The sequence below is a fragment of the Haliotis rufescens genome, unplaced genomic scaffold, assembly GCF_023055435.1.
Source record: "Haliotis rufescens isolate VD_foot unplaced genomic scaffold, xgHalRufe1.0.p SCAF_8, whole genome shotgun sequence".
Taxonomy (NCBI): domain Eukaryota; kingdom Metazoa; phylum Mollusca; class Gastropoda; order Lepetellida; family Haliotidae; genus Haliotis; species Haliotis rufescens.
This window is the reverse complement of record NW_025964372.1, coordinates 35,335,460-35,479,638: the sequence shown is the minus strand read 5'-3', so window position 1 is coordinate 35,479,638 and position 144,179 is coordinate 35,335,460. Positions and strand designations below refer to the sequence as shown.

The 144,179-nt window shown below is 40.4% G+C and overlaps 1 protein-coding gene across 1 annotated transcript; it reads left to right on the top strand.

Moving 5' to 3' along the window:
- Positions 1-16,831: 16,831 nt before the first annotated feature.
- LOC124141825 (flocculation protein FLO11-like) lies at positions 16,832-17,806 on the top strand. The gene is made up of 2 exons (XM_046509978.2): positions 16,832-16,938; positions 16,972-17,806. Exons 1-2 carry the CDS (start codon positions 16,832-16,834, stop codon positions 17,804-17,806), a joined length of 942 nt encoding a protein of 313 aa, XP_046365934.2.
- The last annotated feature ends 126,373 nt before the right edge of the window (positions 17,807-144,179 follow it).

Here is a 144,179-nt window from a genome sequence, read left to right as displayed (position 1 = left end):
TTCTTATGACCAGCATAGGTAGCTAGGGACCATTTCAAACCCAGGATCCGAAAGGGGTCACTTCTTATGACCAGCATAGGTAGCTAGGGACCATTTCAAACCAAGAATTCCAAAGGGGTCACTTCTTATGACCAGCATCGATTGCTAGGGACCATTTCATAATTCTGGTTTAAGTGGGCTAGCACTATAAAACTGGCATAAATCTTGACTAGTACAAGCATCCACAGATACAGACACACAGACACATGCACATCACTAAATATATATATATATATATATATATATATGCAATAACATAGAGGGTAGGTTGGTATTACAGAAACCAGGTGAGAAGTCTCCTCTGTAGGTATTACAATACCCAGGTCATCAGACCCCCATGTAGGTATTACAATACCCAGGTCATCAGGCCCCCATAAAGACTACATTACACTATAACAACACATGCGTCTTCCCATCAATGCCACACAGAGGGCACACTGAAATCCAATCACTTCAATAAAAAATAAGTCAAATCCGACTGGAACAATAAAAGCTTTTATCTACCTATAGTCTACACTCAGTCAATACGCACGTATCACCCGACAATGAACGCTGATGAACAAAGACGGAGAGTATGTCAGTACGGTGGCTTGTCACTCTGATGCATTAAGTAATGAATGTGGATGCAGCGCCACCTGTCTAATGGCTAACACTTTGTATGCTTATTACATAACTGTGACATGGAACCTTCGCCGCCGCCAGACAGATGGCACACAGGTAAACACGAACACTTTCATGATCACATTAGCTTCACGCTGGCAATCCACATGCAATGATCACAACAAACAACTAGGGAATAACCAATTTTTTTTCCTTTTCTGAATGAATTCTATAATCTTGCAGTGATTTGATGTTTGGATAATGAAAATGCTGAATCAGCGTTTTTGGGAAGAGGAATCTGGTCGTGATCATTTTGTTAATGGAAAACACTTTTTTCAGCGAAAATAGTGAAACGAGAATGAGAATAATAAGTCATATTATTTGTTATTTCAAGCCCAGTCATCAAAATATTGATATGTGGAGACTGCAAGGTGCTGTATATAATCACTGTCTTGTCAAATACAGTGATCATCTTAACATGTCTTATTCACAAGATAAACAGTATGTTGCAATAGTGTGAATATTTCATGTTATACATACGTGGCAATATTCTACAGCAGCCGTTGATTTCAGTGCATTGTGTGGAGCTTTTCTTGAAACAAATGCTTGTTGTCAAGGCAGTGGTATCAACTGTTTAATGCTTACTATCAGAGTGAGTGAGTGAGTGAGTGAGTGAGTGAGTGAGTGAGTGAGTGAGTGACTGAGTGAGTGAGTGAGTGAGTGAGTTTGGTTTAATGCTGTTTAGAACAGTATTCCAGTCATATCATGGCATGTCAGCTTAATGTGGGAGGAAAACCTGCAGGTAATGCAGGTCTCAGACATTTACCACTTTGATAAGACTCAGGAGCATGGGTATGGTGCAGACAAACCTTGAAACATAATCAGGGCAAGTTGGGATTCAAACTCAAATCAAAGGTTTCTGGCTTGCCCAAGGGATGAGTGAGTGAGTGAGTATATCACTACGACAGTCTGTACTAAAAAACAGTTAATCCACTCGTCAGACACTTTTACTGCCAATTAAAAAAATAGCTTTTAAATTGTCACATCCTGTGAAGCACACTGTGTGATCCATACTTGACAACTCATATATACTCTACATCAATAGAAATGCAACCCATAGAAAAATATAGAGAAGTATGTTCGTTAAGAAGAAATGTTTCCAATGAGATCCATTTAATGACGAAACTAACAACCAGTCAAACGTTACCACAGTGTGTTTATTTTCATCACGATATGCTGCATGTGATTTCCAAACCTAACACGCTAATCCTGCACGAGACAAATGGTGCATCTCGAATCATGGATCTATGACATCACGTGATGTGTTCATGAGTGCTGGTTCACACAGCATACCAGTATGTTCGTTTGTGCATCGAACCAATCTAATATCTCTTGAAAATGAGTAATTCTTCAAATATTAACCAACTTGTATGGTATTTGCGTTTCTTTTTGTCAGTGAGTATAGTACTGAAGATATGTGATGTGTTGTGCTGCCGGTATTCTTGGCGGGGACCAAATAAATATTGTTCCTTCTTCAGTCATGACATGTTTTCAATAAAAATTACAAAATAGTTTTACCTCCCAATTTTAACACAGCCTAAATGTCCATACATCTTCCTGAGGCACGGGAGTTAAATGACTGTAAAAAGTCCAGTTTCAATCCTTGCCAAACAAGGCTGGAATTATTGAGTTATATTTGGGCTGGAATAACGAGTCTATGCATAGTACAATCATGTTATGAAATCAACATCGGATTCGTAAACAACATGGACTTCAACTTGCAGATTTCAGTTGACTGCTGGTTTTGCAGAGCATGTGTACCGTCAACTGGGAGTCGACTGATATTTTCCCAATATTTCCATGTTTTTAATCAAGGTAATCACGTAATTTGATGCACTTCATGAGGTGGCGCTACGATTGAGCCCAGAATTTCCCGCTTAGAGCGGCAAGGGTGGAACTGGACTGTTTTAGAGTCAGTTAACTCCCTTGCCTCAGTTAGATGATGTCAATACTACAAGAGCCGACCGTGTAAATACCGTCAAACCTCCAAAAAAGGTAAGTCGTGCTGTTTAATCACTGACTTGGCCTCTTTATGAGGCGCCATTGTTATTTTCAGTTGCATAAATTATCTTGCATACATGATCAACATATAACAAGATCATTGTTTGCTATCTAAATACAAATGTCAACACCAGAAAACAATTACTCTCGAAACAGATTCCATTGGTCGTACAGACAAAATAGCAGGGAAAATTATATGAATTGGTCAGTGAAATCAGTGAAGACACCAGGTGTTCGAGAAAAGGGTAAGCTTGCCCTGCGCAACTGGTAGCACACACCACTCACACAGTTGGCATAATAAAGTACCGTATTCGACGTAATAAGCGCCCGGGCTGCTCTCAAAATTAGAAATAGGGGGCTCTTATTAGAAAATAATTTTGGTGAGGAAAAAAATACAGAGTTGAAAGATTGTAAATTTCGTAGTTTATGCTGACAGCCTGAAATGATACAAACAAAAGTATCATACACGACAGATATATTTTCCAGAAATTAATTGCTCATAATTAAGGGGTCATATAACACACGAGTGCGTATTATACACGAATAAATAAGTCTTGTGAACATTGATCAATCGGAAGGGGTGCTAACTTGGAGTGTTCACTAGCCAATATATATTAGCAAACATCGCCGTGGGCGCTTATCGGAGCAGGGCGCTTATTACGTCGAATACGGTAAGTGTTTGCTTGTTGCCTGATCACACTGTAATAATCTGAACCCTGTAGTTTCACAGCAAGCCCTTTATGAGGATGTATTGTACAGTGAGTTTTAATATACATATAAGATAGGCTTATATCACAGCATCAGTTCTGCAGTCTACGTCAGTTCAAATCAAATTGTCTTCAATACAAACTGGTCAAATTACATGTAATATCCCTTGTGAAATCAGACTTAAAGAGTAATATTGCCCCGGGCAGCCATGTGGTGAGAGTATGGAAGAGTCACAATAGTTGATTTCAACCAGTGTCCCAATGTGTTATGTGAGTATTTGATCTACTTTAACCATAGATAACAGTTGATTTCAACCAGTCTCCCAATGTGTTATGTGAGTGATTGATCTAGTTTAACCATAGACAACAGATGTAACTTCAAACAATATATATTTTATATGATAAGGCAAGACTGATTTTGTTCTTTTGTTTCATGCAAAATCCTTTTGTAAAAATTTGCAAAAGTACAAAATAGATCAAGATAAAATGGTGAATTTGATGGAAAATAGTATTTTGTATTTTTGTCAAAACATTTGATTCAAAAATTGTGTTCAGGTATTAATCTTTATTAATTAATCAAAGTTATTATTTTACTTTTATATTTTGCATTTCGTCTCTAAGCATATTGACCAATAAAACAAGGACTAATTGACCTGGCCTCCTCAGTAAGAGAAGCGAAGCACATTGGAGACAAGAGTTCCTGACTGAATATTAGAAAAATATTGCCTGAAAGCACACAAATACCTCTTTACAGAATAATGATTGAATAACTAGGTTTTAAATTTGTTATTTGTATATATATCAATAGGTAATAGAAAGAAAAGCTGTACAATAATTGAAATTTGACCAGAAACTGTTCAAGTACATAAAGTACAATAGCTCTCTGGTCTGCACTGTAGTTTCAATCTCCCCCTGACTCGGAAGCTATTTTCCTTAGCAATTCCATCACGTCTGCTGACATTGTGTGGCTGTTAATAATACTCCACAAGATTCCGTCATTATAAAAATAATTCATCACTGATAAATGACAAAGTCTATAAAGTTACCATCTTGTCATGTGAGCGGTAATCAAAAGCCGCCATCAACGATGCATCGACTAACACTTGATGGCATCGTTATGATAGCAGGGACATATACACCCATGTATGGTGATGCTTTCCTGACCACATATCATACTGGTGGAATCATGAAAGCTTTTAACTGTTCTTCAAAAACTATCAAGCACCAGTTGAGGATAAAAAATTAAACACCTTGAAATGACCTTCAGTAAACTTCTGCTGTTACAAAGAATCCTGGGAGACGTGTCGTACATATTTCATTGTAAACACCTACCATCTATATTTCCCGGTAATCTGATTAGACAGTGTGCAAGCTGTTGTATATTGATAGTGTTATGCCAAATAGTACAACATTGTCTCCAGAGGTTTTCGATGCACTGATCAGCATCAATATTAATGTATTCCGAGACAGATTTAGACGGATGGTGTAAGAATCTCACGTCTCAAAGGTCAACAGATTTGCTATGGCTATATATTGAGAATCCAGAAATCAATAACAAAACCTAAAATTTGGTACGAGTGAGTGCGTCAGTGAGTAGCGGTTTTATGTCACTTTCAGCAATTTCCATCTGTTTCAAGGAGAGGACACCACAAATTGGGTTTCACACATGCGTTCCACTTGAGAATCAAATTGGGGCCTAATAAGCGAAGACACAATCCTGAAGACTATGTCACTGTTCTGTAAAAGGATTAAATGTAATTAAGAAATAATTTGCATATACTTCATATTTTTATTTGCAATCCCTTGTGTTTCTAGTGGCTATGACATGACCCAGTCGTATGGAGTTTTATTTTTAAAATGTGGGTCAGATCCCTGTTCCTCAGTTTTTACCTGCAAAAAGTACCAAATTTATGGGTTTTTTTAAAGAGAACAAATATAAGTGATGATGAAGTAAGGTGTTCCGAACCTGCCTCGGAATCGCCATGGTGATGAAGTTGAGAAATGAATCTCGGAATCCCCATGAGGATGTAGTTGAGAATTGGAATCTCGGAATCCCCATGGTACGTGATGAAGTTGAGTATTGGAATCTTGGAATCCCTATGATGATGTAGTTGAGAATTGGAATCTCGGAATCCCCATGATGGTGATGAAGTTGAGAATTGGAATCTCGCAATCTCCATGGTGATGAAGTAGAGAATTGGAATCTCAGAATCCCCATGGTGATGATGTTGAGTATTAGAATCTCGGAATCCCTATGGTGATGATATAGTTGAGTATTGGAATCTCGCAATCTCCATGGTGATGATGTTGAGTATTCGAACTCGCAATCCCCATGGTGATGAAGTTGAGAACTGGAATCTTGGAATCTCCATGGTGATGATGAAGTTAAGGTTTGGAAGATGGAATCTCCATGGGGATAAAGTTAAGTATTGGAACTCGGTATCCCCATAGTGATGAAGTTGAGTATTGGCACCTTGTAATCTACACAGTAACATGCAGTTGACTATTTGGAACCCAGCTGAACGGAATCAACACTGTTGATATTTTGTTGATGAAGATAACACTTCGGGATGAAGATTTCTGTCTTAATTCTTCACATATGGCTATCTGAGGATCTTGTGTATAAAGAAATTAATAACAGCTTTTTGACACAGAGAAGATGTCAGATATGTTGACATCACTGAAATATAGCAGCAGGGGCCACTGTAGGACCTTCAGTTTCACACCACAGACAATGAACATTCCTCCGAATTAGAAAACAGCATTACCATGGAAAGATTGAACAAGATTTGCCTTCTGGAACTGTTGCTAGTGCATGTCATAGATTGTTCTGCCATTTGTCTCCAGCAAACTGAATCACAGGCGTATATTGCACTGATATAATACACAGGAGGAGGAAAATCGATGCAATCAAAAGTTATAAATGAGTTTTAGTCAAATTTGAGATATGTAAAACGATAAGACAGGCCTGTGTCAGCCTCAGATAATGCCTGGTTGACGTTTACTGCCTTGCCATTAATGTGGAAGATGAACAAGTCAGAAGCACTTTAAGACCGAGTCAGCATATTTGTAATATGATCTATTGCATTACAGAACACACTCGGTGTCAGTACGGATGCACAACCCTTCATTTGCAACATCGCCGCCACAGCATATGCAGCCACAGCATGGGATGTCACGGAGCACATGGCCGTGTCGCCACACGACAAGCAGCTCGCAACACTTTCCTCCTGTCTAAGTGGCTAGCAGTGCTACCTGGGTAATGCACGGAAATGGGGTCTAAGAGAGGAAAATATGGGATCAAACGGTTAAAAGCGGTGGAATGTAAACGATGGCGCTCAATTACAAGGCGTTATGTCATTCCCGATGGCCTGACCTAATCAGGTGAAACAAGTCATGAGGAAGAATCTGTTTGTATAGCCAAAGGGGGAGGTTTTATAGCAATGTTGCCTCAACCAGAAGAATGGTGCTCCTAACATGCTGGTTGTGGGCAACAAGTCCGGATCTGGCAGGATATTGCTGGTAATGGTGATGGTTGCTTCAGGAATGATGGCGCGGGGAAACCACAAAACTGGAATGGTTCTTAAAGTTTGACGTTCATCTTCTTGGTCACATGACAGCTGAATTATTTCATCCGATTTGTTGCTTCTGTTCGGTGGTCGCTATATGACTGTGGTTGCCCCTCCATGTCCGACCCTGTGGAGGGGTTGATGCCAGATGGTCAGAGTTTCAACCAACCATGTCGCTGGGTTCTGTCAGCTGGTCAGAGTTTCAACCAATCACGTGGCTGGGTTGATGTCAGCTGGTCATTTCGATGGGTCAGCAGGGTATTGGTATATTTATTGTTCAGCAGATCATGTGATAAAAGCCAGAGTGGGGGAGGTACTTTCAGTTTAAGGAAATACCAAGGATGGCATATTTTTATCACTAAGGCATGCCCAAATCACATTTAGTATTTAATTTTAAACAACTGTACAATAACTGAGTTATATACTACCGATAGATAATAATGGAACTAATTATTTGAACGTAGCTATCATTGAGGTGTACATTTACGTCTGAACGCCTCTAATCACAATGAAATTTCACATCATGCATGAACAGCATGTGCACATAGTAGCCAAAGTGCGAAAAGATTTTCATAAAGGTCTCGCCTTTAGTTTGACTTGCCTATATTCGTATTTGCAGATACACTTGACTCACTTGGTCAGCTTAGCTATACACATATTAGCCTCACAGGAACAATGTACATAAATACAGGTCAGGTTAGCTATACACATATTAGCCTCACAGGAACAATGTACATAAATACAGGTCAGGTTAGCTATACATGTATTAGCCTCACAGGAACAATGTACATACATACAGGTCAGGTTAGCTATACATGTATTAGCCTCACAGGAACAATGTACATAAATACAGGTCAGGTTAGCTATACACATATTAGCCTCACAGGAACAATGTACATACATACAGGTCAGGTTAGCTATACACATATTAGCCTCACAGGAACAATGTACATACATACAGGTCAGGTTAGCTATACATGTATTAACCTCACAGGAACAATGTACATACATACAGGTCAGGTTAGCTATACACATATTAGCCTCACAGGAACAATGTACATACATACAGGTCAGGTTAGCTATACATGTATTAACCTCACAGGAACAATGTACATAAATACAGGTCAGGTTAGCTATACACATATTAGCCTCACAGGAACAATGTACATACATACAGGTCAGGTTAGCTATACATGTATTAGCCTCACAGGAACAATGTACATACATACAGGTCAGGTTAGCTATACACATATTAGCCTTACAGGAACAATGTATACATACAGGTCAGGTTAGCTATACACATATTAGCCTCACAGGAACAATGTATACATACAGGTCAGGTTAGCTATACACATATTAGCCTTACAGGAACAATGTATACATACAGGTCAGGTTAGCTATACACATATTAGCCTTACAGGAACAATGTATACTTACAGGTCAGGTTAGCTATACACATATTAGCCTCACAGGAACAATGTATACATACAGGTCAGGTTAGCTATACACATATTAGCCTTACAGGAACAATGTATACATACAGGTCAGGTTAGCTATACACATATTAGCCTTACAGGAACAATGTATACTTACAGGTCAGGTTAGCTATACACGTATTAGCATCACAGAAGCAATGTATACATACAGGTCAGGTTAGCTATACACATATTAGCCTCACAGGAACAATGTACATACATACAGGTCAGGTTAGCTATACACATCTTAGCCTCACAGGGACAATGTACATACATACAGGTCAGGTTAGCTATACACATATTAGCCTCACAGGAGCTTTAACTGCTGCATTGATATTCCATTTTTTAAAGACACACAATGAGAGTCATTACACAAAGAAACTTGCATGCAGAGCCACAAAGTTTTGGAATTAGAATTCTTTGTAATATTCATGACCTATCAGAAAGCAATTGGAAGACTGAAAGAAGATTTCCTGATATTTTGGAGGTAACACTGATATATTGTCATGATTAGGATATTAAAGATGCAGATTGTAGCAATGACCTTGATGATGCTAATATATTAATTGCCCTCAATGTTACCAAGGGATGCAAAACCAGCTAGAATCTGTCAATTCAGTTAACAAAATCTCTACCATGGATGACATATTGGATGCAACAATTTTTTTAATTTCCATTATTGATAAAAGATGGTGTGTCTATTGTTTAAAGTGATGGCTTGTCACACAGAACTTCAGAGTTTGATTCAGCACAATATGTGAACCACTTAATTGTGAGTTATGGCTGGGATATTGCCAATGTAGCAGGGCGTGGAGTCATCCCACAGATGACATCTTTACCTTGTCAGTGTAGCAGGGTGTGGAGTCATACCACAGATGACATCCTAACCTTGTCAGTGTAGCAGGGTGTGGAGTCATCCCACAGAGGACATCCTAACCTTGTCAGTGTAGCAGGGCATGGAGTCATCCCACAGATGACATCTTTACCTTGTCAGTGTAGCTGGGTGTGGAGTCAACCCACAGATGACATCCTTACCTTGTCAGTGTAGCAGGGCGTGGAGTCAACCCACAGATGACATCTTTACCTTGTCAGTGTAGCAGGGCGTGGAGTCATCCCACAGATGACATCTTTACCTTGTCAGTGTAGCTGGGTGTGGAGTCATCCCTAAGATGACATCCTTACCTTGTCAGTGTAGCAGGGCGTGGAGTCAACCCACAGATGACATCTTTAGCTTGTCAGTGTAGCAGGGTGTTGAGTCATCCCACAGATGACATCCTTACCTTGTCAGTGTAGCAGGGCGTGGAGTCATCCCACAGATGACATCCTTACCTTGTCAGTGTAGCAGGGCGTGGAGTCATCCCACAGATGACATCTTTACCTTGTCAGTGTAGCAGGGCGTGGAGTCATCCCACAGATGACATCCTTACCATGTCGGTGTAGCAGGGTGTTGAGTCATCCCACAGATCACATCCTTACTTTGTCAGCTTGCTGATGAGGTTAACCTCTTTGGTCATGTGGACAAGGTGTCTGACCATAGATCAGGTCTATGGTTTGAATCCCATTATGGGACTCAGAAATTTTATTCCCACAACACTAGACTGGCACGAAACCATGCAAATTCATAATGGAAACTCAATCAGGAAGTATGAAGGACAAACCACTAAGTATAGAGCCTCATCATTCGAAGGCTTTAACAACTTTTGCTCACAAATTTCATCGGCTTATTCATAATCCACAGATGTCAAATTTCTCAAAATATTAATTTCTTTCAGTGTTGCTTTAATTCTTGTGATAAATTCATAAATGCATAGAAACGTAACTCTGCCTTGATGGCAGTTGTCAGTAATGCAGCTTAGAATCTGTGAATAATACGAAGATGCAAATGAAGAAAAGAAGACTCTCCAATTGTCACCAATCAGTGTTAACACAACAGACAAGAGGATGTCAATGAAGAAATGTCAAATGTTTGAGTTAGGTCCAAGTCGTGCATGTTTGCGCACAGGAATTTCCCCGGCAACAATAACATTGTCATTATACTGCAGCTGCATTGAACATCAACTGTTTTCTTCTACGATAAAATACACAAGTAGTGATGCGAACTGACACTTTAATCAGTCCGAGCAGGCTTCTTGCATCTGTGCCTGCTCAGGAGAAGGCAGAGTAAAATAGGATGTGTGCATGTCAACCTGTAACATGTCACTACATTTTCAGTTACTCTCACAAAGTTTGAAATATTTCCATGAAAGGTGAACAAAATAATGATTATTACATGTCAGAGCGTGTTAAGTCCTCTTATGCAAATTGTGAAATATTTCTGTGATAGGTGAGACCAAATACGAAATATGTCAAAATCATTTAGCTTTGCCACTGAATTTGTTTTTTTTTAATGCGAATAATATAAAAATGTATCAATGCATTAGGAAAACATGCAGTTTGAACAGACAAACACACTTCTCTGTCAAATATTGCCATGAATTATTGACATTACAGAAAGGTCAAGTGAGGTCAGTGAAAAGGAGAAAATATAATTTGACATAAATTTTCGGATAAAAAGAAGCTAATTATTATTGATGATATTATCTCAGCTGCGGAGCATGTGGTTGCTGGTGCAGAGGATAAGCAAGCTGACTCCTAAACCTTGCCGTGTTTTCAGGAAGGACAGACATGTTGTGTCAGCTTATGAAGATGTATGTGAGTAAGGAGTGTGCTGGTCTTCACCATCAATACACAACAGGCTTTCAGGGAAGGCAGACTGAGCCAGCACTGCATGGCATACCTATGAGGTAATCAAAGGGTCGTACATCCTAGCTGTGTTCTCTTTGTGTGTAACTGCTGGAGGTGGGAGGGGGCCTCATGCTGACACGGTGTCTTGAGTTGTAAGAGTGAGTGAGTGAGTGAGTTGTGTTTAACGCCGCTTTTAACAGTATTCCTGTTATATCACGGCGTGTCAGCTTAATGTGGGAGGAAAGCCCAAAGTGATGCAGGTCTCAGACGTTTACCACTTCGGCGAAACCCACGAGCACGGGTATGGTGCTGACAAACCTAGAAACATAATTGGGGCGAACAGGGATTCGAACCCAAAATCATAGGTTTCTGGCGTGTTCAAGGGACGCAACTCTGCACAGCGAATCACGGCGCCTTAGACGACTGGGCCACCCGTGCCCCCCTTGAGTTGTAGGAAGTAGCCAGGATCAGTTGATCAAGAAAACATGCCTTCCTCCTCCCTGATTTGTCCCCATCTTCTTCCTCCCCACAACACTCCTCATCCAGACAAGACCACAGCCATGTTAATGTAACCTCCAGCCTATTCAACTGCACAAGGATAAAGTCCTGCAAATCTTGCTGATTTAAAAAACAAATATGAATTTCTCTTCTAACTTATCTATGATTGATTACGCAGAATGATTCATGCCTGTCATTTCAGACACAAGTCTACTACAGCCAATTAACAACATGATAAAAGTGGTATTGTTTACAAAAATTATCAAGTAGACAAATTTCCACCCCCACACCTTCCCCAACATGTAATGAAGAGCTACTCAACAAGTCCTTGAAATAGTGCCCCTCAAATCACCAGGTATCCCCAAATAACTGACGTTTATAAACAGTGAACCAGCACAAATGTATCATAGCCACTGTTAAGATAAAACTTAAACAACCAAAACATAAATAAACTAGCATAAGCATAAAGCAGTCTCTTGGCACATAGAAAAGTGAAATACATGCTCAAAGAAACGGATACAAAAGCACAAAGCAAAAATAGATACGCCTACTTATCAGACAATACAGAAATAACCAAATAATCTTTACATAATTGACCGATACGCAGATCTTTACAGCCCACATGACATGACCTAACACAAGTCTTAGACTTCAAAAAGAGTCTGAAAAAGTATTTACTGACTAAAGTTCTTTGAGACAAGTTAATCAAGAGATCTCTATCTGCTTAGTGTTGTGAGGTGTTCTGCCATCAGGGAAAGCTTGTCGTTGTCTAGACAACAGGTGTCTTGGAAAGTGTTGACCTGCAGGCATATTTACAACTGACAACTCTCCATACTGCTACATCTACTCTATATATCCAGCCATCACCGCTAGATTAACTGTTAGCAAGAGGTCATTTGGTTTGATGTACCATTGGGTTCATGCCCTGTTAGCATGAGGTCATTGGTTTGATGTACCATTGGGTTCATGCCTTGTTAGCAAGAGGTCATTTGGTTTGATGTACCATTGGGTTCATGCCCTGTTAGCAAGAGGTCATTTGGTTGATGTACCAGTCACTTCATGTTTCGTTAGCAAGAGGTCATTTGGTTGATGTACCATTGGGTTCATGCCCTGTTAGCAAGAGGTCATTTGGTTGATGTACCAGTCACTTCATGTTTCGTTAGCAAGAGGTCATTTGGTTTGATGTACCAGTCACTTCATGTTTCGTTAGCAAGAGGTCATTTGGTTTGTTGTACCAGTCACTTCATGTTTCGTTAGCAAGAGGTCATTTGGTTTGATGTACCATTGGGTTCATGCCCTGTTAGCAAGAGGTCATTTGGTTGATGTACCAGTCACTTCATGTTTCGTTAGCAAGAGGTCATTTGGTTTGATGTACCAGTCACTTCATGTTTCGTTAGCAAGAGGTCATTTGGTTTGTTGTACCAGTCACTTCATGTTTCGTTAGCAAGAGGTCATTTGGTTGATGTACCATGGGTTCATGCCCTGTTAGCAAGAGGTCATTTGGTTTGATGTACCAGTCACTTCATGTTTCGTTAGCAAGAGGTCATTTGGTTTGTTGTACCAGTCACTTCATGTTTCGTTAGCAAGAGGTCATTTGGTTGATGTACCATGGGTTCATGCCTTGTTAGCATGAGGTCATTTGGTTTGATGTACCATTCACTTCATGTCTTGTTAGCATGAGGTCATTTGGTTTGACTGACTGTTGGGTTTTGGCCTTGTTAGCATGAGGTCATTGGTTTGACTTACCACTGGGTTCATGTCTTGTTAGCAAGAGGTCATTTGGTTTGATGTACCATTCACTTCATGTCTTGTTAGCATGAGGTCATTTGGTTTGACTTACCACTGGGTTCATGCCTTGTTAGCAAGAGGTCATTTGGTTTGATGTACCATTCACTTCATGTCTTGTTAGCATGAGGTCATTTGGTTTGACTGACTGTTGGGTTTTGGCCTTGTTAGCATGAGGTCATTGGTTTGACTTACCACTGGGTTCATGTCTTGTTAGCAAGAGGTCATTTGGTTTGATGTACCATTCACTTCATGTCTTGTTAGCATGAGGTCATTTGGTTTGACTGACCATTGGGTTTTGGCCTTGTTAGCATGAGGTCATTGGTTTGACTTACCAATTAGGTTCGTGCCTTGTTGGTTATCGGTTCAATTCAGTTAGCAAGAGGTCATATGGTATTCTGTTCAATTTGGTTCAAGCATAGGTAGCAAGTAGTCATATGGTTTCTGTACAATGCGGTTTATGGACTGTCAGCAACATGACATTGTACATCTGGATCATGCTTTGTGAGCAGGATGACATTAAGATTTGACATACAATTCGGTCCATGTACAATTTGGTTCAAGCAGTGTTAACAAGTTAACATTTGATTTGCTCTGCCAATTGGTTTACTAATTATCTGCATGAGGTCATTTAATGTGAGTTACCAATTGGTTCACTCATTGTTACCAAGATGGTCAGAATTAATGTGATGTATAACTGGGTTCACACATTTCTGTCAGCAAGATGATACCCCATGATCCACTGCATCACCTGGCTTCATATGTTCAATTAGCTTATCAAGCCAACTAATTGCCACTGCAGGGGGTCTGAATTAAGCTTGTGTTGGGCTGTACCCAGTTTGCTGTGGATAGCAGGCTCCTCTGCCCACAGCATTTCCTCATCTAGTTTCATGAACAATATGTGCAGTTGCTGAGTCTGTCAAGTCGATCTGTAGACTCAGTGAAATAGTCTCCAGTTCTGTCGCTAATTCTGTCAAGTCAATCTGTAGATTCAGTGAAATAGTCTCCAGTTCTGTTGCTAATTTTGTCAAGTTGATCTACAGATTCAGTGAAATAGTCTCCAGTTCTGTAGCTAATTTTGTCAAGTCAATCTATAGATTCATTGAAATAGTCCCCAGTTCTGTCTCTAATTCTGTCAAGTCAATCTATAGATTCAGTGAAATAGTCTCCAGTTCTGTCACTAATTCTGTCAAGTCGATCCATAGATTCAGTGGAATAGTCTCCAGTTCTGTCACTAATTCTGTCAAGCCAATCTATAGATTCAGTGGAATAGTCTCCAGTTCTGTCACTAATTCTGTCAAGCCAATCTATAGATTCAGTGGAATAGTCTCCAGTTCGGTCACTAATTCTGTCAAGCCAATCTATAGATTCAGAGGAATAGTCTTAAGTTCTGTCTCTAATTCTGTCAAGTCAATCTATAGATTTAGTGAAATAGTCTCCAGTTCTGTCTCTAATTCTGTCAAGTCAATCTATAGATTCAGTAAAATAGTCTCCAGTTCTGTCTCTTATTCTGTCAAGTCAATCTATAGATTTAGTGAAATAGTCTCCAGTTCTGTCACTAATTCTGTCAATCCAATCTATAGATTTAGTGAAATAGTCTCCAGTTCTGTCTCTAATTCTGTCAAGTCAATCTATAGATTTAGTGAAATAGTCTCCAGTTCTGTCTCTAATTTTGTCAAGTCAATCTATAGATTCAGTAAAATAGTCTCCAGTTCTGTCTCTTATTCTGTCAAGTCAATCTATAGATTTAGTGAAATAGTCTCCAGTTCTGTCACTAATTCTGTCAATCCAATCTATAGATTTAGTGAAATAGTCTCCAGTTCTGTCTCTAATTCTGTCAAGTCAGTCCACAGATTCATTGAAATAGTCTCCAGTTCTGTCACTAATTCTGTCAAGTCGATCTATAGATTCAGTGAAATAGTCTCCAGTTCTGTCACTAATTCTGTCAAGTCAATCTATAGATTTAGTGAAATAGTCTCCAGTTCTGTCTCTAATTCTGTCAAGTCAATCTATAGATTTAGTGAAATAGTCTCCAGTTCTGTCACTAATTCTGTCAAGTCTGTAGAGAGAAAGTCTCCAATTTCCCAGACTCTACTACAGAGTCATCAGGAACACTGTACAACTTTAACACCTGGGTGATACCAGGAACTTGGTGGCTGCATGATGAAGGCTACCTGAGACACCTCCAGCACAGCAGTCCCATGTATCCTGTCAGTAGTACAAACAAACTAACAGACACATCTTATGATTTATTGCAGTCATTGTTGCCATTTTCTTCATTTGTGTGTGTGTTTATTTTACATTATTACTGGCTGGATATTGACTTAACACAAGGGCAGACAACTCCAGGACTCTAAACACGAATGCTATGGAGTAACCTTTTCAACAGCTAATAAAACTTGTCTTAATGTTTGTTGAAAGTTACCTGGTACCACAGAGTGCAAAATGTCAGGGAAAAATAAACACGAGATAATTATTGACAAGACAAGCATGGAACAGGTCCATCATTGTCAGCCATTCTGTATACTGTACAGAATAATTGAAACACAACTGTTGAGTGAGTGAGAGATTTTAACCTGGTTTCACAGCGACTGGTTTCACTGGGCTAGCCCATTTCCGCTGACACAGAAGTCTTTAAACAAATACTGATTATCGGAAGGTTTTATCATTATCTCATGTCTAATTCACAAAAGCAAAATGTACTTAACAAATGTCAACCAAACAGGTGTCAGCTGGTAAGACATTCAACAGAATACATGGACAAAGATTGTATATGCCATCTAGCCAGGAAACAACCAGGAACAGTCAGGAACCAGCAATGACCCAACCAGAAAACAACCATGAATAACAAGGAGACAGCCACGATCCAATCAGAAACAGCAATAATAACAAACCAATATCCATCCAGGAACAGTCAGGAACAAGCCACAATCCAACCAGGAACAGCCAAGAACAAGCCATGACCCAACCAGGAACAGCCAGGAACCAGCCACGACCCAACCAGGAACAGTCAGGAACCAGCTACGACCCAACCAGGAACAGTCAGGATCCAGCCACGACCCAACCTGGAACAGTCAGGAACCAGCCACGACCCAACCAGGAACAGTCAGGAACCAGCCACGATTCAACCAGGAACAGTCAAGAAAAGCCATGACCCACCAAGGAACTGCCAGGAACCAGCCACGACCCAACCAGGAACAGTCAGGAACAAGCCAGGAGCCAACCTGGAACAGTCAAGAACAAGCCATGACCCAACCAGGAAATGTCAGGAACCAGCCACCACAAAACCAGGAACAGACAGGAACCAGCCACCACAAAACCAGGAACAGTCAAGAAAAGCCATGACCCAACCAGGAAATGTCAGGAACCAGCCATGACCCAACCAGAAACAGTCAGGAACCAGCCACCACCCAACCAGGAACAGTCAAGAAAAGCCATGACCCAACCAGGAACAGTCTGGAACCAGCCACGACCCAACCAGTAACAGTCAGGAACCAGCCACGACCCAACCAGGAAATGCCAGGAACAAGCCACGACCCAAACAGGAACAGTCAGGAACCAGCCAGAATCCAACCAGGAAAAGTCAGGAACAAGCCACGACCCAACCAGGAACAGTCAGGAACCAGCCATGATCCAACCAGGAACCAGCCACAAACCAGCCAAGAGCCAATCAGGAACAGTCAGGAACAAGCCACGAGCCAACCAGGAACAGTCAGGAACAAGCCAGGAGCCAACCAGGAACCAGCCAAGAGCCAGCCAGGAACAGTCAGGAACCAGCCAAGAGCCAGCCAGGAAATGCCAGGAACAAGCCAAGAGCCAGCCAGGAAATGCCAGGAACAAGCCAGGAGCCAACCAGGAACCAGCCAGGAACCAACCAAGAGCCAGCCAGGAACCAGCCAAGAGCCAGCCAGGAACCAGCCAAGAGCCAGCCAGGAAATGCCAGGAACAAGCCAAGAGCCAGCCAGGAAATGCCAGGAACAAGCCAGGGGCCAACCAGGAACCAGCCAGGAACCAGCCAAGAGCCAGCCAGAAATGCCAGGAACAAGCCAGCCAGGAAATGCCAGGAACAAGCCAGGAGCCAACCAAGAGCCAGCCAGGAACCAGCCAGGAACCAGCCAAGAGCCAGCCAGGAACCAGCCAAGAGCCAGCCAGGAAATGCCAGGAACAAGCCAAGAGCCAGCCAGGAAATGCCAGGAACAAGCCAGGAGCCAACCAGGAACCAGCCAGGAACCAGCCAAGAGCCAGCCAGGAAATGCCAGGAACAAGCCAGGAGCCAACCAAGAGCCAGCCAGGAAACAGCCAGGAACCAGCCAAGAGCCAGCCAGGAAACAGCCAGCATGTCACGTAGTTCTTCACAATCAATATGCACATAAATGTGATGTAACTTATGTATGCCATACATGGATACAGCAAGTAGTAGCAACTTTAACTTACTCTCAAGTCACTATATCTTTGTGTAGACAAGAAAATATTTTTTGAACTTGCAAACATGAAACAGACCATAAATAAAATATCCCTTCCAGTGCAAATTTTTGCAGATATGAACCTATCATATGTGTTCATCTGGCATAACTTGGATCTACTTTCTTCACATTCATTGCAAATCTTTTATTTTTCAGTTTCATACACTTGAGATAGCTGATCTAATAGTTAGAGAGAGTGGGTAAGTGAGTTCGGCTAAACGCCACTTTGAACAATATTCCAGTTATATCATGGCATGTCAGCTTAATGTGGGATGAAAGCCTGAATTAATGCAGTTCTTAGACGTTTACCACTTCGGTGACACCCACGAGCACAGGGTATGGTGCTGACAAACCTAGAAACATAAGAGGGGCTAACCCGGATTCGAACCAATGATTACAGGTTTCTGGTATGCCCAAGGGACACAACTCTCATGCAGAATTCCAGTGCCTTAGACGACTGGGCCACCTGTGCCCCTCTAATGGTTACAGACCCATTTAACTCCAAGAAGTAATGTCAAAAACCCATTATGTTTTGCAATAAAATAGGTTTAAGTCCATATTTCTGTATTAGGCTAAATTAAAAATTGTAGCGGAATCTGTTTTGACAAGACTGGCAGTTGTCGTCAATGCAGGCTGCCAGACTGAGAGTAGCGCTGGGCTGGCAAAATGCACACATACATGCGACGTCTTGGAGTTGATGGTACCGATATTAGTGCCATATGGCAACAAACGGTAACACATGGAAAAAACAACTAAATTGAAATGTGATGCTAATTTTGAATTAATATATAAATCATATTTGAGTTCTCCATGCTGATTTGGCTGACAAAGTGTTAAGGAAATTACATTTCCTCATCATTTATACAGGAAATGTTTCATGAAGATTTTTTTTCTTTCATGTACAGATAAACTAGCATTCGAGCGTGTCATGTTTGATATTCTTCTGAATCTCTTTGCGTTCTAAATATGAAAGATGATTTTCTTTTATATCAAACAGGTTTTTTTCAAGATTGTTAAAAAAGGATTTATTTACTTCAAGTTCACATGACACTGTGACCTTTTAGGCATTAAATGTTGTTCACAAAAGGGCTACATTATTGTCAAAACAAAACAATAATTGGTCAATCCTAATTTGTCATAATAAGAAGTTGACGATTTCCATGTTGCATATTTCATTAATTTGTGCAATTTAATTCTGACATTGTATGCTCCTCATTGTAAAAAAATCTAAAAACTGGGAATGCTTGCATGTGTGGCATGCTCTTAAACTGAAGTCTCCAATTAAAACATCCAAAAAGTGATTAAAGTTTTTTTTATATTTTCTGTTAAAAGTTTCCACATTTTACGGACTTGCCTGGTAATAACGCTTGGACAGGAAATGTACTCTCAATGCTGGATTAGCGACACGAGGGATCCGCTACAGTTCCGGAAACTTGACAACATGGGGGAAGGACATCCTGAAATTAAAACATAATTATTAACAAGTTATTTCCACGGGGTATCTTCATTTTAGCTCCATAAATATCAGCCGTTTTTGTCTATGATGAATTAAATGGTATAATTCCACCGCTATGCGCTAACAACATCTGCTGATTCTACACATCAGACGTGTTTTTCATTAAATCAGAACAGCTTTTTTCAGTGGTGAAATAAGATTGGAATATGTTGAATTGCAGAAAAAGAGCAGGATCAATTTCAGTGATGCTTACGACGAGGTCCACACATCAACTATTAACATATAGTACATTACACTTTGCAGTTAATATAATTACTTTGCTAATTTGAAGCAGTTAGATATCTAAACAACAAATGTTATCTCCCTTTTTCTACCAAATATGTGAACACACCCAATTTTGATGAGATTTAACTTTAATATCTTTTCTTTTAAGAGAAAAGGCTTCATACTACTCAAAAAAAGTTAAGAAGTGAAGTAACAGATTAACAATAGTAACATGAAAGAATCGGGTGTTCTTTAACTTCTTTTGAGAAGTATAGTTAGTACAGAATGTATGGGAATAAAGCACTTATACTCCACTCCAGGATCGCCAATTACAATCCACCTTGATGCAAATACGGAATACCTTAAACAATGAACATGCTCGAACTCCTTACTGCACAGCAACTCTGTCATATACAGTGTATGTCTGTGACTACAGGCAAACCATGCTTGCCGTCAAAGGCAACTATGCATGTCCTAAGAAGGTGAATAATGGGATCAGGTGGTCAGACTCACTGACTTGGTTGATGCATGTCATTGATCCCAATTGCGTGGATCGATGCTCATGACATTAATCACTGGATTGTCTGGTCCAGACTCGATTATGTACAGACCGCCGTCATATAGCTGGAATATTGCTGAGTGCGGCGTTCAACAACAAACCAACCAACCAACAGGCAAACTTTCTAAGAATAGAAGCCACAAGAAAAAATGGATAAGTAGATAATTTTGTTTGGTACCAAGTCTTTCTGTATTTATCATCATCTGAAACAAGAATATCTTGAATCTTGTGATGAAGAACATTTCCTTGCTGCAGAGTAATTTTATATAGGCAAATTAACAGTTTAACTTGGAAGGAATTATAATGCAGACATTCCATTTGTGGACGTCAGCGCATAGCAACTGAAGAGCTTATCTAACCATTCGGGAGACAATACATGTACCACAGTGACACTGATTGGTAACGGACATCAGCCCTCATCATTACCTACAGTGCAAACTACTCATTAATAGGATTATCTCTTTAGTAAATGGTGTTTGAATATATGTCAGTGATAAAAAAAGTTGGAAACACCCTTATCGGAGAAGTGGAACCAGACAAGTACCTACGTTTGGCTCAGTCCCATAGCTGTCATTCAATTCAATCTAAATCTCTCTTATACTGTGTATTCCTGCACCGATTTAAATCCCAGCCCACCTGTACAGTATCTGTCATGTACCATGTATGCCTGCACCTATTTAAATCCCAGTCCATCTGTACAGTAACTGTCATATACCATGTATGCCTGCACCTATTTATATCCCAGCCCACCTGTACAGTAACTGTCATATACCATGTTGCCTGCACCTATTTATATCCCAGCCCACCTGTACAGTAACTGTCATATACCATGTATGCCTGCACCTATTTATACCCCAGCCCACCTGTACAGTAACTGCCATATACCATGTATGCCTGCACCTATTTATATCCCAGCCCACCTGTACAGTAACTGTCATATACCATGTATGCCTGCACCTATTTATATCCCAGCCCACCTGTACAGTAACTGTCATATACCATGTATGCCTGCACCTATTTATACCCCAGCCCACCTGTACAGTAACTGTCATATACCATGTATGCCTGCACCTATTTATATCCCAGTCCATCTGTACAGTAACTGTCATATACCATGTATGCCTGCACCTATTTATACTCCAGCCCACCTGTACAGTAACTATCATATACCATGTATTCCTGCACCGATTTATACCCCAGCCCACCTGTACAGTAACTGCCATATACCATGTATGCCTGCACCTATTTATATCCCAGCCCACCTGTACAGTATCTGTCATGTACCAAGTATGCCTGCACCTATTTAAATCCCATTCCATCTGTACAGTAACTGTCATATACCATGTATGCCTGCACCTATTTAAATCCCAGTCCACCTGTACAGTAACTGTCATATACCATGTATGCCTGCACCTATTTAAATCCCAGCACACCTGTATAATAACTGTCATATACCATGTATGCCTGCACCTATTTAAATCCAAGCACACCTGTATAATAACTGTCATATACCATGTATGCCTGCACCTATTTAAATCCCAGTCCATCTGTACAGTAACTGTCATATACCATGTATGCCTGCACCTATTTATATCCCAGGCCACCTGTACAGTAACTGTCATATACCATGTATTCCTGCACCTATTTATATCCCAGCCCACCTGTACAGTAACTTTCATATACCATGTATGCCTGCACCTATTTAAATCCAAACCCACCTGTACAGTAACTGTCATATACCATGTATGCCTGCACCTATTTAAATCCCAGCACACCTGTACAGTAACTGTCATATACCACGTATGCCTGCACCTATTTATATCCCAGGCCACCTGTACAGTAACTGTCATATACCATGATAAGAATCAAACACCACTCAAGAACCAGTGACATAAGTTCTACATTCTTGCCATGTTCTAACAATGTTACATTATTACATATTACTTGTGACAGTGAGATGACATGAATACAGTTGTGATTGGAGAAACTAGTTGAGTTTTTCCATAAACAGTCATATTTGAAGGTGACTTCAAAGAGCCATAAATTTATTTAATATAATAAGATTTTGAAAATCACAACGGTAAATAATACTTGGGGCCACATACAGCCAACAGAAACTTTACCTCTAAACATCAAACAAAATAATTATTCAGTATACATCACATTATTTTGTAAAACCTCCTTAAAAGACACTTTAAAAATGGAAATGTCTAGGAAAAGTGTCTAAAAAACCTGTTAACCATTTCAACTGATTATTTTTTATTGTCTTTAAAGTGTTGACCTAATCACGTTTTCATCAAGTGGTAAAATTTGAGAAAAAGAACACAAATTAACATCTGAGAAATATTTTCTCACATTTTTTGTGGAAAAGCATAATCTGAGTCATCTCTCTTGAGACACCAATATGGCCTATTTCCTGAGAGTCTCCAAACCTAGTTTGATAGCCCACAATGTCGCAAACCGGACATACTTACTGAATATATACAGTAAAAACAGCCATTTAGCAACTAGTTTCAGAAAAAAATATTTAATTACAATATTTTTTGGCATACACTCAATCTCTTTAATCTTTAATGACAAGATGACAGACTCTGGGGTTTTATTAGCAAGAGCTGATCTCGCAAGCGGAGACTATCGTCCAAATTGTGACATCCTCCGCCTCATTTTGATTGTCATTGTAATCCTCGGATGGTTTAACCATCGGAGCACGTAAAGAGAAATTAAACTTTCTCGACTGAATATCAACCCTGTAAAACCCGCAACCCTTCTTCAAAGTTACAGCTAGTTTCCATAATTCAGCTTTGTGTTCCCCACTCCAGGCTGAACCTAGCATTGCACTTCTGAAAATTAGTTTACAAAGTGATGGTATTAAAATTTCATGAGTTCTCCATGGAATAGGGATTTCTGCTCTCAGAATTCCAATAAAAAGTGGCCCTCCACTGAAAACTGCATGATGAAACTCACAATTATTCATGAGACTTTGGCTTCGACTCGATGCAATAACAGCAGCAAGGGAGTGTAAGGGGAGACAACTACGTGCACAAACTGAAGGTGACGAGGCGTCGGATGGATGGTGCTTTTTTGTTGCTTGGGCACTTGTGAAACTTTGTGAATAATATATGATCGCCATGTACGCACACATCGAAAATAACAGTATCCTAATAATAGACTGCATTAATAACGTATGTGGTGTCTTTTCGTTTCAACCTCAATACTGCCATATTAGTACTGACGTCAAACGCTAACCTGGCACATCATTTGCTTAATCAATTTACAAATTAGATTATCCGTTATGTTCTTTTAGGTTACACATTCCTAAGAAGACGCAATTACAGTAATCTAATGAAAATAATCAACATCATCACATCTAGATTTTTGAAAAAATATGGATTCAAAATTAAAATTTGTAGATGGTTCATGACCACATAAAGTAGGGAATTCTAGTCGTGATGGTAACGATGCGAAAAATGTCAGAGTAAACATGCCTGGAATACAATTTATTTGAAAGTACCGAAGAGATAGGTTTCAATATGCATTGCGGAGGAAAAGATACAAGTATACACTGAAATAACCACAATAAAGAATACCTGATAAAATCTAACAGACAATGGTATAAGTTCAGCAATCATTCCCATAACGGGTAAAGCTTTTCTCAATGTCACATATATTATTTCGACATTATTCTTCATTTAGTTTGGTTCTGAAAATGCACGACTACGTGAAATCTGTTTATTCATGCAGATACACAAATGCCATCATGGCTGAAAGGACTTTGAAATTAATTGAATGGTACAAGATAGAGTTGCATCCCCTTGTCGTCCTGGTGCACTTATGGGATGTGCTGCCATCTAGTGAGCCGTACATGAAACATGTGGTGTCTGTGAGTTCACACAACAGGATTATTTTCCAAAATTAATGGGGTTTTTAAGCAATGAACAAAAATATGTGTCTCTTTATGATGCTACTCATCTTCTTAAAGCTTCAGGGGCGGTTGGGTAGCCTGATGGTTAAAGCATTCGCTCGTCACCCCGAAGACCCGGTTTCGATTTCCGACATGGGTACAATTTGTGTGAAGCCTATTTGTGGTGTCCCCCGCTGTGATATTGCTGGAATATTGCTAAAAGCGGCGTAAAACCTCACTAACTCACTCACTCACTCTTAAAGCTTCAGGCTCAACTCATTGTCATGTTACAGTTAAAGTCTAAAGAATGAGAAACAACAGACAACTTGCCATGCCTTTGCATGTGTTTGAGATGGATGATATTGGTGGACAGGATACGCTCACCTTTTCACAAAAAAACCCCCAGTATCATCCCTATTTCATAGCGATTCATGGACACATGCTAATGAAATAATCAAAATTGTGCAATGGTCTGTGCTTATAGCAGAGATTTCTTATGATAATGTAAATGTCTTATGTCGCTTATATTTCACTCTTTAACCCCACTTAAGTCCACACCATAAGAATGGTGTAAGGCAACAGTCTCCAAGAGCATCCATCCCTTGACATAAGAAGCAGCAGCAGCAGCAGCAACAGCAACAGCAACAGCAACAGCAGCAGCAGCAGCAGTACATCCGCCATGCTACAGGTTCATGCTGGTGTTACATCTTTATAATGTGGGTACTACACATCTTTGATGGGAGTTTTACAAGTTGGAGTAGGTAATCACTGGCAATGCATGAATGGTTCGCAACTTTCTTTACTGTTTTTTGAGATCTTTTAGTGGTAATACTGAATACTATTCTCACAGCCTATCCACACATACCATCCTGCTGGTATTGATATACAGAGAGATACAGCCTTGTTACCTAGACATGAAGAGTGCTGTGCTAGTTGTGGTTCCAATAGACACATAATGGTCCTAGCCTTTAGTCAACTGTTTGATTGGCATTCCAGATGTTGGTGAGTCTTCAAGAAACCATACAACTTCATAAATAACATCTTGCAATAAACCAGAGATTGTTGTCCATAATCTTGTAAGTGTTCTCAATTATAAGCAAACACCAAATATGAACGAAGTCATCTAAGTGCTACTGATGTAAATCCTGAACTTAATATAGTTTTTAAAATGGAATGGTGGATTTATTACATACTATACGGTTTCTGGAGTTGAGAAAAGTGATATTTTCATGGCAGTGAACATAACACTTGATATTCACTGCTATGAACATAACACTTGAAGGTGCTTTCTCTCATTCTCACAAAATTTATTGTGAGATTCCAAGTGGATGGCACATTCTCACACTAACTTTCTCTCATTCTCACACTAACTTTTTCTCATTCTCACACTTTCTCATTCACTTTCTCTCATTCTCACATTAAATTTATATCATTCTCACATAAAATTTCTCACATTCTCACACTTTCTCTTATTTTCCCACTTGCTGTTTCATGTTCTCTCATTCTCACACTTTCTCTGATTCCCACACAAACTTTCTCTCATTTTCCTACTTGCTACTTTATGCTCTCTCATTCTCACACTAACTTTCACTCACTGTCTCCATCTCTCTCACTCTGTCACCTCGAATACATCACAATGTTAAAACCTAAAGGGATCAAATTATGACACAATCTGAGAGTGAAACGCGATGACATCATGCCTTCAACAAGCTCTCTGCCTGCACAGTTATCACCAGTTGTCGGTGCCAGTCTCTACCCTGATGCGTCCTCTGTGACAATATCACAGAAAATACAAAAAAAACCTTGTATCATGAATCCGCCTTTGTCAAGATGCAGTGCACTCCTGCAAGCCGTGTCTGTGCTGGCTGCATTCCAAGAATTGCTGATGAATAACACACATTATCTACTGGATGGGTGACAATTAAGGCCATTGGAGTGGTGTCAGAGAGCTAGCGGAGGGTATAACACTCTCATTCCTGCCCCTCACAGCCATTGTTCTCACTCTCTGGAATACATATCACACATTCAGGTCACATCAAGAACTATCTCACCCCTGTATCGCATGGTACGATGTCAATAAGGGTATCTTCTCCTACATTGTTTTATCTTCTCCTACATTGTTTTATCTTCTCCTACATTGTTTTATCTTCTCCTACATTGTGGTATCTTCTCCTACATTGTGGTATCGTCTCCTACATTGTGGTATCTTTTCATACATTGTTTATCTTCTCATACATCGTGGTACCTTCTCATACATTGTGGTATCTTCTCCTACATTGTGGTATCTTCTCCTACATTGTGGTATCTTTTCATACATTGTTTATCTTCTCCCCAAATTGTGGTATCTTCTCCTACATTGCCGTATCTTCTCCTACATTGTGGTATCTTTTCATACATTGTTTATCTTCTCATACATTGTGGTACCTTCTCATACATTGTTTTATCTTCTCATACATTGTATTTTCTCATACATTGTATCTTCTCCTACATTGTTTTATCTTCTCCTACATTGTATTTTCTCATACATTGTACCTTCTCATACATTGTTTTATCTTCTCATACATTGTATCTTCTCATACATTGTTTTTCTTCTCATACATCGTGGTCTCTTCTCCTACATTGTGGTACCTTCTCATACAGTGTTTTTCTTTTCATACATTGTGGTACCTTCTCATACAGTGTTTTTCTTTTCATACATTGTGGTACCTTCTCATACATTGTGGTACATTCTCATACATTATTTTTCTTTTCATACATTGTGGTACCTTCTCATACATTGTGGTACCTTCTCAAACATTGTTTTTCTTTTCATACATCGTGGTACCTTCTCATACATTGTGGTACCTTCTCATACATTGTTTTTCTTTTCATACATTGTTTATCTTCTCCCCAAATTGTGGTATCTTCTCATACATTGTGGTATCTTCTCCTACATTGTGGTATCTTCTCCTACATTGTGGTATCTTTTCATACATTGTTTATCTTCTCATACATCGTGGTACCTTCTCATACATTGTTTTATCTTCTCATACATTGTATTTTCTCATACATTGTATCTTCTCCTACATTGTTTTATCTTCTCTTACATTGTATTTTCTCATAAATTGTACCTTCTCATACATTGTTTTTCTTCTCATACATCGTGGTCTCTTCTCCTACATTGTGGTACCTTCTCATACAGTGTTTTTCTTTTCATACATTGTGGTACCTTCTCATACATTGTTTTTCTTTTCATACATCGTGGTACCTTCTCATACATTATGGTACCTTCTCATACATTATTTTTCTTTTCATACATTGTGGTACCTTCTCATACATTGTGGTACCTTCTCATACATTGTTTTTCTTTTCATACATTGTGGTACCTTCTCATACATTGTGGTACCTTCTCAAACATTGTTTTTCTTTTCATACATCGTGGTACCTTCTCATACATTGTGGTACCTTCTCATACATTGTGGTACCTTCTCATACATTGTTTTTCTTCTCACACATTGTTTGTTTTGTTTATTGTTTAATGCCACACTCAGCAATTTTCAAGCTGTATGATAGCAGCCTGTAAAAAATTGAGTCTGGACCAGATAATCCAGTGATTGGTTGCTTCTCATGACCAGCATAGGTTGCTAGGGACTAATTCTAATCTTACTCCCTTACACTTAATGCAGTTGATACAGTTGATGCTATGACTACATGTGTGTGTGTGTGTGTGTGTGTGTGTGTGTGTGTGTGTGTGTGTGTGTGTGTCTGCTTGTACTAGTCCGGACTGATGCCAATTTATAGTGTTAGCCCACTGAGATACCATGCCGCAGTTTAACATGAATACCCCACTCAGACACAGTATAGAGACTCTGAGCCAACTAGCCCTTGTTTTAGCCCCTTAATGCTGGGCGCCAGACAGGGTAACAACAAGTACCACCTCTTCGGGCAGACACTCTACCATTAAACCATGGAGGCGGTCCTTTCATTACTAAGAAGAGCAACAAGTCTGTATTCTATTCACAAAGGCAGATCCACTATTTTTAAAAAGGTGCTCACTACTCTGGTCACTATTATAAGTGAACACACAGATAATAGTGAGTGAGTGAGTGAGTGAGTATGGTTTTATGCTGCTTTTAGCAATACTCCAGCAATATCATGGCGGGGGACACCAGAAATGGGCTTCACCCATTGTACCCATGTCGGGAATCGAACCCGAGTCTTCGGCGTGACGAGCGACCACTTTAACCCCTTGGCTACCCGACCACACCACTCACATAATGAAGAGACAGACACAAAAATTACACATCAGGTGTCTGAAAAACCCGATGTCAACGCTGGTCAGTTCCACGTGGAATTAGTGCCAACCGGAACAACTACTGCCAGTGTAAATGTATTGTGGAAAACATTTCCTTGCAAAAACTGTTCCATGAGAATAATTCCCCAAGAGAAATAAAGAACAAAGGAACAATTTCACTACAGGAACAGATACTCTTTTGACACATGGACCCTGAATCCTTCCTTTGACATCCAACACCCTCAACCCATCTCCCTCCCTGTCCACAAGTGATTCATTAAATTGTATCCGAGCAGTGAATATTTTTATTTATTTTTAGGTATGTGCTGAAAAGACAGGAAGCGGTATTGTCTTCCTGTTGTTTTGTTGTCAAGAGAACCATCACAAAACAGCAATGTGGGAAGTGTGAAGGTCGGTGTTACAGACAGGTACGTGATGCAGATTACTGTAACAAGCTGGCTTCCTGTACCCTTCTGATGGTGGAACTAAAGTACGCCGGAAACAAACTGCTGTCTGTGAGTGAAAGAGTGCATGGACGTTGTGTTACACCACAGTCAGCAATATTCTAGCACTGTGGCCTGTACACAACAGTCAGCAATATTCCAGTAATGTGGCCTGTACACAACAGTCAGCAAGATTCTAGCACTGTGGCCCAGAACTGTGGCTTGTACACCACAGTCAGCAATATTCTAGCACTGTGGCCTGTACACAACAGTCAGCAATATTCTAGCACTGTGGCCCAGCACTGTGGTTTGTACACCACAGTCAGCAATATTCTAGCACTGTGGCCTGTACACAACAGTCAGCAATATTCTAGCACTGTGGCCTGTACACAACAGTCAGCAATATTCCAGCACTGTGGCCTGTACACAACAGTCAGCAATATTCTAGCACTGTGGCCTGTACACAACAGTCAGCAATATTCTAGCACTGTGGCCTGTATACAACAGTCAGCAATATTCTAGCACTGTGGCCTGTACACAACAGTCAGCAATATTCTAGCACTGTGGCCTGTACACAACAGTCAGCAATATTCCAGCACTGTGGCCTGTACACAACAGTCAGCAATATTCCAGCACTGTGGCCTGTACACAACAGTCAGCAATATTCCAGCACTGTGGCCTGTACACAACAGTCAGCAATATTCCAGCACTGTGGCCTGTATACAACAGTCAGCAATATTCCAGCACTGTGGCCTGTACACAACAGTCAGCAATATTCCAGCACTGTGGCCTGTACACAACAGTCAGCAATATTCAAGCACTGTGGCCTGTAAACAACAGTCAGCAATATTCCAGCACTGTGGCCTGTAAACAACAGTCAGCAATATTCCAGCACTGTGGCCTGTACACAACAGTCAGCAATATTCAAGCACTGTGGCCTGTAAACAACAGTCAGCAATATTCCAGCACTGTGGCCTGTACACAACAGTCTGGACCAGACAAACCAAGACTAACAGCATGATCAGCAGTCCACACAATTGGGCAAATGACAGAGTTTGACCATACATTTCCTTGTCAGTCAGTTCTTACAGCAAGCATGGCACCATACTCTACTAGGGCTGGGACGGGTAACTCAGGTACTGGGGTTGGGTGGGTCCTGAGTAGGACCTGGGTACCTGAAGTACTACCCAGACCCATGGTTAGTCACGTGATGTATTGTTTAATGACAAAAACTCACTAAGTCACTAATGTTCAAATTTCTTTCTGAAGATGCGCACATTCCTTTTGACTTGAATATGTTTGAGTAAATATAAAGCTTTAGCCAATTTCAGTGTTCACATGATCTGATCATTTGATACATGTACATGTGTCTGAAATTTTTTTTGCCAGGGCTGTGGTAAAACAATTCCAAGTAAGACATCTTGTCCCCAACTCTTGAGGCCTACAGTGGGTACCCGGGTACATCAACCCTCGACCCCAATATCAGCCCGAGGGCCGAAGTCTAAATAAACACATGCTCAAGATATAGTCCCAATCGTACAATTTACATCACTGGAGCCATACTGGACCCAACAAATACTATAAGCTGAATCTTGTCATCAAAGCATGATGTCCTGCACATGGCTGGTCCATCCACTCGCTGCAGGCTGGTCCACCTGACCTGGGGCGGTCGGGTAGCCTGGTGGTTAAAGCGTTCGCTCGTCATGCCGAGGACCCGGGTTCGATTCCCGACATGTACAATGTGTGAAGCCCATTTCTGGTGTCCCCCACCGTGATATTGCTGGAATATTGCTAAAAGCGGCGTAAAATCATATTCACTCACTCCACTTGACCTGCTTCTATCATTAGTTAGCTTGCACAAATGTCCCGAAATAAAAGACGATTGCTGTGCTAGATTTGAGCATAATCCTCCTTGTTGTTTGCAGTTTTGTTCTCAGGACCTTTATAAGGAAAATAAAAACAAGACGTTCATGAACATGCTGATTCAACACCTGAATTCATATTTCCTGGTTTCACAAAACTGTCATAGAGGAAATAAAATCAGTCTGGCTTTAAAATAAAATACTCGCCAAAAAGATTATTTTTCTGCTGTAAGACAGTGCTTGGACATTCTACTACCTGGAGATCACCTCTTGACAACACAAGACTGCCCTCCCTAATCACTTTTCAAAACAAATCAGGGAATTGTACACAGGTGTCTTGGGTCTTTGGAAAAACGTTCCCGTTCCACAAAGTGATCTTAGCGCTACGACTATCCTAAACCTTTATTAAAGTATGGGAGTTACGATCACCTTAGCGGTACCTATGGTAAAGTATGGGAGTTACAATCACCTTAGCCGTACCTATGGTAAAGTATGGGAGTTACAATCATGACACCTTAGCGCTAAGATCGCTTATTTGAACGGGGCCCTGGAAAATAAACAAATTAAACTATTTTAAAATTTCTTGGGTATGTTTAATCAGTCCCATGAAAAAACAAGGAAACTATGCAACTTGGAGTTGGTGTATTATGATGAAGGCAGCTCCAGAAAGGTGATATGTCTCATCCTGCAACACCAACAGTCTGGGTGGGCTGTGTCTCGGGGGGGCAACACACTATAATATTATCAATATGCAGTTTGGTTGGCATATGTCGAATAGTTGTGCATTGTGGCATACTCATCTCAATGCACCGAAACTTGAAACACAAAGAAAATGCAACATCCATGTTGGTGGCGGCTGTGAAAAACTCATGCAGACTTTGATAAGGTGATCAACGTACAATAAATCCCCCTTTCTGCAAGAACACTGCACATACCAGTCATTTACTACTTCAAAATGTGGCCTGAGATTGTGTCACCCCGTACAAGTCCAACACTATCTGGTGCAGTGGAAGCAAGGCAGGACCACCATAGACATGCAGGCGATGTGGTATGCAGCAAAGAGGAATAACTCCGCCGTGCACTTGATGAGACATTCCTCATACAATTAATCTTGTATCATTTGGTGTCAGATTTATGTCCTTTTCCTTGATACTTTCATGGAATGCCACCTTAACAGCATTTTTTCCTTGCAAAATCATAATACCTAGTAATTTTTCATCATGTTCTGTTTTTAACTGTTTTTTATTTGTCTTTCGACATCCTGTACATTGAGATTATATAGTCATTACACTTAACAGTCACATTCTGATCAGTGTTGTTTTTTTAACTTGTAGGATAAAATCAACAACTGTGTGGTGAGCAAGATCCTGCTTATCATTAATGGCGTGATGAGTACTCTTGTCTTGTTTTAGTGTTCAGTATATACACCAGTCATGTGTTACGGACATGTCAAACATCACCATTGGTGCTTACCAAACTTTCAGGCACATAAACAGTTCCTTTGCATTTTCAGCCATTTGTTCTCATTATCTGTTGATCCTAGACTCTGTATGACAGAGCATGAAGGAGTCATATTGCTCATAGAAGTAATTTTTTGTGTAACAACCAACCAAAATAAACCAGAAGTACATGGGTATATGGTACTTTGCTTCATGAAACACAACCTAATCAGCCTGACCTTACGCCTAAATCCACATGAATGTTGTTTTGCTTTGGTAAGGATGATATCAGGTACTCAGAACTTTCTAATGTCCCATTGGGTATAACTTTAACATAGCCTTATGTGTGCCCCAAGCCTATGTGCTATTTATTCTCGGACTCAACTCTGTCTCCAGGATGTGGGTCTTAGTTTTTTGTAATTTCCGGCAAATTTTCTTTTTAGCATAACTATAGTTCATGAAAAGTATTGCTACCCACAGGACCATGTAACTAATAATAATAACAAACAAACTCGCAGACGAGGCCAAGTTTTTTGCAAGTTTGTTTATTATTACTTTTTATGAGTTACATGGTCCTGTGGGCTACCACATGAAATGTCAGAAGATGCTGCTGTGAAGGAGTGAGTGAGTTGGGTTTAAGGCCACTTTTAAGAGTATTCCAGGTGCATTACAGCATGCAGCTTGATGCGGATGGTGGTCACAAGGACCTGCGTAGGTGGTGGTGTTGGTGTGTGAAGGAGTTGAGTGAGTTGGGTTTAACACCGCTTTTAAGAGTATTCCAGGTATATCACAGCCTGCAGCTTGATGCGAATGGTGGTCACAAGGACCTGTGTAGGTGGTGGTGTTGGTGTGTGAAGGAGTGAGTGAGTTTGGTTTAACACCGCTTTTAAGAGTATTCCAGGTACATCACAGCCTGCAGCTTGATGTGGATGGTGGTCACAAGGACCTGTGTAGGTCAGTAGACTGATGGTGGAGGTGGCCCTGGTTACATCAACCTTATCCTTGTCTTCATCCAACTCAAACAATGACCCTGACAGTGACAGGGCTCTGAAACCTATATGCAAGACAACAGTTCTTCTAGAACTGGGCTGTTCCTGTGGGAACCCAAAGGATTTGAGACAAGTCTGGGGCTCTAAGGTCATGAGAAATCAGTATGAAATTATTTCATTTAATGTTTCAAGACATTATGACAAAGCATATAACCCTTCAGGCCTACCAGACAGTAAACATTGGAAGGAGCTGGAGGTAACAGTGGACATGTACAAATCCCTGCATGACATGTTGTTGAGACATACAATCAAGTTGGAGGAACAAAATGTTGACGATCAGAGAAGGCTCTACTTACTCCTAACAATCCTGTCAGCATGTCAACACAATGTGGAGATGATTGATGACACACTTGATTAGGTTCAAAAGCTGATTAACAAGGCACACACAACATACCAACTTGCTACATAGCCTGGTGCTGATAACACACATGACTGGTAGAAATGTGGCTATATTTATCATTTCATGTTGTGGATTGCTCTCCTATACTACTCAAATCAAGTTAAAGAACCCCCATTTCTTTCATATAACTATAGTTAATTGGTCATGAGTAGTATATATTATGAATTACATCTAGAATCAAGATTTTTTATCATGCAGAACACCCTCGTACAAACTATCTACATATGGGAATAAATATACTTATAGACATGTGAGTGAGTGAGTGAGTGAGTGAGTATAGTTGCACGCCACTTTTAGCAATATTGCAGCAATATCACAGCGGGGGACACCAGAAATGGGCTTCACACATTGTACCCATGTCGGGAATCGAACCCGGGCTTTCGGCGTGATGAGCTAACGCTTTAACCACTAGGCTACCTGACATGGGAGGTAGATATACATAATGTTCATTATATATAGAGATATTATTATTAGTTTCATTCATGGTATATAAACATTTATGTATATCATGAGGTGGCTGGCAGCGTACACTTAGTGTAGATACTGTACCGATAGGTCACAATAGTTGTAGTAAAGATTTAACGTCATATATGGTCTATATGATACATGGTACATCTGTAGGACTCAGATCGAAGTGTGTTTTTCCATCTATTGGATAGTTTTTTGCTAAGGTAGATGGCACAGCCACAATATCATAATGAATAAGTGAAATATGAGATCATTTTTTTCTATCCCCACCTTTACCCTTTGACTGAACTGATCTGAAGCTTAAGAAGTGTGAGTGAGTGAGTGAGTGAGTGAGTGAGTGAGTGAGTGAGTGGTACTCCAGTTATATCACAGCATCTCAGGTTAATATCCAACTAAAGGATAGTGAAGGGGGCTAAATTAAGGGTTATCAAAGAGACAAACAAGAACATTACACACACATATATATAAACATTTAATAATAATAATAATAATAATAATAATAATAATAATAATAATAATAATAATTCTGTCCCTTTTGACAGTAATGTGATTAAAAAGGTTCAGGAAAAACATAGCAAATATGCGGACCTCGCTCTCGAAATGTCACGATTGCATCCCAAGTACCAAGTTGTCGGACTCCCCATTGTTCTCGGAACCTTAGGTTCTCTTAAATCTGTTGACTGACATTGGGAGAGTAGCTGGGTTTGCTACCAGGAACACAGCCCTTTTGACAATCTAAGTAAAGCCCATTCCCCCCGAAAAGTTCTGGGTGAGTTCGACTAGGCAGCGCTTTCTGGGAGAAGTCCCATTCGCTGTCTGGGCTGCGTGAAGAGGGGGCAAGGGCCCTGAGCTGATGATGAGCCTAACCAGCCTGACTGTGCCAGGATCACCCAAACCCTCTTTGCTGCATTTATTTATTTTAATCTGTAAATATTAATAAAAATAATAACATCTTATGTCTGCAATTAATTTACACACAAATGTAGCTAGTTTGTACCCTGTCCTACGAGGGTGTTCTTTACACTTAAATTCTTGATTCATTGTTGATGTGATGGCTGGATTGACAATATCTAGGAAATTATCTCAGCCACGGCATGAACTGAGATTGTAACATTGACTGGGCATCAGGGACTTACCACAGTCTATCTATTTTCCAGTTGTGGGGACTCAGTTATCATTTTGACAGGTCCAGATGGGTACAATGTGTACCATTTTCTGTTGTCCCTTGCTGTCACATTCCTGGCACATTATCTAAATCAGCCTAAAAACCTCTCACTCACTCACTCACTCACTCACTCACTCACTCACTCACTTACTCACTCACTCCAAGAAGTTTACTGATATGGTTGCAGAAGCCTTTGGCTATTCTAGCTAGGATTTCAATGTTAGATTGAAAAAACCCAACCCTGACATTCTGAACTTTGGATTTCTTACCAGGATATAATACCATTTATATCTTACAAGTGCAATCAACAATTTTGATTAATTGTATTTGACTAAACTAGCCAAACCTTCTTGCATTCCCCATGTTCTTGCCTTGTAAAATATTTGTATCCATTCTATGATTTGTATGCGCATAGGATGCCACATTTTGTATCAGTAGAACCCTGAGACGTCTGCCACAGGTAAGCCAGTGTCCTACTGGTGCACTGATCCTGCTTAGACACAAGACACAGCACATGACGCATTCTACTTCAGAAAGAATGTCCAAAAACGGTATTTGTTGGGAGACAATATGACAAAGAGAGCCTGAAGTGAAACTGAGAAATCCTGACTGTTTGCTCCGGCGAATGTGTCAACACTCAAGCCCCAGTAATACAGATTCACTCGCAATCGGTGATTCATCATAGAGAAACAGACAGTTTTTGAGGACATTATGTAATTCATATTGCAGGAGTAATTTTGATTCAAGAAATATTTTGGAACGCATTTGCAATGCAAATCTTTAATGGCAATTTTAATTTTTTGAAATGTCATTTACAATTAACTGTTAAAGACAAAAGAGTAAACATGATTGTCTAAACTCTGAATGGGTTATTTTGAAAGAGGGATCAGAGTAATGCTGTTTATTTCTGCATGGGGACTAGAATAGGCAAGAATATAAACTTGATTTGCAAGACAACGGCAAAGTGCCACTTTCAAGTTTTCCCAATTCCTACATACAAATTAATGATGCTGGAATGATGTTCTGTGAACAACATCTTAATTTCAGGTTCTAGTGGTAGGCATTAAGATTCTGAAAGAAGGTACTTTATTACATTTGAGAATCCAGGCTTCGCACACACAAAAAAGCACTTTAAAATGGGAGGTTCAAGTTGACGAGCAAATTGCGCACACATTTATTGATTAAGTATCAGAAGCACTGTCCATCACCTGCATTGGGCGCTGCTTGACATTTTTCATGCAGGTCAGGGGAAAAATTTGACCTTCACCTTCAAGAAGATACCAGGATCAGAAGTAGGAAAGGTTCATCATAATCATCATCATCATCATCATCATCATCATGACTTGAAATTTATTATGAATCAAATTGTTTTGAACATTTGTGAATATTTGTATGATATAATTACAAACTGTGAGAGCTCCCAAAATGTCTGTCACACTAGATACATGAAGATCATCATCAGCTGCAGCATCCACAGCAGCATTATTTTATAAGTTCTGTAGCAGCAGCAACAGCAGCAACATTTTAATTGTCTGTATCAGCAGCACCAGCACTATTTTTTGTGAGCATCAGCATCAGCATTGTTTTAATTTTGTCTGTATCATCAACAGTAGCATTATTTTAATTGTGTCTGTATCATCAACAGTAGCATTATTTCAATTGTGTCTGTATCATCAACAGTAGCATTATTCCATTTGTGTCTGTATCATCAACAGTAGCGTCATTTTAATTTTGTCTGTATCATCAACAGTAGCATTATTTTAATTGTGTCTGTATCATCAACAGTAGCATTATTTTAATTGTGTCTGTATCATCGACAGTAGCATTATTTTAATTGTGTCTGTATCATCAACAGCAGCATTATTTTAATTGTGTCTGTATCATCAACAGCAGCATTATTTTAATTGTGTCTGTACAATCAACAGTAGCATTATTTTAATTGTGTCTGTATCATCAACATCAGCATTATTTTAATTGTGTCTGCATCATCAACATCAGCATTATTTTAATTGTGTCTGTATCATCAACATCAGCATTATTTTAATTGTGTCTTCATCATCAACAGCAGCATTATTTTAATTGTGTCTGCATCCTCAACTGCAGCAACATTATCTAATTGTGTTGTGTTGGTCATTTCTATCACCAAATTTTAATTGTGTCTGCATCATCAACACCAATAGCTTTAGTTTATTTGTCTGTATCAACAGTCAGCAACAGCAATATTTTAATTGTCTGTATCAACAGCAGCAGCAAAAATGTTCTAATTTCTTGTATCCTCAGCCGCAGCCACAGCAGTATTATTTTAATGGTCTGCATCTTCATCACCAACAGCATTATTTTATTTGTCTGTATCTACCCCAGCAACAGCATTATTTTGATTGTCTGTATCAACAGCAACAGAATTTTTTTAATTGTTTGTATCAACACCAGCAACAGCATTATTTTAATTGTCTGTATCAACAGCAATAGAATTTTTTTAATTGTGTCTATCAACAGCAGCAGCCACAGCAGCATTTTTTTAATTGTCTGCATCTTCATCACCAACAGCATTATTTTAATTGTGTCTATCAACAACAGCAGCAGCAGCCACAGCAGCATTATTTTAATTGTCTGCATCTTCATCACCAACAGCATTATTTTAATTGTGTCTATCAACAGCAGCAGCAGCCACAGCAGCATTATTTTTATTGTCTGCATCTTCATCACAACAGCATTATTCGATTGTGTCTATCAACAGCAGCAGCAGCCACAGCAGCATTATTTTAATTGTCTGTATCTTCATCACAACAGCATTATTCAATTGTGTCTATCAACAGCATCAGCCACAGCAGCATTATTTTAATTGTCTGCATCTTCATCACCAACAGCATTATTCAATTGTGTCTATCAACAGCATCAGCCACAGCAGCATTATTTTAATTGTCTGCATCTTCATCACCAACAGCATTATTTTAATTGCCTGTATCAAGAGCAACAGAATTATTTTAATTGTCTGTAGCAACAGCATTATTCAATTGTGTCAATCAACAGCAGCAGCCACAGCAGTATTATTTTAATTGTCTGCATCTTCATCACAACAGCATTATTCAATTGTGTTCATCAACAGCAGCAGCCACAGCAGTATTATTTTAATTGTCTGCATCTTCATCACAACAGCATCATTCAATTGTGTCCATCAACAGCAGCAGCCACAGCAGTATTATTTTAATTGTCTGCATCTTCATCACCAACAGCATTTATTATATTGTCCATATCAACAGCAGCAACAGCATTATTTTAATTGTCTGTATCAACAGCAGCACCATTATTTTAATTGTGTCTTCATCATCAACGGCACCATTATTTTAATTGTGTCTGCATCATCACCAAAAGCATTATTTTAATTGTCTGTATCAACAGCAACAGCATTATGTGATTGTGTCTGTTATGGTTATAAAACTTGAAATAAAGCTTAAATACCTTTAACAATACAAATACATGAGTACATGTGACCAACATTCAGTGCACATTGATCAACTATTCTAGATAAGATTCAAATTCCTGTCATAATTTATGACAAGTTGAGGAGAGTTTTATGGCCCTGTTACCGAAGCATGAAGCTGACACTAGAAGCACACTATGTCTGGCTCCTGAACAGCAGGAGATATTGTATTACCTAGACACAGATCCTGAGTAATGTCACACCACTGCGCACAGATTAGATCAAATGGATTATTTCTGTGTTTCATATGATGCTGCACACCACTGATTATCTCAGAATTATACACAGAATTCAACGAGTAGAAAACATCCAAATGTCACATCAATATTGCGTTAGAATTTCAGTCTCTACATTAACATGTCTATGTTCACCAATCTTGATATAGACTGCACAAATGGCAGGGGTCTGTATATCACGATCTTCGAAGTAATTACAACATTGTCATCAATATGTCAGCTGCAAAGAAATCAGGTACATGTTCATGACTTCTAAAATCCCTTCTTCCTTTTTAAATCAGCCACTGAAATAACCTTGACCTTTAAAAGACAATCAATCGTAGATAACAGAATTATTGTTGTTTTCTGAAAAAATGTTTCAGTTGGAAATGTTTCTTTTAGTTTCGTAACATCTAAAATTCCGTCCTTCTTTTTAAATCAGCCACTGAAATGACCTTGACCTTTAAAAGACAACCAGGCAGGAGTTTCCCTGAAGGATTGTCTTGAATCTACAAGAATTCATCGGCTAAATTCAATTAGTGGTCACTGCGGGCAGCTCTGGTGGCCAAGAGGGCCAAAACTCCCAACGAAAAATATCACACTTCCCCAGTGGCGATCTCCTGATGACAGATTTTTCCGTTTCTGTGCCATCTTAGTTTCATTCCCCACAATGAGTATTGATCGAACCCCATTGGCTGATTTTCCTCATTTTTTTTGCCCAGCATTACAGTGAAGTACGTGCTGAGGCTGGCCCTAATCTGGTGTTATTAGGCTCCTCACGACGCGGAAGTAACAGCCCGTCCACCGTTGCCACTCGGCCTCGCGTTCACGTCACACCGCTATTTCACGCTAATTGTTTTTCCAATGTGTTAGCAAGAAAAATCTAATCAATTTCACCTGATTTGAAAGTATATTCTATTATAAGGCTTTGATACATGTTTTCAGTGTCAAGAAAGTTTTGGGTAACATATGCCCATTTTTCAATGCAATTTGCTCAAGAAAATGTCTATGCCGCCTCACGCTTGATTAAATAATCATGCAAATGAATGCAAAATGCACATCCTGTTGTTTTTTTCCTGAAACTCAACCAAAGCAGAATATCGTTTGTTGTTTAGTGCCGCACTCAGCAATAAACCAGCATTATGATAAATAGCCAAGTCTGGACCAGACAATCCAGAGACTGACATCATGAACATCGATCCACACAACTGAGATATGATGGCATGCAGTCAACCAAACCAGACCACCTGATCCATTTAGTCACCTATATTCTTACCCAGCATCACCACAGGTTCTAAGGGGGCGGTCGGGTAGCCTAGTGGTTAAAGCGTTCGCTCGTCACGCCGAAGACCCGGGTTCGATTCCCGACATGGGTACAATGTGTGAAGCCCATTTCTGGTGTCCCCCGCCGTGATATTGCTGGAATATTGCTAAAAGCGGCGTAAAACCATACTCACTCACTCACTCACACGTTCTAAGCAGAACTTACTGGAAACAATCAGCACCAGAGAATAATCAGTCTTGATAATCTGCTGAAACAGATCCCGTTTGGCGTAAAAGGTAAAATAGAATCGAAAATTATAGGAATAGATCACTGATAATCAGTGAGTGAGTGAGTGAGTTTGTTTTTATGCCGCTTTTAGCAATATTCCAGCAATATCACGGCGGGTGACACCAGAAATGGGCTTCACACATTGTACCCATGTCGGGAATCGGACCTGGGTCTTCGGCGTGACGAGCGAACGCTTTCACCACTGGGCTACCCAACTGCCCTTCTGATAATCAGTGATGACACTTGGTGTTCCAGGGAAGTGTGTGATGCCCTAGCAGTAGACAAACACACAGAACAAGGAACAGAACATAGGAGGAGATGATGCAGGACTTGACTGTTGACTGCATGTCACTGTACTCAGGCATCATGGATGGTCACTCCTGATATCAATCACTGGATTATTTACAGCAGCTGGAATATAGCTGATTGCAGAGTTAAACAACAAACAAACAAATCTAAATGTGAAGCTTTGAAATGTGCAGCTTCCGACTGTTCAGCTTCTAAAGGTGTAGCTTCCAACAGTTCAGCTAGCTTCTAAATGTGTAGCTTCCAACTGTTCAGCTTCTAAATGGGTAGCTTCCAACTGTTCAGCTTCTAAATGTGTAGCTTCCAAACGTTCAGCTTCTAAACATGTAGCTTCCAACTGTTCAGCTTCTAAAGGTGTAGCTTCCAACTGTTCAGCTAGTTTCTAAACGTGTAGCTTCCAACTGTTCAGCTAGTTTCTAAACATGTAGCTTCCAACAGTTCAGCTAGTTTCTAAACATGTAGCTTCCAACTGTTAAGCTTCTAAACGTGTTGCTTCCAACTGTTCAGCTTCAAAATGTGTAGCTTCCAAATGTTCAGCTTCTAAACATGCAGCTTCCAACTATTCAGCTTCTAAACATGTATCTTCCAACTGTTAAGCTTCTAAACATGTAGCTTCCAACTGTTCAGCTTCAAAATGTGTAGCTTCCAACTGTTCAGCTTCTAAATGTGTAGCTTCCAACTGTTCAGCTTCTAAATGTGTAGCTTCCAACTGTTAAGCTTCTAAATGTGTAGCTTCCAACTGTTCAGCTTCTGAACATGTAGCTTCCAACTGTTCAGCTTCTAAATGTGTAGCTTCCAACTGTTCAGCTTCAAAATGTGTAGCTTCCAAATGTTCAGCTTCTAAACATGCAGCTTCCAACTATTCAGCTTCTAAACATGTATCTTCCAACTGTTAAGCTTCTAAACATGTAGCTTCCAACTGTTCAGCTTCAAAATGTGTAGCTTCCAACTGTTCCGCTAGTTTCTAAACATGTAGCTTCCAACAGTTCAGCTAGTTTCTAAACATGTAGCTTCCAACTGTTAAGCTTCTAAATGTGTAGCTTTCAACTGTTAAGCTTCTAAATGTGTAGCTTCCAACTGTTCAGCTAGCTTCTAAACATGTAGCTTCCAACTGTTAAGCTTCTAAACGTGTTGCTTCCAACTGTTCAGCTTCAAAATGTGTAGCTTCCAAATGTTCAGCTTCTAAACATGCAGCTTCCAACTATTCAGCTTCTAAACATGTATCTTCCAACTGTTAAGCTTCTAAACATGTAGCTTCCAACTGTTCAGCTTCAAAATGTGTAGCTTCCAACTGTTCAGCTTCTAAATGTGTAGCTTCCAACTGTTCAGCTTCTAAATGTGTAGCTTCCAACTGTTAAGCTTCTAAATGTGTAGCTTCCAACTGTTCAGCTTCTGAACATGTAGCTTCCAACTGTTCAGCTTCTAAATGTGTAGCTTCCAACTGTTCAGCTTCTAAATGTGTAGCTTCCAACTGATCAGCTTCTAAACGTGTAGCTTCTGTGTATATATATTTGAAACTTCCAAACATGCAGTTTCTTAATGTTAAGCTTCTAAATGCCTACAATTGTGTGTTTAGCTTCTACATAACTTGTTTCTAAATGTTTAGTTCATAACTGTTTATGGCGTGCCTACGAGAGGGTGTAGTTTGTAAATGCCAACATGAATGTTTAGCTTCTAAATATAAAAATGAACTGTTAACTTCTAAATTCCGACATTTGTCATCAACTGCTGCAAAGTGCTATATTATGTTACAATATGAAGGCGCCAAAACTTTATCACTGGCCTAGTCTTTAAAGATATATATATGATCAGGTACAAAATACTTAAGTAACCTTCAAAACTGTCTGAACAAGAAACTCGAAAAAATATATTCAACAGCAATTCTTGCATGGATTTACAATCCAGGGCTAATACAACCATAGGGCGACTTCAAAACATTTTTGATAAAATATATTATCTGCTTTATTTGTGTTGATTGCGCCTACAAAGGTATATAAACAATTGTGGATTAAGAGATTTCTAGAATGTTTTCACTGAGGAACAGTAAGGATAAAATCTGGTATTTTAAAGAGAGACATATATGTCATGAAAATATATCCGTCAAAACTCATAGCAATAAACAAATCACCCTGAAGACCTCATTGAATCCCTTCTGGGGCTTATCATTACTCATTGCTCCTAAAACATCATTTTTCAAACTGGCATTTCTCATAAGAATGTTAAACAAACTGACCCCGGTGGAGCCGTTGAGCTATGTCTACCTGTGGTGTGTGTGTGTCACCTTCACAACTAAGATGACATAACTCGACAGAGGGGCATTACAGGGGAGTTAGCCATCTGTGAAATACTCCGTCTTCCATTTAGAGACCACAGACAGTTGAAACGGCGCGTAATCCCGGCAATTTAGTATAACGGTGGATTATGACATTTGGACGTCACAGGTGAGCGCCACGAGATGTTTATCTTGGTAACGACAAGCGTCAGAGGGACAGGTGGGAGGCATAAACCCCAGAGCTGGTGTCTTACAGCTTAGTCTCTCAGTGGGGAGTACACACCCACATCTGTAATACACACAACAGTTTAGTTCAAAATTGATCTGAGACGATTTCTCACCTGGTACATTCTCCATAGGTCGTATTGTAATTACTGGAAACATATGTTCACCACTTTGGTCGTACCGTAATTACTGGAAACCACTTTGGATACATAAAACCACAACTGTTTTATATCTGGTCACTTTCTAATCTGATTGGTGATTTAATCGTTTCATATGAAATTGATTTAAATATTACACATATCCTCTGCAGCTCCAGGAATAGAACATAACCTTGTATACATGATTACTTAACATGTCTATATTTACAACCGCTTCCATGGTCTAGTGGGAGAGTGTCATACCAAAAGACGTTAAAAGATGGTACTTGTTGTTACCCTGTCTGGCGCTCAGCATTAAGGGGCTAAAACAAGGACTGGTGGGCTCGGAGTCAGTATACTGTGTCTGAGTGGGGTATTCATGTTAAACTGCGGCAGGATATCTCAGTGGGCTAGCACTATAAATCGTCATCAGTCCTAGTACAAACAGCCCCACACACGTGCATCCACGTCGCTATATTAGTACGATAATCTTAAACTTGACGTTAAACCCCATTCACCTCACCTCTGTATTTACATTTGGTGTTATCTTAATATAATAAATTTCTAATAATTTCCATGAGATTGTTTAATCATATTGGTATCAAGCAACACTGCTGTAAAAAGTGAATATACTTAGATTCATCGTTGCGGTTTAAAAATATTAAAAATCAATTTGAATACCTGGAATAAAATATCTCACAGAATTGTTAAACAGATTTCAATCAAAAAGGTTATTTGTTATCATTTGAATGCTTTGAGTGAGCGAGTGAGTGTGGTTTTTACGCACTTTTAGCAATATTCCAACAATATCAAGGCGGGGGACACCAGAAATGGGCTTCACACATTGTACCCATGTCGGGAATCGAACCGGGATTTTCGGCGTGACAAGCGAACGCTTTAACCACAAGGCTACACGACCTCCCCTGAAGTATTCATACAAAGCCAAAATTTCTTATCTCGCTATAACAGACTGTTGTTTACACACAAATACTTTTGCAATCACCATTCAGTCACTGTTCATGCTAGCATAAGATAATGTCGATATTATCCCGCCATCTTGAAGCATGTTAGGATTTCTTTCATCCAACGCTAAGCGAATCTTGAATGCATACTACCATTTTAAGAAAAATTAAGATTACTTCTTTTCAAGGAACAAAACTTTATTTATCATTTTGGTTTGTTTTCTTTTCAAATGTGTATTTTCTCATGCAATCCTATCTGAACATCTGTATTTGTAGACAAAAACATGTTTTAAAATAATCAATGTTTACTTTTTTCATTTGTAACGTTTACACGTAATCTCTTCATGTTTAATCTACTGCCGTCTGAACAGAACTAATGAGAATACCAATCTGAAAATGTTAATAGGGAAAAGAGGTAGAACCGATTTTTTGTTTTCATTTTTTTCACTGTCCAACTGATAATAATGTGACTGCCAATCGAACAAAAAGAAAGTTATGTTTATTTTTGTTGATACAACCTCAGACTGTCAGACTTAAAGAAGTGTAGCTGATTATGAAAATAACCTTGTGGGATACAAGGATTAAAAGATTGTCCCTAGCTTGAAACTGCTGGCTATCAAACTTGACTCAACAAGGTGAAGAGGTCTGGGAAACACTGACAAAAGGTTCTGTTTATATGAGGGGCGGTCGGGTAGCCTAGTGGATAATGCGTTCACTCGTCACGCTGAAGACCCGGTTTGATTCCCAAAATGGGTACAATGTGTGAAGCCCATTTCTGGTGTCTCCTGCCGTGATATTGCTGGAATATTGCTAAAAGCAGCGTAAAACTATACTCACTCTGTTTATATGATATTTTCATTTCTGACTGATTCTCGGACACAAGTTCATATCCTGATGAAGGATTTCATTAAACACACAACAAAGACTGACCTTTAGTCCATCACGCAGACCATGAAACAAATATATCCAATACTGACTGACTGACTGAGATGACTCCATGCCCTGCTACACTGACAAGGTAAAGATGTCATCTGTGGGATGACTCCATGCCCTGCTACACTGACAAGGTAAGGATGTCATCTGTGGGATGACTCTACGCCCTGCTACACTGACAAGGTAAAGATGTCATCTGTGGGATGACTCCATGCCCTGCTACACTGACAAGGTAAGGATGTCATCTGTGGGATGACTCCATGCCCTGCTACACTGACAAGGTAAAGATGTCATCTGTGGGATGACTCCATGCCCTGCTACACTGACAAGGTAAAGATGTCATCTGTGGGATGACTCCATGCCCTGCTACACTGACAAGGTAAGGATGTCATCTGTGGGATGACTCCATGCCCTGCTACACTGACAAGGTAAGGATGTCATCTGTGGGATGATTCCGTAACCTGCTACACTGACAAGGTAAGGATGTCATCTGTGGGATGACTCCACGCCCTGCTACACTGACAAGGTAAAGACGTCATTTGTGGGATGACTCCACACTCTGCTTCATTGACAAGGTAAGGATGTCATCTGTGGGATGACTCCACACCCTGCTACACTGACAAGGTAAGGATGTCATCTGTGGGATGACTCCGTAACCTGCTACACTGACAAGGTAAAGATGTCATCTGTGGGATGACTCCACACCCTGCTACACTGACAAGGTAAGGATGTCATCTGTGGGATGACTCCACGCCCTGCTACACTGACAAGGTAAAGACGTCATTTGTGGGATGACTCCACACCCTGCTTCATTGACAAGGTTAGGATGTCATCTGTGGGATGACTCCGTAACCTGCTACAATAACGTGAAATATAACAATACTTTTATATGTAAAACAGCTTCAAGACTCTCTCTTATGCCTTGTCAAAAGGCTTTGATTTGTTGATGTGTAAAGTGTGTATTGCTTGCAGTAACATGTTACACGACAAGGCTTCACACACGGAGCCTGTGTTTACCATTATGCAAAACGGCGGCAGACAAATAGAGGGATATCACTCCCAGCTTACAAAATGTTACAGCAAAAACTAAGAAAAATGTTTTGACAGATGGTAAAAATATTCTAATATTATGCCACCCAGTGTCCTTCAGGGGACCAGACATTTCCCATGATGCCATGCTGTATAGGAAACAGCTCTGCGATTCTTATCTTGCTGAAATTGCTGGTTAGGTAGAGTGGAGTGTGATGTTCAAACTGTAATGTATGGTCCATTTATCCCACAGTTAAACACTCGTATCTCACGGTTAAGAAGTATTCTCTTTGATGCCATATTATAATAATAATAATAATAAAAGTTTCTGTTGTTTTGTTTTCAGGGGAACTCTGATATATTGGTTTTAATTTGGATTTGAAGATTCTGTCAGAACGGTTTGGCTTTTGATATTTGTTATGAATAACATGAATATTGTATGTCGCTATGCAGCCTTATCTCGCTCCAGAGGGGCTGTTAGGGCAGAAATGGTCTCCAGTGCCAATGATTTTTATACTTGATGCTCTAAGTGGTCCCACAGTATGACGAGTACAGGGACCTGTGACTGACACGGCATGAACACCGATTCTAGGCCCTGACCTCACCAATTGTGCAATTGTACAGATGACAGGGATTGTGTCAATGTACAGATGTCAGGGATTGTGTCAATGTACAGATGTCAGAGATTGTGTCAATGTACAGATGTCAGGGATTGTGTCAATGTATAGATGTCAGTGATTGTGTCGATATACAGATGTCAGGGATTGTGTCAATGTATAGATGTCAGGGATTGTATCAATGTACAGATGTCAGGGATTGTGTCAATGTATAGATGTCAGAGATTGTGTCGATGTACAGATATCAGGGATTGTGTCGATGTACAGATGTCAGGGATTGTGTCGATGTACAGATGTCAGGGATTATGTCGATGTACAGATGTCAGGGATTATGTCGATGTACAGATGTCAGGAATTGTGTCGATGTACAGATGTCAGGGATTGTGTCGATGTATAGATTTCAGAGATTGTGTCATTGTACAGATCTCAGCACATTGTCATTGTACAGATTTCTGTGATTGTGTCATTGTACAGATCTCAGCACATTGTGTCAATGTACAGATCTCAGCAAATAGTGTCATTGTATAGATTCAGAGATTGTGTCATTGTACAGAGGTCAGAGATTGTGTCATTGTACTGATTTCTGTGATTGTGTCAATATATTTTAACTGTAGGCTGTGGCTGAAGCGATTTTAAACCACACCGCAGTGAGTGTGTCATTGTACTTCAACACACCTGAGTGATTGTGTTATTGTACTTGAACATACCTCACTGGTTGTGTCATTGAACTTTAACAATGTTTATGATGTCCTAAGATTGCTGTAAGGGATCTACTGGATGCAAAATCCTGCATCCTATATGCCATTCGGACTGAGAAAATCTGTATGTATGTTTAGGAATGAATACTGTTATTATTAATTTGGTAACACTTAAAAAATTAATTTTCATACATAATCATTTAAAAAATTCAATACACAATCAAATTCTTCACTATCTTTTGGTGCAAGCACTTGTTGTTTCAGTCGGAAAATTTAAAATCTGTTTAAAACTAAAGGCATCTGAACATGCACAATTTTTAAATCACTTGTTGTAGAGGTCTGTCTCAGTATTGATTGGGGATCTGGTATGTGCTTCAAAGCATTGCAAACCAACCAGATTTTCAAAAGTTTTTGGTGGGGCAAGTTTGAGTATGTCTTTAAGTACTACTTCAACAAAAAAACATGAGTTAAATTTATATGTGATAGTACAACCAAGGAATAAAGCTGTTTTATTTGACTAAACCTTGTTATATTCAAGTTTTGACATTTCTCGGGGAACGCCATTTTGAAGCATGAGACCCCAATTTCTCTACCCTCCTTTCTTCGGACTCCTGCAATTAAAGGTTGCGAGTCCCTGGACCCCCAAAATAAATAGCCCATGAGAAATCAAGTGCCACACCTCAGTGACTGAGATGAACCAATCTGATTAAAATCAGATCTTAATTCTAGCTACCGCTAAACAAACATCTGACGACACCCCATTACAGGTCACGTCAGACCGACCTTGCACAAACTTTGAACGACCAATGGAATGACTGACAAGAAGTCGACATTAGCCAATCAGAAGGCAGCTTTCTTGTGCTTTACGGCACTAATTTCAAATTGGCGACTAGGCTTTGAAACATATTTTGACAAATTCTCATTAAATTTTTTATACCTGAACAGAAGAACAATCTGGAATGGCTAACAGATGGTCCAGATTGTGTGGATTCAGTCGTTAAGCCCCTAATTATCGTTCGGAATTCCTCGTGTTAACGTTTTCGAGGTTGCATGATTTGAAATCCCATTCCGACTGTCACTTTCATGATCTGGTAAGCGACACTGTGATTGGTCGGATGAAAGGTCGTTCTGATGTGACCTGTAAATGGGTGTCCTCAGATCTTTGTTTAGCAGCTGCGAGAACTAAGGTCTGATTTGAATGACAATGGAGATGAGCATGAAACAAAGTCAATGATAGTTCCACTGTACTGGGTGGAAGGATGGAACATGTAAGCAGGCTATGGCAGGCTGAACTGTTAACAAACATAAATAAAATATAAACTTTTCCCTGTCCCTACAAAGGTATAGTACTAACCCTACTTGTTTGTTTGTTTGTTGTAATAATATTCCAATATTCCAGCTATATGAAGGCAGTCTGTAAATAATCGAGTCTGGACCAGACAATCCAGTGATTGACATCATGAGCATCGATCCACGCAACTGTTTGTTTGTTTGTTGTTTAACGCCGCACTCAGCAATAATCCCGCTATATGATGGCACTTTGTAAATAATTGACTCTGGACCAGACAATTCAGTGATTGACATCATGAGCATCAATCTATACAATTGGGATATGATGACATGCATCAACTCAGATCTTCACAGGTCACTATACCAACAGGACCAACCATTTAATATTCTGGGCTGGGGATGGGGTGGTTGTTTTTTGGGGCTGGGGATGGGGTGGTAGGTGTTTTGGGCTGGGGATGGGGTGGTTGGTTTTTGGGGGGTGGGGTGATGGGTGCTAGATTTTTTCAGGAAATAATCATTTGTTCTCAGGTCTTACAATAATATCAGTTGTTCACTGCATATACCTGATGTCCTGAAAAACGAAATTGTGAAACGATAAATTCAACTGTTCGGCTCTGCCTTTCATGAGAAAATAAAGAAAACAATTTAAAGCTTCAGTGTCATCATTCCATGTGGTAGGTGTTTTTGGGTGGGGATGGGGTGGTTGTTTTTAGGGGCTAGGGATGGGGTGGTAGGTGTTTTGGGGTGGGGATGGGGTGGTAGGTGTTTTGAGCTGGGGATGGGGTGGTAGGTTTTTTGGGATGGGGATGGGGTGGTAGGTGTTTTGGGCTGGGGATGGGGTGGTAGGTGTTTTGGGGTTGGGGATGGGGTGGTAGGTGTTTTGGGCTGGGGATGGGGTGGTAGGTGTTTTGGGCTGGGGATGGGGTGGTAGGTGTTTTGGGGTTGGGGATGGGGTGGTTGTTTTTAGGGGCTGGGTCGGGTGGTAGGTGTTTTGGGCTGGGGATGGGGTGGTAGGTGTTTTGGACTGGGGATGGGGTGGTAGGTGTTTTGGGGGTGGGGATGGGGTGGTAGGTGTTTTTGGGGTGGGGATGGGGTGGTAGGTGTTTTGGGCTGGGGATGGGGTGGTAGGTGTTTTGGGCTGGGGATGGGGTGGTAGGTGTTTTGAGCTGGGAATGGGGTGGTAGGTGTTTTGGGCTGGGGATGGGGTGGTAGGTGTTTTGGGCTGGGGATGGGGTGGTAGGTGTTTTGGCTGGGGATGGGGTGGTAGGTGTTTTGGGGGTGGGGATGGGGTGGTAGGTGTTTTGGGGGTGGGGATGGGGTGGTAGGTGTTTTGGGGGTGGGGATGGGGTGGTAGGTGTTTTGGGGGTGGGGATGGGGTGGTAGGTGTTTTGGGCTGGGGATGGGGTGGTAGGTGTTTTGGGCTGGGGATGGGGTGGTAGGTGTTTTGGGGGTGGGGATGGGGTGGTAGGTGTTTTGGGGGTGGGGATGGGGTGGTAGGTGTTTTGGGGGTGGGGATGGGGTGGTAGGTGTTTTGGGCTGGGGATGGGGTGGTAGGTGTTTTGGGCTGGGGATGGGGTGGTAGGTGTTTTGGGCTGGGGATGGGGTGGTAGGTGTTTTGGGGGTGGGGATGGGGTGGTAGGTGTTTTGGGCTGGGGATGGGGTGGTAGGTGTTTTGGGCTGGGGATGGGGTGGTAGGTGTTTTGGGCTGGGGATGGGGTGGTTGATGTTTTGGGCTGGGGATGGGGTGGTAGGTGTTTTGGGGGTGGGGATGGGGTGGTTGGTGTTTGGGGTGGGGATGGGGTGGTAGGTGTTTTGGGCTGGGGATGGGGTGGTAGGTGTTTTGGGCTGGGGATAGGGTGGTTGGTTTTTTTGGCTGGGGATGGGGTGGTAGGTGTTTTGGGCTGGGGATGGGGTGGTAGGTGTTTTGGGCTGGGGATGGGGTGGTAGGTGTTTTGGGGGTGGGGATGGGGTGGTTGGTGTTTTGGGCTGGGGATAGGGTGGTAGGTGTTTTGGGCTGGGGATGGGGTGGTAGGTGTTTTGGGCTGGGGATGGGGTGGTAGGTGTTTTGGGCTGGGGATGGGGTGGTTGGTTTTTTTGGCTGGGGATGGGGTGGTAGGTGTTTTGGGCTGGGAATGGGGTGGTAGGTGTTTTTGGCTGGGGATGGGGTGGTTGTTTTTTTGGGGGGTGGAGTGATGGGGTGATTTTTTCAGGAAATAATTATTTGTTCTCAGGTCTTACAATAATATCAGTTGTTCACTGCATATATTTGATGTCCTGAAAAACGAAATTGTGAAAAGAAAAATTCAACTGTTCGGCTCTGCCTTTCATGAGAAAATAAAGAAAACAATTTAAAGCTTCAGTGTCATCATTCCATGTTTGGGTACAAGGAGACTGTGATGTTATTTTGGGCACAATTACCTCACATCTACCTTTATTATCATCACATGTTTTTTTCTCAAGCAGGCAAAGATAAAATGATTTGATACTTCTGATGTGAGTTCTCTCATTGCCTACATCAAACAAAACATCCAAATAAACCCATACACAATGTGTTTCTGATTTCAAAGCTCTTTTGGAAAGGTGAATGTGATCTTGTATAAAAGATTAAATATTAGCTATCTTTAGATCTACGGTAAGTTTATTGCAAAGAATGTTCTTGCAGATCTTGTTCCTGACTTCATCGTTTGTACATGACATCAAAAAGCAAACCAACGCAGATAAAACAACAGCATCTACCATAAGGTTCTTTTATTTTTTTATCTGATGGCTACAAGTTTTTTGATGTAGGAATACTATCTGTCATAAGAAATGAGGGTTGATGGTGAACTTAACTCTTATTGTGTAATTGCAGAAAATTGATGCATTTCTCCTCACACCTAATGGCGGTAGGTAGGAAAATATATCAAAACACACCCAGACTCGGACAGTTTCTCACTCGTCTGTTTGAAGCGAGTCAGAAATACAAAATATTCTTCTTTGATATAGGTCCAACGTCTGACCCAGCTCTGCAGTTGTAATTATTTTCTAACTAACTTTGAATATTTATGTTTTGAGATCAGAATCCTCTTTGATGTTCCTCCAGAATAGACCAGTGCCCATGTCATAGACCAACTCGTGATGTCTTCTGTCCACAAATTACAATAGGAAATGTTGCTTGGCCTAAATAGGGTATCAGCTGCTGGAATGGGTCTACAGGATCCTATGAAGTAATTGATAATGATATTAAAGCATCTAAGACTGAACACAAAACTGGTGTTACTGACTAATTAAGACTTCTTGGTAAGTGAGTGTCATTAGACTGGAAATATTTCTGAAAGTCTTGGGGCATGTGTGGTGTGGTGTGGTGTGTAAGGGTGTGGCATCGAAGGGTGATGTGCGGAATGATGTGGTGTGGTGTGGTGTGGTGTGGTGTGGAAGGATGTAGTGTGGTGTGAAAGGATGTGTTGTGTTGTGTTGTGTTGTGTTGTGGTGTGGTGTGGAAGGATGTAGTGTGGTGTGGTGTGGTGTGGTGTGGTGTGGTGTGGTGTGGTGTGGTGTGGTGTGGTATGGTGTGGTGTGGAAGGATGTAGTGTGGTGTGGTGTGGTGTGGTGTGGTGTGGTGTGGTGTGGTGTGGTATGGTGTGGTGTGGAAGGATGTAGTGTGGTGTGGTGTGGTGTGGTGTGGAAGGATGTAGTGTGGTGTGGTGTGGTGTGGTGTGGTGTGGTGTGGTGTGGTGTGGTGTGGAAGGATGTAGTGTGGTGTGGTGTGGTGTGGTGTGGTGTGGTGTGGTGTGGTGTGGTATGGTGTGGTGTGGAAGGATGTAGTGTGGTGTGGTGTGGTGTGGTGTGGAAGGATGTAGTGTGGTGTGGTGTGGTGTGGTGTGGTGTGGTGTGGTGTGGTGTGGAAGGATGTAGTGTGGTGTGGTGTGGAAGGATGTAGTGTGGTGTGGTGTGGTGTGGTGTGGTGTGGTGTGGTGTGGTGTGGAAGGATGTAGTGTGGTGTGGTGTGGAAGGATGTAGTGTGGTGTGGTGTGGTGTGGTGTGGTGTGGTGTGGTGTGGTGTGGTGTGGTGTGGAAGGATGTAGTGTGGTGTGGTGTGGAAGGATGTAGTGTGGTGTGGTGTGGTGTGGTGTGGTGTGGTGTGGTGTGGAAGGATGTAGTGTGGTGTGGTGTGGTGTGGTGTGGTGTGGTGTGGTGTGGTGTGGTGTGGTGTGGAAGGATGTAGTGTGGTGTGGTGTGGAAGGATGTAGTGTGGTGTGGTGTGGTGTGGTGTGGTGTGGTGTGGTGTGGTGTGGTGTGGTGTGGTGTGGAAGGATGTAGTGTGGTGTGGTGTGGTGTGGTATGATGTGGTGTGGTGTGGTGTGGTGTGGTGTGGTGTGGTGTGGAAGGATGTAGTGTGGTGTGGTGTGGTGTGGTGTGGTGTGGTGTGGAAGGATGTAGTGTAGTGTGGTGTGGTGTGGAAGGATGTAGTGTGGTGTGGTGTGGTGTGGTGTGGTGTGGAAGGATGTAGTGTAGTGTGGTGTGGTGTGGAAGGATGTAGTGTGGTGTGGTGTGGTGTGGTGTGGTGTGGTGTGGAAGGATGTAGTGTGGTGTGGTGTGGTGTGGTGTGGAAGGATGTAGTGTAGTGTGGTGTGGTGTGGTGTGGAAGGATGTAGTGTGGTGTGGTGTGGTGTGGTGTGGTGTGGTGTGGTGTGGAAGGATGTAGTGTGGTGTGGTGTGGTGTGGTGTGGTGTGGTGTGGTGTGGAAGGATGTAGTGTGGTGTGGTGTGGTGTGGTGTGGTGTGGAAGGATGTAGTGTGGTGTGGTGTGGTGTGGTGTGGTGTGGAAGGATGTAGTGTGGTGTGGTGTGGTGTGGTGTGGTGTGGTGTGGTGTGGTGTGGAAGGATGTAGTGTGGTGTGGTGTGGAAGGATGTAGTGTGGTGTGGTGTGGTGTGGTGTGGTGTGGTGTGGTGTGGTGTGGTGTGGTGTGGTGTGGTGTGGAAGGATGTAGTGTGGTGTGGTGTGGTGTGGTATGATGTGGTGTGGTGTGGTGTGGTGTGGTGTGGTGTGGTGTGGAAGGATGTAGTGTGGTGTGGTGTGGTGTGGTGTGGTGTGGTGTGGAAGGATGTAGTGTGGTGTGGTGTGGTGTGGTGTGGTGTGGTGTGGTGTGGTGTGGTGTGGAAGGATGTAGTGTGGTGTGGTGTGGTGTGGTGTGGAAGGATGTAGTGTGGTGTGGTGTGGTGTGGTGTGGTGTGGTGTGGTGTGGAAGGATGTAGTGTGGTGTGGTGTGGTGTGGTGTGGTGTGGTGTGGAAGGATGTAGTGTGGTGTGGTGTGGTGTGGTGTGGTGTGGTGTGGTGTGGTGTGGTGTGGTGTGGAAGGATGTAGTGTGGTGTGGTGTGGAAGGATGTAGTGTGGTGTGGTGTGGTGTGGTGTGGTGTGGTGTGGTGTGGAAGGATGTAGTGTGGTGTGGTGTGGTGTGGTGTGGTGTGGTGTGGTGTGGTGTGGTGTGGTGTGGTGTGGTGTGGTGTGGAAGGATGTAGTGTGGTGTGGTGTGGAAGGATGTAGTGTGGTGTGGTGTGGTGTGGTGTGGTGTGGTGTGGTGTGGTGTGGTGTGGTGTGGTGTGGTGTGGTGTGGAAGGATGTAGTGTGGTGTGGTGTGGAAGGATGTAGTGTGGTGTGGTGTGGTGTGGTGTGGTGTGGTGTGGTGTGGTGTGGTGTGGAAGGATGTAGTGTGGTGTGGTGTGGTGTGGTGTGGTGTGGTGTGGTGTGGTGTGGTGTGGTGTGGTGTGGTGTGGTGTGGTGTGGTGTGGTGTGGTGTGGAAGGATGTGGTGTGGTGTGGTGTGGAAGGATGTAGTGTGGTGTGGTGTGGTGTGGTGTGGTGTGGAAGGATGTAGTGTGGTGTGGTGTGGTGTGGTGTGGTGTGGTGTGGTGTGGTGTGGTGTGGAAGGATGTAGTGTGGTGTGGTATGGTGTGGTGTGGAAGGATGTAGTGTGGTGTGGTGTGGTGTGGTGTGGTGTGGTGTGGTGTGGAAGGATGTAGTGTGGTGTGGTGTGGTGTGGTGTGGTGTGGTGTGGTGTGGTGTGGTGTGGTGTGGTGTGGTGTGGAAGGATGTAGTGTGGTGTGGTGTGGAAGGATGTAGTGTGGTGTGGTGTGGTGTGGTGTGGTGTGGTGTGGTGTGGTGTGGTGTGTGTGGTGTGGTGTGGTGTGGTGTGGTGTGGTGTGGTGTGGTGTGGTGTGGTGTGGTGTGGTGTGGAAGGATGTTGTGTGGTGTAGAAGGATGTGGTGTGGAAGGGTGGTGTAGGCTTGTGAATGAGGAAGTCAAAGACCCATGGTGCATTGAAAATGTCCATCGGAGAAATAGTTTGGAATATTGCTATCAACATTCTGCCTCTTGGTACTGATGTCTTCTTTTTCATAATAATTTAGGCAGCAATAAAAATGTACCATTCACTAACTCCATATCACATCATATAGAGTACCCAATCACATCATGTAGAGTACCCATTCACATCATATAGAGTACCCATTCACTAACTCCATATCACATCATATAGAGTACCCAATCACATCATACAGAGTACCCAATCACATCATATAGAGTACTCAATCACATCATATAGAGTACCCATTCACATTATATAGAGTACCTATTCACTAACTCCATATCACAACATATAGAGAACGACCACCTCCTTGGCCTAGTGGAAGTGCGTCCGCCGGGGAGCAGAAGGTCTAGGGTTCGATCCCCAGGCAGCTTCATACCAAAAGACATGGAAAGATGGGACTTGTTGTTACCCTGTCTGGCGCTCGGCTTTAAGGGGCTAAAACAAGGACTGATCAGCTTGGAGTCAGAAAGCTGTGTCTGAGTCGGGTATTCATGTTAAACTGCGGCATGGTATCTCAGTGAGCTAGCACTATAAGCAGCCACACGCACGCACGCACGCATGCACGCACGCACGCACGCACGCACGCACACACGCACGTGCAATAATCTTGGAAGTTAAACCCCATTTCACCTCACCTCATCTCATATAGAGTATCCTTTCACTGACAGGCATGATTTATTAACGATAGTAATATGGAATAATCGGGTGATCCTTCACAGTTTTTGAGTGGTATATTATATTGGGTACTCCAGTGGACCAACGCACTGTTTCACTGTTTAGGGGGTGGTGGGGTGTCCTTGAGCTCTGTTTCCCATGTCGTTTGTCTGTTTTCTCCATTTTGAGGAGTTCGTTCTTGTACTTATCGCCAGCAAATCAACTGTAACAGTATTTAAAACAATGTGAAGGCTAAATTCCCTCCATGCAACATCCAAGGGGAAGTCGGTGAGATTACAATGCCACATGCAAAACCTTCCAGAAACACAAATATCTGGACTTACAATTCAAAATGAAACACCCAAACAGCATAATCGTGCATGAAGCTATCAGTAATCAAGTCGAAACAATGCACGCTGGAAACTACAAAATGCATTGTTGGAGTCTGCAACTACACTTAGAGCTGTTGTAGCCCCCTCTAATGGTGGGCCTAGCCTGGTAGTCGCTAGTACTCAGATGCTAATGATGTGCTTCTCTCCACTGATACTTGCGTCTTGTCCTGCTCAAAAACATGGATGCTACCTGTTAAAACAATCACAATTGTTGTTTTTTCCTTTTCGCAAATTGAAGTCTCGTCAACCCACGTCATTCAGCGGGGAAACCTTTCTATATGTGCTAAAAAGAAAATACAAATTAGGTACTATATCCCAGCTACAATTTGTGCTATAAAAACAACAACAGTAATGTTTATTTGTAGAATGGCCAAGCGGAAGAACACTGACTTGATCTCGTCAACAGATGCAGATTTGTAACACTTTGTGTTTCTTCAACCAATGACAAAAATGCCGAAGACAGCAGATATTATGCAGATAGCTCCTTGGTGTTTGGTAGAATGTATTCCTGGCAGATCTCTGTCCCACCCAGGCATACCGAGACCACCTGAACACACATCTGACACTGCCAAATGAGGTCTCTTGCATGATAAGTAGCATGACAGATAGGGAAATAGTATTTGCTCAACATCAAAACATAGGTAGCATTCTGACCCAGCATCGGTTCTTACTTCACCTCAAACCTGTATAGGCCAACCAAGTGCAAAGTTTACTTCCAAACTTTTTTCTCGATTCATTTAATGTCAAAGACATCCACACTACCTAAAACATATGTGAAGTCTCTGTTATTCTTTACAGTTTGACTTCAATCGGATTGAGGTCTGCAGCAGGTTCCAGCATGACCTCAAATGTTGATATGTTTACAACGTATGCATGATTGAGTAATTTACTCCATCACTAAAGTCAGTTTTTCCCAAATGATTGTAGGTTATAGTTGGGAAAAATCTTGTGAACATACATATAAATATATAACCTTTCTCAAATGATACTTTGAAACCTTAAATCTCGAGGAATTTAGATTAGTTTTAAAATTGTTTCATCTTCACAGTCTCTTTCTGTTTTTGTCAATATCTATTTATGACTTAATTGGAATTAGAAAACTCAGCAAATCCAGAACCTGACTGTTAACATCCAACTTGTGGAGTGGCCTAATGGTTAAAGTGTTATCTTGTCATACTGAAGACTGGGGTTCAATTCCCACATGGGCAACATAGGTGGGAGACCAATCTTGGGTTCATCCACTGTGATATGTATTGAATATTGCTGCAATGTCCATTATTGATGTTTGTTTGTTGTTTGTTAATGTGTTGTTTAAGTCAACAAACCTGACCTACCGATCCCATTAGTCACCTCTTACGACAAGCATATTGCCTTTTACAGCAAGCATGGGTTGCTGAAGAGGTATTCTAATCCTGATCTTCATGGGTGTGACCATTATCTAAATGTTAAAACTAAACAAATATGTCCTCAACAGATGCTCCCCCGAAATGCAAATCTGGTCGGAACCACCCCCATGCAGAATCTGGGTAACAATGTCGTCAGCAGCCTATGCTGGTCGTAAGAGGTGACCAGTTGGATCAGTGGTCAGCCTTGGTTGATATACCATGTTAATGTACCCTGATGGGTGGATCATTGCTCATAACAGGATCAGGTGGTCAGCCTTGGTTGATATACCATATTAATGTACCCTGATGGGTGGATCATTGCACATAACAGAATCAGGTGGTCAGCCTTGGTTGATATACCATATTAATGTACCCTGATGGGTAGATCATTGCACATAACAGAATCAGGTGGTCAGCCTTGGTTGATATACCATATTAATGTACCCTGATGGGTAGATCATTGCTCATAACAGAATCGGGTCGTCAGCCTCGGTTGATATACCATATTAATGTACCCTAATGGGTAGATCATTGCACATAACAGAATCAGGTGGTCAGGCTTGCTGACTTGGTTGATGCATGTCATCATATCCCATTTGAAGCTCATGATGTCAATCACTGAATTGTCTGGTCCAGACTTGATTATTTACAGGTCGCCATCATATAGCTGGAATATTGCTGAGTCTTGCGCTAAACAACAATCCAAGAAAAAAAGGTTGGTTATATTAAGGAAGATGATGTTTTCATGGCGCTGTAGGAAGAAGTAAATGATGCCTGGCCTTGAGGTGAGGGAGTCAGTGATATACACAACACCCTCTTGTATCTCTCGGTCCCCACTCACTCCTGTAGACATAAACAGCCTTTCAAAGACTATCTCCTACCAAAAAAAACAGGCAACATTGGATAGAGCACCTCCAGTGGAGGAGATTGACTATGAAGTTTATTGGAACGGTTTCAAAGAACACGTCTAATGTTCCTTCCAGACACCTTGCAAAGGTAGACCATGTTTCACCTGGAAGCTCGTCAAGGTGAGATGAAAGGGAAAGATATAAGTAGTGTTGATAGACAAATGAAGCAATACTTTAGTCAGGCTTTTATCCTTTTTTTATCCATCCTCCCACGCCCATGAAGAGGTTTTTACAGCCGAAATAGCTTGACATATTGTGAATGTGGAGGAATTTCTCTGAACCAAAACATATTCATACACTGTTTGAACAAGAATACCTCTTTGCAAAGCTATCAACATACTCTGTGATTGGTGGTCTGTCAGTTGGTTCCACCAATCAGATGCAACACAATGAGTATTGGCTGGTGATAATACCATACACTACTCTATATGTTGACATCCATCTTGTTGGCCATAAACTTGGTGTGTAGTTTCCCTTGGCTGGGAACCAGTTGTCTGACTCAATGTATGCCTCTAACAGTTGCGACAGATATGCATCATTTCAAGGTGCTAGTCAGTTTACATCCTAAACTAGTTCATGGCATGGTGCCGAGTTTTAAACAATTTTATTCAAGTATGCATCTTATTTTCAATCCCAAACTAGTTCATTTAAAGATGCAAATCTATTTAAATCCAAGATCAGCTTATTTTCCGATGTTTATTCAATCCCAAACTAGCTCATTGAATGATGCAATTTTGCTTGAATCTAAAACTAGTGACTGAGAGTTTGAGCGTTTATTTGTTTGTTTGTTGCTTACACTGAACTCAGCAATATTACAGCTATATGATGGCAGTCTGTAAATAATCTGGACCAGACAGTCCAGTGATTGACATCATGAGAATTGATCTATGCAATTGAGTTACAATGACATGCATGAACAAAATCAGCGAGTCTGACCACCCAATCCCGTTAGTTGCCTATCACGACAAACATGGGATTCTGAAGACCTATTCTCTACCTGAATCTTCAGTGAGTGAGTGAGTGAGTGAGTGAGTGGGTGGTTGAGTGAGTGGTTGAGTGAGTGAGTGAGTGAGTGAGTGAGTGAGTGAGTGAGTGAGTGAGTGAGTGAGTGAGTGAGTGAGTGAGTGAGTAATACCAGGGTTTTATTCCAATATGGATATGCACCATCTAAATACATCAATACCAATACTGTCTTTCTCCAGTTACAAATATCATTATGAAAATATATACTCACTGACACCACTGATTACAAAATCAATTTTACAATTACAAGTTATTCAAGAGTAATTTTCTGAGAAACACAACCTATTCCTTTCCCCCACCCATCTCAAAATTCCTCTTTTTATGGATGTAATCTTATTCCCAACGTTACAAATCCATCATTCTCCAGTATCACCTGAGGGTATTTTCTTTTCTGCTACATGGCCCATATCTCACCATAAATACATCTCCAAGCCTGCTTAGTTTGCTTTACTGTCTCTTCTGTTCCCCAACATCCAATAATGAGCCAGGTCTTTTGTTTTTTTCCTTGACCCTACACCATCTCAATATCCTCCAAGTGTCCTTGACCTGAGCTTGAAAGGTCTTCGCTATGTTTCATTTGAATCGTGAACATCTACCAGCTATCATCAGCAACTTGGCAGTGTAATGTTCCCTGCATGGGATTCTGTTTCCCCCTTAACTTACAGTATAGTTGTCTTCCTTTACCAACTGACTGTGTGTTCATCCTGTTTTTATTGCTCACAGTGGGGCATGGTTGGTTTGTGGTTTTACACCCGCACTTACCACCATATGGTTGCCACTCGGAGAGTTCCTGACTCAGCTTGAGCCACTGTGCTGCAGCAACACACCCAGGCAAGACAATGAACACGATGTCCTTGGTAAAGTAAGACTGGTGCGATCTTGTGAATGATGTCCTTGGTAAAGTAAGACTGGTGCGATCTTGTGTATGTCACCTTGGTAAAGTAAGACTGGTCATATACTGTGGATGTCACCTTGGTAAACTAAGACTGGTGTGATCTTGTGTATGTCACCTCGTAAACTAAGACTGGTGTGATCTTGTGTATGTCACCTTGGTAAAGTAAGACTGGTCATATACTGTGGATGTCACCTTGGTAAAGTAAGACTGGTCATATACTGTGGATGTCACCTTGGTAAAGTAAGACTGGTCATAGACTGTGGATGATGTCCTTGGTAAACTAAGCCTGGTGCAATCTTGTGTATGTCACCTTGGTAAAGTAAGACTGGTCCTATCCTGATGATGTCCTTGGTAAAGTAAGACTGGTCATATACTGTGGATGATGTCCTTGGTAAAGTAAGACTGGTCATAGACTGTGGATGATGTCCTTGGTAAACTAAACCTGGTGCAATCTTGTGTATGTCACCTTGGTAAAGTAAGACTGGTCCTATCCTGATGATGTCCTTGGTAAAGTAAGACTGGTCATATACTGTGGATGATGTCCTTGGTAAACTAAGAATGGTCCTATCCTGCAGAGGATGTCCTTGATAAACTAAGACTGGTCCTATCCTGCACATCGACATCCTTGATAAACTAAGACTGGTGCTATCCGGCAGATGATGTCATTGATAAATTCATCCCATCCATTAGATGACATCATTGATAAAGAAAAACCATCATTTCCAATATTTGAATGAAAATTCTAAAGATACTTTTCATGATATAAAGATATATATAACATTGAAAAGAAGGTGGAACTTTAAGAATGATAGATGTATAGATGTCGAAAGGCACTTTAACATTTTCAGATGAGCATAAATTTGATAAAAGGTTCTCAATATCTATGTAACATTTTCCTCGTATACATGTTCCTTGAGGAAATATGAGCACACATTTCCGACATGTGATGTAATAAAAACATGCTGTATCTACATCCACACCTCCATTATCAGGAGAGTCAGCCAAGGTGAGATAACTCTGATTGCAACATGTAACAGATACAATGACAGACCTCCTACAAAGCCTCCAGATCAAGTTGCACGGACTCAAAGACGACATGTCAACACATTTGTATCAAATAAAATAAAGGCTGATTTAAACTTGGGAATTGGGAGAAAAACATGTACATGCAATTATCTTTGTTACCTCAATAAAATAAAAAAAAGGATAAATAATTTCAATCGATATTCATGCAATAAAAGACCTTTCTTTGGTGATATATGCTTCCAAACTAATCTTTTGGAACAAAACAACACATTTCGCTATTGCAAATGATATAAATATGACTTTTAAGAGAAAAGGTATATTATTTTTTATGGAAGAGTTAGTGTATAGTAATGTTCATTGTGAGAAAATATTTCCTCATTAACGAGCCATGAGGTATGGTGTTATGGCTCTTGTGTGCCATAGTGTTCGTGTATGGTTTTGTTTGTTTGTTTGTTGTTTAACGATGCACTCAGCAATATTCCAGCTATATGATGATAGCCTGCAAATAATCGAGTCCAGATCAGACAATCCAGTGATTGACATCACAAGCATCAATCCACGCAATTGGGATGCGATGACATGCATCAACCAAGTCAGCAAGCCTTACCACCCGATCCTGTTAGTCACCTCTTTAGACAAACATAGTCACCCTTTACAACAAGTATGGGTTGCTGAAGACTTATTCTAGTGTGGATCTTCACGAGTGGTTGTGTGTCCAGGTCCATGGCACTATCTGAGTTATCAACATAAGGGGGTGGGCTTTATTCCACGAATGACCCATCTGTGGATGTTCCTGAGAGTATGACTGACTAAGATAGAGTCAGGGAAGCTGGACAAATGGAGCAATATTGTGACTATACCAGACTATACTGAGACTCAAGGGAGTCTGGACTAAAAGGGGGTTCATAATAGACTCAGGTGTCTGGACTAAATAGGTTTATAATAGACTCAGGTGTCTGGACCATTCGGTTTATAATAGACTCAGGTGTCTGGACCATTGGGTTTATAATAGACTCAGGTGTCTGGACTAAATAGGTTTATAATCGACTCAGAGGTATCTGGGACCCGTGAAGATTCCGGGGTAGAATAGGCCTTCAGCAAGCCATGCTTGCTGCAAAAGGCGACTCTGCTTGTCGTAAAAGGCGACTAATGGGATCAGGTGGTCAGGCTCGCTGACTTGGTTGATGCATGTCATCGATCCCAATTGCATGGATCGATGCTCATGATATTAATCACTGGATTGTCTGGTCCAGACTTGATTATTTACAGACTGCCATCATATAGCTGGAATATTGCTGAGTGTGGCGTTAAACAACAAACCAACCAACCAACCAGAGGTGTCTGGACTAAAGGGGGTTTATAATAGATTCTGTGGTGTCTGGACTAAAGGGGGTTTATAATAGACTCTGTGGTGTCTGGACTAAAGGGGGTTTATAATAGACTCAGGGTGTCTGGACTAAAGGGGGTTTATAATAGACTCAGGTGTCTGGACTAAAGGGGGTTTATAACAGACTCAGGGTGTCTGGACTAAAGGGGGTTTATAATAGACTCAGGGTGTCTGGACTAAAGGGGGTTTATAATAGACTCAGTTTGGTTTTTTTTACTAATGGGGGTTTATATTTTCGATAATAGATTCTTTCACCATTGTCAGCAAGTGCGTACACATATATACACTGTACAGTACACACATATACCACACTGTACAGTACATTATAAACCCCCTTTAGTTCAGAAACCCTGAGTCTATTATAAACCCCCTTTAGTCCAGACACCCTGAGTCTATTATAAACCCCCTTTAGTCCAGACACCCTGAGTCTATTATAAACCCCCTTTAGTCCAGACACCTGAGTCTATTATAAACCCCCTTTAGTCCAGACACCCTGAGTCTATTATAAACCCCCTTTAGTCCAGACACCCTGAGTCTGTTATAAACCCCCTTTAGTCCAGACACCTGAGTCTATTATAAACCCCCTTTAGTCCAGACACCCTGAGTCTATTATAAACCCCCTTTAGTCCAGACACCACAGAGTCTATTATAAACCCCCTTTAGTCCAGACACCACAGAATCTATTATAAACCCCCTTTAGTCCAGACACCTCTGGTTGGTTGGTTGGTTTGTTGTTTAACGCCACACTCAGCAATATTCCAGCTATATGATGGCAGTCTGTAAATAATCAAGTCTGGACCAGACAATCCAGTGATTAATATCATGAGCATCGATCCATGCAATTGGGATCGATGACATGCATCAACCAAGTCAGCGAGCCTGACCACCTGATCCCATTAGTCGCCTTTTACGACAAGCAGAGTCGCCTTTTGCAGCAAGCATGGCTTGCTGAAGGCCTATTCTACCCCGGAATCTTCACGGGTCCCAGATACCTCTGAGTCGATTATAAACCTATTTAGTCCAGACACCTGAGTCTATTATAAACCCAATGGTCCAGACACCTGAGTCTATTATAAACCGAATGGTCCAGACACCTGAGTCTATTATAAACCTATTTAGTCCAGACACCTGAGTCTATTATGAACCCCCTTTTAGTGTGGTATATATGTACTGTACAGTGTCATATATGAGTACTGTACAGTGTAGTATATATGTGCTGTACAGAGTGGTATATATGTACTGTACAGTGTGGTATATGTGTACTGTACAGTATGGTAAATGTGTGTACTGTACAGTGGTATATATGCACTGTACAGTGTGGTACATGTGTGTACTGTACAGTGTAGTATATGTGTACTGTACAGTGTAGTATATGTGTACTGTACAGTGTGGTATATATGTACTGTACAGTGTGGTATATGTGTGTACTGTACAGTGTGGTATAGACAGTACACATATACCACACTGTACAGTACATATATACCACTCTGTACAGCACATATATACTACACTGTACAGTACTCATATATGACACTGTACAGTACATATATACCACACTGTACAGTACACATATATACCACAGTGCACGGTACAGTACACATATATCTCACTGAACAGTACACATATACCACACTGTGCAGTACATATATACCACAGTGCACTGTACAGTACACACATATACCTCACTGTACAGTACACATATACCTCACTGAACAGTACACATATACCACCCTGTACAGTACACATATATATACCACAGTGCACGGTACAGTACACATATATCTCACTGAACAGTACACATATACCACACTGTACAGTAAATATATACCACACTGTACTGTACACATATATAACACAGTGCACGGTACAGTACACATATATCTCACTGAACAGTACACATATACCACACTGTACAGTACATATACATCACACTGTACAGTAACATATACCACAGCACACTGTACAGTACACACATATACCTCACTGTACAGTACACATATACCTCACTGTACAGTACACATATACCTCACTGTACAGTACACATACCGTATATGACCGCGTATAAGCCGAATTTTGAGGACCAGAAAAAAGATTCTGTAGAAAGGGGTCGGCTTATCCACGGGATACACTTTCATGATAGTATTTTTCAGATCGTGATCTGTCAGAAACATCGCCTGAATGACGGTCCGATAGATTACAACTTCCCGAAAGTTTGGAAGTTGCCATGACTAGAGCCATTTTTGTTATAAATTATCAATAAAGTTATTATTATACACCAATATTGTCATTAATAAAAAAATGTTATGCATGTTACTACTTCCGATAATAAGTTTTCAATTGAATGTTCAAAGTTTATCGTTCTTCGTAAACTCCACAATCTTTACATGTAACAATATATGTAATTCACAGCTATAATATATAATCTCCAGATAAAATCGCCAATAGCTATTACGTACATTTTGCAAAGTTCATAAACTGATAGTGAACAAGTGTCTACCTTTATTGAAAGAGGCAAATAAACAACTGTATCGGCGAGTTATTCCGTTTGCCATTTGCAAAAACATGTGATCAGCTGTTTCCTGTGACGTCACAAACGGTGACCACTGTGATTGCTTCCTGTTGTTTAAAGCAACACGGTACACAAGGAAATGAGCATTGATAATAACGGGCCGATTGGTATTGTCAGGTTGTTTACACAAACATTTTCAAGTTGTGGGTGCTTAGCGATCGTGTTGGGAGTAGGGGCTTAATTCCTTTGTTTTCGAGAGATTAGTTTAATAAACTGGAAAAGCCTGTGAGTAAGTGATGGTCATTCAATGTGTTCATAGTATGATAGTTTATTTAATTCAATTGGATTAACATACAATAGTGGTGTAAAGGGGGTTATAAAAGTTGGTATATTTTTACTGACTGACGCTTTCATCATGAGTTTTAAACGAAAACGCCATGCTTACGATGCTGAATTCAAACTGCGAGTCTTCGCTCCAGCTGATATATTTTCTCACGGGTTCATAATTCTATATACACCGACTCACAAAATGGCGCTTGGTTGTTGATGGTAACATATAACGATCATTATGAGATTAAAAAAACCCACGAGAAACAGCTTCCCACATTATGAAAGAGGATGACTGGTTTGTTAAATCTTTATTAGAAATAATAATGACTTTTTCAATATAATTACAACATTTTTCATCTTATATTTTTGAATATCTGCGAGTACCGGCACATGTCTTTCAGTCCAACTTCGCAGTGTTTTTTGTCTTTCAATTCCTGATTCGGCTTATCTGCGGGTCATATCATTTTCTTTCGTATTTCAATGGTCAAATTAACACCTTGGCTTATCGACGGGGTCGGCTTATCCGCGGTCATATACGGTATACCACACTGTACAGTACATATATATCACACTGTACAGTACACATATACCACACTGTACAGTACATATATACCACAGTGCACTGTACAGCTCTCAATCCAGGATCAGATGAACAATGAGATGAGTCTGACAATGATTATTGCCAAGTTTTGGGAATACACTCATAGCTGCACTGTTCTCAAGTCCTTCATGACGAGCAGCCATTGTTCACGCCTGGGCCCACATGCACAAAGTGATCTTAGCACTAAGATTATCGTAAGTCTATGTTACAGTATCAGTGTTACTATCAACATGGCACTAAGATCGCTTTGTACAACTGCACCCTGATCTCCATTTACGCTCCTCTGATGTGAAGTGTGAGGCAAGGAACCCACTTCACAAACACCGTTCATCAAAGGAGTGCCAAAGGTGGACCCTCAGTTCCGACCTTGGATCCTGTGAAGTGCTTGAACTTAGATCAGACACACTACAATGTGTAAAACAATGACACACAATCAGGCACGTCACAGATGATTCGTTGTCTTCTGATATTGTCACCCATACAAAAGCTTACTCAGCAGACATTGTGACCAACCGATCCCCCTTCTTAATTGTCTTTATACCAATATAGAAGAAACTATCATTACAGTCATAGCAATCAAACTGTAAAGATCCAGGTTAGAATTGGTCTTCACCAACCAATGCTTGTAGTAAGAGGTAACTAACGGGATCGGGTGGTGAGGCTCGCTGACTTGGTTGATGCATGTCATCATATCCAAATTGCGTGGATCGATTATCATGATCTCAATCACTGGATTGTCTGTCCATAGAGCTGGAATATTGCTGAGTATGGAGTTAAACAACAAACAAACAAACAAACAAACAAAGAAAGTTATAGCAATCAAATGTGGTAGTGGGATAACATTGATTGATCTAGATTTTTAACTTCTTGATACAAGTATCAATAACAATCACACACTAAGTAAAAAGTATCGATTCTTACCTTAAACTCATTCTTTAATGAATGGTACACCAAACATTAAATACAAGTGAAAAAGAGTAGTGAAAACGTAAATATTTTCATCCATTGCACCGTACTTGGCACTGCCAACTGTAAATCATCAGTGTGCCAGATATTTAGCCAACCTGTCTATGATTGATTGTGATTGTTTGTTGTTTAACACCGCACTCAGCAATATTCCAGCTGTATGAGGGCGGTCTGTAAAATAATCGAGTCTGGACCAGACAATCCAGAGATTGACATCATGAGCATCAATCCACGCCATTGAGATCGATGACATGCATCAACCAAGTCAACGCGCCTGACCACCCAATCCCGTTAGTCGCCTCGTACGATGAGCATAGCTGCCTTTCACGGCAAGCATGGGTTGCTGAAGACCTATTCTTCCCCGGATCTTCACGGGTCACCTGTCTATGAAAAAGATGGCTATGAAACAGATAAGAGCACATGCAAGTATCGTGATACGTATCGGATCGTGAGCAAGGTATATCGCACAGTTGGTGTATCATCCCTGCCCTAATCAAATCTAGAAAAGATAATTATCCAAAACCTTCTAAAAATTATTCGTCATAAGTGCAGAAAACATCAAATCAATATCAACATCTCACCCACAAAAAAACTGTTTTCCCCTGTGAATTATGCAGCCATGATTTGGAAGAGGGGAAATAATATTATGGTTAAATATTTGATTCTTAGGGAAATCATATCCATTGAAGTAGAAGCACTCTCCAAGATAATCACAAGCAAAAACATAGAAATACAATCCCCAACTAGGCCTGTCACCTAATGAGTAAGTGTTCTACGTCTTGGCATCATGCGTCTAGATTTCAGAATGAACAAAGAAGATTATGTTAGACGGTTGCTGTTTTACTGGGCTACAAATCAAAAGAGATTGTATGAAACACATCAAATGATTAACGAAACCCATCTAGTGGTAACTGTAGAAGATTAAAGTCAGGAAACAGAATCAAGGTTTCACAGCAATTATGACAGCCATCAGTCAGTACCCAATCCTACAGGTGTGTACCTAATACTGCAAATATATAGCCTGCTACAGATGTGTACCCAATGCTATGGATGTCTACCCAATGCTACGGATGTGTACCCAATGCTGTGGATGTGTACCCAATGCTGTGGATGTGTACCCAATGCTATGGATGTGTACCAAATGCTATGGATGTGTACCCAATGCTATGGATGTGTACCCAATGCTATGGATGTGTACCCAATGCTATGGATGTCTTCCCAATGCTTTAGATGTCTACCCAATGCTATAGATGTCTACCCAATGCTATAGATGTCTACCCAATGCTATAGATGTCTACCCAATGCTATAGATGTCTACCAAATGCTATGGATGTCTACCCAATGCTTTAGATGTCTACCCAATGCTATGGATGTCTACCCAATGCTATGGATGTGTACATAACAATATAGATGTCTACCAAAAGCTATAGATGTGTATCCAATGCTATGTACACCACTGTCAGACACCTTGGTACAACATTGTAACAAAGCCTGGTACAACACTGTCAGACACCTTGCTACAACACTGTCAGACACCTTGGTACAATACTGTCACAAAGCCTGGTACACCACTGTCAGACACCTTGGTACAACACTGTCAGACACCTTGGTACAATACTGTCAGACACCTTGATACAACACTGTCAGACATCATGGTATAACACTGTCAGACACCTTGGTACAACACTGTCAGACACCTTGGTACACCACTGTCAGATACCTTGGGACAACACTGTCAGACACCTTGGTACAATACTGTCAGACACCTTGGTACATCACTGTCAGATACCTTGGTACACCACTGTCAGATACCTTGGTACACCACTGTCAGACACCTTGGTACAATACTGTCAGACACCTTGGTACATCACTGTCAGATACCTTGGTACAACACTGTCAGATACCTTGGTACAACACTGTCAGTTACCTTGGTACAAATCTGTCAGACACCTTGGTACACCACCTTTTTAGACACCTTGGTACAACATTGTAACAAAGCCTGGTACAACACCATCAGACACCTTGCTACAACACTGTCAGACGCCTTGGTACAATACTGTCACAAAGCCTGGTACACCACTGTCAGACACCTTGGTACAACACTGTCAGACACCTTGGTACAATACTGTCAGACACCTTGATACAACACTGTCAGACACATGGTATAACACTGTCAGACACCTTGGTACACCACTGTCAGACACCTTGGTACACCACTGTCAGATACCTTGGTACAACACTGTCAGACACCTTGGTACAATACTGTCAGACACCTTGGTACATCACTGTCAGATACCTTGGTACACCACTGTCAGATACCTTGGTACACCACTGTCAGACACCTTGGTACAATACTGTCAGACACCTTGGTACATCACTGTCAGATACCTTGGTACACCACTGTCAGATACCTTGGTACAACACTGTCAGACACCTTGGTACAATTCTGTCAGACACCTTGGTACAATACTGTCAGATACCTTGGTACACCACTGTCAGATACCTTGGTACACCACTGTCAGACACCTTGGTACACCACTGTCAGATACCTTGGTACAACACTGTCAGACACCTTGGTACTACACTGTCAGACACCTTGGTACAATACTGTCAGACACCTTGGTACAACACTGTCAGACACCTTGGTACAACACTGTCAGACATCATGGTACAATACTGTCAGACACCTTGATACAACACTATCAGACACCTTGGTACAACACTGTCAGATACCTTGGTATAATACTGTCAGACACCTTGGTACACCACTGTCAGACACCTTGGTACAACACTGTCAGACACCTTGGTACAATACTGTCAGATACCTTGGTACACCACTGTCAGACACCTTGGTACAACACTGTCACAAAGCCTGGTACAACACTGTCAGACACCTTGATACAACACTGTCAGACACCTTGGTACAATACTGTCAGACACCTTGGTACAATACTGTCAGACACCTTGGTACATCACTGTCAGATACCTTGGTACACCACTGTCAGATACCTTGGTACAACACTGTCAGACACCTTGGTACAATTCTGTCAGACACCTTGGTACAATACTGTCAGATACCTTGGTACACCACTGTCAGATACCTTGGTACACCACTGTCAGACACCTTGGTACACCACTGTCAGATACCTTTGTACACCACTGTCAGACACCTTGGTACAACACTGTCAGATACCTTGGTACAATACTGTCAGACACCTCGGTACAACACTGTCAGACACCTTGGTACACCACTGTCACAAAGCCTGGTACACCACTGTCAGACACCTTGGTACAACTCTGTCAGACACCTTGGTACACCACTGTCACAAAGCCTGGTACAACACTGTCAGACACCTTGGTACACCACTGTCAGACACCTTGGTACAACACTGTCAGACACCTTGGTACACCACTGTCACAAAGCCTGGTACAACACTGTCATTAATCCTTGCCTATCCTGTCCTCAAGTCTCAATCAGACAAGTGGAATTAACCCAATATTGGATGTGACAGTAATACGGTCAGTTCATGTCAGCACCGATTAGAAGCAACATCTTCCACCTTGACCTTTACCGACTGACCACAACAGATCACCTAACCATGGCGTGTGATACTGGACTAGATCACCTGTGAAGGAATAAGCTGTGATTAACACCCACCTGACTGGGAGTGAGTGATTGGATGATGTGTAAACCCTGCAAGGAAGATTCCACCTGTTTCCCTGATAGTAGTGGAGGATTGGTCTGATTAATTACTGGGGGGATATAAATCTCATCAGATTATTTCACCACACTCATCATCTGACGAATCAGAAAGATATCACCCTGCAGCCTTGTCAAGTTTCTAACATTTTTATTTTACTATCCAAACTTTGATTACTTATTAGATTCAGGACATAAAAGAATGTTGGTTGATTTAAAATTAATTTCCTAAAAACTCAGAATCTGTATATTTTCAATCAAACATTTTATATTTGAATATATTTTCACTTCTGCAAAGCAGTGAGAAACCATATGGGTACAAAGGGTGAAGCCCATTTCTGGTGTACCACGCCATGATATTTCTGAAATATTGGTACAGTAGCATAAAACCCGCCTCACTCACTAACTCACAAAGGGCAAGTTTGTTGGTATCACACCACTCCTCTGGACTTAGTGGAAAATGCAAGATGGTAAATACACAAACAAATTTTAAAAATATCAATGCATTAGACATTTCACAGAGCAGAGAGGAACTAAGACTAACACACAGTCTATGAAATCTTCTATTACACAATACAATTCTCTCCTCTAAAGTTTCTTTTTCCGCTGCTGATTTCATCGCGGATCCTGGTAATGGGGCCATTGACATTCACACCCAGGTCTTGCTAACTGGTGACAACCACACACACATACCATCAAGTCTCAGTACTTTTTAACACTGTTATCTTCTAATCATTATCAGGTTTTTTCCTTTTTTACCAATCAATATTTTTATCACATGGTTAGTGTTATCAATGTTATCCATGCAATAAACCAATATGGTATCATAAGGAGATAAATATGCAAATGATGTCGCCGAGCAGGAACTACTTTCAAGTCCCATACATCAACGCGATGCCTTCTTTCTCAATACACTATTGACTAAAGTTACCAATATGCTTAGAAAGGACTTTCCCAATGTGTCACTGAAAGAGGGCGAGGAATTGGATTGCAAGTCATTCAGCACTATAGAATGAATTGGGCAGTTCACTCAAAAATTGTGTTCGTACGTGGATTCCATAGCTACTTCTTTGAGTGAAATGACATCTTAAACATCCATTAAGACAAAGAGATTATAACCCTTGTGTGTTTCCATATCATAAATATCATATACATATATCAGGAATAAACAATATGCATAATGCTTGGCAAAGGCTCGCATAACAATTTTCTTATTCTAATATATGATATTTACAATACGGAACACTAAACTAGGAATCTCTATGAATACACAATACCATTTAGAAAGTGGTCAAATGTAACATACGTTATATTTGGGATAACACTTACTTAGTAAAGTACAGATTCTAGTACTTATTTTGGGTTGAGTCCCGTCCGGGATTCTACCCACACTGCCAGAGTGAGGCACCTAATCGCCAGCACACAAAGTCAGCGATCTAACCAACTCAGCCATCGAGGCTTCCACAAAAATGAAAGTCCGACAACTGGTAGTCTAGATCACATACTTTGAGTACCCCCCTGACAAGTGTAACAGGAATCTCTAATTATCTTTGTCTTAAAACTACAATATTGTTGGGTTTATTCATACCTATTTCTTCACTTGTTGAAGGAGGTAAACCACAAATAAACAAACAAATAAAATATCAGGATTGCTTAGAAGATAATTTTCTGAAAAATATATTTACTAATGTTAGTTAAATTGTCCATTGAACAAGAAAGCGTATTGATCTGGCCTTACCAAAAGGAGAATATGATCTGCACATTGAAAACAATCAGATTGTTCTTTGTCAACATGTCTTATTCATCCAAACTAACAACAGAACGCCATTCTTCATCCCAAGCCTCGTATGTTGCCAGGTAGAGACAGATAGCGAATGTCAGGTATTTAAATAAATTGTACATTTTCTCAATTTTCACACAAATTAGTTTCAGTTTTTAATTAAAATATCACATTTTACATGGGAAGACCATAAATCTAAATGAATTTCCAATGTGCAAAAAAAGACGAAGAAAGAAAGCTGCCAAGCCTGTCATATTCTAGAAGTCCCTCGTTGTACGCAGTACTTGGTAGCGGAGATTCATGTTGGGTTATCAAATTATTTTATTTCATAAATCTAAATTTTGACATTTTGTTCCTTGCTGAGATACAGAACCAGGAATGTCAAATGTATTAGTCACATTCAAAGCTTCTCTCAAAGACCTTATCTTTGTTTTTCCTAAAAAGAGAAAATTTGAGACATTATTGCAAGAAGATATGTTTTATTCTCTTAATATTAGATAGCACTCTGTCATCTCTGATATGGCCATTAGCATATCTGCTGGCGATAACATATCATGTCTGGATAAGCCATAAATCTGCACAGATTCATATATTTCATCTGTGTGTAATATGAAACAAACAAACAAAAATGTAAAAAATTCTTTTGTTTTCAGACTGCCACGTTAGACATGTTTTTTTAGTAAATCGTTAAAAAACTAAAACTAACATCAGGATGAACCCAATTATGAATCATAAAAAATTATGTATTACTTCACCACACTTTAATCCAGCACAATAAAAACAGTGAAAGGTTAGTGTAACCGCATTACAACTTTTTGTGAGCCATTGTTCTTGAATTTAAGATGTGAGACTTTTTGTAAAAGTGTTTTTTAAAGTATTAGGTCACCAGCAGATTTTAAGAAACCATCTGTTAAGCTCATAATTTTCAATTTGAACCTTTGATGGAATTTCCATATGGACAGTGTTGTGGGCAAACCAATGCAAAAGTAATGACAACATGTCCTAAAAATGTCAAACTGTTTTTCTGTAAATTTCAGAGATTTGCAGTCATAAATTTCCCAAATGTCCCCAGCTTCTGTTGAACCAATCAAGCTGCCCTTGGTTCCACACCATTCAATCTCTCCCCCCTCTTAACAGTGACAGTATCAGGGCTCCCTTTTTTATCTGACAGATTTTGTTGTTAAACCTTGGGTGTGAAACAATGAATCAGATAATAAATAAAACACATGTCTCCAGAAATCCTGACAGATATGTGGAGTCGACAAAAACCAGCTTTTCATTGATATGAAGACATTTAGCCAGCAAAGCTGTTTGTCATGGACACACACCAGAAATAAATCATCAAAGTTCCGTTTGTTGCAGCAGATATAAATTTGGTAATTCAGTGCATGCGATGGTCAAAGTGGTATTAGTTTTAAAGTACATTTCATCGTTTTATTTGTTGTATAAATTTTGCACTCTGCCCTTTGAGGGTGTTTTGAACAATAAAAAATCTTGTGTCTTGTATCGCAATGACCTTGTGATGAATTGAACTTCAATCATGTTTGAAAGGGCAGGTCAGCAAACTTATTGTCTAGATTCTCACAATTCGCACCTTTAAAAAAACATTTATGCTGGGATAAAAAATGTATGAAAGAGTATCATTTAAACATTAAACTATGATGGTATGAATATTATTGCACATTCAGCACTATTCCAGCTGTATCACAGCGACCTGTAAATAATCAAGTCTGGGTCAGAAAGGCTGATTATTAGCATGAGAAACGGTCCACACAATTTGAGCACATTGTTACACAGCCATGCACATACCTCATTACTGTATTTCTGCGTGTATAATGCATTTTTACAAACGGATAACATAGGGGTGTGCATAACATATTCCCTGTCTCTGTATTTTATATTTTATGAGTTGGTTTACAAAACATTGGGCCTAAAACTCAATCTAGGTGGTCAAAGAAATATGAAAACAATAATTTCAGATTAGTATTCCCAGATTAGAACTGCTATTAATGAATGAAAAAGAAACAACTTAACATGGCAACATACTAAAAGATAAAAGATACATCTTTTCTATTGGAATAAAGATTTGTGAGTGAGTGAGTGAGTGAGTGAGTGAGTGAGTGAGTGAGTGAGTGAGTGAGTGAGTGAGTGAGTGAGTGAGTGAGTGAGTTTGGTTTTACGCCCTTTTAGCAATATTCCAGCCATATCACGGCAGGGGACACCAGAAATGGACTTCACACATTGTACCCATGTCGGGATTTGAACCCGGGTCTTCAGCGTGACGAGCGAACACTTTAATCACTAGGCTACCCAACCGCCCCCGATTTGTATGTAAAAAGTTCACTGGTCTTGCCGATTTTTTTATTTCACCTGAGTCAGACAATTTTCAGAGGTTTTTTTGACAGTCAGTCTCGTAACCATCTCAAAATAAATATGAAGCCTAATGATTATAACGCTGTACGTGGCATGTCAACAAATCTCCAGTTTGATAAATTTTATTCAATATTTTGCATATAAATTTTGGGGGAAATTGTATGTGACCTCATCGGTAGAGCAGAGAAACTCAAAATTACCACGATTTGCTCCTTAAAACAAACCTTTAAAAAAAGCAGCCACAGAAGGAACAAATATATCACAAATGATAAATTTGACTTCTGAAAGGTCTTAGCTATAGTTATTTGACTATTTGTTTTGTTTTCATTCACAGGACTTTGGGCGTGAGTTATTTGTTTGTTTTATGAACACTGATTGGTAAATCTCAAACTGTGACTCTTCACTGCAAGATACAATCAGGATTATTATTATATTTAAAGTTTTATAAATCAGCAGCTATAGTAAAATGTCAGAATATTTGTGGTACAATCGTTTCAAATAAAGGAAAATTTCATGTCATTCATTCTAAATCATTGGAGCTACGATATAGGGTATTTTTACTATATCACAGGTAGTTCATATAGGTTAACTATACCTATAGCAGGTGATTGCTATTTCCGGGTTGTCTTATGAGAAAATTATGAAGGACACTATTGATTGTTGATTAACATCTGGTCTCTGAAATAAAAATATCTAATGACAATTTTTTTTTATCTTAATTTAATTTATTAAAAAGGAGCCCAGAGACTCTCTTCATTTTCAGAAACTGCAGTAATCTAGACTTGACAACTATTATAGACTTGCATGGGCTGTATTGAATATATTTGTTCCAGGGTCAGAAAGGCTGTATTGATTGTTGCTTATAAAAATATACCTTGTGTATCCTAAAATACAAATAATATTTTATATATCAGTGTGACGTCCCCTTTCATTTCACTGACATAAGCTAACCTGGTTTTGACTAAAGTACAAGTAAACAGTAAGAGGCAACTAACGGGATCGGGGGGTCAGGTTCGCTGACTTGGTTGATGCATGTCATTGTATCCCAGCTACGTGGATCGATGCTCATGATGTCAATCACTGGAATGTCTGGCCCAGACTCGATTATTCACTGACCGTCATCATATAGCTGGAATATTGCTGAGTGCGGCATCAAACAACAAACCAACAAACAAAACAAGTAAACAAACAAACAAACAAACAAACAAACAAAACAAGTAAACAATGTCATTTTCAGACCACTTACATTCTTGGATTGAAAAAATCCTCAACATTCCCCAACAGCTTGGAAATTTGGCTTTACAAAAAGGTTTAAAAAACATGTCTTGGAATCAAATCTATTTCAGTTCCTACAGCAAAAAAAATATAATTTTGTATTTAGAGCTTCATAAAAACCATGTGAAACCTCATCCAAGTCACGTAAAAGCCACAAAACACAATCTTTCAATATTTTACATTTTTAACCTACCATTAAGTGATTATTAACCAAAGGAGTCATGAGATTTACCAAACTAAACTTTTAGTGTAAGCATAAAGAAACAGTGTTTGCAAGGCACACTTTTCCCACCAAATGTGACATCACCTTTTGTCAGCAGTATGTTTCCTTACCAAATCCATGGGCTGAATTAGGTGACAAATGTCTAACCCGACTGCCAACCACGGATATTACCCAGAATGCAACGTAGCCAGGTATAATGCTCATTAGAGCAGGTCTGTCAATGTAGGCTAATAACACGCTCTCTCAGTAAGGAGGGGAGATAATCCGCCTCCACGCTGGACCCGTGATTGCAACCTACGTTTACGCCTTGTGACGGAAATATGTCAGTTAAGGAGACGGATGTGGCTGAAACTCACTCTGATGTACGACCCCACGAATAGGACGGACATTGATTTTCATGTCAACTTTTCTTTGTGTAACATATAGGCTAGAGGTCTCAGTGGACAAGTAATGCTTCTTTGAACTTGCACAACATCCAAACTGTGGCCGAGGCGGGGTGGCATGGACGCAGTTGGCGAGGAATCTAGGGCTGGGACGAGTAACTCGGGTACCCTGGTCAGGTGGGTACTGAGTAGGACCCGGGTACCCACAGGACTACCCAGACCCGTGGTTACTCACGTGATATATTGTTTAATGACAAAAATTATCTAGAACCCTATGGTTACACTAAAGTCACTAATGTTCGCATTTCTTTCTGACTATGAACCCATTCCTTCTGATTTTTCATAAGGTTGAATAAAGGAATAACTTAATTCAACTTCAGTGCATGAATGACCAGATTGTTTAATACGTGTATCTAAATACATTTTGCCAGGGCTATGCTAAAAATGTTCCCAATCAAACATTTTGAGACATCTCCTGAGATCTACAGCGGGAAATTTGGCTTTACAAAAAGGTTTAAAAAACATGTCTTGGAATCAAATCTATTTCAGTTCCTACAGCAAAAAAACTATAATTTTGTATTTAGAGCTTCATAAAAACCATGTGAAACCTCATCCAAGTCACGTAAAAGCCACAAAACACAATCTTTCAATATTTTACATTTTCAACCTACCATTAAGTGATTATTAACCAAAGGACCCTCAGAGTCATGAGATTTACCAACTAAACTTTGAGTGTAAGCATAAAGAAACAGTGTTTGCAAGGCACACTTTTCCTACCAAATGTGACATCACCTTTTGTCAGCAGTATTTTTCCTTACCAAATCCATGGGCTGAATTAGGTGACAAATGTCTAACCCGACTGCCAACCAAGGATATTACCCAGAATGCAACGTAGCCAGGTATAATGCTCATTAGAGCAGGTCTGTCAATGTAGGCTAATAACACGCTCTCTCAGTAAGGAGGGGAGATAATCCGCCTCCACGCTGGACCCGTGATTGCAACCTACGTTTACGCCTTGTGACGGAAATATGTCAGTTAAGGAGACGGATGTGGCTGAAACTCACTCTGATGTACGACCCCACGAATAGGACGGACATTGATTTTCATGTCAACTTTTCTTTGTGTGACATATAGGCTAGAGGTCTCAGTGGACAAGTAATGCTTCTTTGAACTTGCACAACATCCAAACTGTGGCCGAGGCGGGGTGGCATGGACGCAACTGTTGGCGAGGAATCTAGGGGTGGGACGAGTAAATCGTGTACTGTGGGTACTGAGTAGGACCCGGGTACCCACAGGACTACCCAGACCCGTGGTTACTCACGTGATATATTGTTTAATGACAAAAATTATCTAGAACTCTATGGTTACACTAAAGTCACTAATGTTCGCATTTCTTTCTGACTATGAACCCATTCCTTCTGATTTTTCATAAGGTTGAATAAAGGTATAACTTAATTCAACTTCAGTGCATGAATGACCAGATTGTTTATTACATGTATGTAAATACATTTTGCCAGGGCTATGCTAAAAATGTTCCCAATCTAACATTTTGAGACATCTCCTGAGGCCTAAAGCGGGTACCCGGGTAGGGTCGGGTAATAGGGTGGTGGGTACCGGGTAGTAAATTTGGACTCGTCCCAGCCCCAGAGGAATCATACCCACTCTGCAGAACAACTTACGCTTAATGCTGGGAAACAAGAGCTGTAATTCTAATCTATTGTAATCAGGTTATGAAAAGTTGAGGAATACTAGACGTTCCATTTCTGAAAAAGATTTATATAGTTTTAATAACCGAACAGCCATTCTGTACCTCAATGGCGTAACCTAGCTCTCACAGTCCTGTTGATGATATCGTGAATGTAACCGAATCTCCGAGTACATGCACAGAGGGAGGCAACTCCCATCAACTCATGCATAATTTCACATTCCACATTTTTCTATACATCAGGGTGTTGTGTCATGTTCACACTGTCAAACAGATTGAAGGTGAGGTAAAATGGGGTTTAACGTCGCGTCCAAGATTATTGCACTTATATAGCGACGTGCATGCACGTGTGTGTGTTTGTAGCTGCTTGTACTAGTCCCGACTGATGCCGATTTATAGTGCTAGCTCGTTGAGATACCATGCTGCAGTTTAACATGAATACCCCACTCAGACACAGTATACTGACTCCGAGCCGACCAGTCCTTGTTTTAGCCCATTAATGCCGAGCGCCAGACAGGGTAACAACAAGTACCATCTTTTAATGTCTTTTGGTATGACGCGGTCGGGGATCGAACCCCGGACCTTCCGCTCTCCGTGCGGACGCTCTACCACTAGACCACGGAGGGCCGAGATTTAAGTGCCGACCACAAATACAAGCCACAGTTTTATACAATTCTCCTCTCCATTTTTAATTATTAATTTGATGTTTCTGTTCAGAAATAATTATATTTACATGTTTTTGTTGCTGGTTGATTATGACACCACTAAAGCAATTTTCAACACAAAACTGTGATATCTGTTTGTTGGTTTAATGTGCACTCAGCAATTTTCCAGCTATATGATGGCAGCCTGTAAATAATTAAGTCTAGACCAGACAATCCAGTGATTAATATTGTGAGCAACAATCCATGAAATGAAAGATGGTACATGTTGTACTTTGCACTTGGAATGGTATCTAATAGGGCCAGATCTAGCACCAGCCTAGCACACACATACACACACACACACACGCACACACACACACACGCGCGCACACACACACAAAAACACGACACTCACACACACACACACACACACACACACACACACACACACACACACACACACACACACACACACACACACACACACGACACTCACTCACACACAAAAACACGACACTCACTCACACACACACACACACACACACACACTCTCTCTCTCTCTCTCTCTCTGCTGATGGAAATGAATAAGGGAACATTCAGTTTTTGACACAGTAAAATGATATGCTATCATGGGTTCCCAGCCTTGACTCCCAAATACGCGTTGGAAACAACGCACACAAACACATCTCAACATTTGATTCTGCCATGTGTTGAATTTGTATGCATGCTATTTCAAATGTACTGCCAGTAAGCAGACCTCCATCAATGACTGTAACAATGCAGATGGAACTAAAATAACTGAAGCAAGTGTTTACAATCACTGATTCTTCAACGTACAATTTATTCGACTGCGTCACCTAGAGGTCCATCCAGTAACCTTACCATCTTTCATTGGTTTCCATTTGTGAGAAACATTTCCAAGTCATCCCAGGCTAACTGAGTGATCCCCTGTTATACTTCCCCTGCCTCTCTAAGTCAGGAATCTGTGTTTCCAACACGAAAAAAAGAGCCAGTTTTTTACACTTTTTTCAAGTTACTATATTTACAGTAATACCCTTCTTCCTTGCAAGCTGATATTTTTCAGACTTATGACGGCTTGTTCTTATTGTTGTAGTTGGAACAGGAAAATAAACAAGAAAGTGTCAAATAAACAGACCATTCTAAATGCTCAACCCAAATGACAAGAGAATCACAAGCAGTTGTGCCCCGCATGTTTCTACAATCAAACACTTACAAATCCCCCGAATCATAAAACATGCCCGCACAAATATGAAACATTAATCACCCCTTTGATGTTTTACGCCAAGCACCTGACCTGTGGTCAGTAACCGACATCATTCTGGTCAGGGGCGACACTCATCACATTTACAGGGTGTTAGTGACCACAAATGTGCCTTCTATAGGTCCATTTGAAGGAGGACCTGCACAGGAATCTCAATGTCGGACTACAAATAGCTTTATTATGTCCACTGTGGTTTACTGGAGTCTTCCATGTCCCGATGTCCGCATGATGACCTCCTCGTCTTGTACAGGTTTATGGTGCACTCCGTGTTGCTTGGACAGTCAGGGGTTGTAAACAGCCAGGGGGGTCTGTGCAGATCAATATTGTGGATTGATACTTCTTATATGCAGGGAAGTAATGAGATCTGGATATTCAGTGTGCTGTTCACTGAAATCTCTATGGAGACATGAACACTTCCAATAGGTATAGCTTTTTCAGAAAGGTCACTTTGTGGTGGACGTGCTTGTACACTTGTTCGCAATCCTGTAGACTAACATTTAGTCTCTGAAATCTTATATTACACAATATCCTTCTTGACTCTAAAAAAAAAAAATTTTCACTATGCTGATTTCAGGAATAGAGCTAGCTTGAGCTGGCTAGACTTGCTTTTTGCTTTTTCTAGATTATTATTTTTTCATAAAATAAATATATTCCACGGTCATGGTGCAGGACTAGCAATCCTGTAACAAGTGCAGATCTACCATTCATAAAAAGGGAGGGATCCAAAATATCAAAATCTTCTCTGCCTATCAAAGTAGACACAATTTATGGATACAACTTCTTTAATTACTGTAAAGGCAATGTTTCAGTATAGATCCTTATACTGATTTTAATTTCCATTCTCAAGCAAGGCTGATTAAAGAAGTTGTTATCCATAAATTGTGTCTACTTTGTAATCCAGTGATTGATATTGTGAGCAACAATCCATGAAATTAAAGATGGTACATGTTGTTACTCTGCACTTGGTATGGTATCTCAGTGGTCTCTCTTTAAATTAAAGAAGTTGTCCAAAATATCAAAATCTTCTCTGCCTATCAAAGTAGACACAATTTATGGATAACAACTTCTTTAATTACTGTAAAGGCAATGTTTCAGTATAGATCCTTATACTGATTTTAATTTCCATTGTCAAGCAAGGCTGATTAAAGAAGTTGTTATCCATAAATTGTGTCTACTTTGTAATCTGTCAACTTCTAAGCAATGCCTATCAAACAATTCATCCTCTCCACCTATAGCATTGTACTTCCTACAACAACCTGCATTTGGTTTACAAAAGGAGGGGTGGGTGGTCCCGGATCCCCTGGACCCCCTCTGGATCCACCTAACGGGATCCGGCAGGCAGGCTTGCTGACTTAGTTAATGCATGTCATTGTATCCCAACTGCGTGGATCGATGCTCATGATTTTAATCACGGGATTGTCTGAGACTCGATTATTTACAGACCACCATCATATGGCTGGAATATTGCTGAGAGTGGCTTTTTTTAGAATATTGCTGAGTGTGGCGTTAAACAACAAACAAACAAACAAACCTAGGTAGTGGTTCAAACACTGTCAAAACCATGAACTTGAAAGTATGTAATCTGATTTTGTGTTTTGAGGAAGCTTCACAAAATTTACACCTTGTTCATTTTACTCATAGCACTGCAACAAGAAGTGAGTGAGTGAGTGAGTGAGTTGGGTTCAACACCGACTTGATCAGTATTACCATTATACCATGGCATGTCAGCTTAGGAGGTGAGGTGAAATAGGGTTTAAAGTTGAATCCAAGATTATGGCACTTATATAGTGACATGCATGCACGTGTGTGTGTGTGTGTGTGTCTACTTGTACAAGTTCGAACTAATGCCGATTTATAGTGCTAGCCTAGAGATACCATGCCGCAAGTTAACATGAATGCCCCACTGAGACACAGTAAACTGATTCCGAGATGACCAGTCCTTTTTTTATAGCCCCTTAATCCTGAGCACCAGGCAGGGTAACAACAGGTACCATCTTTTATTGTCGCAGACAGGGAAGAAAGCCTGATGTGATGAAGGTCTTAGATGATTTTGTTTGTTTGTTGTTTAACTTCACAATGTTCCAGCTATATGACGGCGGTCTGTAAATAATCCAGTCATGACCAGACAAACCAGTGATTGATATCATGAGCATCGATCAGCGCAATTGGGATTGATGACATGCATCAACCAAGTCAGTGAGCCTGACCACCCGATCCCATTAGTGGCCTCTTACGACAAGCATAGTCACCTTTTACGGCAAGCACGAGTTGCTGAAGACCTATTCTAGTCCGGATCTTCACGGGTCTTAGATGAGAAACAGTTTGTGACACCAGCAAGATGTGGTACTGAGAAATCAGGGAAAATCTGAGATTTGGAAGCCGGAGTATGGGATTCTGGTCTAGTCTGACAATTACTCCTGTCAACAAGGATGGTAGTTTGGGGTGTTCTACTACGAATATAGTCCTGAGTCAAATCGTAAATGTTTACTTTACCACCTACGAGGATAGGCAAGGTTCTAATAGACCAAAATTCATTATTAAGTATAGACCACCACCATTCCCCTGATGATAAAAGGACTTCACACACAGAGCTTCAGGGTACACGGATGAGCTCAGTTGATAGAACAACAATCCATGCTGCGGGGTACAGGGATACAGGGATGAGCTCAGTTGATAGAACAACGATCCATGCTTCATACATACAAGGTTGCAGCCATGAGCTCAGTTGATAGAACAACGATCCATGCTTCAGGGTACAAGGTTGCAGCCATGAGCTCAGTTGATAGAACAATGGTCCATGCTTCATACATACAAGGTTGCAGCCATGAGCTCAGTTGATAGAACAACGATCCATGCTTCAGGGTATAAGGTTGCAGCCATGAGCTCAGTTGATAGAACAACGATCCATGCTTCAGGGTATAAGGTTGCAGCCATGAGCTCAGTTGATAGAACAACAATCCATGCTGCGGGGTACAGGGATACAGGGATGAGCTCAGTTGATAGAACAACGATCCATGCTTCATACATACAAGGTTGCAGCCATGAGCTCAGTTGATAGAACAACGATCCAGGCTTCGGGGTATAAGGTTGCAGCCATGAGCTCAGCTGATAATCGCTGGTCGGCACCAATCAAGTTTAAGTTCATACTCAGCAGCTATATTAACTACCATATAGACTTTCCAATAAACTTTTACTGGTCCTGGGGAGTTATTTTGAACCAGGAATCCCCGGGTATGACTTTGTACATGGCTATAAAGGTGGGCAGACAAGCTGTTAAAGCCTTTGTCTCATTAGCAGAAAGACCTGGGCATTATTGAATGAAGAGATCTTAGCGTTAAAACAATCATTGCTCCCATACTTTAACATAGACTTACAACAATCTCAGCGCTAAGATCGTTTGGTGGTGTGACCCTAGAGAAAGTCAGTACAATGTGTGAATCCTATTCTTGATGTCCCAACAGTGGGGGACATGTCTGTTTCATATTGTGGTCAGAATATTGTTATAAAGCAGCAGAAACCAAACTCACTCTTGACATTCAGATACATGACATACTGCATCTCTAAGGAGTGGCTCAACTTGTAAATCACACCTTCTGCATGGCAAAACATTCACTAACAGCCTATCCAGAACTAATGGTTCATACATGGCTGCAGCTAGATCTTCTATGGCTTCAACAAATTGTGAAGCTGTTCCTTGGAACATTTGCAGTATGTCAGTTGTCAACAAGATGGCCGCCTTTGTCAATCATATAACAAAGATGCAACAAGTGAGTGAGTGAGTTTGGTTTTATGGTGCTTTTAGCAATATTCCGGCAATATCACAGCAGGAGTCACCTGAAATGGGCTTCACACATTGTACCCATGCTGGGTCCTCGGTGTGACGAGTGAATGCTTTAACTACTAGGCTACCCGACCGCCCTACAACAAAGCTCAGCTGTTAGATCAGGCTGCCAGTTCTCATACCATCCCGAGACAAGGATAAGCACTTCTGTACATGTGCAAAAAAGCGACAAATCAAATAGTAATGACACCATGTGTTCGCGAAAAGCTGAGCATATATCCTGCCCCATCAGTGGCACCATCACAAATACATGCAAAGGCAGGTCAATTGTTCACCTGAAAAAACATGGGAACATATGGCACAAGTCAAAATAGGGAATTGCATCGGAAATAATTTTTGTCACTGATGCGTCAAAGACATCATATTGGAATTCTCTGATCACATACAGGAGACCGCCTCCGTGGTCTAGTGGTAGAGCGTCCGCCCGGAGAGCGGAAGGTCAAGGGTTCGATCCCGGGCCGCGTCATACAAAAAGACGTTAAAAGATTGTACTTGTTGTTACCCTGTCTGGCGCTCGGCAATAAGGGGCTAAAACAAGGACTGGTCGGCTCGGAGTCAGTATACTGTGTCTGAGTGGGGTATTCATGTTAAACTGCGGCATGGTATCTCAGTGAGCTAGCACTATAAATCGGCATCAGTCCGGGCTAGTACAAGCAGCCACACACACACATACACGTGCATGCACGTCGCTATATAAGTGCAATAATCTTGGACGCGACGTTAAACCCAATTTCACCTCACCTCACATACAGGACTTGTGTCAGATGGAAAAACATACCACAGATTGTATTGCATAAAACTAAGCCACGATATTACCCATGGGGGCAAGTATACCGGTGAAATTATTGTCAGTAACTTTCCCTGAACATTGTCATGTTGGCTTGATGCTGATTGGTTCGTTCATGCCAGTTGTGCCACTGTGTCTCATTGTTAGCGGAGCAGACGAGAGGGATGGCACATCACAACATCGTCACAAATTAAAGTTGGCATCTTCCACAGTTCATGATATCACAGTCAGTTTTATGTGTCATCGTTCCAGAAAAACATTGACTGAGCTGATGTCTCTGATGAGGAAATACATTTCTTTCTTCATTTTCTCAGGACAAGAGACTATCGGTAAAAATATACAACAACCTACACGTAACTGGGAATTATGGGCGATCTGTCACTCGTGAAATATTGTTGAAAGTCAATTGCCAAGACAAAAGCAATTCATTCCGTAGAAATTACTACTCACTCACTCACTCGGAATATTGTAGCCATAGAAAGTGAACAACAAGACTCACAATCACTGAACAAGACTGAGTTGTTTATTACTACACAGAAGGCCTGGTTGGGCAATACATAACCTGAGGGTTAGGTCCAGGTATCCCATGTTTGTTTTTCGCATAATCAAATTAGGATTGGCTGTATATTTGTAAGTTGATGGCACATGGTCCTGTGTACAGCTTGAAGGGCACAAATCAGGAGAAGTTAAGCAACGTTTGCCACGGAGAGTCCATCGAGTGAGTGAGTGAGTGAGTGAGTGAGTGAGTGAGTGAGTGAGAGTGAGTATGCTTTTACGCCGCTTTTAGCAATATTCCAGCAATATCACGGCGGGGGACACCAGAAATGGGCTTCACATATTGTACCCATGTCGAGAATCGAACCCGGGTCTACGGTGTGACAAGCGAACGCTTTAACCACCAGGCTACCCGACCGCCCCTGAGAGTCCATGGAAGGGAGACCATGTTCAACAGCTTGGCTCCTGAGAGATTCTTTGGCTTTGGTCCTGCCCTTCACTGAAGAAGCACATGTGTTGTCTACTTGGGCAAGTCACTTTGTTCAAAATGTGCCTCTGTTCACCCAGTGGGGGTGGTCGGGAAGCCTAGTGGTTAAAGCTTTCGCTCGTCACGCCGAAGACCTGGGTTCGATTCCCGACATCGGTACAATGTGTGAAGCCCACTTCTGGTGTCCCCCTGCCGTGATATTGCTGGAATAGTGCTAAAAGCGGCGTAAAACCGTACTCACTCACTGTTCACCCAGCAGTGACAGGGTACCCGGTAGGATGATACGGTAATGTAACCTTCTAAGGCCTCACAGGCAGCATGGGTTGTATATATTCCCAGGGAGCTGTTCACCCAGCAGTGACAGGGTACCCGGTAGGATGATACGGTAATGTAACCTTCTAAGGCCTCACAGGCAGCATGGGTTGTATATATTCCCAGGGAGCTGTTCACCCAGCAGTGACAGGGTACCCGGTAGGATGAGATGGTGATGTAACCTTCTAAGACCTCACAGGCAGCATGGGTTGTATATAATCCCAGGGAGCTGTTCACCCAGCAGTGACAGGGTACCCGGTAGGATGAGATGGTGATGTAACCTTCTAAGGCCTCACAGGCAGCATGGGTTGTATATATTCCCAGGGAGCTGTTCACCAAGCAGTGACAGGGTACCCGGTAGGATGAGATGGTGATGTAACCTTCTAAGGCCTCACAGGCAGCATGGGTTGTATATAATCCCAGGGAGCTGTTCACCCAGCAGTGACAGGGTACCCGGTAGGATGAGACGGTAATGTAACCTTCTAAGGCCTCACAGGCAGCATGGGTTGTATATAATCCCAGGGAGCTGTTCACCCAGCAGTGACAGGGTACCCGGTAGGATGAGATGGTAATGTGACCTTCTAAGGCCTTATAGGGAGCATGGGTTGTATATATTCCCAGGGAGCTGAGAATGAATAATCGAATGCACACCAGTCTTGAAGTTGACCTGATTATGTGTCATCTTAACCTTGCTGCATGGATCATCCCTGGTCTCCCTTGGCTCCATTATCTAGGGCCACACATTTTTTATTTTTCATATCATGGGCCTGCTGCCCTTACTGAAAAGCAGCTGGAAAAGAAAAAAAGTAAACATAAAAATATTTATTTTTATTATGTCTCCCGCTAGTAATATGAACCCTCTTATACAATATAAAATGTTATATATAAATTCCATGTGTACATCACTATCAGTGATTCAAGAAGCCAGCTGCAGTTTTAACTCCACAGCAGAACGACTTTCATATAAATAAATAAAAAAATTATTGACATATGTATTTATTTTTATTTTTACTTTGAAAGACCTTGAGTGGAAAAGCTGGAATATATCTATGGTACATAGAATGTGAAAAGGGTGGCCTAGAGGCTGCAGGGATAGAGCTGCATTAATAGCATATGTGGCACAAAACAACATTCACTCTTCTTTCATTCCATCACATGATCTGACAGAACTCACACAGCTAATTAGAGGACATGTCAACTTACCTGCACACATCCTAATATTAACAAAACCTCACGAAATGACCAGTTATCACAATACCACAAATCACGTTCACTCAGAGACTGCAAGTTGCATAAACCTCTTAACTTCAGCCAATCGAAATGCTGGGACAGAGTTCTTTAATCTCCGTACATTTTACACTGATCTGAATTTCCTCCTATAAATCCCCAAAGAGGAGAATTTGACAGGATATGATTATGTTTGCACTTTGCTGACGAGCCAGAGACAGGGAGAGATGCTATATTCCTCATCACTTATCAAATGTAAAGGGAAGCGATTAGGACACTATATTCCTCAAAACTGATTGTATATAAGATCAAACGTTGGTCGGACAGACTTAATCTCATGAAATAATGACGAATTGTTACAGAGATGAAAGCTTCATATAATAAATGGAATGATAACTGTTTCCACGCTTCAGAAGCTGGACACATAAGGTTACTGGGTTTGGTAAGTTGCGAAAACATCAATCAACACTGACACTGTCTCCAATACATTCCAATAAACAATGGTGATTTGGGGTGTCATGAGGCAAAACAACTTTCTGTAACAAGCAAAGTATCGAGAAAATTCTACTTTTTCTGGTGGAGCATTGTGTTTTTTAGGCCTCCTTACTGACATAGTCACTAAGTGCATGGCCAACATTGTGTTTCACCTCTGTCAGTTCTCGGTGAAGCACTGAAGAGAAGGCGGCCGATGAACTGTTTCGAGAGGTTGTTAAGTTTTTCAAATTCTTAGAATGACATAAACTTCATCACGTCTAGAGTTGTTTATAAATTGCCTTCATTATCAGAATTCTTCCAAAAATTGGAAAAATTCATGAAACTTCAAGCATTCTGCGATCATGTGTTTGCACGGCTTGAAATAGAACTGACTTTCATTCCACGATGTCTTCCTAACAACTTTGATTGTATTCAGTTAATAAAGAATTACCTAGCTTACTTTCAGTTCTGAGTTTACTTTAGGAGTCAAACACATATAACCATACATCCTCCTGACAATATATTTGTGCTATTTTCTTTACAACTACACAATACTCTAATAGTTCATACAACTAAAAACGTGGACTGTTGTGTCATTTAAGTTACAAACTATTATTTATAGTAGGCAATTTAGCTGATATATTCCTAATGACATGAAAATAGACAATAAACAGCTGTCAGAAGTATTTGGCAAAGGGAAGGTGTCGACAAAACTGATGTAATATCTCTGTTTTCTGTGCGTCTGTAGTTCCGCTCATGCTGGAACAATAAATAGGCTCTGTTAAGTTCTGGGAGGCATTTCTAGTTCTGCATTTCAAACAGAAATAGATGATCTTCAGCATAGTTCTGGAGACTTGTTACATTGTCAGAAGGATATATTTTCTATGGTTTTTCTATGGATAATTCTATGGTTGACAAATATTTTAAATATATTATCTTTGGAATGTTGAAATGAAAATAGTTTGTTCCCATTTTTTTAATTTCGTACAACATTGAGTTGGTTCGCTTTTAATACCATTTAATATCTGACAGGGCATGCTTACCCTTTTCAGGAACACCTGGCGTCAGTACTGATTGTAAGTGATCCATTCGTATAATTTTCACCTCTATTTTGCCATTTACGCCCAATGGAATCTGTTTTGTAGGATAATTGAGACTGGTTATTACCTAACATTGTGTGGGGTTGCTTTTAGTTTGCTTTTAACACCGTCATATGACAGTACATGCTTACCCTTTTCACGAACACCTGGTGTCACCACTGTTTTTCAGTGATTCATTTATATAATGTTCAACTCTATTTTGCCATTTACACCCAATGGAATCTGTTTCGTGAGATAGTGGAGACCGGCTATTCCCTGGTGATTACGTATTATATTTGTATGTATAGCAGGGGGAAAATAAATGATGAAGGGTAAGAACTGGGTGTTTACTGTCGATGCAGTAACGAGACGTACTTCTGTCAGAGAATGGTTTGTTCTCCTTATCAAGTGTTTTCAGTTGCCCAACTCAACTAAGCTTTTGATCATATGTTATTAAAAAAAACAATCGGTTATTTTATGTAGTCGTATATTTCTATTTATCTAATCCATATATAGAGAGATAGGATGGGCCAGTCCAAATAAATTTGAATTATCTTTTATTTATTTTTTCTTGTTGGCTCCAGATTGTGGTCAGTTGAAGTAAGCCAAACAAATTTGCCTGCCGAAATATGTCTGCCTATTAGCACTGTACTGACTGTTTAGTTATTGATGCGAAACTATTGTCCGTGGCCAAATGAGAGACTGTCTCCATGGTGTTGTGGATAGAGCGTCTGCCTGGAGAGCAGAAGTTTGATGGTTTGATTACTGTCTGTGTCAAACCAAAAGACATTGAAAGATGTACTTGTTGTTTCCCTGCCTGGCATTTGCTTTTAAAAGATGACACAAGCACTGGTCAGCTTGGAGTCAGAGCCAGTAAAAACAGGCATAAGTCCAGGCCAGTAAAGCACACAAATGCACTTCTGTACATGTTCAAATATAGCAATAAGACCCATTTCCATATCCAACAGAAATCTCTGCAGAAAGCAGAGTTGACACCCATCACAAATACATGCAAAGGCAAGTCAATTGTTCACCTGAAAAAACATGGGAACATATGGTACAAGTCAAAATAGGGAATTGCATCAGACACATAGAGACACACACATACACACGCACACAGACAGACACACACACACACACACAGACACACACAGCACACAGAAACACAAACACACACAGAAACACACACACACACACACACACACACACACACACACACACACACACACACACACACACACACACACACACACACACACACACACACACACACACACACACACACTGCTTATTGTACTAACTTTTCACAACAAAACAACTGACTCCAGCTTGTGGGGAGATACCTCTATGACATCCTGTGGTGTCCACAACAAAAGATTTCACTATTCCACAATTACCTCTATGTGATGATTAGTATAAGGGTAAAGCTATTTTCAGGACATTATCACTTGCAGACTTACAGCAGTACTGCCACAGTGTTTTCAACGTTGCCAATAACTTTAAAACTTGTAAATATCATACATATGGATAGGGTTCTATCACCTGTATTTCCATTTCCATCATGTTTTCATGCATTTATGTTATGTTTATGTAGTGGCCATTAAAAAAATTTCCCATGGGATGGGACCTTCTGATCCGACGTCGGACACCTTGTGCACATGACCAAAGAGGTTAACCCCATCAGCATGCTGACAAGGTAAGGATGTCATCTGTGGGATGACTCCATGCCCTGCTATATATATATAGCCTCGGAATTTTTCCACTTTTATCAACGAGTGTTATGTATTTGATAGCAAATGACACTCGGGTGAGATTCTCTCTATATATATACCATGATGTACCATATGAATGCCCAAGTGGGCATTTTTGTAAAATAAATTTTTTTTATTCTTGATTCAAAACTACTACAAAAGTACAGATCGAGACATTTGATGTTCTATTCCACCCTTCTGCCTCCCTCCATCATGGAATAGAGAAATGCACTAATTTCATCTAAAGCAGCAGATTTGGTCAACAGTGACCAATAGATATTCCCACAATGATGACGAAGGGTTAATCAAATAATATCTATTACAACATGGAATATTTAAGCCAATCAGCAGGTGGTGCTTAGTGGTAATCGCAAGAGGTGGATAATTTTACCACTTTTCTCCCGATATCTCGCCCACTGTGAGAAGAATGATTATCCGAATCAGCCATGTGTATTGACCCGGCTATGACCCGGGGTAGGGCGAGATAAACACTCCTCCCAGGATGCACCTCCTGGGGGGTCAGGGTGTCAGTACTCAGGTAATTAACTAATTAGTGACCTTGACCATCAGCCACTTGGACATTCACAGAGTGCAACGTATCCCACAATTCCAAGTGAAGAGTCGGTTTACCTCTCCAGAGTAGTGACTACATTCCTCTTGTTCAATATCAATTTGTGTTGAAACGGCTGAATTATTCAGAATTAATTATTTATATTGTTTATGAAAAATCAGTAGCGCTCTTCAGTTCAATAAAAATGCCAGGTAAAAGAAAGCATATACTTGAAAATTGGACTTGATAAAAAAAATTACAAATGTTATCAAATGTTTCATCAAAACATTGCAAAGTAAGGTCCAAAATAAAACATGTTTCTGATATCATAGACATCAGCATCGAACAACCATTTCTTGTTTGTTTCATTTTGAGCATCATGCATTGGTGTATATTTTCTTTTGCCTGACAGTTTATATAAATGGTTTAAATTATATCAAAAACGGTCAGATTTCAGCAGGCGTCTGTGAGTATGTATCAAGGCAATGCAATCGGTCAGACCTATGATAATCCTTAGCCTTGCTCCAAGTCTGCACTGAATGATAAGTCCATAGATGTACAGCAACTCTATCCTTATAATCGGCCAGTCTAGATAAGCAGTCAGTACACAGACGCCAGTCTTTCATAAGGACCACTTGTTATAAATATAATCTAGGAATTATGACTTAAACTAATACTATTTCCTTAGAGACTTATGCAAGTCTAGGTAGTCCTGAACAGTTCATGCTTGTTTAGATGCTTAAACAATATTTTTTGCATAGATAAGGCAGGGATTGCTCGACAGAAGACCTGTTGAATGTAACCTTAATCTTTTGATTATAATTACTGTTTGTCTTTTTAAATCCTCGTTACATGAACTACAAATAGACTTCAGGTGTATATAACTGCCAGGGTTCCATCAGCCTGGAGAAACTAACACTGAACACTGCCTTCTCCAGAGACAAAATGGCCGACTTTGTCACTGATGCTGTTTCACATCAACTCCTTTATCATCGCACATTATTCTAAAGTTTGACATATGCATCATATAATATTCTATACCTAATAACAATTTTAATAAATAATGACTCGTATAATATTCCTGTGGTATCCATAACTGTTAAGGCACTGGTAAGGAACACATGAATGTTACCCTAATACTGCAGAGGAAGAATACACTCAGTTATAGTCAGATCATTCCAAGGCGTATCTCCACTCATTTGTATAAAACTTCGCTCTGGCATCTGACCGCCTTGGCACCAGCGTGGATTATTAGATTAAATACAGAGTGTGTATTAAATATGCATGTAAATTGAGCAGTAATTCATCTTGAAGAAAGTCAACTCGACTGGTGCCAGGGCTCCTGCTATCTATATCTCCGTGGCAATCGGATGCCATTAATCAGTTTAATTACTCCACACCTGAATTTATCGGGAACTAAATACAGCAGTTCCAGCCCTGAAACCATTTCTCATCTAATGTTGCAAAGATGTCAGAAATGGTTGACTTACCAACAGCGCTGACCACCATTGGAATCAATTTGGAATGTCATTTGCTCTACATGGATCTATCAGTGGTGACTTCCACTCTCAGATACCGCTATCTAAATGTTGAATTAACGCACCGGAGACAAAAGATTTATTTCTCCTGAGTGAGAGACTGTCTGATTTAGCTGATGGTGAGGCCATAAAATGTGATTATGACAGGCGAGATGTTTGCACCTCCTGGTATCAGATGATAGCATCCTGGTTGCCTGGTCTATATACATAGATATCGATGTTCCTACCAGGATGTGCTGCCATTATCAAGGCTGCATTATCTGTGGTGATATAGTCGCCATAAATATTCTTTATTCATACACTTGTTTATTTTTTTTCATTTTCATTGTTTCAATCCATTTACCAGATTCATTCATTTTAATTTTTATAAATTTACCAATACAAATAATGCAGTAAAGCTTTTTGGATGACTCAGTTAAAATATATTGATGTCTTGATTTAATAGTTTTAGCTGATATGTTTTTCAAGATTATGTTGTTTATCATGTCGATACAAATCTTTTTAACCAAACATGCCAACGGGAAATATTTATGACATCCTTCTAAATTTGAATAAAAAAGTACACAGCTCATGGGAAAGAAGGTGTTGGAGGAAACATGAGCAATGGGAAATGCCAACATGCACCTAAAATGTATTTACAAAATTGAAATTGAAATTGGATTTGGACTATTAATTATGTGTTTGGGACTTTTTAAAGAATTTTCTATGAAGTTTATCTGTGAGGAATCCTGGCAGAATGTACCTCTGAACCTCATGCGTGTCATAAAAGTCAGTTCACAGTCAGTTCGGACACCGTGGTTTGTCTGGACATCACAGTCAGTTGAGACATCATGGATGGTCAGTTGTGACATCAAGGCAGGACAGACATCACAGTTTCCAGACACCTCAGTCAGACCAGACATTCAGTCAGACCAGACATTCAGTCAGACCAGACATTCAGTCAGACCAGACACCTCAGTCAAACCAGACATTCAGTCAAACCAGACATTCAGTCAGACCAGACATTCAGTCAGACCAGACACCTCAGTCAAACCAGACATTCAGTCAAACCAGACATTCAGTCAAACCAGACATTCAGTCAAACCAGACATTCAGTCAGACCAGACATTCAGTCAGACCAGACACCTCAGTCAAACCAGACATTCAGTCAAACCAGACATTCAGTCAAACCAGACATTCAGTCAAACCAGACATTCAGTCAGACCAGACATTCAGTCAGACCAGACACCTCAGTCAAACCAGACATTCAGTCAAACCAGACATTCAGTCAAACCAGACATTCAGTCAGACCAGACACCTCAGTCAGACCAGACACCTCAGTCAAACCAGACATTCAGTCAGACCAGACATCCCAATCAGACCAGACACTTCAGTCAGACCAGATATTCAGTACAGACAGACATTCAGTCAGACCAGACACTTCAGTCAGACCAGATATTCAGTACAGACAGACATTCAGTCAGACCAGACATTCAGTCAGACCAGATATTCAGTCAGACCAGATATTCAGTACAGACCAGACATCATAGTCAGACAAGACACCTCAGTCAAACCAGACACCTCAGTACAGACCAGATATTCAGTACAGACCAGACATCATAGTCAGACAAGACACCTCAGTCAGACCAGACATCTCAGTCTGACCAGACACCTCAGTCTGACCAGAAACCTCAATCAGAGCAGACACCTCAGCTAGACCAGACACCTCAGTCAGAACAGACACCTCAGCTAGACCAGACACATCAGTACAGACCAGACACCTCAGTCAGACCAGACACATCAGTACAGACCAGACACCTCAGTCAGACCAGACACCTCAGTCAGACCAGACACCTCAGTCATTTGGACCAGACACCTCAGTCGGACAAGACACCTCAGTTGGACCAGACATCCCAGTCAGACCAGACACCTCAGTCAGACAAGACACCTCAGTACAGACCAGACACCTCAGTCAGACCAGACACCTTAGTACAGACCAGACACCTCAGTCAGACCAGACACCTTAGTACAGACCAGACACCTTAGTACAGACCAGACACCTGTCAGACCAGACACCTCAGTCAGACCAGACACCTCAGTCAGACCAGACACCTCAGTCAGACCAGACACCTTAGTACAGACCAGACACCTCAGTACAGACCAGACACCTTAGTACAGACCAGACACCTCAGTCAGACCAGACACCTTAGTACAGACCAGACACCTCAGTCAGACAAGACATTCAGTCAGACCAGACACCTCAGTCAGACAAGACATTCAGTCAGACCAGACACCTCAATCAGACCAGACACCTCAGTAAGACAAGCCATCCACACTGAGATCCAATCCCCATGTATAATGAGCTCCCATCTACCACGGTGTCATCGACATGATGCACAATCTCATATCACTCTTCCTGTTATTTTAACTGACAAACAAATGAGCAGCATCACCCAGCTCACACAAGACTCTCCCATATCGCAGCTCACTTTCTTGTACCTCGTCAGTTTCCACAAAAAATCCTGCAAACATCTGATGAGACGTTTTCCCGATTCTTAAAGAGATTAATCAGTAAGTGAAAAGCATCTCCTTGATGAATGTATCATTAGATTGTTTTGGAACCGATAAAATGTACAATTGTTTTGGTTTGGTCAAAAAAGTCTATTTTCTTCACAAACTGTTTCAACCTGTTCTGAGAGATACCAAGAGCAGATGATATAAACGTATCAGACAGTGTTGTTGCCATGAAACAGGTTCCCTCTGGCCTGGAACTAGAGCTACACTTCAGAATGAACTCCTTCATTGGGGGTGTAAATGTCAGGGTCCTTGGACAACATCGTTTATGAGTCTGTCATCAGAACATCAACACAAGGCACAGGTCAACCTTCCGGAGGTAGCTCCAGGTACATGGTTGTGTGACTGTATGTCATGGTAAGAGTGAGTGAGTTGGGTTTAACGCTGCTTTTAACATTATTCCAGTTATATCCCAGCATGTCAGCTTAATGTGGGAGGAAAGCCTGAAGTGATGCAGGTCTCAGACGTTTACCACTTTGGTGAAACCCACGAGCACGGGTATGGTCCTGACAAACCTAGAAACAAAATCGGGGCGAACCTGGATTCGAACCCACAATCATAGGTTTCTGGCGTGCCCAAGGGACGCAACTCTGCACAGCGAATTGCGGCGCCTTAGACGACTGGGCCACCCATGCCCCTGTCATGGTAAGAACACAGAATAGGCCCTCATTGTAATCAACGGCTAATGGGTAACTTGCAAGCTGTTCATGCATGTCTCCTGTCAAACTTTACATTGATCATGTTTTTATGAAGAGAAGCGGAAGACAGAATCCTGACATTGCCCAGGTTAACAATCCCTATTGACTGGATTAACTGTTAATACAAGAATACCTCTATAACAGCAACTCACAAGTTTTATTTGTTTGTTGTTTAACGCCGCACTCAGCAATATTCCAGCTATATGATGATGGTTTGTTAAATAATCGAGTAAATAATCGGATAGGTAAGCCAAGTCTACCCAAAAGCCTGTCATCATCAGGCCAAGTAAGAGGCATACAGCATAAATCCCATTGTACATCTGATAACAACATGGTTGGTCGGAAGTAGTACTGTTGATGTTCCAGAGAATAATTATTTTTTTAATTTAAAATACCATATTTTCTTGAGTATAGTGCACACTTTTTTCAAAAAAACATAGCTGTGTAGAAGGGGTGCACATGATATACGCAATAATGAGTTTTGATGGTTTTTTTCCCCAACAGAAAGACATAACTGTGAGTACGGAACACCGGAAATAACATGTCAACAAATCCATACAGAAGTATGCAAATTAATCATTAATTACACAGTCTGGCTATAAAAAGTGTTCTATGTATACCTGGACTTATGTTTGTAACTTATTTCAAAAAATTTATTAAAAATTTGTTTTAATATTGTTATAATTAATTTTGACGAAATTCTGTGTGAAGTGATTGGAAGATCGCATAACTCACCGTTATTAACAGCAACCACGGTCAGATTACAGCTTTTGACCTGTTTACCGGAATTCTCTGAAGGGGTACAGTGTAATTTTTTCTGTGCATAATATTCCAATTTTTTTTTCGAAACTACTGAATCTGCTAGAGGGGGGTGCACATTTTACTTGGGTGTGCACTATACTCAAGAAAACATGGTATATATATATGTCATATGACATGACCAGAAAGGCACAGTCTCCAGCCAGAACCATGTAAACTGGCATGCACACACGATCTTCTCTGATAATATATACTTAATACAGTTAGCACATCCGCATCACCCTCCTACTACCTTGTCTTACACAGAAACTCAGTAATCATTTCCTTCTAGATTTCCGAAAAAAAGAAATCTGCCCAAAGGAAAATAAATACAGCTTATCTGCACACCTAGTAAGAGAGAGAAGGTAACCTATTTCCTCGCCAGCTATCCTTCCTGACGATTAAGCAACAATTAACTTGATCAAACCTCTTGATATTTGAATGGCCTGTTTTCCTACATAGTATTCCACGGTCCCATCATAAACAAAAATCTAGCTCACCTCCAATTGATGCGAGTCCTCAGCTTGTATGTCCCTTATTTTAGCAGCAGACCATCTTTATCTTCAAAGTGAGTCTTGATGATTATTTGTGTTCAGTCTTATCAAGAACTATACACTTCTCTACATAACATATACATTCTTTCCGAACGGTAAAACACATGCTTCCCCATGTAATTGTTTAGTCTAACCCTGTTGTATCTCAAAATCACTGCTCCATCTAAAATAGTTAAAATACTGAGTTGTGCAAGCAAAATATACAGACCCCCCGAGTGAAATTACAAAACACTGAAGGCGAAAATATAAGAACATTGACAGTTTTGTCCCGTGAAAAAATGTCAATATTTTTTTTCTGTCAATAAGGCTAATCTCAATGAGACTGTTGCCTAGTAGAGTGTCAGGGAACTATATTTTTATTGTGATTTTATCTTAAGTTCCACACAATAACATCCGACAAACAGCAGCAGTTCTCATGTACGGGTCTTGTTTTCATGTCCTGTAGAGTGAGTGAGTGACTGGAGACATCGCCAGACCTCCTACAGTGTGTGGTGATCGGGTTGCACTGTCTCTATCTCTCTGTCAACACATTGCTTAATCTCAAAGAAAAGGGCACAAAGGTTTCAAGTTCTAATAAAATAAAGACTGATTTCAACGGAAATATGCACACCAAAACATTTCGTCTTAGTTTTTGTGAAAACCAGTCCGCCGCCCATGACAACCAATCAAACACAACTTCCGACAGTTTTTGTTCAATAACACTCATTATCATGTGACGAACTATGACATATTAAGATTATTACCCGAGTATATTACCAATGAGGACAATTACGCCTTACATTTTTTTGCTTGGATTGCGGATCCACTGACCTTAAAAATAGAAAAATCAGAAGAAGAAAAAATCAGAATGAAAGGTATTCTTTATACTGCTGATGGTAAAGATCGCTTTGACAATAAATATAACAATGGAAGACTTTAGATTTATCAATTTTGTAAGGATTCAAACCAGGCCATGATTATTTTTGTAATTTTATCACCTACTGATCCAAATCAAACTTTAAGATGATAAAAAAGATCCCATACAACACATTTTATTTTTTATATTTTTTGACCTACTGACTCAATTTTTCTCAAAATACATAAACCAAGAAAAAAAAGAAAAGAAATTTGATCTTATTGTTGGCTTCATGCTGATTGGCTTGTCAATATCGATTGTTATCAATGTTTGGGAGACAGCCAATAGCAACTTGACAGCACATCAACCCATTATCGCATTATTCGTGACATCACAGTAGGTTCGCTGTATGTGACATCATTCCACTAGATTGGCTGAGCTTATGTGTCTACTTGTGATCAGTATACCACTTTTTTTCTTCATTTTCCGAGAAAAAATTAATGGTTAGTACACAGTGATTGATATCATGAGCATCGATCCATGCAGTTGGGATCGATGACATGCTTCAACCAGGTCAGGGAGCCTCACCGCCTGATCCCCTTAGTCGCCTCTTGTCGTAATATAGGAGGAACTATCAGTACAGTTATAGCAATCAAACTGTGAAGATCCAGGTTAGAATTGGTCTTCACCAACCAATGCTTGTAGTAAGAGGTAACCAACAGGATCCGTCGGTCAGGTTCGCTGACTTGGTTGATGCATGTCATCGTATCCGAATTGCGTGGATCAATGCTCATGATATCAATTGTGGATTGTCTGGTCCAGATTTGATTATTTACAGACTGCCGTCATATAGCTGGAATATTGCTGAGTGTGGCATAAAACAACAAACGAACCAACTAACCAACATAAAATAACGTACACAAGCTAAAGATAAGGCATTATCTGTTTCTTCTGAAATGATGTCGCGAGACCTTGGATAGACTCCAAGACTGACATTTAGTCTCTGAAATGAACATATTTTACAGAAAAATAAGTTGTTAAACTAAAGTTATAAAATATTATAAAAAGGAGTCCAGAGACTTTCTTCATTTTCAGATACTGCAGTAATCCAGACCTGCCAAACATTATAGACTTGCACGGGCTGTAGTGGATATATTTATTTCAGGGTCTGTATGACAGACTATAAGGTTCCTCCCCAAGGCTCCCTGAGGCTCAGGATCTACAACATTATTGCACTTAGGGAGTTCCTTGTAGATCATAAATTATTTCCTATGTGTATGTGTCATACTAGACTAACATCTAGTCTCTGAAATGAACATATTTAAAAAAAAAACACAGTTAAATTACAGTTATGAAATATAATATAAAGGAGCCCAGAGACTCTCTTCATTTATAGACATGATACTGCAGTAATCTAGAGTTGCTAAATATTATAGACTTGCATGGGCTGTATTGGATATATTTGTTCCAGGGTCTATATGACTACTGGGGTCATACTGACTTCATCACACAAGGGTCTGTGGATTTCTAGGCTAGGTGTTGATGATACACACTCAAATGTATGGATCTCTGAAGGATCCACACTTTAGCGGTCCAAGCCAAATCTTCTCATTCTTCTTGCCGAACTTGTATTTTGGCATTATTTTCTGTAGATGATAGTCTCAGTATGTGGACAAGTACAAGCTGATCTTACTGGACCACAAGAAATTTTACTAGCGAGGGACTTCGGAAGTTTTCATCACAAACACACATACACATACACACACACACACACACACACACACACACACACACACACACACACACACACACACAGAGAAACAGACACACACACACAGAGACACACATGCACAGACAGACAGACAGACAGACAGACACACACACACACACTCACAGACACACACACACACACAGAAACAGACACACACAGACAGACAGACACACACACACACACACACACACACACACACACACACACACACACACACACACACACACACACACACACACACACACACACACACACACACACACACACACACGTCACCAGCCCCCTCCCCACATACGTCACCAGCCCCCTCCCTTATAATAAATGACAAGTCCCTTATGGGCTGGTGTGTCATATCAAGACTGGTGTTTAGTCTGCTGATAAATCCTACATATTGGTCACCAAGTGTTTCATCACGGAAGGATGAGCAATACAATGCAATGTCTGGTTTCAAATACAATAATAAAAGAGAATCATTTTTCCAAATAATCCTCAAATCATGATAAAAAAAATTTGTACACTGAGCTAAGTATATTTCATGTAGCTGATGATGATCCCCCTCATGGTGATGCTGATGCTGTCACTGTCGCCGACTCCCACATAGCATGTCACAAGGCTTTGTGACAGTACTCTCTACTGCCACGAAGCCTCTTGTTTACACTCTGCTCCAGCCTTGGCTATTTTCAGAGTAAATGTCACCAATATTCATTACTGAGTGACAGAGACACCTTCCCCGTTTGGGGGCTTGTTGTGAAAAGCAACACCGCCTGTCTCAACACTGCCTACATAACCCAAGCTAAATAACAGTATAAAAAGGTTTTTAACACACTCTTGTGACCATCTGACAGGGACAATGCAGCATTACAGCCGCAGTCTTTATTCACGACGCCTGCAAGTCTGGCATGGTCGTTGACTCTCTCAGCAGCCATGGTGTGAATCCCTCACCTGTGCCTAGACAAGAATAAGTCACTCGCGTATGGAAATCCCCCTATTTAGAGCTGAATAAAGGGTATTCTGTAGGCATTAGTTCCCAGGCTCAGTCTCAAAGGCTCGTGCGTGTATCCTGCCCTAGTCCTGTCACCTAGCTCGGCATGGCTACATCTACATGGAAAATTATCCCCTTTCAAATTCAGCTTTGATGAATGATAATTTATTTGCACTTTCACAGTGAGAGTCCCCTATATTCAGTGAAGTCAGTGGCCCTGGGTCAAAGCTTCAATACATCTGCTAATCCATGTGTATTCGGGGCCATCTTGTTGGAGCAATAAAGCTGACACTACACGATTTCACTCACTATTGTTGGAAATCAAAGTCATGTTCACCAAGCTGTAAACTCGATATTCCATACTCATCAAAATCTACTCAACAACATTTAAGCAGTATGTGTTTTTTTAGACATTGTTGGAGTTAGGAGGACTTGCACTTTTTAATTCAGTTTCCTGGCAGTCCTGTGGATTACCGAATAATATGACATACAGGCGTTATAATAGTCCTGCACCATGACCGTGGAATATATTTATTTTATGAAAAAATAATAATCTAGAAAAAGCAAAAAGCAAGTCTAGCCAGCTCAAGCTAGCTCTATTCCACAAATTCCTGAAATCAGCATAGGGAAATTTTTTTATTTTTAGAGTCAAGAAGGATATTGTGTAATATAAGATTTCAGAGACTAAATGTTAGTCTAGCGTTATAACTGTAGTTCGTTATAAGCATACATACAGAATATAGACCTCAAATGGACGGGACCAAAAAGAAGTTTGTTATATCATTATAAGCATGTTCACAGCAAACATAGTTTGCAGTACAGTGAAAACAATGCCACAGAACTCACAGGGTGTACTGAAATGTCAAACTTGACTCATGACTTTGTTGTTTAACGCTGCTCTCAGCAATATTCCAGCTATATGACGACGGTCTGTAAATAATCGAGTCTGGACCAGACAATCAAGTGATTGATATCACGAGCATCGATCCACGCAATTGGGATCGATGACATGTATTAACCAAGTCAGTGAGCCTGACCACCCGATCCCATTAGTCGCCTCTTACGACAAGCATAGTCACCTTTTACGGCAAGCACGGGTTGCTGAAGACCTATTCTACCCCGGATCTTCACGTGTCAGATGGACAAACGGACAATGTGCCATTACTCGTGCCACTTGACCTCCAGTAAGGAGGGGTATAAATTGGATGACAATCTATAAATTTATTATATTTGTCGAAGTAAAATAGATGTCTCATAATTTACATAACAATGAATTATTTGTACCATGTAATACATGGACTGGGACCTGTGTGCCGTTTCCACTTTGTCATCATCAGTGTTCATATGAAGCGATGTGTTATTGATGTTTTGTCAAACATGGTCATCGACACGAAGTAGCAGCAGCTGCTACTAGACACGACAACTCCTTAAGACTCTTCTTGAACCTGAAAGATGCTAATCTACTGTTATAATAGGAAATAATATCAGTCAGTGCTATAATGACACGACACCTGGAGCTAAACAATCTTGACATACATTGTGAGTGAGTGAGTGAGTGAGTGAGTGAGTGAGTGAGTGAGTGAGTGAGTGAGTGAGTGAGTGAGTGAGTGAGTGAGTGAGTGAGTGAGTGAGTGAGTGAGTCACACATATTACCCAAGTTAGGAATCGAACCCAGAACTGCCGCGTTCCAGGAAATACCCCACCACCACAACTGCATTATAAAACAACAAACAAAAAAGTAAACCAATTATACAGCATTAAGTAGTCAATAATGATATTCCGAACTCTAAATATAACAAGTATTTGTCACAGAGTGACGAAATATCCCCCGCCTGTACACCATAGTACAAAATATGAAGACAATCCAGCGATTAGTTCTTGAGATATTGTGGCAACACCGTTTTCCAACTCCAAAAACAGATTTGCCTGCTGTGACCTTGAAAATGGGGTCAAGGTCACCAAATCTGACAGGTGTATGCGGTGTCTGTATATACACCATAGTTCCAAATATGAAGACAATCCAGTGTTTAGTTCTTGAGATATCGCGGCAACACTGTTTTCCAACTCCAAAAGCAGATATGCCTGCTGTGACCTTTAAAATGGGATCAAGGTCACCAAAACCGACTGGTGTCTGCGGAGTCTGTATATACACCATAGTTCCAAATATGAAGACAATCCAGTGTTTAGTTCTTGAGATATCGCGGCAACACCGTTTTCCAACTCTAAAAGCAGATTTGTCTGCTGTGACCTTGAAAATGGGATCAAGGTCACCAAAACCGACTGGTGTCTGTGGAGTCTGTATATACACCATAGTTCCAAATATGAAGACAATCCAGTGTTTAGTTCTTGAGATATCGCGGCAACACCGTTTTCCAACTCTAAAAGCAGATTTGTCTGCTGTGACCTTGAAAATGGGATCAAGGTCACCAAAACCGACTGGTGTCTGCGGAGTCTGTATATACACCATAGTTCCAAATATGAAGACAATCCAGTGTTTAGTTCTTGAGATATCGCGGCAACACCGTTTTCCAACTCCAAAAGCAGATATGCCTGCTGTGACCTTGAAAATGGGGTCAAGGTCACCAAAACCGACTGGTGTCTGCGGAGTCTGTATATACACCATAGTTCCAAATATGAAGACAATCCAGTGTTTAGTTCTTGAGATATCGCGGCAACAAACAGGTGGGACGTACGGACGGACGTACGGACGGACGGATGGACGGACGGACGGTCGTGAATACTATATCCCCCGCTTCGCGCTTTCGTGCGGCGGGGGATAACAAAACAATTTAATCCATTCAAGTCATGGTGAAGTACTTGAGAAGACATCTGTCTGTCTATACACTGGAGGGTACGTCACTAATGTGAAGAACATTTTTTCTAAAAGAAAATTAGGTTCATTAACCTCCAATAGTGAATTTATTCCCATCAATTTACATAAGCATCCTGCAGCCATGTTGTCCCCTATTCCTGAACCCAAACCACGTTTATGACTGGAGGATAGTGGTAAGACTGTCCACTAAAGGCCTACCCAAGGTGGCTAAGACACATGGATGAACAAGGGATGAAGAGGACATTTTGGTCAGAACCTTCATTAGATAAACACCCTAAAGCAGTGTCTGAGGGCTCCGTAATGAATCCGAATTAAGACACCTTTCTTCCAATTAGCAACCAGACATTAACGGACAAATTGGCCGTCTTCATCCTGGGGAATCGTCTGCTGCCTATGGCCAAAAATTGACGACAGGCCCATTGACATATTTTTTACTTCACTTGGGATTTCAATAGTGTCATTGTGAGGGTAGCGAACATGATCCTTGTCTTACTTCCTGTATGCCGGACATTAAATTAAATTGTCTCATACGAGGAAAAAATCTGTTACGGATAACTGGCAAATTGTCATGTTTCAAGACCAACTTGTCAATCATGTCGGACATGTTGTTGGGCAGCCATGAGAGTGACAGGCCAGACGACAATACCATGCAGGGCAGAATAATAGGTAGCCCACAGCTGTGACAATATGACCATAACGCATGCTCTGCTATTAATCCAGTGGACAATGGTACGGAGCACCTTGTTGACACTGTTGACAGTGATCAGACGTCCACATCCATACTGGACACACTCCAGGTTGCTGTTTTGACCTGTGCGACCTGGCCAGATTTAGGCTGGAGATCGGGACAGATGGGATGGTAGGCTTGTTCCTCAGGGCCATTGAAACTGATAACAAATGGAACGAAAATAAACAAACTTGTTTGCACAGGAATTAGCATTGAATGATTTATTATAATGGTTTGAATCTTAATTAGCAGAAGGCGTGAATGGAAAGTTCATGAAAATGACGTTATCTGTGTCCACTAAGTGGTCATTCTGAGGTCAACCTTGACAGTTTGGACAGGCTACACATCTGATTATTGCCTTTGATCACTCTTAATTTCAATTTCAGCAAAGTTTACATCTTGCTGAGAAGTTTAATGAAAGAAGAAAAACAAGAATTCATTCACTAATCAATTTCCATTTATTCAAGTCTTCAAGATTTAATCTCTGGAGCTAATTAAATAAGTTAGTTAAGATAATTATTAACTACTTAGACCCGTGAAGATTCCGGGGTAGAATAGGTTCCATGCTTGCCGTAAAAGGTGACTATGCTTGTCGTAAAAGGCGACTAACAGGATCGGGTGGTCAGGCTCGCTGACTTGGTTGATGATTGTCTGGTCCAGACTCGATTATTTACAGACCGCCGTCATATAGCTGGAATATTGCTGAGTGCGGCGTTAAACAACAAACCAACCAACCAACCAATGTTAACTACTTAAAAAAAGCTAAAGAACATCCAATTCTTTCATATTACTGTAACTAATCTGTCGTGGCTTTCTTCCATATTACTATAGTTAGCTAATCTGTTATGACAGATAACCATAGTAATATGACAGAACCAGGTGTTTTTTAACTTCTTTTGAGTAATATACTTATACTTGCAAGAAGAAAGAAAAAATAAGGTCAAATACAATGAAACACAGCATATGACCTTGTTTCGTGTTTATATGTCATTCTTCATCAATATCACAGTAAATGATTCTGTGTAAACCTAGTTACTGCAAGGATTCCCACTCAGATTCTCTATATTCTGTATTCATCAAGCAGAACTGATGAGGCTACAACTACCTGTGCCCAAGTCGGTCTCCCAGACTTTAGCGAATAAATTAAAACTGAATCCAACACAAGTTTAAATTGTAAAAAATAAGTATTGTTCTGAGCTTTATTTGGATTATACTTTTTATTTTGTAGCTATATATTTTTCGATAAGATAACTTTATTTCTGGGACTAAATGTTAGTCCACCTGTTAGTCCACCTATGTCCTTGTTGCTGGTTAAAGGGGGGAATGCAGCTTGTTAAAGGGGGAATACAGCTGTTAAAGGGGGGAATGCAGCTTGTTAAAGGGGCAAATGCAGCTTGTTAAAGGGAGGAATACAGCTTGTTAAAGGGGGAAATACTGCTTGTTAAAGGGGGAAATACAGCTTGTTAAAGGGGAAATACAGCTTGTTAAAGGGGGGAATGCAGCTTGTTAAAGGGGGGAATGCAGCTTGTTAAAGGGGGGAATACATCTTGTTAAAGGGGGAAATGCAGCTTGTTAAAGGGGGGAATGCAGCTTGTTAAAGGGGGGAATGCAGCTTGTTAAAGGGGGGAATACAGCTTGTTAAAGGGGGGAATGCAGCTTGTTAAAGGGAGGAATGCAGCTTGTTAAAGGGGGGAATACAGCTTGTTAAAGGGGGAAATGCAGCTTGTTAAAGGGGGGAATGCAGCTTGTTAAAGGGGGGAATACAGCTTGTTAAAGGGGGAATGCAGCTTGTTAAAGGGGGGAATACAACTTGTTAAAGGGAGGAATGCAGCTTGTTAAAGGGGGGAATGCAGCTTGTTAAAGGGGGGAAAACAGCTTGTTAAAGGGGGGAATGCGGCTTGTTAAAGGGGGGAATGCAGCTTGTTAAAGGGAGGAATGCAGCTTGTTAACGGGGGAATGCAGCTTGTTAAAGGGGGAATGCAGCTTGTTAAAGGGGGAAATGCAGCTTGTTGAAGGGGGGAATGCAGCTTGTTAAAGGGGGGAATGCAGCTTGTTAAAGGGGGAAATGCAGCTTGTTAAAGGGGGGAATGCAGCTTGTTAAAGGGGGGAATACAGCTTGTTAAAGGGGGGAATACATCTTGTTAAAGGGGGGAATGCAGCTTGTTAAAGGGGGAAATGCAGCTTGTTAAAGGGGGGAATGCAGCTTGTTAAAGGGGGGAATGCAGCTTGTTAAAGGGGGGAATACAGCTTGTTAAAGGGGGTATGGGGTTCATGATTGGTAATATCTAGTATTTATATTTATTAGTTGACATGGATGAATTCTGATATGGTAAGTCCCTCAAGCTGCTTAAACAATATATGTTCAGGACATGTGGTTGAAACTCACTGGATTTATCTGCAAATTTCATCCTATCAAGTTAAAGAAAGTAGGGATTATCATTCAACCTTCTTCACCAAAACTGGTCAAGTGTATAGTAGTAATAAATTCAGTTTATAATCCACCATACTTACACAATGAACTCTTATGTCAACCTGTCAAACAATTCTGTGTTTGTTTGTTTGTTGTTTAACGCCACACTCAGCAATATTCCAGCTACATGACAGCGGTCAATAAATAATGGAGTCTAGACCAGACAATCCTTTGATTGACATCATGAGCATCAATCCATGCAATTTGGATACGATGAGGTGCATCAACCAAGTCATTGAGCCTGACCCTGCAATCCCTTTAGTTGCCTCTTACGGCAAGCATAGTCGCCTCTTACGCCAAGCATAGTCGCCTCTTACGCCAAGCATGGGTTCCTGCAGCAGTGAGACCGCCTCATCTGTTTCATATCTATAAAGATTCAGAGTGACAAAACACTCTCCACAAGACTGTATGACAAGAGGGATGACTTCAACTTTCCAATACAAACTTTCATCCTTCCCTTCATGTCGAGCAATTTTCCATCAACTCTGGTCTTTGGTGTTTTCCATCTCACAACTTTCGAGATACAATCGAGCATGCTCTTTCTACCAAGATTTCAAAGAGCGTCATACAACTCCTGCTAAGAAGTTGTTTGATCATGGTCTCAGTAAAGATTTCAAAAAGTTCCATGGTAGACATGTGGAGGACATTTACAGACCACCTTCTTATAGCTAGAATATTGCTGAGTGTGGTGTTAATAAAAAAAACAAAAAACAAACAGCTACCATTATCAGTGACGCATAAAAATGGATATGATGTCAGATGCAATTCCCTATTTTGAAATGTACCCATTGTTCCCATGTTTTTTCAGGTGAACAATTGACTTGTCTTTGCATGTGTTTGTGATGGGTGCCACCAATATGATCACCTGTTCTTGAACATCTATTATTCTCACTGTTTAATAATGATTCATAAGCACATGCTTGGGCACGCCAGAAACCTATGATTGTGGGTTCGAATCACGGTTCGCCACGATTATGTTTCTAGGTTTGTCAGCACCATACCCATGCTCGTGGGTTTCAACGAAGTGGTAAACGTCTGAGACCTGCATCACTTCGGACTTTCCTCCCACATTAAGCTGACATGCCATGATATAACTGGAATACTGTTAAAAGCGGCGTTAAACCAAACTCACTCACTCACTCAGTGCTTTTAGTATCAATTTTTTATGAATATGGAAAGGGTTTTATCTCTTTTATTTACCACTGTCAGCCTCTTACCACCCCTCATTAAAAAACATAGCTAAAATGTGTAATGTTTATTAAACATGTTAATTATAAAAAACATTATAATGTTTGTTTTTCGTGAAAAATAACAAGTGTATCTCATCGAGTGACCTCTTAAGTGAGTTTTTTCAAAAGTGGCACAGCCATGAATGAAAATGCCTATTTTGTCAGGTCCTTGTGATTTGTGATTTGACAAGGACGACAAATGTTCTATTTATCACATATTCTCTTAGCGATTACTCTGAAAACAAGTTTCACTGACGCGGATTGAAAGTAGTTTAGTCATAAATTATTTCATTTCAATTTGATATCAATTATATATTTTGATAGAAAATAGCATTTTATCACTTAATACATGATAAATGATGGCACTTTTCTACTACAATGAAAACGTTAAAACTGATGTCTCCAGACCTGGAAATACAGGCTGCAAACTGAACATTAGTTCAGTCGAGTGACGCAAGCAATCAGACTTACAGCATGTCAAGTGTGCAGGTTTAATCAGCTAGGATCTGGATGCTAAAAACTGATCTGTATTTCTGAACTGCCATTAAGACATGAATGGGAGACAAATACATAACTTCCTTATCCTCGAGATTGTTTATCAAATTAGCCTAAGCTAGACAAATTTCTACTGCTACCAACGATACTGTGACATTTGTAAATAGATGCAGTGAAAAAATCAGGGAAGTACAAAATAATGGATTTTTTGTGATAGATCATTGTTAAAGAAGACTGAAGGAGACAGTTGGTTAGATCAGAGAGATGCTAGGTCATCAATCTCACACAGAGGGGGCAGAGATCTTCTCCATGGTATGGCTACTTATAATCAGTCTCAATATACCGTATTCGACGTAAGCGCCACGCTCCAATAAGCGACCAGGGCGATATTTGTTAATATATTGGCAAGTGAACAATCCCAATTAGCACCCCTTCCAACTGATCAATGTACCCAAGACTTATTTATTCGCGTATAATACACACTCGTGTGTTATATGCACCCTTAATTATGGGCAATTTAATTCTGGAAAAATATATCTGTCGTACATAAACATTTCAGGATGTCAGCATAAACCACGAAATTTATCTTTCAACTCTGTTTTTTTTCCACCAAAATAATATTCTGATAACAGCCCCCTATTCCTAATTTTGAGAGCGCCTTGGCGCTTATTACGTCAAATACGGTAAGTGGGAAACGGCTGGCCCAGTCACCTAAGGTGCTGCATTTTGCTGTGAACAGTTGGTCTCTTGGGTAAACCAGAAACCCATGATCATGGGTTCGAATTCCAATCTGCCTCAATTATGTTTCTAGGTTTGTCAGTCCCATACTCGTGGGTTAAATCAAGGTTTGTAAACGTCTGAGACTTGTATCATGTTATGATAGTTTTGACTCTGTGAAAGACAAGATTTTCTCATCTGGTCAATCTATATTCTCTTAGAACTAAGCAAATTGTTTTATTTGCCTTCAATTCAAACCTTTTGCAGTCATCTCATTAAGAGGCGAAGAGCCCACACCAAGCTGACACGCCTTGATATAACTGGAATACTGTTCAAAGCAGTGTTAAACCCAACTCACTCACTCTAGATAAAAGAACAGAAGAACAATAGGTTCTCAGCTGTTCCTATCACTGAGTGAGTGAGTAAATGCTGGTATATGCCATGGTCAGCAAGCTAGTATCACCCTGTACATATGCACATCTGGACCAGGCAAACCCATGGTTGATAGTGCGAGCACCAAACCATACATTGACAGGTCACACATTCTGAACTTTTCTGTCCCATAATCCCCCTTGTGTTATCAAAAACAATGTGTTTTCTCACACAGAGTCCAATATAAACTATTCTAACAAGGTAAGGTTTATCATGGTTCTGATTTTAGCAGAGATTTCTTATGATTATGGGAAATGGTTTTTGTCGCCTTTAATTATAAATGTAGTACAAAAACAACAAAACAGTAAAAGTCTCCAAACAAAACCAAGCCATTTGGATATGTCCACTAAATAAGACTCATACGTATTAATAAAATACTTTCCACAAAATATATATCTTCATATGACAATCTACCTTCATATATTATAATAATTAATTTTCATAAAACCATAGGTACTTGTCTAATGGGTTCTATACTTGATACAAACTCATTTCAGTCATAACAAATATAGATAGTGCCAATTATTAGCATAAGTAATTAAAATGCATTACGCCCATAAAGATGGTCAGAAATCATATTTGTTTAAAAACTTTAAAAAAAAACACTGATGGGACAGTTTTATTAACATTTACCGAGCAAGGTCTCTTTACAAATATTTTAAATGTCGCATATTAAAACATACCAAAGGATGTGATATAGAACAATATCTCCCAGAGTGAACCTAATTCCTTTGAAGTGATATCAACTCTTTAATCTTCAGGACAAGTGTTATGATAGTTTTGACTCTGTAAAAGACAAGATTCTCTCATCTGGTCAATCTTTATTCTCTTAGAACTCAGTAAAGAGCAGTTTTATTTGCCTTCAATTCAAACTTTTTGCAGTCATCTCATTAAGAGGCGGACAACCCACCTCTCGGCAGCTGACCCGTGTAATTCATAATTAGCCAAGGGACCCAATGCCTCTCAACCATGAAATCAGTGATTTTGTTGACATGTTTTCTTTTAAGTGTTTTCTTGAAACTGGAGCTTGGACACCTGTGTGTTGGTCTGATGGGAATGTCCTCAGATGAATACTTTGACTGTGTCAGCTAGCCAGGCGTTAATATTTAATTCAGTCAGGATGTGACTGCTCTGTTACCAATGTTTCAACAACCACCTGCTAGTTGGCAGTGAGATTGATGGCTTACACCATGCCTTGTCTTTAACGGTTTGACTTAACAATGGATTTGATAAAGCAGATATGAGAGAGGGATAGATGGATTGATAAGAAGACAGGGAAGGAAGGAAGGATAGTAGTAGGAGAGAATAGATGGATTGAGTAGAAGAGAGGGATAGAGGAAAAGAGGATGGAGAGAGGGATAGATAGATAGATTGAGTAGAAGACAGTGAAGGAAAGAAGGATAGGAGGAGAGGGATAGAAGAAAAGAGGATGGAGAGAGGGATAGATGGATTGATTAGGAGCAAGGAAAGGAGGGAAAGAAGGTGAGAATAGATGATTGATAAGGAGAGAAGAAAGGAAGGAAAGGAGGAGAGAGGATAGATGGATTGAAGATAGAGGATAGGAGAGAGACAGGAAAGGAAGGATAGGTCTTGTTTTCCCTCATCTTCCCGGGTCTTCGGCGTGACCAGCGAGCGCGTTAATCACTAGGCTACCCGACCGCCCCCCCTTCATCACAGAGTCAGGCCTCATGTTGTAAACACCAGACCCCTGGTTAGGTCCCTCTCATGACATGCATAAAGGTCCTCTGTTCAGCCCATTCCGCCCCCAAATTCCCACCTGAACACATGAAATGGCAGACGTTTAATGATAACAACAGGTCCAGCTGGATTATGTCCCTTTTGAGATTGGGATTAAAAAATACGAACTTTCATATTGCATCAGCAGTATTATAGCAATCCCTCTGAGACGCACAAAGTTACTGTAGTGATGGGTACACCTCAATGAGGTAGTTGCCCTTCAAAAGAATAACAAAATCGGAGAACTAAAATCAAATTAAAACATTTAACCGAACACACTCCTTCAAAGTTCTTTCCACTAAAAGGAAAGATGCAATCTTTCTTTGCTTGAAAACAGCTTTTTAAAGACGTCTTAAAATCATTAGTCAAAATCAAGTTATCAATTTCTCTGCAGGCTTCTGGCTGGCTAAATGAGAGTGCGAGTAATTCTTCCAACATTTTATTACGAAGCAAGGCATCTTATCGAAGGTTTCCCAATCGATTTTCCCAGGAATCTCGCAGTCTTCGTGTTACATAAGACACTAATGGATGTTGAACTTTCAGGAAATTATGACTTACCGTTTTTGTCTGTGACAATATCTCAAGAGGAAACGCTTGATAAAATCAATTCTAATTCTGTTACAAGTTCATAGTTTCAAAGCATTTCTGAAGGTCTGTTTTCTCTCAGCCTTCAGAACATTATACCCATCACATACCCTGGCAACTAAACATACAATTAAATGTACATAAAATTGTTCAAACTGGCAAAATATTGTGTTTTGCGATGTATAAAAAGTCTCCCGTTGTTGGAGCGTATTTTATGTCACATTATCTTTGCCAAGATACTGAATGTATTAAGCATAAAACCGCTTGGAAATGGGCAATTTTAGACAATGTCACAAATGTCAGGTGATAACGTTTACTGAAACATGTAACAACAGTCATTTAACTCGTGGTGTAATATTGGCTGTGACAACTTTTGCGCAGTAGTAAGCATTATGTGTATTTATGATCTATGGGTTTTTTGTTGTTGAATGCCACATTAAACGAGTGTTGAATCTGGACCAGACAGTCCAGTGATTGACGTCATGAGCACCAATCTATGTAATTGGGATATATTGATCAAGTCAGGGCCTAACCATCAAATCAGGTCATGAGGAAAAGACAGACAGTGACGAAGATGTTGATGTTGTTGTGGATGTTGAGAACGATGCCTGGTTGTCATGAGGAAGAGACAGGCAGTGATGAAGTCAGTGACGAAGATGTTGATGTTGTTGTGGATGTTGAGAACGATGCCTGGTTGTCATGAGGAAGAGACAATGATGAAGATGTTGATGTTGTTGTTGTGGATGTGTTGTGGATGTTGAGAATGATGCCTGGTTGTCATGAGGAAGAGACAGGCAGTGATGAAGTCAGTGACGAAGATGGTGTTGTGGATGTTAAGAACGATGCCTGGTTGTCATGAGGAAGAGACAATGATGAAGATGTTGATGTTGTTGTTGTGGATGTGTTGTGGATGTTGAGAATGATGCCTGGTTGTCATAAGGAAGAGACAGGCAGTGATGAAGTCAGTGACGAAGATGGTGACGTTGTTGTTGTGGATGTTAGAATGATGCCATGGAATTCTTTTTCAGTCCATCAGTATTGATTTGTCTGCATCAACAGTGACTGATACACTGATACAAAATGATGGTGATGATGATGATGATGATGATGATGATGATGATGATGATGAAGATAACGAAAATCTGCCAAAGTTATAACATTAAAAAACCCACTAAACAAATCCATCAATCTGAAAAATCTGAAGTCTTTCAAACCTTGGCTGAAATATTGAGGTTATATCATTTGGGTCCAGCCAGAAAAATAATATCTCACCATATCCAGACATGATAATATCTTTGTCAATATTGTTGATGACCAAGTTAAAAACTTTCTTTAAGTGTCATTCCCAACCAATGCAGCCATGTTTTCGGTAACATTATCAGCACCAGCCAGTTCAACTCAGGCCTTGATTGTAGACTTCAAACTCTCTAGTGAGTGATACACTAAAAAACCCAGCACCATTATCGTGATTCAATCTTTGACTGGGCTACCTACATGGCAATTAAACGTGCGCTAATCTGTGCCCCAATCCCCACAACACTCGTTGTCTTTGCAACAGTGATATACTTTTTCTGATCAGGTCAATAAAATCGAAACACAAAGTTGAAGGTGTCAGACAATTTAATCCATGTAAACTTTTCCTTCCATCAATCCATCCCATGCTGGCTGAAGCACTATGTTCAAATGTTGTTCCGTCACCCCCTACCCCCCCTTAGCGACAGACCAGGAGGGTATTATTGATGAAATCACGATTTTCCAAGCTTTCCTTGGATCAAAACCATCTGTTTTATTCTCTGCGGAACATTGGAGAGGTGTCCAATTGATTTCTGGTAATTCACACAGCCCCATGTTCTGCCTTCCGAAGAATTCCCAGTCTGCTCCAACCATTGACCTCCCTCCTTCAGCTTCCATTTTAAGACCCTTTCAATAAACGTCATCAAATTGTAGACATAGGACCTTCTCTTCAACTTTCTAAATCTGTTTACAGTGTGCAACTAATTTCCAATGTAGTGTATGATATCTCCCGGTCCCTTAATTAAGATGTAGTTTTCTTCTTGTAAGAAGTAATAGAGACTGATCAAATGCTTACCGAAATTCTGTTCAAATAATTGTTGAAAGATTCTAATATTTTTTTATTAATACATTGTGGTTTGGGATTCAAGTTAAAAAATACTGAACTATTTTAAGTTTTTAACATACAGCACACAATGGCTGAATGAAATATTGGCAAAATTAAATCATTGGTAACAAAATTCAATGCAGAACCAATATTTACTAAGTTTGAGGATTCTTATTGACTCGAATCTGAATTAAACTCTGCCATAGGAATATCAGGCCAACTGGCGTGCTGGAATCAAATGAGGATTGCAGTCAGTTGAACACTCAGACACCTTGTCCATTGAGCCATGAGGTGTTCAGCAGTTGTCGTCAGGGTAGTCCAGTGGTTTAGGCATTGCCTTGTCACCTAAAGAGCTGGGTTCGATTCCAACGTGCACACAATTTAAGCGTCATTGCCATGATATAACTGGAATATTGTTCAAGCAACATAAAGCACAGGAATCTAAGTGTTGCAACTATCATAAGGCTAGGTTAAAGTATGGGAGTTAAGAGCTAAGATCACCCTGGGTGCCATTGTACGAAAAAACCCTCAGTGCTATGACTGTCGTAAGTCTATGCTAAGGTATGTGAGTTAAGATCACCGTAGCCCTAAGATCACTTTGTGGAACAGGGCCCTGGGTGCCATTGTACAAAATAACCTCAGTGCTATAACTGTCACAACTTTATGTTAAGGAATGTAAGATCCGATCACCTTAGCACTAAGATCACTTTGTAGAGCAGGGCCCTGGGTGCCATTGTACAAAAAAACCTCAGTGCTATAACTGTCATAAGTCTATGTTAAGGAATGTAAGATCCGATCACCTTAGCACTAAGATCACTTTGTAGAACAGGGCCCTGGGTGCCATTGTACAAAAAACCCTCAGTGCTATAACTGTCATAGGTCTATGTTAAGGAATGTAAGATCCGATCACCTTAGCACTAAGATCACTTTGTAGAACAGGGCCCTGGGTGCCATTGTACAAAAAACCCTCAGTGCTATAACTGTCATAAGTCTATGTTAAGGAATGTAAGATCCGATCACCTTAGCACTAAGATCACTTTGTAGAACAGGGCCCTGGGTGCCATTGTACAAAAAACCCTCAGTGCTATAACTGTCATAAGTCTATGTTAAGGAATGTAAGATCCGATCACCTTAGCACTAAGATCACTTTGTAGAACAGGGCCCTGGGTGCCATTGTACAAAAAACCCTCAGTGCTATAACTGTCATAAGTCTATGTTAAGGAATGTAAGATCCGATCACCTTAGCACTGAGATCACTTTGTAGAACAGGGCCCTGGGTGCCATTGTACAAAAAACCTCAGTGCTATAACTGTCATAAGTCTATGTTAAGGAATGTAAGATCCGATCACCTTAGCACTAAGATCACTTTGTAGAACAGGGCCCTGGGTGCCATTGTACAAAAAACCCTCAGTGCTATAACTGTCATAAGTCTATGTTAAGGAATGTAAGATCCGATCACCTTAGCACTAAGATCACTTTGTAGAACAGGGCCCTGGGTGCCATTGTACAAAAAACCCTCAGTGCTATAACTGTCATAAGTCTATGTTAAGGAATGTAAGATCCGATCACCTTAGCACTAAGATCACTTTGTAGAACAGGGCCCTGGGTGCCATTGTACAAAAAACCCTCAGTGCTATAACTGTCATAAGTCTATGTTAAGGAATGTAAGATCCGATCACCTTAGCACTAAGATCACTTTGTAGAACAGGGCCCTGGGTGCCATTGTACAAAAAACCCTCAGTGCTATAACTGTCATAAGTCTATGTTAAGGAATGTAAGATCCGATCACCTTAGCACTAAGATCACTTTGTAGAACAGGGCCCTGGGTGCCATTGTACAAAAAAACCTCAGTGCTATAACTGTCATAAGTCTATGTTAAGGAATGTAAGATCCGATCACCTTAGCACTAAGATCACTTTGTAGAACAGGGCCCTGGGTGCCATTGTACAAAAAACCCTCAGTGCTATAACTGTCATAAGTCTATGTTAAGGAATGTAAGATCCGATCACCTTAGCACTAAGATCACTTTGTAGAACAGGGCCCTGGGTGCCATTGTACAAAAAAACCTCAGTGCTATAACTGTCATAAGTCTATGTTAAGGAATGTAAGATCCGATCACCTTAGCACTAAGATCACTTTGTAGAACAGGGCCCTGGGTGCCATTGTACAAAAAACCCTCAGTGCTATAACTGTCCTAGGTCTATGTTAAGGAATGTAAGATCCGATCACCTTAGCACTAAGATCACTTTGTAGAACAGGGCCCTGGGTGCCATTGTACAAAAAACCCTCAGTGCTATAACTGTCATAAGTCTATGTTAAGGAATGTAAGATCCGATCACCTTAGCACTGAGATCACTTTGTAGAACGGGCCCAGGTGTTCGATACATTGCAGGATAATTGCACAACGACACTCAAGCCCTCAGATTCTGCATGTATCAATACATTTATGAAAGTAAATATTATTATAATGACTTTGTGTTCGTAAGGAGTAAAAAATCATACCGATACACAGCTAGAGAATGTCTTTAGTCAGCTTATCAATCAATTCTGGTTTAGGTTTTCTTGCAGCCAAAATTATCCTTCATTGTCAATTAACTTCACATGATTTAGTGAGATTCAAATATACAGGATAATGTCATAATCTTATCACGATACGTATGGTGATCATTTGAGTTGATCGTAAGTACTGCAAAATGAACCATAAATGAATTAAATGGGACACTCCAAATGGATGTGCTTTGTCTATATCTGCGCTGTATTGTGTGAGTTTCCATAAGCAAAATTCAACTGAACAGTATTTCAGGCCATGTTTTTGAGGAGTGACAAAAATGATGTCTGATGCAATTCCTTTTCTTGACTTGTACCATATGTTCCCATGTCTTTTCAGGTAAACAATTGACTTGGCTTTGCATGTGTTTGTGATGGGTGCCACCAGTGGGGCAGGATACGCTTACCTTTTCGCAAACACCTGATATCATTACTGTATATTAGTGATTCATGAACACATGCTCCTGATATAGTCGGAATTGTACAATCGACTCTGCTTTATGCAGAGATTTTTATTGGATATGGAAAGGGTTTTGTCACTTTATTTATTTGAGGAAATATAAGATAGAAACAGGGATTGGAACCGTCCACCAGCTGATCCTGGCATAGCAAGGGCATGCAACTCAGTACTGCAAATTGTGGTGTGGTGGACAATTGGGGCACCTAGCTCTGGTATATTCAGAAAGTTAATTGGTACCAGAGTAAAGAACCTTTAAGTGGATAAGAGTAGACTTTAGATTTTGGGCTGAAATTAAAATTGCAAAATGTATTTCTTGGTCACCGGATCCAAAACATTTTCAAAATAGTTTTCTTAAAGGGGCTAACCATCTGACATTCTTGAGGAGGGTTTGGTCTTTTCTCAGACACAAAACATTCAATCACTGCTTTAAGATATACAATTACTTCTCTGAAAGGATAAACCGAAAAGTTTTTCTTCAAAACATGTTTCTTCAGGACGCCAAGCATATCCAAAAGAACAGTGCTTTTTTTCTCTGAATATTTAGGAAAGAATTATTTTTGTGAAACAATCATAGCCACCCTCACACCCAGAATATCAAACGGTGAGTCCATAAGCCGATCAGAATTTCTCATCAAACAAAAAAAACCAGATGGGTTATATTTTATCTGAAATGAAGTAACTATAAAGAGCAACAAAGTATCATCTGTTTTTTTCTGACTCTTTCAAAAATTATATCTGCCCTCTCACGCAGAATATCAAATGGTGTCCTTGGTCTGTATGTAAACCAATCAGAATTTCTCATCATGCAACAAAAAACAGATGGGTTATATTTTATCTGAAAGCAAGATACTATGAGAAGGAACAAAGTATCCTCTGAAAAGAAAGCCGTTTTTATCTGTCAGCCCATCCTGAGAACCAGAGACGTGAGCAGCGAGTCGGTGGCTGGACTGAACAGGAACGCACCAAACCTCCCATCATCTGTCAAAGTTTACACAATAGGGAAGGTAGTGTATGTTTTTGTCTTAATGGCTGGTTCTTCCTCATGTAGGGTGTCATGTTATCTCCCTCACAGCGGTGTAGATGACTAATGAGAGCCGTGTACCTGGTACATAATTGCATGATCGTCTTGTCACAATATCCCCTCTACCCAGAAATGCTCACTGCATATTGTTTTCCTTGAAGTAAAAAGACTTGGAGGGCCCACCATTAATCTCCATTTTTAATTCAAAGCCAGCTATTTTTTCGGTGTGGTACAAAGCCTGGCTTAATGTTCGTTTGATACTCGTTCTCTTTATAATAAAGATCAAATAACCTATTTGACCGGGAGTTCATTTGGGACCTCTCATCTTCTCCACCTCACACAGCAGGTTAGGATGTGTACAAACACCTTGCAGTGTGGAGACGCTTTGATCTTCCAACTGTTGTCCCGGCCAATCCTTCTCCTGCAGCCAGACAATGGAAGCTGTTGACACATAGTGATGTACAAACCTGGGTGTCTCCAGCTTGCCTTAAATCTACAACTGCATATATCCATGTAGAGCCAGCCTAGCAAGCATGGGACTGTCACACTGTGTTTCTGATTACACCGGAACCCTGCCTTTCCAGGCCCTAGGTACCCGGAACCTTGCTTACAGGACTAATTTTAGGTGGGACAAAACAAATCACCTTACTGCTTTGATCACTTTGTGGAACTGACTCAAGGGTCTGGTTTCAGAAAGGATTCTTAGTGTTACAAGGCTAGGTTAAAGTATGGGAGTTATGATGACCTTAGAGCTAAGATCACTTTGTGGAATAGGGCCCTGGGTGCCATTGTACAAACATGCTATGACTGTCGTAAGTCTATGTTAAGGTATGTGAGTTATGATAAATTACCACTAAATCTACAACTGCATATATATCCATATAGAGCCAGCCCAGCAAGCATGGGACTGTCACACTGTGTTTCTGATTACACCGGAACCCTGCCTTTCCAGACCCCAGGTACCCGGAACCTTGCTTACAGGACTAATTTTAGGTGGGACGAAACAAATCACCTTACTGCTTTGAGCACTTTGTGGAACTGACCCCATGGCCAGGTTACCCAAAGGGCGGTCGGTTAGCCTAGTGGTTAAAGCGTTCGCTCTTCAAGCTGAAGACCCGGGTTCAATTCCCGACATGGGTACAATGTGTGAAGCCCATTTCTAAATTAATTCAGTCAGTGAGAATTACAAGTCCTGCATATTGTTTCACTGTTTTGATTGTTTGAGATACAATCCTCAGTAACATGATGTTGTACCAGTGTTAATACCAGAAGAAAATGTCCGAATGCTCAGGACCCCAAACAACACACTGACGGAGATGATATCACTGAAAAACCCACAGTATCCTAACTGCCTTTATTTAATTTTGAAAGTCCCTCAGCTCAGGACTTACAAAAAATCATTCACTCCAGATAATCCACAATCCCTCGTAACTCACAGGTGATTCTGTTAGAAAATATTGATTGAAGGTTCTCGTGATACGGTCCTGATCCGACTCTGGAAATAATCATATATCGCATCCAACAAAACATTTTTCTTCTTTTCTACTTTTGTAAAAATTAGGAAGGCTTACCAGTGAAGCAGGAAAAAAATCTGGAGTTATAAAATCTGTTAAGACCTGGGTATTTCATTAAGTATTTATGGTATATAAAAAACGAAGAGAATAATTTAAGTGATGGAAGATGCGGCAGCTGATGGTAGAGCTGAGAGCTGGTCCAGAAAAAAACATCATTCTTGCTCATTCTTGCTATATGTCTGACACAATAGCACTCACCATTGCCTGAATGGAAGGGATTGCAAAGCTCATAGTTATACAAACTAAAAAAAACACCACCCTAAAAACACTTCCATGTAAAAATTAGCTAATGGACTACTATTATCTAGAGTTCTTATCAAACTGAAATTGCCCTTCCGATCCATTTAGGAATTAAACCTAAAATTATGCTGTCCAATGTACAAGACTGAAATATGCCTGAAAACAAGGACATCTTATAGGCCCACTATGTACTAAAAAAAATGTGGGAGCAAGAACCACCCCATCATCTAAGGCCCCGCAATCCACAGTGCAGAGTTGTGTTCCTTAGCTGTGCCAGGAACCTATGATTTGGGTTTGAATCCTAGATTTATTTGAAGTTTGTCAGCACGATAACCATGCATGTGGTTATTGAGTGGTAAACATCTGAAATTTTCATCGGGCTTTCCTCCCACACCGAGCCAACATACTTAGGAGATGCACCTACTGTGTTTTGAATATGAGGTAGTCCCACTGTAGATTAGACACCTCTTATTTTAATTTGGAACCGAGCACTTCACCAATGTTACCAAGGAATGAAACCTTGGCGATCACTGCCATTTTATGCTGCAGACGACGACAAGACAGAGACTGAATTTTTGTAATCGTTCTTCTTAATTCTGTGGGTTCTGAAAATGGATGTCATCATGTTTGATAAGCTGTTGTTCTGATATCAAATGTATACACTATTCTAATTGGTTACCTGCAGCCATTGCTATACATCTCGATGTGAAGGTTGTCAAAAGATCAATGTTTTCATACGCAAGTTTTTTGTGTGAAAAGGCTTAATTTAAAAGAGGTATCAGTAGGATAAAGGATAACCAATCAGATTCAAGCATTCTTCAATGTCACGGTAGAATGCAATATCACCAAAATACTGTTTAAAGCGGCATAAACTTAACTCACTTACAAGCAAAAATTTCACTAACTGTTCACATATTCTTTCAATACAGTAGTTCATTCTTCAACAGACAACCAGTAGTGATTCCCTCTGCCACTGAAAATAGGTGCAACCCATGCTTGCTGCAAAAGGTGACTATGCTTGTTGTAAGAGATGACTAATGGGTCGGGTGATCAGGCTAGCTGACTTGGTTGATGCATGTCATCGTATGCCACTGATCGATGCTCATGATGTAAGTCACTGGATTGTCTGGTCCAGTTTCAATTATTTACAGACCGCCATAATATAGCTGTAATATTGCTAGTGGAACGTTTCACTACAAACAAACAAAAAGTGCAGCTGGACTTCCCCAGGAAACTTCCCCAGCCCACAGCCGTATTTCCCTCCCTTGTATGATGAAATGCATGTATTTCTAACTTTACTTGGGAGAAGTACCAATCAAGTTAGGACAGATTCACCCTGTGTATATTTCCGACTTATATATGTCTCCTTGTATATATTAGACTAGGGGTGGGAGCAGTCTACATGGATTTCTTGCCGTCAGGTCAGCTCGAACTCATGATTCACAGCCAGGTATTTGCTGTCTATATGATCTGCTCATATACATGGATAACAGCCCTCGGTCGGTCGGTCGTATCCCTACTCAGTGCAGTGTAGACGTCCAGGTGGAGGTGTTTATTTATATCGGCTTGATCCGTTCTCCTCCCAGCTTGATGGAATAAACTGTGGATTCCACTTAGCCCTCCGGACATTGTGGCCGAGGACCATCAAGTGTAGGTCATGGTTTCCATGGCAGTGGAATAAAACCCAGACTTCTACATCTGTTCTCCTACACAGAATCCTCCTGTTGGTTGGTTGGTTGGTTGGTTTGTTTGTTGTTGAACACCACACTCAGCAATATTCCAGCTATATTTTCTACCTCTGTTCGCCTGTAAATAATCGAGTCTGGACCAGACAATCCAGTGATTGATATCATGAGCATCGATCCACTCAGATGGGACCGATGACATGCATCAACCATTAGTCGCCTCTTACGACAAGCATAGTCGGCTTTTACGGACATTGGTGTTGAAGGATCATCAAGAGTAGGCACTACATCTGCCCTCTTACTCTGAACCCTCCTGACATTGTGGGAGGGGACCATCAAATAATGACCTTGGTTGCCATGGCAGTGGGATTAAACTCAGACTTCCACCTCTGTTTGCCTTAACTGAATCCTCTGGTAACATTGGTGTTGAAGGACCATCAAGAGTAGGCTATGGTTGCCATGGCAGTGGAATAAAACTGAGGCACTACATCTGCCCTCTTTCTCTGAACCCTCCTGACATTGTGGCAGAGGACCAACAAATAATGACCTTGGTTGCCATGGCAGTGGGATTAAACTCAGTCTTCTACCTCTGTTCGCCTTAACTGAATCCTCTGGGAACATTGGTGTTGAAGGACCATCACGAGAAAGCTATGGTTGCCATGGCAATAGAATAAAACCCAGACTTCTACCTCTGTTCTCCTTAACTGAACCCTCTGGACATTGGTGTTGGAGGACCATCGAATATTGACCTTGGTTGCCATGGCAATGGAAAGAAACAAGACATGTCCAAAGAACCAATGTTTGTCAAGTCACAGAACTAACCAATATTACCAAAGAATGAAACCTTGCTTTCCTCTGTGAATACTGCAGTAAATAACCAATACCCCTTGATTATTCAAGTGTCCTTCAAGAATTTTTTTTTATGGAATATGAACTGGGGTGTATAAACATATAGGAGGTGTACAGTCCTTCCTTCTAAAAATCCAGGCTTATAGTGCCTGTCTACACAGACATGTGGTGAAGTGCACACCATTGAAAAAACACATTGTGATAAAAAAAGAAGTCATCCTCTAACACGTGTGTATTTGATATGATAATTCTTTATACCATTGACACAATAAATACTGTCTGACAGTCAGTGATGTTCTCAAGCAGGACAATGTTGTATATGTAGACAAGCCTAGATGTGGCGAAGATCACACAATTACCCATAACACATGTTTATTTAATATGATAATTCTTTATACCATTGACACAATAAATACTTTCTTATAGACAGTGATGTTCTCAAGCAGGACAAAGTTGTATATGTAGACAAGCTTAGATGTTGTGAGGATCACACAATTATGCATACTAGGCAAGCTGACAAGATCACACCTTTAGTGTTTAATGTTCTTTAATGCTTTACGAGGCTTGCTGACTTGGTTGACACATGTAATCCTATCCCCATTACGTCAATCGATGCTCATGACATCAATCACTGGATTGTTGGTCCAGAATGGATTATATCCAGACCGTTTCCATAAAGCTGGAGTAATGCCAAGTGTGGCGTTAAATAAGAAACAAACAAACAAAACACTTTACATGTACATTTAATATGATAATTCTTTAAATCATTCATGCAATGAATACTTTCTTACTAGTGCAGGGGCGGGCAACTCGGGTACTCGGGTCGGGTGGATACTGAGTAGGACCTAGGTACCCACAGGACTACCCGGACCCGTGGTTAGTCACGTGATATATTGTTTCATGACAAAAATTCACTTTATAACTGCATGGTTACACCACAATTTTAAGTCTCTAATGTTCGCATTTCTTCATGGCTATGAACACGTTCCTTCTGATTTATATATGTTTGAACAAAGCTTAAACGTCAGTCAACCTCAGTGTATGCATGACCACATCATTTTATACGTGTATCTAAATATATTTTGCCAGGGCTACTGTCAAACTATTCCCAATTGAACATTTTGTACCTATCTCTTGACACCAACAGCGGGTACCCGGGTAGGGTCTAGTATAGGGGTGTGGGTACCCAGGTAGTAAATTGCACTCGTCCCAGCCCTATTTCTTACAGTCAATGATGTTCCTAAACAGGCTCCACCTTCAACCAAGCATGAACAGGAGCACCCATGTGTGGGCTGAAGCTCCAGCAAAACCTGCCCTCACCACAACCTGTAATAACAAACGCCAAACAAACCATGCATCCTTCAACTTGCTTTCACATTGCTTTTATTTGCACTGAATAAAAATTTACAGAGAAAGCTATAAAAGTGTTTATTTTATCCAAAAGCCATGTCTACCTAAGAAAACATGCTCCCATAAACAATAAGATGAAAGCAGATTGGATGAAACATACATTTCCTTTCACATCCTTGGGAACTGCAGTGGAGAACATATGTGCGATATCCAGCTTATTATATGTGTATTTTACAGTAACTTGAATTTTAGTGCCAAGACGTAAACAACGCCTGCATCATCTCCACCCTGCTACCTACATAACAAATACCGCAGTAAAACGGCAGCTATATATAACACAATTGTTCTTCCCTTGATTACAGCCATATGCCATGTCTTATAATTACAATGACAGACGTTTCTGGATGGGAGGTTATTTTTGACAGGCACTGTTCTTCATGGTCCACATGTGGGCGTGAACTCAAAAGCTGTTTTACTGTTGCAAATTTTATTCTCATAACATACACAATCTTTTTGTTCGATTGGCATAAACATAGTGTATTACTGCGAACATTATGCATAATCAAGTGAATGGCACTAACTGTGTAGTATTTCTGCAGTTCAAAGCTGAAGCCCTGACTATGCTAAGGACATCAATTGTATTATGTTCTGTGGTGAAATGTGTTTAAGTGTGTTCGAAGTGTATGATCATCATTAATCTCTGAAATGAGTGCTCCTTGAAACAGCTGTTGCAAATGAAGTTTCAACCTACAGCCATTTTTAAAGAATTATAAAGTATTTTTACTGTTCTTGAAGCAGATTCGCCCCTATCCTGTGTCCTCATTAAGACGAGAAGTGTAACCATTAACCTATAATATTTTTTATTAGTGCTGCATGTGTCATATTTCATATTGACTACCGGAGCTTTCTTATCATCTTTCGTATCAATTCCATTTATCAGTATTTAGATAAATGTTCTGAGACATACATCAGTGTCATAAACGTTGTCTAAACATTCCATTATGACAATATAGTTGCAAGATATTTGTTAGTTAAAGCAATATGCTTTTTCAGCCAACATAAAAAACACCCTAACATGTCAATTACAGTAAACAACGGTTATGACGAACTCAAAGGGACCACTAATTTCAGTTCTTCATAACCGTAATTCGTTGTAAGCATATATACAGCATAACTACAGCATACAGTCGGGACTAATAAGTTAGTTCGTTATATCCGTTAGTTCGTTATAAGCGTGTTCGTTATAACCGTAGTTTACTGTAGTAATGAGGAAAATAGTATTTTTTCAAGAACCCAAACTCACATGTTCCAACTTTCTTAAGTTTCTCTATTACCTTTTAGGATTGAGCACACCTATGACACACTGAACAACCAATCAACAAGGCATTCCCTATACCTAGCAACGTCTAATGACCACCAAGGGGCATAACTCTCATACCTTTACCATTTACATTTCTCGCTGGGATTATGCCTAATGTCCCTTTCAAAATTCCTCATACTGGTATCAATCGGCACCCAAGAGAGACTATTTTCCTTCCCCTACCATACTAGCAAGACTTATGTCCTTTCAGTGAGAGTGCAATAAATGCCCCCTGACCACATCCCGGCCGTAGAGGAATAAGTGCAAGTTCTTGGGGAAATATCTATCATACCGGTGATGGTCGGACATACACTGGATGCCGACGTCTTCCTCGCCTTTGGTGCCGAGCTTGTGGGGAAAGAGCACTATTGTGGAGCAAACTGCTACCACGTGTAGATGTCAGAGCAGATGTGATCCAGAGGTGATTTCAGTAGAAAACAAATAGCTCGATTAGGCCAACATTCTTGTAAAAAATCATAATAAATATCTGTAAATGAAATAAGATGTCACCCTCTGCTTTACTTGTAGACAAAGGGGCGAAAGGTCAAGGATCATGTTTATAACATTGTTGTGTATCAGATTGAAATTGGAGAATACTTTCTGTACAACTTGGCATGGAAAAGAGACTGATATTGTTCTAAAAAAAGGACATTCAATAATATCATTTTCCAACACATAAGCAAAGAGATCTTTGAACTCTTTCCAATCATTTGCGGACTCTTTATACGCTATAGATCTTTTATACGTAATTACTGGCTCATACCAGTAGGGTATATACAAATATATACAGCTATTTTGGTAAAAAACAAAGTCAGTTGAAGGGAAATAGGATATCCCTAGCTTAAGGATACACTTTGATAGTGAATTATCCTCACAGCTGATACGAGGTAGGGATTCTTAAGATGGGGAGGAAACTGATTCAATGACATTGTAATTGATTAATGATCATAACACACAGAGAATGGATGAAATATCGCTTCGCTAAATGTTGAACAATTGTTCTGGGCAATACGATCACAAGATACGAACAGAGTAGCCCTGGTGCCACATAGTGGGGAGATAGGATCTGTTGGAATATTTAAGTAAGAAGACTTCATACAACTATGAGCCATTAAGCACTGATTCCTTGAACACTCCTCTTGCTGGGCGACGGAAAACTCATACAGTCAATCTGCACCTTTTGGAACATATTAAATCAACATCATGAGGATCCAATTATTTGCAAAATATTTTCCTAACCCAATACTTTTACTTATACCAAAAGGTAATTTATTTATTTTTAAATTCTACTTTGTATAATCACTAGACACACCTGACAAGGATCTATTTAAAAATAACAAAATATTGATTTTCATTTCACGTCAGCTCAAATTACCATTCTCCATTTAGCATTCACCTTTGGGAAGATATGATTAATAATTACTTTTCCTGTTATTACTTATGTATCTAGTCAATGATAGAAAATGAAGCGATTTCAAAATAATTGACCTGAAAGTATAACTTTTTATCACACATTTTTTGTGGAAGCCTCGATGGCTCCGTGGGTTGCAATCAAGACTCAACCCCCAAAAGCACTAGAATATGTACTTTACTGAGAAAGTGTTATCCCACATATAACATTTGTGACAGTTGTACATGGTCTTTGCTATGTAATCTATACTTACTTTAAGACCCAGCCTCGTCATACCAAAAGATGATAAAAAATGGTACTTGTTGGTACCCTTTCTTGTGCTCACCATAAAGAGGGTAAAACAAGGACTTGTCAGCTCAAAATTTGTTTGTTTGTTTATTTGCCTCACTCAGCAATATTCCAACTATATGACAGCTTTCTGTATGTAATCAAGTCTGGACCAGACAATCCAGTGATTGACAACATAAGCATGGATCCACGCAATTGGGATCGATGACATGTATCAACCAAGTCAGCGAGTCTGACCACCTCATACTGTTAGTTGCCTCTTGCGACAAGCGTAGTCACCTTTTACAGCAAGCATGGGTTGCTATTCTACCCCGGATCTTCAAGGGCCTTGGCTCAAAGTCAGCATACTGTGTCTTAGTAGGGTATCCATGTTAAACTGTGGTATAGCATCTAAAACACCAGTATTAGTCTGGACTAGTACAAGCAGCCACACACACACACATATGCATGCATGTCGCTATGGAAGTGCAGCAATCTTGAATATGATGCTAAACCCCATTTCACCATCCTTATTCTTACTTCAAGAATCAAATATTTCCGACCCAAAAAAAGCCTGTCTGTACTTTTAAGACGGCATATTTCTTAGAAGGAAGATGAACCCCTGCAGATCTTCCATGAGTATTCAAAGGCCATCTTTGTATGTCGGAGTATGCAGCGTCAAGCAACATCAGAGGAAACACACATCGAACACGCATTGTAGAAAACAAACAGGACAACACGTGCACTGCATTTAAGAGGAAATGCATTGCAGTGCACGCATGTTGCAGTCTTCAATGTCTAATTACCCCAGCCATAAACATGCACATGCAACTCAACATGCGCCAGCGTGTGCATGCATGAGCACATATATAAACAGGAGCAACGAGAGGACCACATACCACACGCTGCTTTTACAATTCTTGTAGTTTCAAAAATGTTTCCCAGGCATGTTACACAAAGGGTGATGCTGGTCCCAGCACCCGCTGGTCTCCTAGCTGCAAGTTTTAGTGGCAAGGAGTTGTATGACAAATACTGACTGTATCTCTTCTCTGCCAGGTTGAATTATACCAAGTCACTCCCTAATCAGACTGATACCATGCCTCCCCATCAATGTAGCTGTCTGACTGATACCATACCACTCCACCATCAATACAGTTGTCTGACTGATACCATACCACTCCACCATCAATACAGTTGTCTGACTGATACCATGCCTCTCCACCATCAATACAGTTGTCTGACTGATACCATACCACTCCACCATCAATACAGTTGTCTGACTGATACCATGCCTCTCCACCATCAATACAGTTGTCTGACTGATACCATGCCTCTCCACCATCAATACAGTTGTCTGACTGATACCATACCACTCCACCATCAATACAGTTGTCTGACTGATACCATGCCTCTCCACCATCAATACAGTTGTCTGACTGATACCATACCACTCCACCATCAATACAGTTGTCTGACTGATACCATGCCTCCCCCATCAATGTAGGTGTGTGACTGATACCATGCCTCTCCACCATCAATACAGTTGTCTGACTGATACCATACCACTCCACCATCAATACAGTTGTCTGACTGATACCATGCCTCCCCCATCAATGTAGGTGTGTGACTGATACCATGCCTCTCCACCATCAATACAGTTGTCTGACTGATACCATGCCACTCCTCCATCAATACAGTTGTCTGACTGATACCATGCCTCCACCATCAATACAGTTGTCTGACTGATACCATGCCTCTCCACCATCAATACAGTTGTCTGACTGATACCATGCCTCCCCCATCAATGTAGGTGTGTGACTGATACCATGCCTCTCCACCATCAATACAGTTGTCTGACTGATACCATACCACTCCACCATCAATACAGATGTTTGACTGATACCATGCCTCTCCACCATCAATACAGTTGTCTGACTGATACCATGCCTCCACCATCAATACTGTTGTCTGACTGATACCATGCCACTCTCCCATCAATACAGTTGTCTGACTGATACCATACCACTCTCCCATCAATACAGTTGTCTGACTGATACCATGCCACTCCACCATCAATACAGTTGTCTGACTGATACCATGCCTCCACCATCAATACAGTTGTCTGACTGATACCATGCCTCCACCATCAATACAGATGTTTGACTGATACCATGCCTCCACCATCAATACTGTTGTCTGACGATACCATGCCTTCACCATCAATACAGTTGTCTGACTGATACCATGCCGCCCCGACATCAATACAGTTGTCTGACTGATACCATGCCACTCCACCATCAATACAGTTGTCTGACTGATACCATGCCTCTCCCCCATCAATACAGTTGTGTGACTGATACCATGCCACTCCACCATCAATACAGTTGTCTGACTGATACCATGCCACTCTCCCATCAATACAGTTGTCTGACTGATACCATGCCACTCCACCATCAATACAGTTGTCTGACTGATACCATGCCTTCACCATCAATACAGTTGTCTGACTGATACCATGCCTCCACCATCAATACAGTTGTCTGACTGATACCATGCCTCCACCATCAATACAGATGTTTGACTGATACCATGCCTCCACCATCAATACTGTTGTCTGACTGATATCATGCCTTCACCATCAATACAGTTGTCTGACTGATACCATGCCACTCCACCATCAATACTGTTGTCTGACTGATACCATGCCTCCCCCATCAATACAGATGTTTGACTGATACCATGCCACTCTCCCATCAATACAGTTGTCTGACTGATACCATGCCTCTCCACCATCAATACAGTTGTCTGACTGATACCATGCCGCTCTACCATCAATACAGTTGTCTGACTGATACCATGCCTCTCCCCCATCAATACTGTTGTCTGACTGATACCATGCCACTCTCCCATCAATACAGTTGTCTAACTGATACCATGCCTCCCCCATCAATACAGTTGTCTGACTGATACCATGCCACTCCACCATCAATACAGTTGTCTGACTGATACCATGCCTCCACCATCAATACAGATGTTTGACTGATACCATGCCTCCACCATCAATACTGTTGTCTGACGATACCATGCCTTCACCATCAATACAGTTGTCTGACTGATACCATACCACTCCACCATCAATACAGTTGTCTGACTGATACCATGCCACTCCACCATCAATACAGTTGTCTGACTGATACCATGCCACTCCACCATCAATACAGTTGCCTGACTGATACCATGCCTCTCCACCATCAATACAGTTGTCTGACTGATACCATGCCACTCTCCCATCAATACAGTTGTCTGACTGATACCATGCCTCTCCCCCATCAATACAGTTGTCTGACTGATACCATGCCGCTCTACCATCAATACAGTTGTCTGACTGATACCATGCCACTCTCCCATCAATACAGTTGTCTGACTGATACCATGCCTCTCCACCATCAATACTGTTGTCTGACTGATACCATGCCTCTCCACCATCAATACAGTTGTCTGACTGATACCATGCCTCTCCACCAACAATACAGTTGTCTGACTGATACCATGCCTCCACCATCAATACAGTTGTCTGACTGATACCATACCACTCCACCATCAATACTGTTGTCTGACTGATACCATGCCTCTCCACCATCAATACTGTTGTCTGACTGATACCATGCCTCTCCACCAACAATACAGTTGTCTGACTGATACCATGCCTCCACCATCAATACAGTTGTCTGACTGATACCATACCACTCCACCATCAATACTGTTGTCTGACTGATACCATGCCTCCACCATCAATACAGTTGTCTGACTGATACCATGCCTCTCCACCAACAATACAGTTGTCTGACTGATACCATGCCTCTCCACCATCAATACAGTTGTCTGACTGATACCATGCCACTCCACCATCAATACAGTTGTCTGACTGATACCATGCCACTCCACCAACAATACAGTTGTCTGACTGATACCATGCCTCCACCATCAATACAGTTGTCTGACTGATACCATACCACTCCACCATCAATACTGTTGTCTGACTGATACCATGCCTCCACCATCAATACAGTTGTCTGACTGATACCATGCCTCTCCACCAACAATACAGTTGTCTGACTGATACCATGCCACTCCACCATCAATACAGTTGTCTGACTGATACCATGCCTCTCCACCATCAATACAGTTGTCTGACTGATACCATGCCACTCCACCATCAATACAGTTGTCTGACTGATACCATGCCTCTCCACCATCAATACAGTTGTCTGACTGATACCATGCCGCTCCACCATTTGGCAAACCTCTTATGACCAGTATAGGTTGCTTGGGACCAATCTAATCCCTTCAGATAAGATGCAAGACAGAATTTATTGTCAAAGCTATATATATTTCAGAACACAGACAAAATACTGTCTAACTGCACCCAAAACTGACCTCACCTGAAAACAAAATAAGGATTTAAAAAACCCAATGAAATGAAAAGTTTTGCTTCCTTGTGATGAAGACATCCGCACCTGTGACCAGCACTTCCACCATATATGAGAAGGAACTTTAAACCAGGCATTAAGTAAGCTTTCAGTTTTTTACTTGTTTTTTTAATTCCATACCATTCTGAAGTCTGCTTCATGAAACTAAGAGTCATAAGAAACACACTGATGTCCTTCACCTCCTGTCACATAGCTAATAATGACTACCTATTCCTTCACCCTACGACCCGTGAAGATTCCGGGATAGAATAGGTCTTCAGCAACCCATGCTTGCCGTAAAAGGTGACTATGCTTGTCGTAAAACGTGACTAACGGGATCGGGTGGTCAGACTCGCTGACTTGGTTGATGCATGTCATTGATCCCAATGGCGTGGATCGATGCTCATGACATTAGTCACTGGATTGTCTGGTCCAGACTTGATTATTTACAGACCGCTGTCATATAGCTGAAATATATCTGCTGAGTGTGGCGTAAAACAACAAACCAACCAACCTTCACCCTACACAATAGCAATTGTATTCAGCAAGCATGCTGCATACTCTGGTGACATTTTAGTGGCAGCACTTAAATTCTGACTTTTTAAAACTTCACTGAGTACCCTCAAAATTTATCTTCATATATTTAGATGTGAAATAGAGTAGATTCAACATAAGTGCAATGATAAATTCCTGTTTTCATGGCGAGGATGATCAATTTCCTATCGGAAATCCTTGTGTAAAGCCAGGTCAGTCTCTTGTTTTGCTGATTGAGACAGAACGGCCTTCAGATTGGGTGATGGGGTGTGGGATAAATCTGTGCCTAGAAATCACTTCAAGATGTCAAGTGAAGAATTCAATTTGATATTTTCAATTTTTTAAGTTTCAAATTTGGACTTCAAAATGAGAAAGCTTTGAGATTCATTATCAAACACATCCATCAACTATAATTAAAAAACAATTAAACTGTAATTGCCAGACTCTTGGCTGGTCGCACGCAGAATTCATGATTTGCATTTTGAAGAAAAAAAGTTTGTGATGTTGTTGACTATTCAAATGTCATGTGCACACTTTCAAAACGACGTCAAGAATTTATCGCATCTCATTTCTCCATTAAAATTGTTTCATTTTCTTGTTTAATTCTAAATTAAAAATCTTCCTATAACTGCTAGCTGACAATGAAGTAGGAACGTGTCACATTTGAAACACTGATTATAAAGATTGGGATATTTTTAAAGATTATTTTGCAAGAGAAGGGGTGGTAAAATTCATAATCAAGAAAGAGTTGAAGGGCATGTAATATAATTAGTGCTTCCAAATCATTTCGAAAACATTTGTTTTCATAATACCTTTGTAAATCTTATTTTATACTGCTCAAAAGAAGTTAAAGAACACCTGATTTTATCTTATGACTTTCAGTGACTCAAAAGAAGATTCGGTGTTCCTTGACGTCTTTTGAGTAGATTATCACTGGACTTTGTTCAATAATTCAAAAGCAAACTTCATGACTGATCACAGAGAAGTATTAACAAAACATTTCAAAAGTCTTAATATCAACTGTGGAGAGCCGTATAATTTTTCTTGTTATATCTGTGTGTTTGTATTGATGATACTGGATGCTATCACGGAACAGGAGCTATTGTCATAATCACCATCACGCCATGTTCGTTGTTTTCATCAACGTGAACATCAAGCTGATGTTACTACCATACTGGGCCCTATTTCACAAAGTGATCTTATTGCTAAGGCGATGGTAATGCCAATGCTTCAATATAGACTTACGATCATCGTAGCACTAAGATTGCTTTGTAGAATGGGGCCCTGGTTTTAGAGTCAGTACGCCGCTTTGAGCAATATTCCAGCAACCTCACGGTGGGGGACACCAGAAAAGGGCTTCACACATTGCACCCAAGTGGAGAATCAAACCCGGATATTCGGCATGACGAGTGAATGCTTTAACCACTAGGCTACCTCACCGCTCCCCCCCTGGTTTTCGAATTCACACTGGACATACACACCACATGTGATACACAGCATCTAATTCTATTTCCTAGTGTAACCCATAGTGCTGAGAAGCCAGTGATCTCCATTGTATCATATCCGTCTCAATCAATGACTTAAAATACGATGTCTGTATTACATAATTTATCCCCTCGGCTCAAACCATGTGTGGGAATTCGCAGCAAATCAAAGCTCGCTACAGATCTGTAACACGCAAACGCTCAAATTAAAGATAAAACACAATTTCTGCTACAAACACATTAAAAAACTAATACCCCTTCCTCCCTAATGATCTCCAATCTTAATATGTTACATCCCTTGTATGTGATCAAAGTAGGGGCTGACACCCGTGTACGACCCCTGTTGACCCCAAGAGCTCTCGGAGACCTTCCTGCTATTCTTCCTGGCTAATAATATCATCCATACGTCTGACTTCACTTAACTTACATCCAATTACAGCTCGGATTCCTTCAGGAATCTCCCTCCAATTGTGATAATGGTTGGAACATGTAATTAATGAAGTAATAGCTGCTCCCTTTGTTCGCTAATGATTCTGGTTAATATGCCATGATTGTGGTTTGTAAGCACATCCATTAACACGCTGGAGGGAAATTTATGTGGGAAATCAGGATTTCTGAGTTTCATTTACACCCATAATAAGAACTACATCCTCCCTCGCTCACTCTTTAGCGTAAATTGTCATGATGTATGAATCTGAAGGTCAACCCAGTGCATTTTTTACCCGTTGACCACGGACAGATACAACATAAAGCGATGTCATTTTAATTCTTGAAAACACAAAAAGTAGTTCATTCCAATATATGCAAATTTTGAGAATAAAAATTTTCCCAAAAAATAATGAGTTCTTAAAAAGCTTAAAAAAAAGAAGTCTGTAAATGCTGTTCGTGTCTACCACTGCTATATCTTTCTCGCTGACTGATTTCAAACATAACAGCTCTCTCTTGTGAAAAGAAAACAACTTAAATACAATTTCTATTTCTGCAAGTTGCTGACACTCAGATTTTACAATAAAAACCTTATCACAACAACCAAACCTCAAGCGCAAATTATGCCGTTACAAAAGTAGCAATAAGGCTGTTTACAATAAAACATTAAGGGAATTATCCCTGCATACAGTTTCCCTGACAACAAAAAATAACAGATGAGAAAAACTTGAAGTTTGTTTTTCGTAAACATTTTTCTTATACATATGCTTGTACTTGTTAATAAAATATTGGGCATCGGTCACAAAGCATTTATGCATGGTCACAATACAAATGGGTGATAAGTTTGTTTAATGTCAGGCTATTTGTGGAGAGGTTGTTTATAATGGCTGCTGTATTACAGCTGATGACCATATCGGCAGTTAGTGTTGCCAGGGGCACCAGAAACATGTGGGGGGAACAGCTGACATACCATTCTACATTCAAACATCTCCTCGCTGGTTCATTCATAAAGGTATAGCTCACCTGCATAGTCATTCTACTACATTCTAATTTAAGTCACCAGATACCATAGAAAGTCCACTCGTTTGGTTAAAATGGTATCTTACGAGAATGAGTGTAGTATTCTCTGTTGACATCTACAGCCTACCTGTAGTAATATATGGGGCGGTCGGGTAGCCTAGTGGTTAAAGCATCCGCTCGTCACGCCGAAGACCCTTGTTCGATTCCAGACATGAGTACAATGTGTGAAGCCCATTTCTGGTGTCCCCCGCCTTGATATTGCTGGAATATTGCTAAAAGCGGCATAAAATCAAACTCACTCACTCACTCACTTTAGTAATATTGTTGTCTGATAATCACAACATTCTGGCTTAAATGTCTGGCAAATGCTGTCTTTTCCAGCAGGTAAATTTAAACAAACAGTGTTGAGATAGAACTTTGGTGAATCATATATATCTTTCTTTTTATAAAAAAATACATTTACAATTCCAGATATAATTGTACTGACTTACATATGACGCATCTTACAAATACAATAGGGTACAAATTTAATCTTGAAAAATACAGTTTTGGAGAAAACTGCATGAAATTCTGTAATAAATGGCAATGTCTTAAATTACACGAATCAAGTATTTATTACCAGCCCCACCCATGCCTGCCTCCTCTCTACCGATCAACTTTCCACTGTCCACGCTGTGCAGAGTTGCGTCCCTTGGGCACGCCAGAAACCCATGATTGTGGGTTCGAATTCCGGTTCACCCCGATTATGTTTCTAGGTTTGTCAGTACCATACCTGTGCTTGTGGGTTTCACTGAAGTGGTAAACATCTAAGACCTGCATCACTTGGGGCTTTCCTCCCACATTAAGCTAACACGCCATGATATGACTGGAATGCTGTTAAAAACGGTGTTAAGCCCAACTCACTCACTCACTCTCCTGTCCACTCTTCTCTTTTCTTCCTCCTTACACTTCACAGTTCTTTTTATTGCTATTTAATCCCTCACAAAACAGCGTCAACCGTTTCTGTATTACAATATTGCATTAAGAAAAAAAAATAAAGAAAATAAAAAATATATATATATAAAAAAACAGCATTGAGAAGATGTAACTGAACATCAACTGAAATTCTTGTTAAGAAAGATACAGAAAGATATAAAAAATGCTACACATGCAATCATACAAACTTTGACATTTAATGGTAAGGAAAACAGCGTTGTTTCAAAACAATACCATATATGGTGGTATCCATACATTTGAATGATATCTGTAAGGAATGGAAGCAGAAAGGTTGTAAAGCCAGCCCACTCACTGGCTCATGACATACAGACAATAGGTTGTCTTGCTCAATACAGATAGTTACCATGGAGATTTCATGTAAGTAATTTCACACCAGTAAGACAATATAGTTCTACAGACAGAACATCAAGAATGTACAGAAAGATTAAATCAATATTTAAAGACTTTGCTGTTTTAGGTATAGGAGTCTGTGATAAAATCTAAATTAATAACGCAAAAGGGCAAAGGCCAAAAAAAGATCACTTGGAACAAATATGTTTTGGTATACTCATATGCCTTCTAATAATAACCCCAAAGGTTTAGAGTTTGAATAATTAAAGCAAGACTAGCCAGCTCTATTGCACAGCATCAGGACAATCATTTGTTTAAAATTCAGAGGAAAGAAATGTATTGCGTAATGGAAGATTTCACAGACTATATGTTAGTCTCACATACCTGATACTGGATAGAGCAACTGCGGAGAACAGAAGTCTGTTCGATCTCAGCAGCGTCACTACGACCTTAAAAGACGTCCTTATGATATCACTTTGCTTTTCAAACCATTTTACATGGTCTTTCCTATGTAACTTATTCTTACTTCAATCCCCAGCCATGTCATACCTAAAGATATTAAATAATGGTAACTGTTGTTTCCCTGCCTGGTGCAATAGGGGATAAAACAAGGACTGGACAACAACTCGGAGTCTGTATACTGTATGGTATCTCAGTGGGCTTGTAATATACACATGCGCCCGCCTGCCTGCACACATGTATGCATCTTGCCATATAAGAGCAATAATCCTAAAAATCGACATGAAACTCCATGCCACCTGACCTTACACACATATTGACACTGTTACTTTTAAGTGAGTGAGTTGGATGTTACGTCGATTTTAGCAATATTCCAGCAATATCATGGCGGGGGACACCAGAAATAGGCCTCACACATTGTACCCATGTCGGGAATTGAACCCGGGTCTTCAGCATGACGAGCGAACACTTTAACCACCAGGCTACCCGACCGCTCCTGTTATTTTTGAATCCCCTACAACAGTGCAAGTTGAGTGCCCATCAACAACGCCTCAAATCATCCTGAAATATGATGATCATTCAGAAACAAACACCCTGTGCTTTCACGGATGAGGTTTCAAGTGTTAAATGTAGTGTTGATAAATCTATCGGTAACCAGAGATCACTTATACAGAACTCTAAGACTGAAAACACAGAAAACACAGATTGCTTGCCTACATTCTACTACGAAAAAAATAAATATGTACTCTTTCGTATTAGCAAATATAACGAGTGAGGCGGCATTGTTTGATTCCAATTTATGTTTGTTTGTTTATTAAACGCCGCACTCAGCAATATTCCAGTTATGTGATGGCAGTCTGTAAACAATTGAGTCTGGACCAGAGAATCCGGTGATTGACATCATGAGCATCGATCTACGCAATTGGGATGCGATGACATGCATCAACCAAGGCAGCGAGCCTGACCACCCGATCCCGTTAGTCACCTCTTGAGACAAGCATTGTTGCCATTTATGGCAAGCATGGGTTGCTGAAGACCTATTCTACCCCGGATCTTCACGGGTACAATGGTGTCAATGACATCTGTTATACTGATTCTGGTGTCCCCTGCCGTGATATTACTGGAATGTTGCTAAAAGCGGCGTAAAACCATACTCACTCACTGTTATACTGAAGAGCAACACAACAGCAGGGCTTTGATCTTCAGACATAATTGGCTAAAAACAAATGTGAACCACTTGCAAACCACAAAAAAACATGCTTTAAATGTGACCAGTGACTTTAATTGTAAAAAGGGGTGAACACATTATACCACAAGGGACTGAAAATCAATAATTCCAAATGAAATGTTGTCCTAATTACCAATATTCCTTTTCAACATTAAATTTATAAACAGAAACATTTAAATCATTGAATTAATAATGACTAATGAATTGTGTGAATGCCATCAGGTTCAACAGATGAACGGTGTCTGTTCCATATTAAACCCATCTAACCTTCACCATGGAAGTATGCACTCCTCTCTGGTATAGCCAGAGCCATATAGCCATATGTACAAACTTCGGCAAGAGAGACATTTGGCTCAAGTAATAACATTGCACATGCATTATATATATATACTACTCAAAAGAAGTTAACGAACATCCGTACATATATATATATATAATGCATGAACATGTGCAATGTTAGCTAGACTTGAGCCATATGGCTCTCTCTGCCTGATATCAATGTGAAGATCTGGGTTAGAATTGGTCTTTAGCACTTGCTTGATAACGGTGATGAAACCTACACCGAAATGTCGCTCATAATTGTAATAAAGAAGTTGTTCATCCATAAATCTTATCTTTACTTGGTCTTCAGTAGCCCAGCAACCCATGCTTGACAATATATATATATGTGCATGTGCGTGTGCGTTGGCGTGCGTGTGTGTGTGCACGTGTGCAAGTGTGTGTGTGCACGTGTGTGTGTGTGTGTGTGTGTGTGTGTGTGCATATGTACGTGTGTGTGCGTAAAACAGGGTAAGGGTATAAATGGAAGTCACATTTGTGAGACCTTTGGACTTTTGTATTTTATATATCTATATATCAACGTATCTATATATCTATGTAATTTAATAAAACCATCACCCCTATTCCATCACCACACTATTCTCATCTCTACCAGACCCAACACATCCCATTTTCAGTTTCTTCCAAAAAGACACTTGAAGGTTAATTCTTAATACTTGAGTGTTCCCTTGCAGAATTATTTTTATTTAAGCTTATACATAACTTTATTTCAGGGACTGCATCAGTCGAATGTAAGCGTTGATGTGTAGGTTACAAGGCAACTGCAATAGATCACGGGATCCTCTGCACAGATCTACAGTGTAGGCTAAGTGTTAGAAATGATCCATGCAATTAACATGGGGTGACATTGATGGATATCAGCAATGCTACAGCAGTGGGGGAGGTGATAACATCAGCAGCAGGTGCTTGTGAGAAAGCAACATCCTGCTGTTCCGGTGTCCCCCCTGAAGGAGCATGCATTGATATGCAGATAAGCCCTGTTTACAGGAGAAACAACACAAGCAGTTGTTATTGACAAGTTCAGCAACAAAAACAATAGAAGGTATTTGTACTTTGGTGGGGAATGGCAAACATCCCTGGACATTAATACATCAGTTTAGCGAGGGGTTTTGTGTTCTACTTAAAATACTATGTGTTGAAACAATACATACTGAAATAAACAGAGTTTATGTACTCGTAACATGCTCTTGTAACATTAGCTAATAGTGTTCTTCTGTCAGCTGAAACATCCATCACTCTAAAGAACAATCCTAAACTTGTTCTGAATAAATATGTCACAAATAATTACTTATTTTTCAATGTATTACACAACACATAAGTAACTGCATAAACAAACAAGTTTGTTTGTTTTCTCGTTTAATGCTGCACTCAGAAATATTCCAGCTATATCACGGAGGTCTGTAAATAAAGGAGTCTGGACCGGACAATCGATTGATTGACATCATGAGCATCGATCCACACAATTGGGATACGATGACATGCATCAACCAAGTCAGCAAATCTGACCACCCAATCCCGTTAGTCGCCTCTTATGACAAGCTTAGTCGCCTTTTACGGCAAGCATGGGTTGCTGAAGACCTATTCTACCCTGGATCCTCATGGGACTCATAAACAAACAGCTACAACTAGCACGTTTATGGTATTTTCACACAAAGTCTGTGAACTATGTAATAGAGTGTTCAAACCTCCTGAATATTGGCTCCACAGGAAATGTATCTGAAGTATTAACTGATCTGCATGAACCGATATTACCAGATATATCTTACCAGAGAAGTTATTAACTAGTTAGATCTATATCTATTCCTGCCCTGAACTGATCATTGTTTACAACTTGACATCCTGAGGAAAATACAGACATAAAATAAAAGACCTAGCAAAAACATATGGGTGTATCACATGACCAGAACTCTACAGCATTATACAGGTATAAGATGGGATGTCATCTAGGGCAAAAAATACTCAATTACGATACAGAAGAAAAACTGAAATGAGGTCTTTGAATGGCATTTTGAGGTGGGTGAGAGAGAAAATGTTTTGTCATTTCAATTATGAAGGAAGAGAATTTATGGATGTTAACTTCTTTATTGTGAGGAACGCTATGTTTCGGAGTATATGCTTACTCCTTCATCAGGTGAATGATGAAGGAGTAAGTATATCTTCTGAAACGTTGTGTTCCTCACAGTAAAGAAGTTGACATCCATAAATTCTCTTCCTTCATAATTGAAATGACAAAACATTTTCTCTCTCACCCACCCACTCACACACACTCATCAACACCCACATTCACAACCACACCCACACACAAAGCATTTACAGAAAACATCAATATTACAGTACTGATGACATTATACCGGGTACATTAAATAACATAGGTTAATTATGAACAATGAGTACCCACATATTTATTGCTTGAAATAAATCATAAACATTGAAACATACAAATTATTTTGATGATGACATTATTTGAGAGGATGTTGTGAAATGATTTACACTATGTGAGGATTATTTTTCAAAATTATATATGTCTTCCTGTGTTTGCAGGTACAGTGAAGTAGGTGATGTTTGTCATCATCAATAGTTGAACTTCTATAGAAGAAGAAGAAGAAGAAGAAGAAGAAGAAGAAGAAGAAAATGTATTGTACATACACACCCACAGGGGGTAGAGTACAAAACATGAACATGACTTGTTGTAATGGAAAGTTATAAACATTGACATACACAATGGAATACAAATATTGCTATGATTATGGTCTAGAGAAGATATGCAGATTTTCTTTGCATGAACATTTTGTAAATGAAATAGGAGATGATTTTTGTAAAAGTCATTTGTTGATTATAAGTATTTTCAGTGATATTGGATGCATAGATAAGGCGGGTGATGAATTCCAGTTCCAGTCTCAGATCTTTGTAGAGAGGGCATTGTAACAGGAAGTGTTCCTCATCTACTATTTCATCAATATCACAGAAGGTACATAATCGTTCTTCTGTTGGAGTGTTAAGTATCTTCCTCTCTCAATTTGAAGGTCGGGAGCACTGAGTCTTAGCCTTGTGACTGTTTTGTGGTATTCTAATGCAGTGGTTACTTTCAGATGAGAACAAAACACAAACGTACTGACAAAACACAACTGTTCACAGAAACCATTTGTCTTCATTTTATCCCACAACCAAGCATGAAATAGTCAAATATTACACATGGAGCAGATCTCTCTCAAGCATCCCCATCCCTAACTAGTCTGCCTATACCCAGCCACCTGCACAAGAGGAAGCTCGGAGGCTAGGAGGCTCGGAGGCTCGGAGGCTCGGAGGCTCGGAAGTGGGCTGACTACCATGTGTTAGTGATGGGTTGAGTTTCAACACTCTGTGCCAATATGCTGGTTCTGTTCTTGTAGAGAAACACTGGGTCCCACACCTCTGCTAACAACATGCATGCCAGCCAATTATAAGTAACAAGTTATCATGTTATGAGTGATGAAAGGCAGGCCTGTGTACATAACACGCACATTGCTGTGTCAATATCAGTGATACTACTCCCTATGAACAGAGTGGATATCTGTCAATCATATTTTACGTCAAAGAACACCTCTGGTGCTTATATCCCTGTATCTCCTAGCTGTGTTATGTATGTAGATGTCCTGTGTTTCCTAACACAGACATATACCTCTGGTGCTTATATATCTGTATCACCTAGCTGTCTTATGTATGTAGATGTCCTGTGTTTCCTAACACTGACATACACCTCCCTGTACACCTAGCGGAGTGTCATGTATGTAGATGTCCTGTGTTTCCTAACACAGACATACACCTCTGGTGCTTATATCCCTGTATCACCTAGCGGAGTGTCATGTATGTAGATGTCCTGTGTTTCCTAACAAAGACATATACCTCTGGTGCTTATATCCCTGTACCACCTAGCGGAGTGGTGAATAGTTATGGTATACTCTACCTGCAGATTCTCAGGCATCCAACACTGACATGTATAGATATCTGACAATACTATTAACATCCTGAAATACAGCATATTGTATCGCACAGCTGGTCACTACTACTGAAAATGTACTGGTGTCAATATCACTAACATCACCCTGTTAATCTGTCAATCATGATCTGTCATCAAGTGTCATAACTGTCCTGTCACACAGCTGAGCACCATTGCTGTATATGAACTGGTGTCAATATCACAAATATCACCCTGTTTATCTGTCAATCATGATCTGACACAGACTGTCATAACTATCGTATCACACAGCTGAACATTATTGCTATATATGTCCTGGTGTCAATATCACAAACATCACCTGTATATCTGTCAATCATGATTTGACACAGTCTGTCATAACTAACGTATCACACAGCTGAGCACTATTGCTGTATATGTCCTGGTGTCAATATCACCAACATCACCTGTATATTTGTCAATCACAATCGGACACAGACTGTCACAACAAAATCATATCACACAGCTCAGCACTATTGCTGTATATGTACTGGTGTCAATATCAACAACATCACCCATGTATCTGTCAATCAATCGGACACAGACTGTCACAAGAAAATCACATCACACAGCTGGGTGTTATGACAATGTTAGTCTGTCTTACAGACCCTGATACAAATATATATCAAATACAGCCCATGCAAGTCTATAATGTTGCGAAGTCTAGATTACTGCAGTATCTGAAAATGAAGAGAGTCACTGGGCTCCCTTTTATTATATTTTTATTAAGATAACTGAACAACTGTTTTTTCTGTACGATATGGTTATTTTAGAGACTAGATGTTAGTCTATGACAATGTTTGTACCTCAATTAGTTTACTGATTAGTTCAACAACATACAAATTGAAATGGACAAAAAGTTCCAGTTTTTGCCTTGCTGAGCCTGACTGAAAGTAATTACAACATGGTATGTGAACTCCTTAGAAGACACACTACATGACAACCTGTTCCGCTCACTGCAACTGTTGCCAAATGTTCTTGATTTACAATACATTCTGCTGCACTGATCATCCCAGTTAACCCCCTAACTCTAACACATGGTTCCAATAAATTGATATGAATGACAAATGTTGTTTCTTTTTATCTATCAGCAGGACACAGGAACCCTCTGATAGTAAAACACTCTACAGTAACCAGAATCAAGTGAATGGCACTGGGAAGGGATTACGTTTGAGTGAATGAATAGTAATCTTGTCTTCTGTGTGATCCTGCAAGACCTTCCAGATCACACTGACCTGTAAACTTTGTACAATGAAACCTTGATAATCTGGACAATGTTACTTTATATATGTCTACAGGCAAATAAAGTTAGAGAGACATTATCTATACTCCAAATTTTGTTAACATGAATATCTA

Excerpts from the sequence above, each read along its gene's own strand:
- LOC124141825 (XM_046509978.2), top strand. The coding sequence starts at position 16,832 with ATGACCCAACCAGAAACAGTCAGGAACCAGCCACCACCCAACCAGGAA. Across the intron at positions 16,939-16,971 it reads AACCAGCCACGACCCAACCA|GAAATGCCAGGAACAAGCCA; the intron begins GTAACAGTCAGG and ends CGACCCAACCAG.